Consider the following 137,101-nt stretch of genomic DNA (forward strand, 5'->3'; position numbering starts at 1 on the left):
TCTCTTGTCATTTAGGGGACAGACACGTCCGAGAAAAAGCTCGCAGAACCCAAATGCACGCCCTGTAATTGCAAATATGTCAGTATCTAACAGCATGGTGTGATATTGAGCAGTGACAGGAAGGGCCGGCTTTAATATTTATTTGCAGAAATATTCTCTATCCGCCTTGTAGGATTCAAGGCGTCTCTGGACTTGCTCCAGAACTAGGTCATGACCCAAACTTCCCAGCTATTTTGTTACATTAGCTACACCATTAAAGGGGGAATATTTAAAAAAAAATATACGTGTGGAAGAGATTTACAAGGTTTCACCGTAGAGTGAATGCATGTCTTTGAAATGATATCATACCTGCAAGCCATCAGCCTCTGTATTTCATTTGGCTCTAGCAGCCCACTATTGTTCTCGTGGTGGCTTGTTAGCCCTAATCTTTAAAACAAAATAAAATCACATTTCAGGTCATTGAATTTTATTATTAAGCCTTTTATTGGGCCACGATGGCTTAATTTGTCTCCTCCATACCTGAGTCCCGGGGGCTTGAACATGAGCTGTGTGTTGTAGCTTGAATGACACGCCTTCGCTACTTTGGTGGTTTGGTTGTTGTCATGCATAAACTTTACAAACTTAACCAATGCGCGTTACAAGCGTTTTTGGCACATAATCAGCTGCCGCCCACATGCAGCAGCACAGATAGTGATTATGCGTCTCTAATGGTATAGTATGACGGCAACTCCGTAGGCTATGGGCCCTTTTTTTTTCAAGCTAAATCTCTGCTCACTAAAGGTCAGTAGGTCTTCCCTGTCTTTCCCTCTTCTCCCTCCCCCTCCTCTCTTCCTCGCTCTTGCCTCTAACTGTGAGAGATAGGCCCCTGTAAAACACACACTCTTTAACTATGAATATGCTTAATTATTTACTTCACTTTTTCTTAATAAAGTGGCTTTGTCGAGAGAAATAACCAAACAGCGGGAAAGTAAGGGACACCGAATTGAGACAGAGAGAGAGCAAAGCTCCCATTTTCATCTGCTTCTTGACAGTGGCAAAATCAGGAGTCAAAGTTTTATTTTTAAATTTATATATATATTTAAAAACAAGTACAATGTAATTGTTAAAGTAATATAAGTTGTCACCACAGTGTAGAGCTGTAATTTTATCTGTGGTGTGGTAATTATTTGCCTGGCGCAATGTTATTATGATGATTACAAGTTATTATTAAATTATTTACTTACACTGAAAAATATGTGCACTAGTTATTTATGAAAACAAGCCTCGAGACACAAACTCTACTTTTACATATAATGAGATAAGAATTATTCCTTATCTTAATTGCTTTTTTTTTAAGGGAAAAAAAACCTTTGACAGGCTATCCATTTTCGCCAGTCTATCACCACAGTGGGGAAAAAAAGCTCCTAGTGAGAGAAACACTTTAGGTTACACTTTATTAATGTTTATTTGCTTTCCCCCCTCTCAGATGCTTGTGGCCTCTCAGATGTGGCCCATGTGGAAAGTTTGCAGGAGAAGTCCCAGTGCGCCCTGGAGGAATATGTCCGGAGCCAGTATCCCAACCAGCCAACACGGTTTGGGAAGTTGTTACTCCGCTTGCCTTCCCTCCGCACAGTCTCTTCCTCGGTCATAGAACAATTATTTTTCGTCCGATTGGTAGGTAAAACCCCAATTGAAACTCTCATCAGGGATATGTTGCTTTCGGGGAGCAGTTTTAACTGGCCTTACATGTCAATTCAGTAAACCAAGAAGGAGACGAACAAACAAAAGGTGGGGTTGTGGTGGTGGTGGTGGTGTGTGTGGGGGGGAGAGGCTGCAAGACTACAATGATTATAGCTGCTTTTGTGGAAGGAATAAAAAACCAACCGGCTGTTACACGGGGCTGGCTTTCATGAAGAAAGACATTGACGTAAATGACTGTGAATTCCCCCCTACTCAAAAAAAAAAAAGAAAAAAAAAGAAAAAAGAAAAAAATTGAGACATCCACTGAACTTTCAAAATGGCAGATACAAGCTCCCAGTGTTCATGCAGAACAACCTGTGTCGATCCATTTTTTTTAATGAAAGAAGAAAATGAGGAAAAAAAGGAAAGGGGATTTTTGTTGATCCTTATGAGGAAAATTTAAGTATTAAGTGCATTTAAAAATGATAATTTGGGTTTTAAAAAAAAGAAAAAAAACTGGAGAAAGGGAAAAATACGAAACGTGAATTTTCTTTTTCTCAAATGACTTGTCCTGTGTCCATGTATAGCTGTGTTTTGTACTTTCTTTGTTCCTCCTTTCTGGTTCCAAACCGGCCTATGTGATTTCTGTAGTACAGGTGGTGTTATTTTCTAAGACAATGATTTATTTTGAGAAAAGGTGAAATAATGTAAAGAAAAAAAGTTCTAAAAAGAATTAAAACCACAGCAATAGGAGTATAGGCTTATAATCTAGGCTTAATGCTGCAAGCGCACTTATATTCTTAGGATGACCAATACCATCTGGGAAATAAGGGAAAAAAGGGAGGTTTTTTTGGAGTTCATGTTCAACTTCATGATCCAGCGGAAACATTTTGCTCTTTATTAATATGAAGTTACAGGATCCACTTTTGTTTTTCCACTACTGTTTTTTGACTAAAGCCACATAACTTCTATAAAAGTAAGAATTTGTAAGTTAGACACTCGCAGACTTGACGAGTTTACACAATTTCAATTATTTGGTGAATTATCTTCCCCATTTCATTCAGCTCTAAATATTTGGCATCAGTTCCCCAATTGGATACAATAAAAAAAAAAAAAATCCTACAAGTTGCCTGTCATAAAGTTATTTGTGACAGGTTGCTCTAAATGCACCATTTGTGCATTTTAAAGAGTCATTTGCAGTGATTCAAACTGTATAACTGGACTTGTTTAAAAAAATTGGAGAGGTCAAGGGTCATAAAAGTTTGAAGCCTAGCCAGAGTAATGTTTAATAGCAGTATTATTGAAGCGTCCCTGAAATGTCACCCTTTATTCACTTCAAGCATTAAGTGCCTGACAAGCATGATGTGATTTCTTATCAAAACGTTGTTAAAGTAGGCCTACAACATTTTGGGGGAACACAGTTATTAGATTTGAAACTTCAGTCGTGTGTTTCACTTGGAAAACACTGATTAGAGGCAGTATTCTTGTAAATATAGGTCAATTCATTTCAAGGAGTTTTTCCTTTATACAAAGTATATGTGATTAAGAAAAATCTGTGGTTGCCATTTTTTTTCTCTCGGTAATACAACGTCTTCAAAATTGAGTGGCAGACTTAGCTAGTAGCACTGAAAGTTATGTTTTTAATGTATATACATATTACTACAAAATGTTTTCTTTTTCATGTATATTTAGACTGTGAATGCATGGCCACAGGTCGCTAACCTATTTTACCTTTGATATATAAATGTAAATGTTTTCTCTCTCTCTCTTTCTCTCTCTCTCTCTCTCTCTCTCTCTCTTTTGTTTTTTTTTTTTTTGACTGTATAGATATAATCTGTGCATTCAGTACACTAGCCCTTGTATTTAAAGAAACAACAAAAAAAAAAGAAAAGAAACGACGTTCATTATTAGGCTACAGACTTAAACAGGGTGAGCAGGTTTGGAAAAAAGGAGTTGATATTTTAACTTTAGTGTTATTGCCTCCTTTGGTCCTTGACAGGTGCCGTGGTGTGCGTGAGCATGTGCGTGTATGCGCGCGCGCGTGGGCGTGAGAATGTGTGCGTGCGTGCGTGTATTTGGAAGCTAGCAATTTTGTCCTTGTTTTGAGGCTTTTCTTCAACACACACAAAAAAACACCATGTTGTGGTTGAATTAAAAGGGATCACTGATTGAACACTGATCTTTGGCTGTTCGTAGCCACATATGGACCAGAGAATGATACATGATTGTAATTATGAACAGTTTAAACTGACCCACGTTTTTATATAAATATATAAAAATATATGACTGCAGGGTATTGATAACGTATAGATACTTTTTTTATGATTATTATTATTATTATTAATTGCAAGTGATATATGTGAGTGTGTGTGAAAGTTTATAGTTGAACACAATTCTTGTTTGTTTGTGTTAGCTTATTGTAAACAAGCATTCTGCTGTAAATTTGTTCTTGGTATTAAATTATAATTTATGAATTTGAAAACACCAGTTTTTCCATGTTTTCTTACTTCTCAAACGTACGTGTGAACTTGTCCTTGTGTGTGTGTTTGAGTGTGTGTGTGCGAGAATGTGTGTGTGCGTGTGTGTGGTGTGTATGGTCGGTTGGGGTCGGAATAGGGTGTGGTGGTGGTGTGGTCGGTTGGGGGTGGGGGTAGGGGTAGGGGGGCGACTGGAGTCAATTTGCTGTGGCAGGATGTTGCCCTTTTGCCCTATGAAAGTGATTAATGAATTACAAAATAATTAATCAATCAGCCAACAGGCCCCGCTCAACGCCTTCGCTGTTTTATTTTTCATGATTGTTTTCTACAGAAAATGCCGATCTGTAATTTTTACTGGACTGCTTGGGAAACACTGGACTGAAGGTTGCTGTCTGTTAAACTTAAGAAACGCTACACAGCAGTTGTAATAAGGCGCTCCGCCTCAACAGATAATAACATTTCATAACAGTTCAGACACCCCCTCCCCACCCTCACCCTACCCCACCCTCACACGGGACAGGGACTGTGCAGGAAATACCCAACTCAGCTTCACCACCGCTTTATTTGCGGAATACAGTTTCACCTTTGGACGCTCACATAAATATTAATGGACTGAAATCATATATCGAACATCATAAATAGAAGCATCCAAATACTCTAAGTTATACCGAAAGGGGAAAAAAGGTTTGAATTATTTTCTGAACAGCTAATTGCTTTCTATTTATATTACTGGCTGCTATGTGCGTTATTATGGTCTACTTTTTATTTCCAACTGCATCACTGAGCTTCATTAACACTGCTGGAAGTTGCTGAACGCTCTATAATGCATTTTTTACTTTTAATATATACATATAAACGTGTGAGTATTCAAGAAGTGGATGTGATGGGCTTAAATGCCAGTTATTTACGCGCGTGCTATTGGGATGCTATAAGCCTTTGGCCTATCAGTAATTAGTAATTAGTAATCAGTAATATTGGCTTAGTTGAGAGTTAGGCTTGAAATAGAATTAGCCTTGTTGTATAGAGGCTTAATCAGGATGGGTATGGAGGCCAACTTTGCCACGATTTCCCCTTCTTCTTCTTCTTCTGCTGCTGCTGCTGCTGCTGCTGATGATGATGATGTGTGTGTGTGTGTGTTAATGTGTGTGTTTGAGTGCGAGCGTGTGGTTTTGTTGCTGTTGATAATGATGAAAATGATGATTATGATGTGATGCTGATGGTCTTTTATCCTCGGCTTCTTGCTGAAAGCGCTGTTTATCCATACACTGATGCTTTCACTGCTTGTCCAACCAAACTGTCTCTGAGGTCTATCAACACACTGAGGCCAGTCTGAGCCCATATTGATAATTAAAGGTGGACATCAGCCTAGAGACCATCACCACTGAGCCAGTGTGCTTTCATTGGGCCCAGTATTTACAGTACACTCATATAAAAAGAAAAGGGGGGAGGGGAGGAGGGCTCTCAGGCCACCATCTCCTGCACGAGGGGTTGAAACCTCTAAACGACGCAGGAATCATACGTAGAGCATCAGAATGGGTTTGGATGGGTTTGGATCTCAACACTGATCGGGGCTGATTTCAGTTGACAGAGCGTGGTGTATATGTTGGACTCTATAATTTGCACTTCTACTCCTTTATTAGCATTGTACAAAAAACTAATGAGGTGTAACTCGCTGCGACGTCACTTTTATTTACGTCTGCGTGAGGTGAGAACTTTTTGACACACGAGCTGGTAGGCCTATACACCCCCACACCCCAAAAAAGAAGGAAAAATAAAAAAGAGAGAAAACAATCCCACAGGCTGCGGGAGGATGCTGCTGCTGCTGCTGCTGCGGGGCCGAGGCGTGTGTGTGTGTGTGTGTGTACAGTAGAGTCTTTGCTAATGGTTGAACGTTTGCTGGGGGTTTACACACTGAAGCTGAGAACTTATTTAGGGCTCACGGGCTATTAGTGGTGCTATTTGTTTAATAAGATAAGGATATGGTTTGCAGTCTCCCCTCTCTCCCTCTGTCTCTTGTCTCTTTCACGCACACACAGACGTTCACGCACACGCAAACACATGCACGCCCGCACAGTTAAGCGACAAATATGCACATTATTTGCACCTTGGCACTATCACTATGACAAATTAGCCCATACAGCATGCGCTTTATTGCATATATAGGCTGAGGCACCGCAGCTCATTTACAATGTATCACATAAGTCAAACGCTTAACGTGGTGGGACACCTGTTCCTTATGTTAGTACACTGACTTTATTATTATTATTATTATCATTATTATTATTATTATCACCATCATAATCATTATTATTATTATTGTCTTTTCTAACAATTGGCTGTAAAATGGTGAATAAGCCTGAATCAACGCACTGTTTTTCTTTATTAAAAAAAAATCTTAATTTTATTCTATATTTTTTTCATTTTTTTTGAACATTCTTCCACTTTTATTTCCCACCATTAAAATAAATTGCCTTTCACTTCTACTTAGTGCACAAGGCTTCCTGCATTCTGCTCATAAATGTAAGAAAATTGTGCCATCTACCCGCTGTCCCTGGAACTGTAGCTTCCCAAGACCTCTGAGACCTCGGCTCACTTTTAACACAAAGGGAAAAAAGCGGACTCAGCGCTGCACACGCAGGCGCCTCCTCGCGCATCCGCGACAGCAGCTGCCGGCTGCTATTAGGCTGTAACTTTACAAAGTAACGTGTGTTTTTAAGCACCTGTCATCCACCCTGTATCTCACCGCGTCTGCCTGTCTGTGTGTGAATGGAGATAGTGGTGTATACGGCCAGTGGCCAACCTCAGCCTGGAGCAGAGAGTGTAATGTGATTGTAGTTTTTAACGTGATCAGAAGGAGCAGAGGTTTACATGAGGGGCATGGAATCTATTTTGGAGGCGTTTATTAAAATAAAATAACATCAGGAGATAACTGTGGATTTATTATTTTCTAATTTGTTGACCCACCCCACGGCTATATTTTTTTACGTTGCCCCACCAAAAAAAAATATTATCATGTTGTTGACAACATCAGCGCTTTTCTGTCCCCAGACATTTAGTGGGTTTGGACGTTTGTAGCTGTCGAAATACTATTTTTGGTCGCACTGCTTTCGCAGTTCACGCAGTGTGTGTAAGACTTGTCTGCACCACATCGCCCAAGATATGAAACCTGGTGATCATCTTAGCTCTTTTTAAAAAAAAAAAAAATAATAAGAATATTATGTAGTGCTGGCTTTGTCCCACTTAACCTAACCTTTTCTCATCGTGGAGTTTTCATTTGTGAGAGAGGAGAAAGGAGACATTGAGAAGAAAGAAGGGGCCAATCAACACCAACATGGCAAAGTTCATTTGAAGAAAAAAAAAAGAAAAGAAAGAAAGAAAGAAAAAACACTGCCAGACTTTCCAAAGGGGCGCAGCGTTTTGTGGCGATATAAATAGGGGGAGATAAAGACAACTGCAGCTGATGTAGACCAAGAGCGTGAATATACCCCATGTTGAATTTCCCCCCACATTTTGAGGAGGCTATTTCAGTTTTTTCTTTTAACCCGAGCGCGCTCACAGTGAGCTTATCTCAATGGCAGTGGGGCAGCCCAGCATTCCCTGTGATAGTTTGAATATTGGCATAACAAATAAATCCAATCGCGAGTCATTTTTTGGCCACTGAGCGAGCATGACTATCGCTTACAGTCTAATATGTTTAAGAAAAAAAAGTATTTATGGCCGAAAGAGGACTAAACTTTGGTGGAGTAGCGGGCCAGTGGGTGGGAATCAAATAATGCTTTAAGAGACAGCACCTTATTTAGAGCATGTAGTTTGATTTGTCTTAATATACACGATCTCTCTCTCTCTCTCTCTCTCTCTCTCTCTCTCTCTCTCTCTCTCTCTCTCTCTCTCTCACACTCACACACACACACACACAGAGGGGAGGACCAAGACGAGCGGGTGAGCCAGAGGGATGATTTGAAGAGACCGCAAACACTCTCCTGGATGTTAGACTGCCCCCCCACCCCCACCCCACCAACCTCCACCCCCACACACTTCAGCCTCCCCAAACCCTAACGCATTATTTCATCAGGACTACTTCGTAGGTATTGATCGATATAGGCCTACATCTTGTATTGATTTGTTACTTGGGGTACATAGATACTTTATTAAGATCCCCATTAGGTGCACCGCAGTGCTTGTCAGTCTTCCAGGGGTCGCAGTATTAATGTTTCAGTCTCGTCACTTTCGAAGTTGTTTGGAGAAAGAAGGAGCGTGAACGTGACCGCAACTCAGCTTTTACGCGCACACGTTAAGTTAGAGATCACGTGTTTTGTTTTGTTATTTGTTTTTTGTTTTGTTTTTTTGTGCACGCGCGCGTGTGTTATATCAAGAATGGCTGATTGAGAAAACATAATTGACAGTGTCAATTGCGCAAGTCTGCTTACTGAAATCCTTCTCCTTGTTGCACGTTCATGGGTGCTTGCCACATGATGATGGTGGTGATGGTGTGGGTGGTGGTGGTTGTGGTTGCCTCTGTGATGACAGAAGACACTGGACATTAGTTTACTCGGACGTAAAATGCCGCATAAATTGCTCAAATAAGAGTTAAATGTTTAATCAATTTTGCATTAATTAAACGGGCAGGCCTGCCACGTCTCGCTTGTTTCCCTCCACACACGGCACTGCCCTCACCCGCCGGTGATGGAGATGTTTTCTATTTTCTTCCCCTGTAAATGCGCTTTCTAGACAACCGTGTGTATGTGTGTAAGAAAGAGAGAGAGAGAGTGTGTGTGTGCATGTGTACGTGTGTATGTGTTGGGGGGGTGGGGGGGGGGGGCTGGGCTGCGTGTGTTTGCCGAAACTTCAAACCCCGCGCTTGGCAAAGCTGCCTCAAACTGTGAAATTAATTTGGCGTAATTCTGGTCGATGCTGGTGGTAGACTGAAGGTGCTTTAACAATAACACTCACACCCCTGAGCGTTATTCTCTCGTCCAGTCTTCATCACCACCACCACCGCCGCCATCACCATCATCATCGTCATCATTATCACTGTTATTATCATCAACATTTCCAACCACCAACACAGCGAACAACACCCTAATACGCGTTCACGTATTCCACAGGTGAAAGACAAGTGTAATAAAAATGAGTTCTAATGCTTCCTGCAAATTAACAGAAAACTTTTACTGTAGAAATCTCATACACTATTTATTCTTATTTCTTATCATTAGAATTTTCCATCAAAAGCACAGTCGAGTGAAGTTGTAGCCTATTTATTTTACTATTGTGTAGGTCTTCATGTTGTTCTGCTCCTCTGCCCAGACACCGTTCATTTAAATGGCACAGAGGGTGCCCCCGATATTTCTGCAGAACGGGTATTAACAGCACGGAAAAACACAAAGGCCTGCGTACACTCAGACTTCTACTCTTATATGACTCTGGCTGCGTTTTTACGCATAATATTTAGCTGCGTGTATTTGACCTTACAGACCCTAAAACTCCTGTACAAGTTGGATATTTGCTTTCTTGATCAGGTCTTGCTTGATAAGAAAAAAAAACTTAATCTCCCGAGGCACAGAACATGTTTAAATAAAGGTTAAATAAATAAATAAAGGAAAACTTTATTGTTGACTCTACAGCCAACCTCCACCCACTCATAGTTTGCAGGGAATCTCCACAGCTCCAGTAATGCTCCGTATCTCCCTCCCAAACCTGCAAATTTGATCTGTCTCCATAATATCTGAAAGTACGTTTTTTTTCCTCTCTCCCTCACGTGCTAGACAACTTCACAATATATTATAAAGCCAATAATTGTGTGAACAAGTCTTCTCTTGCCACAAGGTTCGGGCTCTTTCGCCACCCATCCATGGGCTCCCGGACCTTTTCATGTCAAGAGCACGGCGCGCAGATACGAGTTACAGCCCCTGGATCATTTTTTTTTTCTTTTTTGGTCACAGGGACTCTGAACTGACATTTTATTTCCCTGTGGCTTGATGTGATTTTTGTGTAAGACATTGTCCGTACAGGCTACACTATAGGGACGGCCAGACGGGAAGCCGAGTATAGCTGAAATCCAGGCTCATCAAATGTATACATCCTGTAAATGTGCAACAGCAAACCAATCATGACCCTCAGGAGAAATTCAATTATTTCTCTGATTTCTGAGGACCCCTTTTTATCTCCCCTCAGTGACCCGCGAGCGTCCCGGGACCCCAGTTTGGGAATCAGTTTATATGTTCAGCTGACTTTCTTTTTTGATTTTTTTTTTTTTTTTTTTTTTTTTTTTGAATCACATTACAGTGAAATGACAGTCTACCTCTCAAGTTGCTCAGGACGCGCTCCCACTCCCTCAACCTCCCCCTCTGTGACCCCCGCAGGTCCTGGGACCCGCTCCGGGACACCCCCACCCTCCCCCCAAAATCATCATCACCACCACTACCACCACCACCCCTGCACTAATGAACAGCGATAACGCGTATGGCTGGTGGCCACCAAAAGACAGCAGCAGCGTGCAGGCTGTTGTCATAGCTGGCTATGCGCACAGAAATCGGTCAACCTTATGAGAGGACAAATCTTCACGGAGGGTCTCAGCAGAAGAGAGAGAGAGAGAGAGAGAGAGAGAGAGAGAGAGAGAGAGAGAGAGAGAGAGAGAGAGAGGGAGGGGGGGGGGAAATGTGGAGGAATATCTGCCTGCAACAGCGAGATGGCGCTGTTCTGCACGTTTAACCTCAGCCGTGCTCCGGTGCTCCGACTGCCTCTTATGTCCTCTATACATGTCTACCTGGGTTTGTTTCTGCTTTTTTCTGCAAAAATAATCCAATCAAAAAATATTTTAAAAAATATGAGAAACGTGCAGTGCGGGCGCGGTGCTGTTGTGAGGAAGTTTAAGTCGGGAATTTTAAATATTTTCTTGATATTTCTTTAATTGACATTGTCCAGGCATTTTTGAGGAAAATGACTTATTCCATCACTCATTTAATGGTTGATGAAATAAAAAAAGAGGTGTGTTGCCAGAGAAAAAAAAATAACAGACGAAGAAAATCGAGCTCACACTCTTTGACAAACACAGTGAAGATAAAGTTTATATGTTGTACAATAATCTCCCTGTCTCTGCTGTTGTCTCCAGAGCCGTCACTGTCGGTAATATTTCAATTTAAAAAAAAATCAGATGCTCTCGGCAAATATTTAGTGTTAACGGTCTGATCTGTCACACGAGGCTGTGTGTCGTGTATCGAATTTTTTTAAACACACTTCAAATAGGTCTGTATGTTTCAACGCTATCGAACACTTAAATGCGAAAGGAAAAATATTTTTTCTTCAGCACCATCGAAAAAACTGACCCCTCTCCTCTCACTGAGGGTTCCCATCCTCTCGCTGCTTTTCTCACTTTACACAGCTCAAAACGTGCTCTGCTGTCACCAGCACCTTACCGCCCTTTACTTTATTATTAAGTGTCATTATTTCGTTTAAAAAAAGAAAATCTGTCTTTATATTCGGTGATGATGCCAACGGCCTGTTAACGACGGATATTCGCTGCTACAAAAACAAAGTGTAAAATGTTATGATTAATTCCTAATGCTGATATTAACCCATATCCCGCTATGATAATTCTCTTTTTGGCTACTGAAAATGAAACAAGGTGATTCAGATATATTTTCTGTTGTTAATTCGCTTTTTTTAATTGCAGGTTTTACTCTTCTGTAGACTTCTTAAGTTGCAAAGCAATTAATATAATCGTTCTTTTTAATTTCAGCTCATTAATTATTTTTACTACATTAACAATTATTGTAAATTAAAGCTTTAAAATTTGTTAAATTGGTTCAATTAACTCTTGTGATAATGCATATATCTGAAGTGAAGGAAACGAACCTCTCAGATTGGGTAAGAACATTATTATTATTAATTTACAAAAACAGATATAATTACTATTTTATAATTGCTAAGGATACTTTATTATATATACACACATTTACTGCTAGAATTTAAACTCTACCGTGAGTGTTTTCCTGTGTGTAACTACTTAAAGAAACTAGTTAAAATGAACAAAAAGACTTAATAAACTTTTTAATTTCCTGTAAAATTTCCTCTCTTTCTGAATATAAATTCTGTACAGGAGAGGAATAGTGTGATAGACTTCACTGGAGCCATTTCATGATGCTCACATGTTGTGGACTCAGTGATCAAACTCCCTGAAGCCTTGGCCAGTCCTCTGAACTTTACAACTATATGTAAACAAGTTGTCAGTTCGGGAATAATCTTCTTTACTTTTTATTGGAATGAAAATTCAATCTCCCAAGCTTTAGATTAGGCAGACGAGTTTTTTTTCTCTTCTCCTCTCTTCTTCTTCTTCTTTTTTTCGTTCCTTGTCATTGGTGGGGCTGGACTTTGGTGGACAATAATGCGGCAATTGTTGATGCTTTGTGACCCATAAAATTTGAGGGTGGCTATTCTGGCTTTGGTATGTAATTATGCAAAACACTTTGCATAAAGACTTGCCATCCGATCTAATGATAGAGCCTGCAGTCTCATTTCCAGAGAGGGAGGCACCAGCAAAACCCTGCACTCCGACTGACGGTGGAAAAGCTGCCATAATAAAACCAAGACAAACTGCACATAAGAACACATGCTATTGTTCAGGTAATTTTGTTGTGGTGTGGATATTTGTAATTTCACAAAATGGGAGAGAGTGTGTTTAAATTTAACTACTACTTACAGTATGTATGTCTTTTTGCAGATCATCTGTTTTGAACCATGTTATCATACAATGATGCAAATTTAGACTTTCTTTTTCTTCACACACCACTGTCAGGTTTATTTTATTTTATTGGATCTTTGGTCATTTTACGTGTAAAATCTTCTGGTTTTGAAAGTGAAAAAAAACTTCAGATTAAAAGCCAGAGGACACAGTTTAGGTTGATCTTTGGTACTGAGGAAACATATATTATTATTCACTTTTAGTTTAGAAAAAAAATAACATGTTGAAGATTGTTGTGCAATAAATACAAGGAAAGAGGGAAAAAGCAACATAAATTACTGTAATATAATGGTTTTTTTTTTGGTAAGAATTTACAGGATGTTTATTAAAGGACTGCAGCCTGCATGCCTTTGAGGTGTGCACTATATGGGATATTCTGTGTGTATGCACATAATAAACACTTGTGCTGCCTGACAGAGGTGTGAATCTGAGAGCTTTTCTACCAAATGAAGTGCCAGCAGAGAGAGAAATAAAGAGATCTGCAGCTGTCAGGGGTCAGTCAGGCAGAGATTGCTTCTAGAGATCTTTTGAAAAAATCACACGTTTGAAGGCTTAGTGCTTTGCTGTCTTCGCATTTCAAGCTCAGATCAGTGGAATCAAAAAAAAAGAGAGGAAGAAAAAAAAAAGAAAAGGAGAACATGGGTTGGAGAATTCTGATGTTGGGATGGACACGGGGACGAGTGCTTTTTGGAAGGCAGGAGACAAGCCTTTTACCTGATCCTTTAGAAGAGGGAGGAGAGCCCAAGTTTTCTGTTCTTACATTAAAACATGTATCACACAATTAAAGCTACAGTGTCTCTAATGTCTGTGCATGTGGGGGGTGGGGGGTTGGGGTAAATTTAATGCACAAAACCTGCTCTGCACTTTCCTCTAATTTGCCGTGTGTGTGTGTATGTGTGTCGACAGTGAGAAGGAGTGAAGGAAAACAACTCTGAAGTGTTTCATGACTCACTCATGGATCCAGTTTGTTGCAGTTGGATAAAAACCGTTGTAGTCAAAATGTGGATCCCGTCTTCAATACAACTGTTTAGGCACAAGAAAACAGAAATAAGGAATTAAATTAAGAATGTTTTACACTTTGTTATTAATCATCTTCAGGATTCAACTCACCAGTTTTACTGCTACTTTTCTGTGGTTTTGAGGAAGTTTTCTGATGCTTGAGCCAAACTGAATCTCCACGTCTATAGCTGAAGTGATCAAACATTATATCTCGCTACGAGCTTCTCAGAGGATTCCATTTATTGCATTTGTTGCATTATCACATATAAGTTTCAAGTGTTGAAGTTGAGTAGTAGAGGAAAGGAGGTGAGTGAGCAAGCAATCAAGAAGTCATTAACAGAATCTGGATGTGAATATGTTACATTTGTTCATGTATGATGTCTGGATGAAATGATGGAAGCACAGCAGCGTCTGATAATCACCAAGAATTTTAGCTTTTGGTGAAGCCAAGTGAATCTAATATCCACAATGTAATTAAAGGACTAAATTGGTTAAAATTTGGGAGCTGCATGTTGCAAATTCAATTTAAAAAATATGAACTAGTTATTGATTTTAACTTAAAACAACAGAAAAGTATCTTTTCACATAACCCTGGTACATGTGCCTCCCCATCTTTCTCCCTCTCTCTCACAGACACACAGACACATACACACACACACAAACAACATGCACAATGACAGAGGGCAGAGTCCTCTGCAAAGCAAAGCCCCAGTAAGCAGCTGTAGTAAATTCTGCCAAGGTGTTGAGTCCAGCTGTTTCAGCCAATCACAGCTCAGGACAAAAAAAGCAACACAGTGAATCCTCCTTCAGGTTTTCATCTTTGCATCTTAAGACATTTCATATTGTTAAATAAAGAAGCAGCTTTGATTTTTCATATGACCCTTGTCATTACAGTCCAGGAAAAGCACTACTGACGGACTGACTGACTTAAGTATGTCTTTATAGCAGTAATAGTAATGATATTAATAATATACTTTCTACCAGCATGACTCACATTAATACACTGTCAATAAAACACATGACAAGCCAATTCTTAACCTGATCTTTAAACCCCCACCATAGCAGGAGAGACATGATTTGACGCTTTGATTCCTAAGTTAACTGACAGTGCTCCCTGAGCAAGGACTAACATTATCTGACAGCCAAGTTTTTAGTGTATTTAAGCATTTTTAATGTTGAGGGGTTCAAGATGAAATAAGAGAGAAGTGAACTAAAGAGAAACTGTTACGCTTAAAGAAAAAAAGGATCAAAGGTCAAATAAGCACATTATGACTGATTATTTGATTAATAATCTTCTTGACTTTGAGTCTTTCTGATACAAGACTAAAAAAAAAATATTTTCTTCAAGCGGCTTTTACCCTGAAATTCTCGTGTTTTCAATCAAAAGTGAGTTCTGGAGAAACATATCTGTCTTAATGTGAACCCCTAACTTCTGAGTGTGTTTTCTAATCGCTTCTTCTTCTTCTTCTTTTTCATATGCCATGTGATTTCTTTTGCCTGCTTCCTGCTAGGGGAGGCAAAATATGCAAATCCCATCAGATTTATAACACTTGGTGCCTTTCAGTTGCTCATGTGCTTCTGCTGTGGTGTATTATTATTTTCAAGGGTTCTCAGCAGGACATAAAACGATCATAAGTTATTCTTCCACCTGACAAAAATATTTCATTCTCCCACCCCCCATTTCAAAGATGGACCCAAGTAAAAGTGATAATGACGTGATTTATTATCGTCTGAATGGATGACAGCGAGCTGATTGCTTTTGACGGAGCTTCATGCAATGCTGCATATGAAACAAAATATAAATTGACAGGGAATGATTTCGATGAAGTAAAAAAATTCTTTCATGTGACAGCATCATGTGCTCATTAAATCATCTGCAAAACAGGTGATACAAACATTTTCATTCAAACGACCACAAAGGAAAACCACTGGACTTCATTCATCTGAAACTGGAAATGAGAGCAAAAAAGTTTGTTTTTCTTGTTAATTATTTTGCATCAATCATTTAGAGCTCACTGCAGCAATCTCTTATATAATCTACAATTTATGTGGCTGCTCAGATTGTAAGTTTCTAGCACTTGAAGAGTTTTAGTTTGGTAATGTTTTCTTCCCCTTGTCAGCATTTTATTTTCCTTAAAAGCTGGCCTGTATTGAGATCCAGTGGCTTCAACAGAAAGACCTCTGATAGGCCCGGTGTTAAAGAGCTCTGATCTCAGGCCGTGACAGCTTCGTCCAATCAGCCTGTTCAACATGCTGGTTTGACTGTCACTTTCAATTTTCACATGACCCCTTGGTCCTAGAATGGGGGATAAGTGGCAGAAAGTAAGACTGAAAGCTCATATTATTGGTCTGACAGCTTCACTCATCTGAAAGTAATGCAAAACGCAGTTCATATTTATACCCTGACCTTATGCTCAGACAGGGAATCTACTGTATCTACAAGTTACGGTGGACAAAGGCCAAAATGGTGGATTCCTTGCAGCAACAATTTATCAAAATATGTGTTGTTTTCGGGCAAATTATTCAGCAGATGAAAGAATGAGAGAGTTCACTCCTCTAACAGTTGCACTGCAACAAAGAGTGTGACTAAATGTTGTTTAGACAAAACAACATATGGAGCATTTTTAGGTGCAGGAGGCAAAACCACATTGTTTCACTTCATGGATCAAGTGACCAGCAGGTACATACACAACATATGGCACTTTTTTTTCCATATATAACGTTATGAAAAAAAAAAAACATGAAAAAACACTGTTTCTGTAGCTACACGTGCACAGCTGATCATATTCTCAATATCCTCCCTGAAATGTTTTATCTCAGCCGTATTTATGCACATGTAGGTCATAAAAGAAGAGTGCTATCAGTGGCGGTGGATGTGGTCATTATCAGACATGGTGCTAGACAGGAGGGAGGGGTTCATTGTTCACTGTGCGCTGCCTGCCCAATGACTGAATAAGGTGTGTTCATTGTTCATTCTCTCTGTGTGAAAGCCACTGGCTCCGGTCTTTTTTTCGCCCCTGCGTTGTTACTGCGGCGCTTAACTACAACATCTCGTATAATGTGGTGGCTGTGAAAATACTGTAATTTGTATTAAAAAAAGGGGGGAAGTAAATGAGAGAAGCTGAAATTGTTGGTTCACCTCCCACCATGAAAACATGCACAATATTTTGTCATTTACCAAATGAAGGACGGTGTTTTGGTTTAAAAACATGTTCTCTCATCAAACTGAAGGCAGAGAACGTGCTAAATATCTCCCAAAGGAGCATTCAAGTTGGACATGAATAAATAAAAACATTATTAATGCTAATGCAGGGTTTCTTTTATCCTTTTCTTTGCCAATGTTGACTGTTTCACTATCAGCCACTTGTCCTAATTCAATGATATCGCCATGTATTTGCCATAATTCCAGCAGTAAGCATGAAGCGTTGGGTGATGGAGCAGTAAAGGTTGTTGTTGTTGTTTTTTTTACTTGTATAATCCACACTTCTTGTCCCCTGCCTGCCCTCCTAATCCCTTGGCATGTGTTGGTGACATCACATGGCTACTGGCTCCAAGTTCTCGTCCTCCTGCAACTGTCATTAACTCTGTGAACAAATGAATAATGACTGGGAGACTCGCTGGCTCCCACCACTGACCTTGGGTATTATTAGAGTGACCTCTCTTTGGCTTGACCAAAAAACCTTTTTGATATCATTGCTGGAAGTACACTAGGAATGATGGCCTGTCTGCCAGCTGGGGGGGAAAGCCGAGCATTACACATGGGGAGGAGGGGAACAATGCCGTCGGAACCACCAGTGTCGTGTAAACCTATACTTTGCTCCCACTGCTGCTTCATGAATACTTAATTAGAGAACACAGTCTGAAATACTCACGACTCACAAGTTGCCTGACCTCTCTTTACCAACAATGCACAATATTTGGGTTTAGCTGGGTGACATGGTCAGATGACATGTTTCACTGTAAAGGGGAGCCTTTTGGGAATCTTGTCGCAGTTTGCTGTGATATCATCTGTGGAGAGAGAGAGAGAGAGAGAGAGAGAGAGAGAGTGAGAGAGAGAGAGAGAGAGAGAGAGGATCAGTCAGGTGTGGCTGTGGGAGGAAGCATCTCCATATGTCACAGAGATGGTTCTCACAAGAACATGCTGGAAATCACATGCTGATACTGATCACAACCTGCAGACAGATGAGCGTGAATTATTGTCAGCTGCAGTGGGGGAAAGAATCTAAGTACATTTACTCAAGTACTGTATTTAAGAGCCATTTTAAGTGACTTGTAGATTAGTTAGGGAAGGAATATCATTATATGCTATTTATACTTTTACTCTACTACACTGATTTAACCAACTACAGTTACTTGCAGATAAAGATTTTACATACAGAGCATATGAGTCGATATAATATGCTGCATTGTTATAGATTAAACTACACAAGAATATAAATAATATATGTAAATTTCCCCATTGTGGGACTAATTAAAGATTATCTTATCTTATGCAGTGGGCTCCACCTCAACAAACTACAAAATGAAAATGCTGCATTAATGTCGACGCATCAGTAACAATAATCCAATAATATGACATACAGTTTGATGTATATACTGTAGTAATGTAACTCTCTGCAAGAAGACATTCTATATAATGAGTCATTTTGATACTTTATATTCAATTTGCTGACAATGACTTACACTCACCTCTGGATTCAGGACTTTTACTTGCATTGGAGTATCTTTATGTTGTTGTGTTGTGACTTTTACTTAAGTAAAAGATGTGAATACCTCCTCCACCTCTGGAAAGCTGCTCTGGCAGTGTGTCAGTGGGATTCTGTCGTTTTACCTGTGAGAACAGTGGTGTGAACAGTAACTAGAGAAAGACAAAAAAGAAAGATGGAAAAAAGATGAGATTTTACATAAGTACAGTTTCATACATACAGTGATTAACATCATGAGGTCAAAGTACAATGTAATGTTGCTTGTAGTGTATGGAGCAGTGGTGCAGGGGCTTGTGGGTATTTCCATCTAATGCTACCATACTTTTTTTTCTTACTGAACTATATGTATTTGACATCTTAAATTACCAGTTACTTTACAGATTACGATGTTATAATGTACTGTTTTAGTATTAGATAGTTAGAAATTGCTACACCTTGACCAACCACAACAGTAGAATGACACATACACATTAATGCATCAGTAAAAATAATAATCCATAACTGAATTATGAGTTATTTCACTTTTGATACTATAAGTACATTTTACTAATAATGCTCATTTTCAACTTTTGTAGTATTTTCTATTGGGGTTTTTGCTACATCTCCTTTAAGTAATGGATCTGATGACTTCATCACTTGTGCAGAGAAACTTTGCATGAAAACATTATTTGGTTAAGTGGTAAGGAGGAGCCTCCTGCCCTCCACTCCCACTCAGAAAAAAGTCTACTTGTTGTACATCTAATTACAAATGACAAAGCCCTGAAGCAGCCAATTGGAAATTAGAAATGTATTTTAACGCGCAATGTAAACAACAGGATATATTTTCACGCGAACCTGGTCTGTTTTCTAATTAAGCACCAATAAGCAATGCAAAAAAAAAAAAAGAATAAATGGATTAAATGAAAATGTCAGATTGTTAAGCTTACCGTCAGTGAGGGAGCGCGCGTCCCTATGTGAACAATGACACAGACGTATAGAAGCTGTAGCTATTTAGAACTCGCCCAGAACGAATAAATACCTGAGATGAAAGGTGGACACAGAGACTGGCTGATGTAATCAGTGCTGCCACATCAAGGGCTCTCCATCATTACAATCTGTAGATTGCAATAAAAGTTCCCAGAATTGCACAGAGCAACCCAATCTAAACCAATAGACAATCACAGCCTCTGATCTCAGTCCCAATTGAGACATATCCCAGATGAATGTCTCAGAAATTAGACCTACTTGGTGTGTCCATGATCCGGAGATGGACAGATAGAGCAGGTGCGTTCCCTCTCTTACACACTTACAAACACACACTCACGTGCATCAATCGATAAACTTCACAAAAGGTTTGTCGTTCAGGACAATTTGTGTTAGTGCAATTTTTTTTTTTTTTTTTTTTTTTTTTTTTTTTTTTTTACACAGCTTTGCATGAGCCCGAGGGGGTAAATTAAGTCGCTATTAGAGGGTGACAATTAGTCGTTTGGGCTGTGTTGAAGTCACTAAAGCCGCACGACAGAACTGGGCGACCTCTGGCAGCGACAACGATGGAGAGTGGGAGATGAAGAGGAGAGAAAACCCTCCTCGTTCACTTTGGGATGCTGATGTTGTTGAGGCAGAGAGCGACAAAGCGCGTAAAATACACAGGGGTGCCAAAAGTTCCGCGTTTCACGCGTGACACCACCGACACTGAGAGAAACGTCTAAAAATAGATCAATTAATATATTGAGAGACTGGGTCTAAAGGGCATTCCGTCGATTTCCCGAAGCATGAAATAAATCAAGGCTCAAAGAATATTTGAGCTGAGTGAAGGTGAAAATAAATAAATGTAGACATAGCAGCATCACTTCCTCATTTGGTTCTCAGCAGTTATTTTGTTGTTAATTAAAATCCGGAGGTGTCACAGTTTAAAGATGTGATGCGCTCGTGCCCATCACGTAAATTATTTGTCCAGGTGTAACGTCGTGTAGCGCACCGTTTATTTATTTATTAAATCACAATTAGAAGTCTCATTAAAGGCTCATGACAGATCTTACCCTGACACGACCAATTTCCATTAAAATAATCAAAATTTTATTTTAAATATCGAAATAATAATAATAATAATAATAATAATAATAATACATAACAACAATAATAATAATATATTGTTATTTAGATCATTATAAATTGTTCCAATTTTCAGTATTGCAGTGACATGAGCGAGTTTAAGAGTGCATGTGTATCTGGGTGCAACAGCAGGGAGAGCTGAAATAATTCCCAGTGCGCAGAGACATTTCCTCAGGCGGACTTCCACAGAGCCAGATTCTGCCTGGAAATGACTCGTGAAAATACGGCGGACTTGGAAACAGAGAACCAGCAGGTTTAATGTCCGCGCCCAGCACCTGTCATGACTTGGATGTTGTTGACGAGCACAACGTGGAGGAGAGAAAAAGGAGATCTGCGTGACGAAAAGCGGAAAAAAGAAGGGGGTGGACGAGGACGCATGTGAAGGAGTGGGCGATGAATGTGTACGCGTCTGACCTTTCACAGGAAGTTTAAATGTTCTGGGCAAAGACCACATGTGACCAAGGTGGCCAAGATGATAGAAATCAGCATCAGAGTGGTAATTACAGTATAGTTTATGGCTGGCTGCCTTTGCCAAAAACAGTAATTGGAGCACATCTCTTCTTTTAACCAGAGAAAGCGCTCAGCTTGGAGGATGGAGGCAGTTGTGAAAGCAATGATGGATACTATTGTCCAAAATTTGACCCTCTATTAACATCTCTGGGCAGCATCTGGATCCTGTCACCATGGAAGAGGACAAAAGTCATTTTCTCAACATACCAAATCACCTCTTTTTAAATGCCTCCCCCACCAATAAATGGGTGGAGGCCAGCCCAGAAGCCCAATCTCTTCCTTTATCACTCTCCACACTACCACCTCTCCATCCTTCCCTTTTGTTTTGCAGGTGTCTCCAATTACCTGCTAATTTGCCTCTAATCTTGGCACAATTCTTAATAAACATGTTTACACCCCCCCCCCCCCCCCCCAAAAAAAAAAAAAAAAAAAAAAATCTGGGCGAGAAGGAACACATAGCGGTGACATTCTTTTCCACTGTGCCATTAAACAAATGTGCAGATTTCATAGTTTCAGTGTAAAAGTATTGCAACCCAAGAGGGAAGTGAGTGTCTCTTGGTGATAGATGCAGGTTGTCGGGTGGCATTTCATTATGAATTTTCTTGGTGAAAGACGAGTGCCAAGGACCAGTCAATTCAGATGCACGCACCAAGAGAGGAAGAGTGTTGCTAAGAGACAGAGATGCTGCACAACTTCCATCAGGAGCTTGACTCTGACCTTATGCAAATTAGCTTCTGCCAAATCTTTTGTGTGAAAGCAACCCGCAAGGTCACTAATACCTGGCCTATATATAAAAAAGCTTTAATATCTAGATTCCTCTTAGGATGCAAAAAGCACTTTGAAAAGTGTAACAGTGCAACAAACTCAGACCCCAGCACACTTATTAGGGTTTTAATTGAAATAAAGGAAAGCCTGAATGTCACAATGAAGTGTGCACATGAAGACTGAGGGTTGCTGCTATAAACATCTAATTGAATCTCATTGTCTGCTATCAAAATTTTCCTTGAAAACAATGCCCTGAAAATGATGGTGATATTTAGGAGCTGACATATTTTCCAAAATGTCCCCGTTTATTAAAATTCAACTACACCTACAGAATATTCAAATTAATTTGGAGAAAGTGCTGCATCTTAAACTGCCTTTAATACACTTGCCATTTCCTTTTATGCAAAAATCTGCTTGATAAACCAGAAGCATGACATTTTGCAGGACATGTCTTACAGCAACATGGATTAGTCACATGTGAGACATCAACATGGCGCAGTTTTCTTGACCTGTATGTCATTTAAGACAAGAATGATAATGATGGTTAGGAGGGTGGGGGTGGGGGTTGGGGGTGGGGGGGTTGAGATGGTCGCTGGAGAGGGCAGGGGAGGTTGCGACCTGTAAGAAGGGCTGTATCAGGTTTGTAGCAGGTTATCTGAAGTGGACACTGATAATGGCCTTTTAAGACTTGCCAGGTTTGATCCTTTCACCCACGGAGGAGGGAGGGTTAATCAATAGTCTGAGCAGATCAGTGATATGAGGTTACTGTATGAGCGACTAGTAAGCAGCCAAACAGCAACACGGGCATGCTTGGTTAATTGGTTGGACATTTGAAGGAGGTCAACATGAGAAAGAAAAAAGATCCAGTCATCAATAGAGAAATGTTATGAGCGCCATGTCATGGGGCGTTAAAAATCAAATCAATTGTATATTGATTGCACATTATGTTATTGGCTCTTTATGTTAAAAAAAACATCTGGGAGTTTATAAATTATGATCACAGCATGCCCTTCACAGATTAACTTGTGGCTGCAATAAGCACAACTTCAAGGCACAGGCATAAAATAGCCATTTTAATCAAAGCTAAGTGAAATATAGATCCCTTTAGTCCTGTGGTTCTTCACATTATGCAGAGAGAAAAAGTGAGAGAGAGGAAAAAAGAGAGGAAACAGAGAGAGAAAGCGAGAGACAGAGAGAGAGAGAGAGAGCGAGCGAGTGAGCGAGCGAGCGAGAGAGAGAGAGAGAGAGAGAGCAATACACTACCGTGTTCAAAGCCAACCTTGTCAATAGTACTCACAGTGGGCTAGGGGAGTGTAATAGCACTTCCCTGATTCTACATTGATATCATATAATCCAGTGTGCCCTGTTTCAGTATCATATTTATCTAACCTGCTGGGGGACAGGGTAAGGGGGACAGTGTCCCTGCTGCTAGGAGCAGACACATTACACACTGCCTCGTGTATTCTTATTGATTACTCCCACCTCACAGCCCAGGGACCATAATTTAACTCAGCAGGCACTACAGTTAATACTGGAATTCAAACATTCCATCTACACTTCAAGAGACAAAAACAATTGACACTTTAAAAATGTGCAGGGCCTCTCTAAATGGGATCTGAAGGGAATGGATCTCCATTTTCTGGTCTGTGCTTTTTTTTTCTCTCCCTCCTCTCCTCTCTCCTACTTCAATCCCCTGCCTGTGCAGTAACCGTATTGTTTCTGAGAAGAACTGTGGATAAAGTGCTTAAAAGAATTTCGATATGTTAAGGAACTTGTTCAATCCAAGAAGGACATAAAATGATTTGTACATTCTGTTTTACATTTTTTTTCCCTTTTACCTATAAGAAGAAAAAAATCTCGCAGAATTTAACAATAAAAAGTATATCAATTTTCTTACTTTAATTTATTTCATCAACTGAAATTCCCACAGCAATTTTGAAACGTCAATGATGAACACTTGCTCAGGAGTTAGGATTAAATAAAGACTTGATTGGAGCTGTGTAGGCATGAGGTGCCTTGCTCAAGAGCACAGAAGTAACAGAAGGAAAGATGTTCCTTTGCATTAAGACTATTTGAAAGTTAAGAGTAATTGTTCTACTTCTTCATTCAATTGAGACAATTAAGTATCTTTTTTTCTTTAAATATGGAGTGCGGAGTACAAGTCATCAGAAATAACCTGAAACATCCCAACACCAAATGCTCCAGAAAGTTATAACAATACAACATGTTCTCAGAGGGGTTTAAGATCATCTCATTATTACAACCATAACAGCCCTGGTTAACTGTCTGATCATGATGTTTGAGTCATGTTAAAGTGCCATCCAGTGACATTTATAAAGCCATGTGAAGAGAGCTAACAGCAGGGAACTAAGCTGGTCACTATCAGTGGAATAGAAGCTACGGGGGGGATATGGACAAAATGAATACTGTGATAATTACTACAGCATTTTGATAACAATATTTAAAACAATATTATTTGTTCAACTAATGTAAAGGCTGATGTTTTAAATGCTATAATTTTTTGAAAAATACATGTTCCCAGATGCATAAGTTCATGAATTTGACTCATTTAAACACATCTCTGTGAATTTTATTGACTATGTGATTACATTCAGAGATGATTAACTATTGATACTACTGAATTATTGTTTGACTCTAATTGTGCATTGAGTTATTGGGCATCATGTCTACAGGTAATCCCCTCACCTAAAATTCAATTAAAAATCTGAAGATTATGAAAAATGCTGTCAAAAATTTCAAATCAACAATCAAATATGATTTTTGTTTTAATTGATGACTGTGACGTTGACAGTGCCATGCTTTTTTTAAAGCTAAAATGAGCATCAGTGGGGATTAATATGCATTAATTAAATTGACTCTGTTTCCTTTAATGAGAAGGAAAGGATTTGATGTTAATGCTGTTGATCTCACGGAGGCTTCAAGCCACCTAATTAACCAGTATTTCTGCAACACACTAAAATAATCAATTAAAAAAAAAAGAAAAGAAGAAGATATATCATCACTGCTATGGATCCTCCGCTCAGATAATTAAAACACATCACATGCGAGCTCACCTCAGCGATGACAGAAATGGACTTTTTTCGGTTTGGAAACATGTTTCTTTTCTTGGTGGAAATAATTAAAAATGCCTGTTTTATCTCAGCTTTTAGTCATAGTGTGGCAGCACTCACTGTTGCATCTGTGTGTTGTGCAGAGATAGAGCGTCTGTAGAGGGCCAGGGAGCAGACTCCAGAGATCCATCCATCTCAATCTGAGGCTACAGCTGACACCTTACAAAGAGGTACAATTAATAAGGGCATTATCCAGCAGTAGGCAACAATAGAGTCCTAACGCAGACACCATCCTCGGGAGGCCCAGAGAGGAGAGAAAAGGGAGCGTGTGTGTTTATGGGTGGGGGAAGGGCGAGCCAAAGTGCTCCAAAATGGGATGCATTACAACCAGTGTCTTCAGAACATGAATTACAATCTATTATAACTGAGCCTTATGATAGATGGTACCAGCTGCTTTGTGTGCTAAATGGGTCACTTCATACTGCACTCTCTAGGTGATTTTTTTTAAAGCTCAGTACCTAAAATCTTGCATTTCCAAAATAAAGTGTAAATGATTAAAATAATTCTAGATTTTACTACATTTCTTCACCTCGGTGCTACCAAACTTAAGATTTGAAGAAAGTTTTAAAAAGTGAAAAAAGCAGACACTAATTGCTGTTTGTTTGATGACAGTTGTTCAGGTCATAGAGGCATCATCAGGAGGAAATCAGAGATATCAAATACAGCATAACTGATAATGGAGCTCTCATGAAAGTGTCCTATTAGTGCAGGTTGAGCGCAGACCTATGGTTCACAGGGGGAGAGGGCGGAGACACCACTGCACTGACATTTACAGCAATCCAGGAGTTGTTTGTGGTCACTGGGCTGGAGACAAACGCTGAACCCGAGGGTCAGAGGTCAGGGCTAAATTTCATCCACAGTGGAGGTCCCTCTGTTGGAAAAGACAAACAGAGAAAAGCAGCAGAGATGTGAAGTGCTCCTGCTGTCCGGGAAATCAATCAATCGTCATGTATAAACACAACCCAGACCAAAAGAATACAGAGAAGAATAAATGTTGGTATAAAATTGTAAAAAAAAATAAAAAATAAAAAATAAACACAAACATGTACAGATCAATACAGAATGAACCAACGAGTGAAACAATAGTCTGGGAACGTATTCTTAAATAATGAACCCTAATCACTTTTAAGTCTGCTCCAGTTTTTATACGGAGTCAAGAGTCCTCCACAGTGATCGTTTTATATTTTCCTGCTCATTCCATGGGGAAAGGATGAGCTTGGTTATGGATTAACGCTGTGATCAATAACAAGATAGGAGTCCAGCTCTCTAAGCTGAGGAAAATTAATTCGAAATGCAGTCAAACTCTTATCGACCCGCAGCCAGGGGTTGCTTTCATTGCAGGTACTTGATAATCCACCAATATTGTGATGAGCAGCTAATCTCTCATTTTAAATTTGACCTCCGTGGCTCGTAATAAAAGTTAAGACTGGTCACCCATTTGTTGGCCATATAGCAGGGTCTCTTGGTGATTCTTTGTCAGTAGCGAGATTTTGTGATCTATTTCTCCACATAAAGTGGTAATCTTCAGAGTTTGAGTCAATCAAACAACCTGAATATATTGATCATCAGTTGCTTTGGACATTGTCAAACCTTCGCTGAACTTTCATGTGATATATGTGTCAGAGCACAGATCAGAAAACTCGTATTTTTAAATATATGTTTGCTCTGTTTTACATATTTTAACACATGGAAGGTTCATCCATTACAAGGTTTCTAATGAAAAGGTTTACTAAACATTCAATATCAGCAGTCTGAAATATTTCTAGCACTAACTGTAACATTTAAGCTTTCTGACTGAAATTTAATCAGAAACAAATTTGATCATCTGTCATATATGTAATGTCTGTTTATTTACATATTTTCCCACACAATTCACAAGTGCATTATTTACTGTCACAACATTCTTTGCTTTTATTTTTAGTTGACTGGAGGAAGAATGAAGAAGAAAATCAGCTAAACATGAAGGGAAAAAGCAAAGAACTTTAATTTCCCTTCTCCTATTTACAAACAGTCTAAAGAATAACAAGATCAACTGCAGATTAAAGTCATGAGGATGCAAGCCTAAAGATGTTCTTTACAAAATTATATTCATTTAACTATTATATACTGAGGTAAATTAATTCCATTGGGTCAACTGTGCCATCCTATCAACCAATCAAAAGTCATCCCTCCATGACACAAAGCAGCACTTGTAATGCGTCTTGGTCACCTCCAGCCAAACATCGCACGCAAACCTTAATCACTGAAGAGCAGAGGAAAAGTGGTGTTATGCAAGTTTCAAATCAGAAGCCAAACAAAGCAGGTTAATTGATGATCAACACAGTCTGACTTTAATGAGGCCCCGCTGCCCACGGCCAGGCCCAGTTCAGTATATACGGGAGTTTCTCCTGACTGCTCCACTTTCTTTGATCTTGTTTGCTTTTTCCACTGCTGGGACCGTCATTGTTGGTTTTAATTACTTCACCACCAAATGGTACAGATGAAAGATAGGTGTGTGTAATTAATAAAATTTCCATAAATTTGAATCACTAACCAGTCTCATTAGCTAGTGCCTTTTGTCTTGACTGAAGTTCCCATGTCATCTTTTTCCAACTCTAACTATACAGAATAATATTACTTAGGGCAGGAAATCACTTGATATGCACCATATTTTCTGATAATCAAATTTCACTGTAGGTAATTAAATGCAGCGCATACTGTAGTCATACTCCAATGATTGAGGTCAACCTGAAGAAAATGCCAATTGTTGTATTAAACCATTATAAAACTCTAAAGTCTTTTCAATTAGCCATTTCAGAGGAGCACTCTGCAGCAGCGGGTCTGTCGATTTTATTCAAGCTCAAAAACGTAATCAAATTGTTGAAGAACTCATCTTTGATCATGTGTAATCAGGATCAGGGCTGTGTGGTACATCTCTGGGCCACAAACTAAATGAGTTGCAATGCTGCTGGCACTTACTGCTGCTGGATGGTAGTCAGCTTGGCAGTAAGAGAGCTGTGGTGTATTCACATAGCAAAAAAAAAAAGGAGAAAAAAAAAGGACAGTTACACAGAGGGGCATTTCGAGGAGAAAACACCTGTTGTTTTGATGACTTCAAATATGTTTCCATTGGAAAGCATGGACTCTGGCTTTAATTCTGATCAGAAAAATGTTTTTTATGTGTTGAAATATATATTTTTAAAAACAATCTCCTTGAAAAACATTTCAACTTTATATGAGTTTAACAAGTTTCCAGCAAGGCTCTTGAAGGAAAAATTGTGAATATATACATGTTTTTTTCATGCTCACACCAATAAAATATCAATTTTTATTCAACTGTATTAATAATTCATCACATTACACTACAAAAATTCCATCTATTTTAAATATAATAAAGACATCCTTCCATCAACATTGTAATTTCTTTTTTTCTGTTTACCTACGAGTAAAAATGAAACTATTCTCAATTATAGTAGACCAGGTCAGACACAGGGAAGCAAGTCTTTGTTGCTTTGTGACAGAGCTCTATAATCTTGTGGAGAACAGCCTATCATTACCAGGCAGTGTGGTAATAGACTGACATGGATGCTATGGGGAGCAATTGATTCCACACATCAATCAGTAGGGAAACTCATCTTAACGATTGCGGAGAAGTGGCTTGTTTGTCCTCAACATCACAATAAATGCTAACACGGAAGCGGCACACAATACCTGCAGCTGAATGAAGGGGTAGTTACCCATCATAAGGGATTCATTAGTCTGCTCCTACTTTGCCCGTGTCTTCCCTCTGATATTTTCAAACATGTTTAATACCTGCAGATGTATACTGATGTTCTCCAGCACAGATGAAATGGCAAAACAGTCTCAACTGTGGCGTGAACTTGGCTTAAAATTCAGACCATTAATCTTGCATATCAACAATATTATTTTCAAACACTACAATGTTGGATTTAGTTATCCTCCTTAATGAGTGATGTCACAGTTGTTCATTAATGGGAAAATTAAAGTATCAAAGAGAAGTGTGCCTTTTTTCCCCCTTGAATTTATTCCTTGATATTGAATTTTTCTCATCAACATTTTAAATGCTCAATAATCCACAGTTTTATTTATGGGCCCTCTGATGATTTTTTTTTTTCCCGTCAATAAAAAAAGCACACAGCAGCATCCCTTTCTTCCATCAGAATTTCTCTGCTACATCTTTATCCGCGGACATCTGTGCCAGTTAGTATAAAAGACGCAGCTGGATGCAGAGAATATACTATCTTCCACTCTAAAAGGGAAGGGTCCCACCTGATTAAGAAGGGCAGGGGAAAGACTTTGGCAGGCCAATGGGAGAGGTCAAGGATAGACCAGCCAGTTTCACTCCCCCACCACATCATTTTTGTATGACAGCACCACCCTAAGGTTGAAGTTCACCGAGACTTTTCATGAACAGAGCGCTTAACGTCAAACACAAGATTAAAGCGGGGGTGTCGCATCTTGGCAGGACCAAATGAAAATATCAACTGCTAAGCCCCCCTCTGAAAAGCCAGGGGACAGGTATCTAATATTAGAGAGTAAGCCTAGTTAGCAAAGGCGGCCTGCTGCTTTCCACGTTCTCAGTGGTGGTCAAAAGGCCAGGCTGGCTTTGGAATTGCTTTATTGGTGAAATATATTACAGTAGAGGCCTGCAGAACTACCTTATTAAGACGGCAGAGAAGAGATGCCCTCGTGACATATAGCAGGAACTGAAGACATTTCCATATTACGGAATAAAATACAATCGGAGATTCTATTTTATTTGCCATGCGCCAAAAGTCAAGCCAATCAAATTTTTGCAAGAGCAAACATTTACTCTGCAGTTCATTATTGTGAAATAATAAAAGAAAATTCAAAATAATAGTTAAATTAAGAAAATAGATTAATGAATTAAAATTAAATCAAGCACATTGAATGAGTTTAATTAGTATCAACAAATACTAAAAACATTTTTAACTTATGAAACTGCAGTGAAAGTAAATGTTACTTTTTAAAAATGTATTTAAAGAGGCAAACTATGACTAGGGTTTAAGGAGACACATTTTAGAGAGAAGCCATTTTGTTGTACACAAATGACTTGTTTTCTTCACTAGCAACAGAAGCTGGTGCTTCAGCTCTTTAAGTGGCTTGGGAGCATAAAAGAGGCTTATCTGCCCCTCTCATTTCTTCAGCCACATAATCAGATGACCTGAGGAGAGCTAAAGAGAAACAAAGACAGTCAACACCTACTGCACTTTGAATCTATCAATCCGTTTAGTTTCTCTTGTTGATTCCAGAGTTTAACTCTGAATTTATATTTCACTTTTAAGAGACAAGTCATTGTTAAGAAATATAACTGGAAGTAAGAGAATTCCCTCCACACATTTAAAATAATAAGAGGCAAAGTTCATGACCTGAGTTCACCCAACTTGGAGCACAGACATAAATTAATACACAGGAGTCTGACCGCAGGGTAACTTTGTGAGCATAATGAAAGTAATAATTGGAACTTATTTCTACTTGATGCTTTTTCACATTTTTACAGTTTCACACTGCAGCTTTCCTATTTAAAAAGAAAGTTTCTTTACTGAGAAACTGTTATTTTGGTGCTTAATAAATGTACTTAAATAAATGAAAATATATTGTAAACAATCAAAACTACAAGATTTCTGAATTTAAAAGGATAAAATAATTTTTTTAAGGATTTGTTTTTTCAAGTATCCAAATGTCCCCCATACTATGCATTCCTTTTAGGTTGACATTGTAGGTAAATAAATGGCTTAAAGATATTTTTTCCCATATGATCCTTGGCAATGCCTAGTTTTTTTCTGTAACATAGCACTATTTATAATCAGAAACTCTAGTAAGACATGAAGCTGATCTCGAAGGCTTTTCTATAATCCCTCCCCTGGAAGTGGTCTTTACTGGAAGGCTAGTTTGTGATGGGCTCACCCAGTAGCACAATGTTGCATTGGGATACAGCATTCAGCTTAAGCCAACTTATCAACTACATTCAAAGCACATCCATTGAGCTATGTGGGGAGACTTTTTGCAGATCTATTAAAAATACTCTTATCTGTATTTAGCATATGCTGTGTATGTCAGTGCTGGCAGCTTTAGACGGATTTACACTCAAAACACCTCAAGCTATTCTTGAGCTGAAACTACTGATAACATTCTGAAACTTCTGCAGACAAGCAGGTTTTACAAATAGATAAATTCATTCAACACACTGTTATATCATTTTATTTACTTATTGTCATTATTTGGTGCACAGTGACTATTTTTGCCCCTTTTTCTGCAGTGTTTGTTTTTTTGCTTTTAGAAATAATTTTGCTTTCCACCTGCATATAAATAAAAGCTGATTTAAATATTTAGCAAAAGGAGTTTGTCTATTGCCTGACTGTAGAGAATTAAAAGTCACACAAAAGATCTGCCCTCCTCACACATACATAAAACAGCATTTCACAATATTGCCACAACATGGGAGATAATTTTTGTAAGGTAATTTTTTTTTTTTTTTTTTTTTTACTGTTTGAGAGATAACATGATCATTTTATTTCCTTTAATTTTCTTGTTGTTTTGTAAAGTGAGATTGAAAAAGATATATGGTTCCCTGGCTATAAAACAAACAGTGAAACAAGAGATTCAGTATAAAAGAATTGTTGTTGCTAGTTAACAAGAACTTTTGGAATCCAGCAGCAAATAATGTGGAAATAATCCACGCGTGAGGCTCTCAGTGCGTTTCAGTGGGAAGTCCTTCAGAGGAAACGCTGGGGCTGCAGAAAGCCTCACACTCTCTCTTTCTTTCAGTTTTCATTCTTTGCACCAGACAATCCCTATTTATACTGCAGAGTAATTACTATAAGACTGAGGCATGCTCATATTTACTTTAACTAAAATGTAATTAAAAAAAAAACATTGTTTAAATTTGAAAACCATACAAATTAATTGAGTTTCCTTGTGATAAGAGGCATTTTAAAGAAGATTTAATTGTCATGCTGCATAAACATTGGAGAGAATTGGCAATTTATTTATCCATAACATCATGGCAAATTCTAAAATATGTCTGGATTATTTTCAAGGATAGTGGTGGTTGTTCTGAAATTTGTTATATTTAAAATATTTATCCATCTATGTGTATTTTTTCAGTTGCAAGCAAACCTTTATTTAACTCTGCTCTCTGGGCTGTAGAGGTTTGGCCTTTGAAGCGATTGAGAAAGCACCGTTATTCATGCTGCATTCAATGCTGAGAACTGAGACTCCAAAAACAGCAGTATCCTCTCATACCTGTTGAGAACACTTTCATCCTTAATGGGCTCATTAGCCACATTGTTAATTGAGTGCTATTCAGGCCAACATCAAACCTAATAATAATTGTTTACTTACTTACTTACTTCACCAAAATAGACCCAACTGTGGCATAATGCTGCTCTCTTAGAGGATATATGTTTATGAGGGGGACACATATTTCTGAATGAACTCCAGCACAAACTAAAAACACTCTCATCATTAAGTCTCACTTCACACTTTGCACACACTGTGAGTTGTGCTTTATGTGGGGATTTCTGGAACTGCACTGCTGCAGTTTGGTTTAATTAAAAAAAAAAAAAGTATTTGTTAATAAATAAATGAAAACAATCACAGCTCCTTTCTGTGTTCGGAACGTGTACACATTTAAAACTATTTTTAACCCCCTGGATTTAATTTTTTTTGACCGTATGATGCAAAAACATCATAAAAATATTGAGATACACTTTAAATCTAAATAATGCACACAATAATAATAATAATAATAATAATAATAATAATAATAATAATTACAGCAATAATAATAACAATAATGTAAAATATATGTATATATTTATATGTAAAGACATATTTTATTTTCTGAGTTCTTGTATGTTTTCTCCTCCCACACGCTGCTGCCATATTAGTGGATAATGGGATCCGAAAATGGAAGCTAACTCATTGGAATTAAATTTATCAGCATGTGCTCAGAGGTAATAAGCTGTCAGTTATAAAATGAAGATTTGTATTTAGATATATGATAGGAAGAAAAATGAATAGGCAAAATAAATGAAGCTGCTTTACAACTAAATTACTTATTTGGAGCCAACAGACCACGAAGAGAATCATGATGATGACAATGATTATTGCAGATAATATTTTCCCTACGGAGGTGAGGGTAGAAAAATATGAAATAATTACGTAACACAGGGCCCACAAAGAGTTAACAGGAGGGAATATTTGCAGGAATGTTTTGATAGAAGGGACCAAACCTTGAGGCACTATCAAACATTGTAATAGAGGAAACCTAATTAGTACTGAGGGGGGATGTTAGTCTAAGATGCACTGATCAAAATCAGACTTTGTAAACTGCTAAGACTGACACATGAAGCATTAATGTTTATGTATAGAAATATTAAAAACCACAAACAGCTGCACTAATTTTAACCACCATAGTGATAATTACGTAAATTAGTGTAAATGTATAAAACTTATAAGTTTTGTTTACAATCATCAGCCTGAACCGCTCTCACTTTAAATACAGTTGCAGCACAGTGGGGAGGCTGAATATCCATTTCAAACTGAAAATTTCATCATAGCAGGATTTCTATTTTTAAAAGGCTGAGCTGATGAAAGCTGGTCTAAGTTACACCTAAGCTTGGGGCTAAGGCAGCTGAATTTCAGTTGATTAGGTACCCATGCATGATGAAAGTTTTTATAAATGACACCATAGTCAAAACATTTCAAAGGAAACAATCCCTGCTGTATGCCAGGATACTGCTAATGTGCCAGAAACCACATGAGAGAATTAGATGAGAAGAAAGTGAGTACAACTGGGTAAAACAGAAGCAAATTCAAACACATTAAATCTAACAATATATGACAGTAACTGTCTTATTATTGCTTATTTTCTTCTGGTTCCCCGATAAGTAATTTGTAATTTGTGTAATATGTCATTTTGTTATTTACAAGTGACTTGACGGCTGCGAATTGTTGTTATTTGCCTGTTTTGTGTATTAATGACACAGTTTCTGCCAGAACAAAGACTTCTGGACACTCTGGATGAGATTTAATGTATGTTGACAGAGTGAAACAGGCATGATGGCAAAGATTTTAAAAATTTCCCCTATAGAAATAAACATCCTTGAAGCTATAGAATTAAAAACCTCCTTGTGTGTGGCAACGGTGCACAGTTGATACAATCAGAAGGCTGCTGTAGGGTTTAATATATATCACTTATTGAGAGAGAAAGAGATGGTAGATATGTCTTTTCATCTGAGCAGCTTGGTGTAAACAAGCAAAGAAAGGTGTATTAAAAATGCTGTGTCTATAGGGCTCATGTCTGATGTCTGTCAAATCATTAAAAAGGAGAGGTACTGTTATCAAATGCTTGGGATCAGCAATAGTGGTGGCACATCACTGAGATGAGGTATGTCTTCCATGGGGGCAACTTGAGGGCCTTTTGTGAATTTATAGAGTACGATAAAATCAGCTTCATATTTCTCCACGAAATCGGCTGATGAAAGCAGCCTGCGAGAGAATTACATGGCAAGAGTTTTGTCACTAGACCCATAGGCTTTATGGGCTAGGAATTGAAAAGGTAATGAGAAAAGCCATGCTGCAGGTTGGCTGTGTTTAATAAGTCATCATGCCTCTATCTATTGTTAGTCGCACAGACCTCCACCAAGATTGTGTTTTTCACCATGCTTAATACTCTGCAGCTAGCAGGCATTTCAATGGATATAATATATCCAGCACAGTGGAGCAGGCTAGCAGCTTACAGCACAGACACCATTACACAGAGTTGTGTGATAACAGTGAACAAAGAACAAAGTCTAAAAAATGAGACTGTTCTCCAGTTGCCTCTCTTCTTGAAGAATATGTGATTGCAATTAAGATAGACGGCTTTACAAAAAAATGGGAGGGGGGGAGCTAATTCTGGGACCTGGTAATTATGTGCACAAAGTAAAATTCTTCCTTCCCTGCACAATGCATGTGTGCAAACACATAACATTCAGGCAGCAGTCAACAGTAAGATAAAGAGTGACGTAAACGCTGCGGTCTTCAGGATACTCAGGATGATACTTGGCAGATGTATTTTTCTCCTTTTCTTAAAATTGGTTCATCCCATAACTCATCAAACAAATTCCCGCCATCCAAGTGATCTCTTTATTCTTCTCACAGATTTTCTGTCTCTAAGTAAACTCGGCACATAAGAAAAAAAAAGCTGCCTGAAGGAAAATGAATTTAAATGTGAGCTGATGATGAATGGTTGAACTGATTTTCTGGCAAGAATTAAAGCTTTGCAACGACACTTGACACACATTTGATGAAAGGGAGAGTAAAACTATAAAAAAGGACTACTTTTTACAGTTTGTGTAATTACTGTATGACACATATAATGGGACATATTTTCCATTTTGACAGCACAATCCTGAGCCATCTTTTGTCTTTATGTCATTGCCTCTGGGTATGCATGAAAACAACACTATTACTACACTCAAACCTGGCCAGACCGTTTGTTGTACTGATGTACACTTCCATCTACTTACATGAGCAGACCTGTTCTAAAAGACAGGCTTGTCACATACTCTGATCAACGAGAGTCAGTCAGAGGGATTTCTGAAGCGTGTGGAGTTTTTAACATGGAAATTGGCTTTGAACCCCATCTGCACAGGTCGGCACATCTCTGGGCAAAGCTCTGCTACTGCTGACAGGGAAAATGAACCATCAATTCTTTATAATGTGGCCTGATTATTATCCTACTTACCCCCTGCAAACTCAAACTTAGTGAATTTCTGCACCCTATGAAATCTGTAAACTCAGAGACAAGGAAAACCTAATGACTTTCTTTTTTTTCAAATGGCAGTCAAATAGAAGCACCATCAACAGAGCAATTCCAAAGTAAAATAAACCTATCAACACACCACTTTTAGAATAGTGAATTGTGGTTTTACCAACACACTTCAACACATCACACAATGTCCAGTATATGAAAAACCATCATATTAATCTACTCATAATGCTCTAAATCTGAGAACAAATCTTTGATAAAATGAAAGTGACTAACAAAGAGAACTTTGACTATAAGTTGGTTTTTTAGGGTTCCTTATTATTACAATAAATATCTGAGTATGACTTTAAAGTTTGACATAAAATTCCACTATGAAATGATTAAAAAATATATCCTACCTGTGTAGAAATGTTGATTTCAGACCCACACACCAAAACAAAATAAAGCAAAATATGAAAAAATCTAAATACAGATTCATATATTAGACTCTTAACAAGTGAAATGGGACTCTGACTGTGACACATGATACAAACCAGAGCAAAGTTTGAATGTGTGAAGTGTGTTCAGCAACTTCGGGAAGGGATCTGTCAACGTCCAATCTAGGATGTCTTTATTTGACACGATTGGTTTTGTTAGGTTTCTTGAGCCAGTCCAGCCCGCTGGTGTCCCTTTCACCCCTAAAAGCAGCTGGGCCCTGACCCTTGCAACACCGGCCCTCAAAGCTGAGCTCTTTTCAGCTCGGGGCGTACGGGTGGGGGGACCTCCCTGTTCCCTCCCACCAGCAACATCCCATTCAGCCGCAGAGATAACTTTATTCATCTTGTGCATCATTGTATCCAGTTGAATGCAGAAACTATGCAGACACTTGAGTGAATTGAACTAGCGTGCGTGCATGTGTTAAGGACAGGAAAGAAGGGGAGGTGTTACGTCTTAATTTCTTCATTTTGACAGAAAATGCACGCATGGCTTCACTTTGAAAACCCACCTTTGTCCTTTTCATTTCAGTACGAGCGCTCTGAGTTTACCTGAAGAAGTAAATTTGAGAAGGTCGGTGTTATGATTACATGTTAGGGTTTAAAATATGTAATCATACCACAGATTTTTCAATACATTCTGACAAATACACCAGTGTGTGCAGATGACTGCTGTGTGTCACTGGAGTTAATTTACATGAAAGTGCTTAATAGCTATTTTTTTCCCCGTCTTTTTTTAATTTGGTAAACTCTGCTCTTCTATTTCTGATTTAGCGATGGGCAGCTGGCAGGGACAGTTGAGCTTATTTTCACCTGCCTAACACCAAAACAGCACTAAGACCACCCTGCTCTTCTCTCATCATTCATATTCAAGCCAGGGCCTCTTGACAAGTCTGCTGATCTCACTCAATGTTTTGTGATTTGGACAATACGTTTTCCACTGTGTGGGCAAAAATGCTGAGGCCATCACACTTCTTGAGGCCAGTCTTGTGAGACTCAACTGAGGCAGAAGCTCTGAATTATTCCTCCTCTGTCAGTGGATCTGCCTGATCCCAGACAAGTCTAATGCTGTAGTCAAATAGAATACGGGATACTGTGTTTGGATATGGCCAAAAAACACTTTAAAAAACATTAAGCTCAAACTGAGGCAGTAAAAGTAGCGTGAATGTGCATAAAAGTTTTTTGTCAAAGAACCCACACTTCAATTTATACATTAGGTCGCTCTTCACAGTGCTTTGTTTTTTAGTATCGACAACTTAGAAGTTTAGTCTTACTCTAAAGCTGTTTATTTGTATGTTGTTTTGAAGAGAAGGCGAGTATTGTGGTCAACAAATACAAAATTCACTACAAGATTTATGTGCTAGTGTTCCTTAGATTGATTTTTTCTCTGAAACGTGGCAAAAATAGGATGTTAATGCTGGAGATTCCCTATAAAGTAATGCTGAAATATTGTAAAATCAGTCATATTTAATTTTATGTTTGACTTAGTGGATACAAGACACAGTCCTTTAACTGTTTCATCACATATGTAATTTAAGTACATTTTTAAATCAGCAAACAAATATAGGAAGTTTACATCATAGTTAACATTGAGGTTAAAAAACTTATGTCCCAAACTTCAACTTGTCCTCACTACTTTAAAATGCCACGTAGTTTTCTGCTACATGAAGCGCAATGATATCCAAAATATGATTCTTCATAAAGAGCGCGAATATTTGTGATGTAGCCATTGGTAAAAAATCCTTTTGGGGATTTCGATATCTAAAAGAGAGAGGTTTATACATTAGCGCTGTAGTTGCAAAACACTGTTGATATTCAAATGATTATTGTGCAAAATCTGGGATAAGCTTCTGTGTGAGAGCTCTTCTAAGTGCCTACAACTATTGCTAATTCCCCTCACCATTGTGGGCTGAACAAAGGCCTTAATCCCATTTCACTTTTGCAGAAGGCTGGGGCTATTTTCCCTCTCATAAACCAACAACACTCCCCCTAGCCAGAGCTGAGAGGTTCTGAGAAAGGGGCCAGTGTGTGTATACTTCAAGGCTTTTTTGTCCAACTTGGCTAGTGCTCTGCATAAACTTTTAAGTGGTCCCAGTAGGCCTCAGACACCTTTTGGCACAAAAAATAAGCTACCACAAACTGTAAAAAGGAAGCCAAACACTCTCTTAACCTGGACAATACAAAAGAAAATATATGAAGTCTTTTATAACTCTGATTGGGTCTGGGCTGCAAAGAGTTAACATGTTTTTTTTCATGCACCAGTAAAGGAACTTTCATTCTCCTGAAAGCAGCTCTCTTTCTGCACATTGTAAATCCTTTAATACATTATTTATAACATGGTGGTCCACTATCAAAGCAAGTGAAGTAGGACAGGATTCAGTTCTTGTACTTTGTAGTTTAGCTTTAGCTTGCAGCAGAAAAATAAAACCACTTATGTGACTTTGACATAATATTTTCCTTTGTTATCCAACCCACTTCATTTCTACATTTCAAATTTATGGTTTAATTAAAGCAAGTAACCGTTTCTAGGATTTTTCTCATTCAATTATAATTACATCACAGAGTCCTAACTGTGAATGTGAATATTGTCAAGAAGCAGAATCACTTTTACTTTTTAATAATCAAGAAACAAAATGCCACTTAGTATTGTTGTACCACCTGAAGATTATTAAATTACTGAATCTTCATCTTATGGATGAATATTAAATATTCCATACATAAAGAGATTTTTTCCTTTTTTAATTCAGTTTTATGAATAATAGTATGAGCAGAATATGGGCTCTTGAGTGTATAAGGAATGGGTAAAGCTCTCTGGAACAGACAGCAGCCCCACAAGCCCAGTTGTTTAGTAAGTAAGTGATGGCTTTATTCAGCTGTTGTGTCATGTGGTGCATGTGAACCAGCATGCAGACCAGCATGTGGCATGTGTTGGCTCATGTTAGGTGTGTAGTTAGAGAGTCTACTTGCACTTAAAAAAAATGTGGGGCACAGCAAACACAAATCAGCCAGGAATTTTCTTCGACAGCCAGACAAACCGTTCTCCTTTAATCTTAATCAATTAGACACCCATGAAGTGCAAACAAATCACAAACCTGTCAGCGTACACAATACAGTGTAAAGAATCTGCAAATTACATGCGGTGTAGACAAGCTGCACCCCCTTCAAAGCTGCTGGGTTGAGTCCTCTAAAAAAAAAAAATCCTCACATTACCCAGATCATATTTGTGCCATTGACTTACAGTGTAATAAAGAGGATCTCTTTGCTAAGATGCCCACTGGAATCCAGAACTGTTAGCTTAATATCCACTGGGATCCACCGAGGTGAGTGTAGCCTTTCACATACAATACTCAGTCCTGGAAAGTGATACGTCTTTGCTTGATGTTAATGGTTTGTAACATCCCAAGATAGCAAAAATTTATCTCTTGCAAACCTGGCCTAATGATATTTCCTTTGCTAAAGTTGACAGAGAGAAAAGTCATGGTTAAAGTATTATTGAATTTTCACATGTGCATACAGGGAGTCGTGTATCAAATTCTACCAACTCTTATCTGCACAGAGCACTACCTGAGGCTTTTTTAGGGGGATGGGGTTGGAGGTGGGGATTACTTGTTTTACCTGCTTCCCAGTGACTGGCCTGGAAATGAACATTAATGTAACAACAGAGCTGTTAAATCTAAAAAATAAAACTTAATTTTGTCATTGTTTAGACAAGACAAATCTTTAATTAAAAATATAACCTTGTAGGATGGACAGTGTGGATAATGGATGGATGGATGGATATTATTTGAAGGTCTATAGAGTATGTAAATATAGATATACTGATTATTTCACTAATGATGAAATCCATGTTTAAAGCCAAACTCTGCGAAACTTTATGTGTATGCAGTAAGATTTTTTTTCCGCCAGACCAACCACTGCTATAAAGATTAAATTAAGAACATCAAGTATTCAAAGAAAAAGAGACAGGATGGATACTGGCAATAAAAACATAATACAAATCTGGCACATCTTGTTCCTGTCTACTGCAACAGCATGCTATTTGCTGTACAAGAAACAATGGGAACCATGACAATTTTGCATTAAAATCATATGGTCTTTATGGTCTCCCCATGGGTTTAAATGATGATCATGACTGCACATTTCTGTTGCCAAACCTTAGCCATATTTCTCATATTTCTCATAAATTGAACCAAACCAAACCTGAACCATACTGTACTTGTCATGAGCAGATATTGTAGGAATAATCAATTGAAAACTTTGGCAGTGACTGCTCAAAAATGTTGTCACTGAACGTAATCTGTTTTTTTGAGAAACTGTCCAATATCAGCGGTCTGTCTGGTGAGTGGGCTGTGCAAAACTGATCTTTGCAACCAACATGTTGTGAGTTTCCCCACAGAAAACGTCCTGGCAGTAGAGTCTGGCAGTAGAATCATCTACAGGGTGTCCTGATTCAGTTTACTAATATCCATTCAACTGAATAATGTCTGTCATCACACAATCAAACCTAACTCTGCAAACTCATTTATCTGGCTTTGAATGTGGCGATCACAGAACCCACTAACATACTGAAAAACACAAGTGGGTAAGCTTTTGGTAAAAAAATCGAGTGGACACTTGTTTTGGTGGTTTGTGCTCTGCTTACTTCTTCTGGCTGCAGAATTCAGAAATCAATGATGGACTTTTATGAGTTTCAAAGTGCCTTTCTGGCACCTATCCTAAAAGTTAGAAATGAGAAAATATAGTCTTTAAAGTGAGTTTCTTGAAGAAACTTCTTTATTTTAAATTCCATATCACAGCTTTTTAGAAGGACTTATTAGCTGGAGATAAAAGTAACTGTATTTACAGAAAGAAATATTACTTTAGAGAGTCAAAAGATCGCAGATTCAAATTCTGTTTAAAACAGCTTTATCTTATAGCACTACGGTTTGCTCAGAACAACAACCTGTTATAATCTTAATGAATCTGTGGTCATTGTTGTACTGCACTATGAACTTGTAAACAGCTGTTATGGGTTGTGCAAATATGACCACATGGACACAAACAACGATTTCAGATAGGGAGCAGTACAATACCAATACAATATACAATACCAACACCAACAACCAATACAACACCAGAGTTACTTATGTTATCATGTTAGCAGCGTTTTATCACACACCACACATAGCTAAAAAGACAGTGACTCAGTTTATTTGCTATCTTTACTCACATAAACTTCTTATAACAGTTGGATGGAAACATAACTAGACTTTAAACTATTAACGACTAGCTTTTATAACATGTTTATCTCTAGCCGAGAAAGGCAGCTCATGTGAAATTATTCCTCTAGGGCAATAAAGCTGACGATTCCCATCCCTCTGTGCTGTTGTTCTTCGTCACTGCTAACTTTCCTGTTGTCCTGAGAAAACCCAAGGATTCATCAGCTGCTTCTTTTCATCTGCCAACAAGGAGTTTCAACGATAGGCAAAAACACAGGGGTTATCGCCCCCAGATCTAACCCCCCATCTGTGAGGTCACTGTCACCAACCAGTAGGAGTCGCTGATGCAAAGACATTATCCCTCACCAGCTTCACACCTTTGTATGAGTAAGAGTGTTTACTGGAACTCCCTCAACTACGCTGAAGGTACAGCTGTCAGGAATTTAACCTTAGTTATCAGCTTGTACGTATTTTATATTTCTGTACATTGGCATTATTGTTATCAACTGTATTCTGAGACATCTGTAACACGATGTGACCAGATCAGATGTGAGTCTTTGAATCACCTAGGATACCTGACTCCGAGTTAAGGTGACTACAGGTGTGAATGCTGTGTGATAAATGGTGAATGCTATGTAACATTAACTATGAGGCTCTAGTTAATCCACTTTAACCATACTTCAATTTATTCTATCATATTCTATTAAAGTTGAGAGAAGATGTTTTGTTAAAATTACACATTTCATTAAATAACTCTTTGATAAAGTTTTGGGCTTGTTTTTTTAATCCATTCAGCTTCTTTCTTTCTTTCTTTTTTTTTTTTTTTTTTAAAGATTTTGGTGTAAGTCATAATTATTTTGTCATTTTATTAATTAAAGAGTAATTTATTACCAGGCTGTAAAACTGTTTCAGTGTTTTCTCTGGTTGAAAGTTTCAAGTCTGTTGCAGTTTTGACCATATCCAAAAGTGACGGTGCACGGACACACCCTGGAGTGCATTTCTACATCAGTGCAGTATGGCGAGAAGCTAAACCAATGGGGTCAGTAAAAACAAGATTCTAACTTTTGCTACTTTAACACTAAACACATGGTACAAGTGAAGCTGATGGGAGTGTCACTAGTTTTGCAGGTAATTCCTGATAAAGCAAAGTACTGGACACATTATAATTTTGACCTGATGATGGCACTACATGAAAAGTCCGGGGGTCACCAAAGTCCTATGTGGACCATGAATATCTATAGGAAATGTCATGGCAATCCATCAAACAGTTGTTGAGATATTTCATTCTGGACCAAAGTGATGGACCGACCAACCAACAGACCGGCATCTCCATCCCTAGAGCCATGCCGCTAGCAGGCTAAAAAACTGTGTCCACATGGCCACATTTGGGCTATTTGCCGTTTTGGCACATTTGATGGCAAAAAGCTGGCGGATAAGTAAATAACACAGACAGACAGAACATGCTTATTTCTATACCTTTCTATATCTTCAAATAGTCAAAGAATATCTAGACCAACTGTACAAACAAAACCTCACTAATAACACTAGCTTCTGCAGTCCTTTGTGCTTTGTATCTGCTGTATTGTGTTGGACTGGTGCTTTTTGAGATAGATGGCTGGGTTGATGGGTGAGTGAAATAAGTATTTGTACATTATATTTACATTTCTGTGTAGTGTTGATCAGATTTATTTATGGGCAAATTGGTAAGATGTTTGTATAACGAGATGATTTACATATATTTTTATGATGATCACAATTTGTATTTGTTGTTTTTGTTGACATTTGAAATTACAGAACAAAAATACATTCTTAAAGGCCATTTGATGAAGTATGGCTGGCTGGACTTTTATCAATTTGTTAACACAAACTTACAAGTGGATGCGTTTTGTGAAGTATTAAATAAACAACATTGGTATGATACAGCAACATAACCCACTGTAGATAGCTCACACAGTACCAGGTAACATAGTCACTTCTGAGTGATGGAAATTTCTCATACTCTTGTTATAAACTCATTAAAATGCTTTTAACTTTTGAGAGAAACACCACAAGTTAGAGGTCAAATTAATGAAATATGATTTAGACTAGACAAACATTCTGGGCAACATTCTAAGCACCAAAATCATGGTGGTCTGTATTTGCAAATTCAGATAATTTAGCATTTGCACACAATGTTCTGTACTAGCAATTGGCATATACATAGCATAACATCTAATATATGAAGAGAAAAAGCTTGTGCCACTTTCTGAACTTTTGGCAATTGTTAGCACTGTGTCACTGAATGTAAGGGAGAGAAATGAAGTAGAGACAGATGAGTCTTAAGCTCTCACTAACTCCTTTGTAGGAGCTGTGGGTCGATGCGATAAACCCACTGTACAAAGATATTAACTATCTGGTGAAATTAGTCAAACATCTTTAAAGGCCCAGATTTTTTTTCTCAGGAGTTGGTGGAGACCAAAACTGAGTTAAGAGGAAATATGATTCCAATGGGATGACAAGAAGGTGGAAGACATCTACAAGGTGGTTAGAACTGTGTGTCTGTCAGCTTAATTTGGAATTCCTCTGCTCCCTGATGGCTAAAAGTCACAACTAAAGAATGAGTTGCATTTGGTTGCCCCCTAAATTATGGGGCAGTTCAAGTAACCAGCACGTCACCAGCTGGTCAGCAACACACATCAGTCTTCAGTGATTCTGTTCAGCCATTTTTCTGCCATATTCAGGAAGCTCTGACCAAGAACTCAGCTTAAAAGAAAAATTATTTTTAAAGACACTTGAGATCACAGTTACATGCGTGAAAGAAGCAAAAGTCTCATCTTCTGCAGGCAGCAGTGTTAGTTAGTTAACATGAAAGAGTTTGTATTAGATGACTAGAACCTGCAGTGCAGTTGTTGCTAAGCCTTTACTCTAACATGAAATAAGACTAAAACCTGAAGAAGATACAAATGAGAAGCAGGCCGTATTTGTCCTTAATGTACCTGTTTGCAATGCACTCTGCAGAAATGCTGCTTGCAGCTGTATCTGTTAACTGTTAACCAAGCTTAATTTTCATTATCTTCAGGGTCTGACAGATGCAAGCTACAATATACAACAGCTGCATCTGCAAAATATGTAAATGCACAACCACATAAGGTGACCAAACAGTTAACATCTTCAGCTATGTTAAACCCCCCTTCTGAACTTTACAGCAGCTGGACTATTTATGCAAATACAAATAAATCTATAGATATAAAAATATGTGCAGAAATTAACCGCCAAGATCTATGAGAAATACTAATAATTTAACAGAATTTCACAAAATAAAATTTGGAGTTTCTTTGGCAGGGCTCGTAATCATTTGCATTATGTTTTGTTAGAGATGGAGGCAGGAGCAAAAAAAAAAAAAAAAAAGTCTTTGCCTTTGTGGTACTGTATGCATATGTCTCAGAAATTGTACAATACAAAAGAACCACTTAGCCCCAGTAGCTTATTGGTTTTATTGAGGTCTTAACTGGTGTGATAAGTTGTAACATCCAGGTGGTCATTAAATAAAATCTCTTATCAGGTGTTCACTTGTGGAGGAATTAAGCAGTAGTTTGGTAAAGAACATTTTCACCTCAGAGTTTAATTAATATTAAAGGAGTGGAAAAACAATAGCCCCACTGCATTTGAAATCTTAACCCCAGGTGCCCTCATTTGGAGTGCCTAGCATATCTCCATGCTGCACAAGTCTAATCTATGGCATGTCAGCGTGACCAGGTGAAAAGTGGCGTTAATTCTATATTGGAGCTGGGCATGTGTTGAGAGCAGCAGAGACAGGTAGAGCATGCCATGGGAGTCAGCGTGTGACCTGACAGGGATTGGCAGGCAGGGTGTTAATTGGATAGGTGCGCCAGCCCATTTGTGTTGGCCATCCCATTGCAGAAGACATTGTACCTAGTTCTTGACTCCCAAGACAAGCTGCTGTGCTCTTCTTAGACATGCTCTGAATATAGCCAATGAAATTATTTGTTTCCCAACCGCCACGTGACTTTCCCCAGACACAAAGACGGGGGATGGGAAAGACAATGCATCACAAGGTAGAGCCTCTCTGGGCTACAATGGAGGTTATTTGGACTGGTAAGAATTCAGTCTGTGTGTGTGTGCAATTCATTCAAGAATATATTATATATAAAGTGAGTTGTGGCAGCAAGACAAAAGTTTGTTTTTACGTTAAGACATTATGTCAAATATGTTTGCAAAGTGTTAATTTGTGATTATTTAGTTGATAAATGTAACTGTGTGGTCAGTGATTAGAACATATTGGCTCTAAAGTTAATCAACAATAACAGGGGGAGACACATTGTCATGGTTTCATGCCCTTTAGTTGTCTCGGTGGAATGATTCACTTAAGTCTGAGACACAAAAATTGGCTAATTTACTGATTGGCAGTGCAGTTGCATACAGTTGTTGACTGTATGATATTGGATATTAAAAATGACACAAAAACAATTTTTTTATGCGTCACCACTGGTATGAGCAATTTTGTTAATTTGCATTTGTGTTGTCTTTTTAAACAAAATATTACACTGTAATTAACTCGTAAATTTAAACTCATGATGACATTGTGAAGTTTGTTCTTTCTGAATATGAACCAGTGTTTCACATACTAGACCAATAGTATGAGCTATAATTAGATTAAGCTGTGTTACCAATTAGTCATTTGTTATTCACACTAATATAAGTTCTAAATATTTCCAGCACGATTTTTAACTTATTTAAAGAAGTTTACTATGTATGTTTGCCTCTGACATGTCTGTAGCTACAGTGCTGTTAAACTTCATGGAAGAAGTTGTAATAAAATGACTTTGCACCACCATCTTGTGTTAAATATGTCTTTGCTAAGTAGCTTTGTAATGAACAGGAGCCTGTTCAATGAGCTGGTCATTACTATAGAGTGAACAGCTTTAGGTCAATTTCTTATTCACTCTGTTGGATCTTATTTTGTAATAATGAGTCTATTAATCTTCATGTGACGTAAATAAATTGGGACTTGACAATTTGTCACTATTTATGAAGGAATATAGGTGAACACAGCGACAAAGCTTTTGTGCTAAGCTACAAAAGTCAATGTCACAAAATGTTTTCTGGGTACTAGTGAAAAATGATCTCATTTTGCAAAGCATTCTGTCAGCCATGTTTGGACTTTAGAGTCTTTATTTTTCTGTCTTACTGAGAAAATTAATGAAAATTTTATGTTTGATCCTCAATTTTGCTTTGCATGCTGGTTACAAACAATATCTTCCCGCTGCTGTCTTATGAGCAAACATGGTTGAAACTGTAAACGCCTCTGCGCAATCAGTCAATAGTCATGGATTGCATTTGTTAACCATGATTAATATTGACTGATATTTTCAACGTTGCTATGACAATATATGCGTAAAATAAAATAAAATAAATGTTGGTTAAATTGAATTGACAAGCTTAAATTTGTATATTTTAGCATGGATCTGTAAAGCTAGCATGTCTTCTTTTGAGTATACTGTACATTAAATATTATATGAAGTAATAGCTGTCAAGTCTCATCCAAATGTTAAAGATATTCCTGGCTGGCTCTCAAAAAAGTGCTTCAACAGCAGTTTCAGAAATTTTGTCGAGAACTGATACGCTGATGATAAACCAGCAGGTTCAAATAGAGGCTCTGCTTTCTGACTGATTTTCAGCCTCCTCAATGAACAGGAAACAAAGCTCACTTCATACATCAGCCTCTAAATCTACTGAACATTGTAAAGAATGTTTGGTTGAACTCAGTGGAACCTGTCTTCAACCTTGACCCATTATTTTACAAATGCTGTGAACCCATTCACAAAATGTATGTCCCCAAGGCTAACATGGCATAGACTGTGTGAAGTGACTGACTTTAAGACCGTCAGATCTAGGATTCCTCAGCCTGTTCTCCTCTGGCCAGTGTGACAGGGCTTTACTGTGTGGTGTGGTTATGTTCTCAGTTAGAAGTCAGATATTGAGAAAATGTGTGAAGAATTATGATTCACACAATATTTTCCACTGTATAGATAGTGTTTTTCTGTATGCTAGATACTGAAGTAGTGCGACTTAGAAAGGCATTAAGTACTTAAGAATAAACTGCTGCTCATGCTTAAAATGTCTCAGCAACTGCAAAATGAAAAACGGGCAAAGGATGTTTTTAATATAAGAAAACTGTAACTCTACATTGCATTTTGTGCGTATCAATGCACAATTGCACATTGCTATGCCATATGAACTAGTGATGTCTGCTTTTATTTGAATATGAATGCTCTTTTAATACAGCAAAGGGTATACACAACCTTTCAATTTAACCTTAGCCATTGTGTTCGATGCAGACTAGCCTTTCTATTGTTAAAGATGCTGCATCTTATTTTTTTAATAAGCAAAAGGATTAAATTAAACCCCATGCAATCCAAATGAAATGGGGATTTTTGGGCGCATTCATACAAAATGTGTCTGGAAAAGATAATTCCACTTAATGGAAGCATTTAAAGAAGTTGGCTGATGACTCCACTGCAACTTGGATTATATCATGTGTGTTTTTTTGTTTTTTTTTCTGCTGTCATAATTTATCTTAAAAAGCAGGGAAACTCACCATTAACGTGAATGTTTGCCACTATTTCAGTATTTCCTACTTAATAATTTTGGGAGATGCAGTAAATAGCAGGTTTTTTCTTCAGTCTGAAAGATATCAAATGAAGTGTATTAACATCAAAGTTTATTATATTATTATTATTGTATTATTATTTTCTTTGTTATTCAATCTTATTTATCCCCTTGTCATTTCCATTTCCTGCCATTATATAGACTTCTCTCAGCCTGAGTTAGGGGCTGGAGCGAGCTGTCAGATTTGCGGGTGATATCTCAATTAAGCAAAATAGGAAAATCTATTGTTTATGTGGGTGTGAGGGGGTATTTCCAAGCCACAGGCTTTAAAACGGGAACAAGAATGTGTTCGGTCAGCTTGAACAGCGCAGTAGGTTTTTGGGGAGGACTCCTCCTTTGTGACACATGCAGCATAGACATAATGAATTATATTATAATTACAAAGCACAGTCTGTAGAAGTGGACAATATAGATATTTGGCCAGGGGGTGGGGTGTGCTGCTCCATAGAGACTGGGCCACTCCAGACTGCATTTCTATTCAGATCACTTTAACTTAGACAAATCTCAATATGAATGAATGGGGCTTTGTTCAGAAAATAAAAACATTTGAACAAGGACGCCTCATCTTCTCATACGCTGGGGGCAGAGAAGCAATTTTACACACGTCTGAAAAAGATGTTGAGCTGCCAAGATTTCGCTTTTTTTATGTCAAAAAGTACTCACTACATATTCATCTATAAATAATCTAAAATAACATTCAGAAAAAAGCACATGTAATACTATTTTAATAAAATAAATGTGCAAAGGTAGAAAGATGTTACACCAGAGAACACTGGTTTGTGTGCAGGAGCGTGCTGTGTGTGGTGACGGTGGAGGTACTGTATATTGTGGAGAGACTGGGCAAAGCAGAGCGAGCAGAGAAGCAGAGGGGAGGGAAGCTGGCAGTGACTGAGAAGATGAGGATTTGACGGCAAGGTGACAAAGAGTTCAAACAAAATGAGGCTTGTAGATTAGCTGCACTCCCCTCAGTGACAGGTGTCATCTCTTGGGGCAGTCTGTCACTCTGCCTGCTGCCACTCTTTATATAATATGAGGAGAGAGAGGAGGAGAGGCAGCACCACTTGCACCTCACAAGGCACGGCCTAGCCTGCTCTACCTGCCAGCAACCAAGATTAAAGCCTAAGTGGCAGAGGGAGAGCGGAAGGACCAAAAGTCGTGCAAATGTTTATTCACCTTGCTAGTGATTTTACTTTAATGATTTTATCATAGTCTGAAACTTGTCAGTTAAAGTCAATGTAAAATCACTTAGTCGGGGACATTATCTTATAATAGGGAAACCCTAATGTCCATAATTACTCTTTGACAGGTTGAGGGTATACTATTCAAGCAATCTATGTTGCTTTACATCTTTAATTGTTTCCATATTAATCAATCACTTTTCCCATCCCTACTCCTGGATGTATTAAGCCATTACAGGGAATGTTGCAAATCAGTGAATAGGGCTTTTGTGGCAACATTAGAGTTTTTAAAAATATAAATTCTGCATCAATGTGATGAAACGCCAGACACTTAATTAGTTGAATTGGCAGGCCAAAAATAGATATTCCCATCTGGCTATTTTATCCATCAAATGTTTCTCAATGAAATTTATACAGTACCTGCTATATTCGGATTTATATCAATACCACGATTTACAGATAGTGTGGTATATGATTTTATCCATATTACCCACCCCCTAATTCTATAGATACAGGTGTGTCTAAATAGCACTACCCAAAAATTATATAGAAGGCAATAGATACCAGTAAACATTTACTACCAACTCAAGACAAGCAACACACACACACACACACACAGAGAGAGAGAGAGAGAGCACAATAAAGACAGACAGAGGGAGAGAGAGAGAGTATTGTTCTTTTGTAAAGAGTCGGTGAGTTTTGCCCAGACCCTTAACAAGTCTGTGATACAGGAAGGTATTAACTAAAGCTCGGAGGGAGCCAGCTCACATCATCCTGGTGACATACAGGCTGAGACCTGCTGCTCTCTGCCCAGGACTCCAGCCATCTGCTCCACAGATTGCACTGAAACCCACACAGCAAGCGCTGCTGCCACCCCTCTGGGTGAGAGAGTCACCAGAGGGTCAGCTACTTCTCCAGGACTTTCTCCCTTATGCGTTTTGACTGCTCGTACTAGTTTGCGTTGATTCGGGTCGCCAAGCAACCAAACTAATAATCTCATAATCTGCACTGAGTGACAAACTGAGAATCTACAGTACGTCTGACAGGCAATGAGAGAGAGAGAGAGAGAGAGACTTCACAAAGGGAGGGAACGAGTAATGGAGAAAAAAGCATGAGAAGTATTTTGATGTTTGTTTTTGACAGATGAGGGATGCCCCCTATTGACTTTGTCAGGGAAGCTCGAAACAGGGGTAGAGAGAGTAAAACCAGAGAGCAATGGTGATTGCAAATTGTGAAGAGAAATAACCCGAGTGGCAGCAATCTCAGTTACAACCACAATAGTGGGAAACGAGGTCCCTAAGACTATATGGACAAAGGAAAGACTTAGGTTGAAAATTCAGGTGGCCAGTATACATTAAGGTTTTAAAATATTCATTGCACAGGTTGGAAGGGATAGAAGGTTATGTGAGTATTTGGTGCCCTCCCGAATGGAAAATTCTCTCTGAATAACAATCAGGTTGTATAGAACCAGACGTATTATTAAAACGAAGATGAGTGGTAGCTGGTTATAACTACACAGGGCAATTTCTATAGCCTGGAAAAGAGTCAGCTATAAATATATTAGCCCAATAATTCTAAGTTAGCCACAAAATACAGCTTTAAAAACTGTTAACTTCTATATATATATATATATATATATATATATATATATATATATATACATACATACATACATACATACATACATACATACACACACACACACGCACATATATATATATATATATATATATATATATATATATTTTTTTTTTTTTTTTTTTACATGGTTTATTCTCCTTAATTCAAAAATGTTTTGCTTAAATGAATTTCCCGATAAAGCGATTTCACACACTTGCAGCATGACGGCATCTGTGCCCTGCGCATTGAAAAACAAGTCATATGCCTCACAGTGTGTCTCTGGTCTGTGAACCAGTGTCCGTTGGGGAAATCGACCACCCTGGGCACAGTTGTGCTGGAGTGAGTAATGAGGCAGGCTTTCCATGATGGCTGATAGAGGCTCCCATTAACAGCCATGCTTCAGGGTATTCTCTGTCTCTGTGTTGTGGAATGGAAATGAGATCTGATAGAACCATGTATAATTTGTTGTCACATCAAAGTGACACTTATTAGCTTTATTTCCTTATCACTGTTACATCTACAGTACCTCTGGGTAAATATTTCAGTACAACAGACTGCTGCTAGCATGCTTTTGTTATGTGCCTCTAAGTATAGCAGTAGTCAGTACAACTTTCATTGATTGCAGTTCTCTAACAACTGGTTATAGAAATGTGTGTCTTCTGTTGACGTGCTTTCAAATTGGATACAATGAACGTACTTTACACCACAAATAGATTTCCTGAAAGCTTATATCCAACACTTCTGTTGGCTTAGAACTAGTTTGGGCATTTTAATTCTTATGGGAGAGCAAACATTGTTGTCATTTTCCTGTGTTTCCCTTTCATCACCAAGATTGATAATCTTATTAGTAATACCATTTTACAGTAGGTAAAAGTCTTTTGTGCCACAGTGCTTTTTGATATATTTTATTCATCAGATGTCATTCCCACATAGACACGCACACGTTTTTTTGCTCATGCGCACAGACACACAAGCAAACACACACATTTTTCTCCATTAATCTCGCAGCTATCCTGAAGTGGATTATTTTGAATTTATCCAACAGCCCTCTTCATATCTTTGTGACTTTGAATTGGGATATTGCCGGATGGACCACTATCGGAGCAGAATTATTTTCCCAACTCCAGCAGAGAACTGGGCATTGAAGGGCTATATTTTACCATTGCATCTATAGATGTGCAGCATTATAACTCATGAGTGGCACCTCATTTCACACAGCCTAATGGCTTGACACTGAGAGCACACTGGGGATCCAGGCAGGGGAGCTTCCCTTCATTTTTTTGGTCTAAGTTTTATGAGCTACAAGGATTAGGGTTGATTGAAAGTCAGAGTGATCTGCTGCACAGCACTGCACTACATATAAGGTTTTACATTAAACTTTCCACATTGATAACTTAATTCTATTAATGATACACAGACAGCCCATGTTTTATCACTTTGATTTATGTTTTTACAAATACTGCAAGCTTGGTTTGCTGTACTCTGTAAAAATCTGGCAAGTCAAAGATAAGTTCAGATGTGGGTCTTTCTACTTCCCCTTCCAAAAAAAAAAAAAAAAAAAAAAAAAAAAAATCACCCCAGACTGCAGCAGCCTTGTGATATTTAACTGATTTAGATAGAGAGAAGCAGACACTGAGGCACAGTCTACTCTTCAGTGAACTTATCTTACTTGCCTGGATGTGACAGACAGTGTAGCCCTCCAGCTTAGTTGTCATACACCGGCGACCAGTCAGAGCTCGTCAGGTTGCATGATTGTATAATTGTGTTGTGACACCTTGAACCCACCGGTGGTATATAACCATGTTAATTTTCTGATAGCACACCGTGGGCCGTTGGAATCAGAGTTATGATGGGTGTAATTTGTGCCTCCAACGGCAGAGTGAAAGGAGCGGGTCATCAGCAGGATAAATACAAATTAAAATTGATGCAGGTCTCATTTCTGCTTGACCAGTTTGTGTTGGGAGGCTGCACAGAGCTAGGAATGGTACACTTGCCATTTGTGCCATTTGGTCCTCCATTTCAATTCAGGGCCTGAAGGCAAAAAAGAAAAAAAAAAAAAAAAACTCCAAATAAAATGTACCTGCCCCAAGATGTGCTGCAGTATCGCAGGATTGGTAATAAAGCGTGGAATGCTGGAAATGCGGGTGCTTTTATAGTTCACAAATTCAAGTTATGCCTCTATGAGGATGTTTCTCTCATAAAGTTTCTAACCTCTAATTTCATGTCAAAGCTGTGCCCAAAAATAAATAATGTTTCGAGGAAAGCAGAAAATAAAAAAGCAGAAGTACAGGGGAGATTTTTCATATTTTTCCTATATCAGTTGGAAGATTGGACATTGGACACTTTAAATGAAAAACTAGTGATTTGTGAAACAATGTACGAGTGACAGCTTCATTTTGATTTCTGTATTAGCCGTTTGTTGCTGTCTCTGGGTGCATGTGCACCTGAGTGTGTATGCATGTGCGTGCCAACGTGTGTGTGTGTGTGTGTCATACGTCCAGCAGAGCCAAAGAGGCATCCTCCTGAACTCCTGTCACAGCTTCTCTGACTGGGAGTTCAAGAGCTCTTCATTACAGCCTGTGCGCATCTGAGGGAAAGAGAAACAATGCTTAGAGCCCGGTGCACATAACCTTTCCATTCAATCAGCAGTTCAAACTGTCTCCCACTACTGCAAATCATTCTGTTTCTAGCTAGTCAAGTGCAGCACTGAGTCAAAAAGCCTCCTATCAAAAATGGATAAAAATATCTTTCCCTGTGTTGACCAACACACAGAAACCTAAATGATCATTTCTGAGAATAAAACTCACACTTTTATGTTGATCATAAAGCGATATAGGAACTCTGATTGATGGCACTAATCACAACATCTTAACCACTATCTATGCATTACTCATTACTGTCTGTGAAATATGTACATTTCTGAAAATAAGCGGTAGAACTAGCCTGACAGTACAATGCCAACGTCAAACAAAGGCTCGTCAGTAATGTTTTATACAAATCCACTGATATAATAATTATACTATCCCCAGTCTTTAGTGGAGGTTGATTGTTCTTGCTGTGAGCTAACACACTTAATTGTAGTATGCAAATGAGAGCAATTACAAAGCTTTTAGGTGAAGAGATGACAGCTGAGGTTGGTTTCATTGGAGGCCTCACCCAAACTGTTGTCATGGAAACCACATAGAATAACGCAACTGTCAAACGGATATAATCTCATGATATGTCCAGAAATCGCCTCCTCCACTTTGTGTTGCATGAACCGATCCATATGAATGGGAGATTTTTTTTTTTTTTTTTTTGATTACTGAACAAATTGTCAATTTGCGCTGTGCAAAGGAAAAGAGGATTCGTTTGGGGGAAAGAGAATGTTGGAATGGATTCAATTTCCAAAAACCAAAGCTTCATAAGAATGTAAAATATGCTCTCGCACACAGTCCGAAATGCTTTGAGCTTTGTGTGGTGTCAACAATTAGTAACACGTATCAAAAAGGAATGTCTGACAATTATTGTTATAGTAGTCATTCAGCACTCATATCTGTTGATACTGTGAAGACTATGATTTGAACAAAAAGGCCCCCACTTAAAATCTGTTCTATTGGTAAGTAATTGGTTATTGGCTATTGATATGTGACAATTTTATTAACTGTACATCAAACTGATTTATACACAGTCTTCTCATAATCTAAACTGAACAGACTTTATTTAGGTGAGTGCTTCTTGTCGGTGGAACCACCCAGAGTCACCTTTTCAAACAGCTGATCACATGACAGTCCTAATAATGGCGCTGATGACTGTCATTGTCTACAACATGACACTGGACACTATCTTTCCAATTAAAATCATCATTTCCATTTTTCACAATGCATCATTTTGTTAAAAAATACCTACATCTTGCTGTTTGATGAAGTTGCACAATTTTAAAATTATATACTTTTTAGAATTATTTTCTTTAATCAGTTCTAAATTAGACATTCACTGTTCTATCGCTGTTTATCCCAAATTACAGAAAATGACACAATCACTGCCGCTGGCATGCAAAGCAAAAAAGTTGCGCTCTAAATTTGGTCAAATTTTCTCTAACAATCTATATTACAATTACTCTTGTGCAGACTTTCATGAATTAAATATGAGTTGTGTCTGAGAATGAGATGTTATAGAGGTAAATGACAAGAGGCAGCCTGTAATTGAGGTGGTGGCAACATGGGCCTACTGAACTAATCCCTGACTCGGTCATGTGACGGGCTGTTCGCCAATGGTGGGAGTTCTTTTCACCACAAAGCCAGGGCAGCTGGGAAAATTGATTTCTCATCTGAGCTGTATTTGATAGCTTTTGAAATCAAAAATTGAAATTAACTAACCTACGCCCCGTCATTACAAAAGAGCAAATTAAACTGTGCGACAGCGGTTCCTCCGAGCTCTGAAAGCCTGTGAAGGAAACAAATTTGAAGATGCGAGCTCTTCTCGGCTCGTGACTATCATGCTTTCTGCTCAATATAATATTAAAAACAACGGAGAAAATGTCTTCTCTCTGGATTACTTTTGTAAATGTAAATGTAAACCAGTGAACAACTGCTGTTTTTAAAACATAAATTACAACACATTTTATAGCACATTGGCTTCATTTGAGTGAAAAGAATTATTATTTAATTTGAATAAAATATTATACTATATGGTTTTCTTTGTGCATGCTATAGTGTATAAATTTCATTTTCTGCAAATATTATAATTTCAATTATTTCAATTTATAATGCAGAATAAAAGAATATTTAATCAAGAATCTTGTATAAATAGTCAATAGATGGCTTCCAAATATACAGTCTTACTCTTGGTAATTTGTGATTAAATACAGATTTTAAAAAAAAAAATGTATAGTTGGATTTAGTTGCAGGGAAATTAATCTTTAAAGATAAAGATGAACAACTGCTACACCTGCAAAAACTGTAACTAATTTACAAGTCATTATTGGAACAATCCAAACAGCAACTTAACAAGCAGTCAGGAGTAAACTCTCTTTGTGAGAGTGAGTGAAAGTGGACAAGACGTGAAGCGAAACAAGGTAGCTGGTTGCGTTGACAAATGACATGCCGAAACAGATGTTCCTGCAGGTGGACATGAAGATCAATAGGCGGTGGAGAGCAGCTAGATAGTTACCTGAGCTGCTGGAACTTGTAGCAGATGTTAAACAGACTGATGCCCTGGAAAGCTGATCAATGGACAGGAGGCAGATGGAGGAGAACATGGAGGAGTGCTGGGAGGCGCTGTTAGCAGAGAGAAACATAAAATAATGGGAGTCACATTTGATATGCAGATGGGCGCCTGTCCACAACGTTAACCCATCAACACAAAAATAATAGGCTTCAACTTTTTTGGGGAAACTTCCAACTTCAGCCGAAACTCAGCTCCCTTCATCGACTTGTGCATCATGCTAATTGCTGGTGAATTTACCACGTGAAAGTCAGGATCCTGTAAAGCTTATTATTTGTCCCATATCATGATTCTAAACAGGTAGGTTAGGGCACTGTGATGACCATTATCGAGTGTGCCAAACAAGAGATTCAGCAGTTTTTCTGGGCTAAAAACTTGCCTAATTAGCAGTGGTAAGAGGTAGTGTCAGGCTGTGATCTAACAGACTATCACCTTTACCTCCCATTAGTGAATTAAATACACACTGAAAATCCCCAAGCATCTCTTGGCCATCACTACTGGGTATAACTAGTGTGTTATCAATCTTATTTTACAAGCAAGCCTGTGCCATAAAAAGGCTTATTTGCAGTGTTGTAGTGGAAAATATTTTTCAGGTATTTTGCAAATACAATAACCAAGAAATATAATTAAAAATATTCATCTGGCAGCTTGAACACATCAGATAAATTACATTTAGAGTGTGACACAACGTTCTTAATGTAGTGGAAAAAAAAAAATAAAAATCTCTGAACTTTAATCAGGCAATTTCAAAGTCAGACTAGGCTTTCAGTCTGTTCTTTCCCCAAATACTGTAACACCTGCCTAAGCACACACACAGCCCAACAGAAACACATGCTTACTGTATAAAGACACACATACGCTTGCAACACACATACACACACATACACACACACACACATACACACACACACACACACACACACACAGATCCTCTGACATCCAGCGTCCCAGTGGCCTTGCTGTCCGAGAAGCAACTTGAACTAGGCGATAACCTGATAGACTTTATCTTGTCTTCCCTGGGTCTCAGTGAAGCCTGAAGAAGACACTTCAACTGCACAGCATCCCCCCAGAGTCCTAACCTTCCCCTCATCTCTCCTCGCCGGGATCGGTGCCTGAGAGCTGTCAGCGGCCTGTTGCTTATTGATGTTTCTGCATGTTTTATGTCTTTCTGAGATATGACGGCCCTGACACAGTGCTGATTTCAATCAGCTTTCCACATACCGCAGAGAGTGACAGCTTGGGAAAGTAAGAAGGACAAAAAAAAAAAAAAAAGAAAAAGAATTGGTGGGGATGTCATTGGCTCAGATGAGCTCCGGCCTTGTCTCTGACCGGGGATTCTCCTCCCTTCTAATGAAAATGTTTCATTCACATCTCACATCTCTTGCCTCCCCTCGCTGATGAATTCAATAGAAGAAAAAAGAGAAACGAATAGTGAGGGAAAGAAATTCAGCTTTTGTCAGATTGGGGAGGCAAGAAGAGAGGGTGACCCCTGAGCCAAAGGTTTTGACACTGCATCAATCCCTTTAGGGGTGAGGCCTGCTGGACCAGCTCTGGCAGAAGATTACTGCAGCACATCTGAGGGATGGTTGCTCTATCTATTTCACACATTCTATGCAGAGGAGAGCCTTGTATGCTTTGGATCCTGAGCTGCCCAGTAAATTAGGTCTGAGATCATTCCATGGAATGAGGGGAGCTATCCAAGGCAATTCAACTCCAAACCATTGACAGAGAGCTTACCGAATCCCTGAAAAAAAAAGGGAAAGACACATCTACTCCCGCTTTCTCTTTATGATACCAACTACAATGTACCGTGGGTAATCCCAATAAGGCTCTTTACTTGCAAATTCAAGTATAGGCACAAATGTACCGATAAGACGCTCCCACGCAGCTTTCTCACATACGTATTATTGACAAGTATATCACATCTGTTCGGCTCGCCATGCTTTTGTCCCAATCTAAAGTAATATCTTTGACTTATTAGGTGGTGCAATGGGAAAATATGGTGCGGTGATAATTGTAAATTCTCATCAAGATTTCAGGCTGCTGGGGGTAATACGTGTTGGTGTTAAAATCTGTGTTTAAAAATCTCTGGGTTATTTTTTTACTGTTATATTGCTGTGATATCCAGAACAGTGTAGATTTAAAAGAGTAAGATGACAAAATATATATTCTCCATTATCAGGATTCTTAAATTATTCTATAAATTCAGTGACAGCACTTCTGGGTATGCATGTTTAATATTTGTGCTTTACTTTTATCATTGTTTTTCTGCATTTTCTATAGTGTTATCTTTGACTTTAACCTAATCTAAACTGGACTGTGAAGTAAAAAAAAAAAAAAAAAATCTCCAAGATCTCATAGTCCTCTCAAACTTGTTTTTGTCTGAATCTGATAAAGCACAATTTATTCACTTCTGTTTTCACTGAGAGATACCAAATTAATAGCTCTAGTCCGGATACTTTACTTTGAATGTGCAGTCATATTTCACTTTCAGGTTTTTTTTTTTTAGAACACAATTACTGCAGCCATAATGAGATTGAAAATAAAGACTAAATTAGCTGTCATTAAATTATTTCAATTTCCTTCGCCTAATAGAAGACTGTGACAGGTGTCATAGTTGCCGTTATGTTTGTCTTCGCAACATGTTATAATGGATAATTGATCCATCAAAAAACATCAAGCCAAGGCAATAACTGGCTTGAGACTAGCGTACTGAACATGCAGAAAATCGAATTTAACCTCATGTTGACTGAGACACTCCCTTGCTCTGTCGATCAAGCATGTCTCTCCTTGACAGCTCTGTTCGCATGTTGTTAAATAATCTAAAGGGAGAAAAGAAACATGAAAGAAAAAGCAGTCTCAGAGGAACTGTCACAGAGAAAGGAAAATGCCATGGGGGGTGAGGAATGCCTTCAGTTGCGCAGCTTTTCACATTTTAATTTCAGTCTGCGGGACTGACTCATGGTAGCGCCTGAGTGAGTGGGTCCTGGGAGTCAGGGCTCATGCTGACCCCTGAGCATAGACAAGCCCAGAGAGATGTCAGCTGAGAGCTCCTGAGGATCACCAGGCTGCCAAGCGCTTTGAAAGCTGCTGCCAATTCAGCCTAAGTTTCAGCTGAATGGTCGCCACAGAGAAGGGGAGCGACAGCAATAAAAACAGGTTGCAAAAGGAAGAGAATTTGCTTTCAAAATGTATTTGGCCTTTGACCTTGCATCCAACCCTGTGGCCTCTGTCTTTGAAGCTGAGCATATTTTTTTTGAGAGACACTGAAAGAGGGGAGGGTTTTAGGGGTGGACCTGGGGCCTGTCAGTATAAATATATTAATAATCTGACAGCTTCATCTGCTTTTGAGGGCTAGACTTGACAGCTTCACAATGGCCTGCGCTGTAGTCCTTCTCGTACATGTCTAGCTTTCCTGTCTGAACAACACAGAGAGTTTATTAAGACATCACACTCCTGTGAAGTATTGATTTTACACCAGTCTCTGTCACTTACTGTATTAGCCCAAGCAGGAGCTCCAAAATAAACTATGACAGCTGCATGTAACCTGCTGAATATGTTTGAGAGAACTGCTCAGTTCAGGTAAATTTGCTTTTTATTTTGTTGTACATCTTTAATCTGATACCGCCTGGCCAAGTCCCGTGATCAAACATAAATACACAACAGAAAAAGGCTTTGATTTTTCTTTCTTTTTTTAAGAGAAAATTGAAAATTTTTGACAGTGACAAATAAAGGAGAAATGCATTAGAGAAGAGATTGTTGCAATTAAGTTTCTGCAGCCCAGGAAAAATAGCGAATGCTATCTTGAACAAAGGAGGGGGATGTGCATCTGCCTGTGGAAATGCGCCCCGCCTCTCAGACAGCGGGTCTGTTCGCAGAGAGACAGAGGGAGAGAGGGGTCAGAGGGAGCACAGGTAATTGAGGTGTCCCCTCCCCTCCCTTTTTTCCAGGGCTTCTCACCCCATCCTTTCACCCCCCCACCCTATCCACACAGCGGGCACAATTACGCTCCCCATCACCCCACCAGCTGGCCCCCGTGATCCCACACTTCTTACTAAACGCGACTCCATCGGCCCTTTCCCTCTTAACCTCTCAGCACCCGCTCCGGGGGAATGGTAAGGCTGCACACAAAACTGGGAAAAGAACTCAGACAGTTCTACTACTTTTAACACTGCAAGAGGGGGAATAGAGAAGTTGAGATAAATGCAGGTTGTGCATTAAGAATTAAACTTGGTTTATGGCAGATGTATAGAGCTGACATCCCACTATATGAGGCTACAGACTGCAGCTCGGAAAGATGATTAAACTGCACAAGTAACTGCATTGAATATAAGTGCCAATAGGAAGCTGAGGATTAGTTATAGCAAAATACTGTCAAACTGAGACACTGCCAATGTTGTGATAATTAATTTTATACTTTGAATTAGAAGAAATATGACACATTTAGATAGATCTGAAGAAAACTGAAATCTTACTTTCAACAAGGAATAGCCTGTCCTACATCTAGTATGCTAACAATTTAAATCAAACTGTAATAGCTATCAACATGTATGTTAATTGAGTGGCTTGAAATAGATTTCAACACCCGAGCATCAGTCTGATCATATTTCTCGAACACGCTCCGAGTGTCTCTTGATAGACAGTGTTTTCACTCCATCCCTTCACATTAATGAGTGGGAAGGCTCTCTTGTGCGTTATTACCTGAAATAATACCATATGGTAAAATGTAAACAACATCTGCATATTCATGTCATAACTTCATCTGTTTAATTAGTTCCAGCAAAGCAGTTTACCCTCTGAGGCCCTCCCTGTCAGAGCAGTGATGGTAGAGCCGTGCCCTGCTGTCGGTCCTGACAGTCCTCTATTGTTCAGTTGACGCTCCTGCCCTGTCTGTTTAATGCCAGGTGCATCTTTACAGGCCACGGATCAGGTGAAGTGAGTTAGGGAGCTTCTTTCACACTGATGCCAAACCTGACACATCCCTCTTTAGCAAGGAGACCTACCAATTATTTGAGGATATTCCATTATATGTAAACATGGCTTGGTTAAAAGCCAAACTTTTGCTAAATGACACCCTCCCTGACATGCATCAAGCCACTGTAAGCATACAGCTATCATATCAACATATATGTATTATGTGGTGATGTGCCTCTGTTTTCACTCTAAACTACCGCATTGTCATAAAGAATGTGACACACACAGCTCAGGTCAATTATATGTATTAAATAATTGCAGATAGTGTTTATTTTTTCTATTAAAAATCTGGCAAAGATTCAACAGACTCTTGTTATGAAATATAACGCAGACAGACATACGCTTCACGAGTAGGTGATCTTTGATAAGCAACACTGTTTCATAATATTTTTATGTTTCATTTGGCAATCAATATTTCTGTATATCATGAAAACAATTCTAGCAGTGCCAGCAAATTCACAATATTTTATATGCTGTTTCTCTTTTCTTTTCTTTCTTTTTTTTTTTGGACACGTCCTACAAACAAAGGAAAAAATAAAGAAAAAAACAGGGCAATGTGGTATGAGAAGCTTGAGTGGACATTCTCTAATTAAATTCTCCTTCATCAGGCACTCGTTTGTGCACAAGCATTAATACTTTTGACCCTCTATAGCCTGAACACTAACATGCCTGAGGAAGGAAAAAGAGGAGGGAAATGAAAGAGAAAAACATGAAGGAATATCTTATTAGGGGAGTCAGGCATGTTTTGGCCCTCGTTTTTTGATGGCTGCTCTTGGTGTCGCGACCTACTGGCGTCTAGCTAATACGACAGTGTACGCCGTGCCATTGTTCTCAATCAATAACTAATTATCAAAGTACTGGCTCCGACTCGTATTGTCCTCTTTGCTTGAAGCCCCTTGTTGTGGACTGAAAGACAGAAAGGGGGAAGAAAGGGGAAAGGAGGGTGGCTTTTGGCTGCACAGTGATGCTGCCGCCACAACATCCTCACAAGCCTTTCAAGATACACTGTGCCGTCAGTTTGAATTACCATCCCCTACTAATTGATATGAATTAGAACAGAAGAATTATTGTTGCTGCTGAATGTCATAACGATATCCTCAAAGTAATCATGGGAGACAAAAAGAGAACAGCACAAAACACACAAGCAGACCAAATAAGAAAAGACAAATTAAGCCGACTCCTGCTAGGGACTTTGCAAACGAGGCTTTAGACAATGGGGAAAGAAAATTAGACTGCTACCAATCTGTATGTTTCATTATTTCAATCTTGTTTACAAGTATGAACCATGATTTTAACTAAACAGAAAGGATTCCTTTTCCAGAAAGACAGCATGAAGTTGCACTTTATTTGTGAGCCATATCTTAACCATCAACAGGTTCAAACGGAGCACTCTAATCACTGATACAATGTCCTTTTATCACCTTGTCATTGTTGGTTGGTTTTTACAAATGAGCTGACAGAAATAGAGGAACCCAGTAATTCGTAGTTGGCAACACAGGGTGGATTGTGCGCTGGTGCCTGCCTGTCTCTGTGCTTCCTAATGGAGTGGCGAGTCCTGTCATCCCACGTGGCAACACAGTTCACTTCTCCGCAGTCCTGTTGGTGCCACTGGCACCAGGACTGGGGGCCAAAGCTCCCCAAGAGCCCAGGGGGTGGCTGGTGCCCCAGTGACAGGCAGGGGTCAGCCTAGTAAAAGTGCTGCCCTCAGGACAGTGAGTCTAATCCCACAGCAAGAGCATGGCAGCTGGAGCGGCCCATCCGTTCAGCCTGTGTAATGATATCACTTGCACTGGATCTGATGTCTGACCTCATTACCAGAGTTTAATTGCGTCGCTAACAGAGTTTCACTTCTTTTCTCTGTCCTTTTTTCTGTTTTTGACAGCTCTCCAAAAGAATTTCTGTGACGCTTACAAAACTAAATTAATTTCCTATGCATTTGGTTCTGTTTACCATGTGGTTATCATAATTAAAAGGAATAATACTAAGTTTTAACTAAACAGGTAACATATGATTTTCGGTCAATTTTAATCTGCTGAGCGGAAATTCAGTAAAATTAAATCTATTTTTTTGTCCATTAAATTATTAATTCATTCATAAATTTTGCGAGAGTTCCATAATAGTTGGAAAAGTTCAAAACTATAATGCACACTAAGATATTGCATATGTTTCCTCATAATTAAACTTCTCATTGAGAAACCTGTCACAGAACTGCCATTTCCAACTCAAACAACAATAAAAACATTTAACCGTGCACTGTTGTTGTTAAAAAAAAGAAAAAAAGAAAGACAGGTGGTTATTGATAGGGGAATAATTTGAAATAGAAAGGAGTGTATTAAATCAGCAGTTCATTAACACCTTTTAAATATACCTGGTCCTTATCACATTGTGTTTATTACAGATGAGTGTGAAAAAGCTTCACTACATATGTAAATGATGATGGTGTTGTTCACACTTTTAATTAGGTAATGATTTTTTAATTTCATTGCACTATTACTAGCAATGATTTAAAAGTGACAATTTACCTTTAGATTTTTACATTGGTGTTTTAAATTTGCAGATTTATGTAAAGTTACGTGTTCTGGACGACTATAGAACACTGGGCATAATGTCTCATGGGAAATATTTCTTTTCTATTTGTGCAGGCTGTTTTGATGCTTTGAATCCAGAAAAGCTGCCCCCCGCCCCAACTTGTTGTGAGCTGTATGCCCTGAGAGCCAGCCGTAACCTGCCCTCCACCATGAAAAAAATAACTCTCTTTCATGCCATGATACCACATGAAATATGAATAATGAAAACAAACAGAGCTGTGGCGTAAATAGGAAGCATGACTGGGGGCTTAGAGCTGCAGATAGCAGCTCTGTTGCCTTGCTATCACCAGCCTTCTCCCTCCCACACAGCTCAAGAGGTAGTGTCATCTTGGTTTCCCACTCGGCTCCCAAGCTACAGCCCTCCGTAACCCACACGCCCTTAGGAAGCTACCACTGGGTCGTGGGGAACAGGCCACCACTGTTAATGGGGTTGCTCTTTGAAAACATCACAACACAAGTAAACAGGGCACTCCGTTGTGTATTAAGTGCAGTGAAACTTTGAGTAAAAGTATCATGGTGGGTAAAGGTTACAGGCAGAAGGTATCCGAGTGTGTGTGTGCAAACAGCATTCTGTGTACAGGTGCTGTGAAAGAGACAGTGTGCTGTATTGAAAATGCCTCATTACTACCCTTCCCGTTTTCTTGGGCTCATATAGTGTAGCAATGTGCCCTTGAAAACAGACCCCAATTAATTCTTTGCATTGTGCATGTGGATAGATTTTCCAATATTCTCATCATGAAAGAGCAATTATAATTCCATGATTCATATGCACACTCCATTTGAAGCAGCTATCCTCGCCCATTGTCAGTTGTCAGAGTAGAGGATAAACCATGAAAAGGCCTAATCCTGCTATGGGCAGCAGGCTTTAATGAGCAGCCTGTCTCAGGCAGAGCCATGTGATACCCTGGCTGGGGCCAGACCAGTGCAACGTGGAGGTCAGCTCCTAATGGAGGGCTCCATGGCTTCCCCTCTGGAGAAGGGCGGAGCCCACTTACGTTGACCTGTTAAGTCAAGTTGCTCTCCTCTGACCCTCCAAAAGATTGTCAGGAAAGCTACAGCACAAACAGCCATGCTGCCTGCAGGCAATGAGCCTTGCTAGAAATGAAAGGAGGAAAAAAAAAGAAAACGCCAGCTCAGAACAAGAGACCGAAGCCTGTGAAAGATGTAAATTCAAAGCAAAAGCAGCAGAACTTTAACCTATGGGCTATTATGCAGCAAGTGAAACAGAGCTGCCGCTTGGAATTAGGGGACAATAGGGAGTTCAGGCCAGGGGCATTTAACCAATGGACATCTAGTGTATCAGATCCCATTCTTAATGACATCAGTGACCGAAGCTTTGCAGAAACTCTGATCTCTGGTGGCATAAAGAAAGGGTCGTGGCCAGAGGGGATTAGTAAAATATATGGAAAAAACTGAAAAAATAGAGAAATATGAAAAAAAAAAGGATAATGAAAGGAGGTTATGAGAAACCAAGGAGAATATTATTGCAGGACTTCACCAAGATGCAGAGGGTAGGAAAAAGCTGTGCAAATAGTCATGGGATTGCAAAGTCAATAATACGTGCAATCTTCACAGACAGAAAGCTATAATCAAAAAAAATCCATATTGAGGGTGAATGCCAGAGTTTTTCAAAATGTCAGTGGAGTGTGTTTGCAGAAGGGCAGGAATGACAGATGAAGAGCAGGGAGGTGAGTGGCAGAGACACGAGGACAGGCGGACTCTGTGCTGATGAGGTCCTGGACACAGAGACCAGGCAAAGTGCAGCGCCAGGCCAGTAGAGCACTCTGCCTCAGCCTGCTCCCTACAGAAAAAGCCAAGAGGAGTCAGCAGTGCTACTGCTATCTAATGGGAACCATCCACTTAAAATTCATAGGTTAACAAGACAGTAGGCAGTCTGGATTGCAAAATGGTAGCAAGAGTGATTTGTGAAGACACTTTAAATCGCCAATTTTAGCAATGATAAAATTACTTTTTCCTTCCTAGTACAGTCATACAAAATACAATGCTTTGTGTGACCAGGCAAACGCAGCAACTGCAAACTGGGTGATAGTGGAGGAAGTGCAGTGTTTGTGAGTATAAGCAGTTGAGTCATTTTTGAGATATAGATATTTTCCATTTTCAACTCTGACAAAAATGCAGCGAAATAGAGGGGCCATTTTTTTCTTTTCGATTTCTGTCTCGTAAATCCTTTTCAAACGCAATTCCTATTCTTCTTTTGAGGTCTTTTAAGTCGTTATAAATGTTTTCTCTCTCCCTCTCTCCCTGTCTGTCTCCCTCTCTGCCTCTCCCTAGCTTTGGTCTTCTTGAATAAAATAAGTGCAGATTTGCTGGAAATCAGTGGCTTTTGTGTGTGGCTGCAGGAGCATGGTGAAATGTTTGGACACTAATACCCATTCATTTCGGTAGCGCCATAAATAAAAGCTGCCAGCTATGCGGCTGCCGTGAAGTGGTATTCTTTGGTGCCCAGCAGGATGTCCTGTTCACATTAGCGCAGCAGGGAAAACTGGCCGGAACAGCCAGACAACTAAATCAAGACATTGTCAACTTCTGACAAAATTGCTAAAGGGGGGAGAACCGGTTTTAAGAGGGGTTGTGCATGTCTGGTTGTGTGCATGTTGCAGTGCGTGTGTGTGTGTGCGCGCGTGCGTTTGTAAGACACAGAGAGAAACAAGAGAGGGAGAGCAAGAGAATGAGAGAACAAGAGAGGCATGGGGGAGATATATCTTTTCAAAATGCAGTATATTCTGAAAAATAATTCCTAACAGAGAAACACCATGGGGCTGACATGAATGAGGAAGTGTTGCCTGAATAGAGATGACAGTGCTTAGCTCAAGAAATAAAACCTAAACCCCCAAAAACACTCATTTCCTGCTGTGTTTTTTTCCTCGATCCATGCCAAAATGCCTCTCAGGGATCAATTTTCCAATATGTACCAATGTTGTGCAAGCTTTCGAATTTTGATATAATAGAAAATCACCTGTAATGTGTTTTTAGTTTGCCATTGAGCTTGGATCCACGCATTGGATTTTGACTTGTTTTTGGGTGACAGGGCTCTGGCATCTAGTCATTTTGAGCCACCTAATTAACAAACTGAACATAAGTCTCCTGTCTGCACATATAAACTTTACTAATCCCCTTCAGCCAAAAGGGGAAAAAAAAGATCAGAGGTAAATCTTTGAGCATCTGTGCTAAACTTACACCAGGTCAGGGCAAACAGTACACATGTGACTGTCATAAAGCATACTCCTTTAAACAAAGTCCCAGCCCTGGGCTAGATTTGCAGGTGGTCGATTGCCTGGTCTTCACAGAGGTTAACTCTTAGGGAGTGCTAAAAGCTGCAGGTCTGAAAGAGAGTCCTATCATCAGAGGCGGCCTTAGTGCCAACAAGACCCAGATAATGACAACTCTGACCTCAGTTAAGTACATAACACAGCGAGAGCTCTTGGATGTGCTGCCCAGAACAATGTACGGGGAGAAGGGAAATGGCACGCCAGGGCCACAGCTGGGACATACCATGCCAGTGGGCCTGCCATTTTGATTAGGGGTAAGTAAGCCTTTTAACTTAGTTAGACTGAAAAGAAAAAAAAAAACAGGGTGGAGTTTCTATTCATATCTTTTTGGCCTTATAAAGCCTACTTGACAACACAGTGGTTCAACACTTCCTTACAATGGGGAAGTGAACCATTACGGTGCATGTCAGAGGCCTAATGTGTACTGCAGATTATACGTGGAGGAAAAGAATGAAATGAGGTTTGGCAGTGCCACCGTGAGGTTGCGGCTGGATTTTGTGTATCTTGGAGGCATCCTGGAGCCTGTCCAGACTGCCCCTCTTTTGGAGTTCTGTGAACTGGAGATGTGAGGAGTGCTCCCTCTTTCTGCGGGCTCTAAGTTGGAGTCTTTGCTGTAGGGTTCAGTGGACCTTGAGAAAACACCAGTGAATCCGTCACCATCATCCCTCCTGGGACAAAGCTGGCTGGCCACTTCTGAAGCTCCAGTGACCCAAGGCTTGAACCCTGCTGCTCTCCATTCCCTGCCCTACGCAGCCACTGGGAATCTATGACCTCAAGTTCATCGGGAATCAGACACTTGCGTGGCAGCTTCAAAAGCAATGGCTGACTCTGTCATGTTTTTAAACTGTGTTCTGCCCTCCACCGGCTCTGCGCAAATTAACAAAACAAAATATTGATAGGCACCCTATCTCTGTTTAAGAATGATTTATTTTCAAGAAAGCAAAGACATATCATGCAAACAAAGCTCTGTTTTTTTTAAACATTTGAGTCTTCACATCAAGAACATATCATGAAAATATGAAAACAGTTATGATTTTGTAATAGCTTTCTTGCTGCATCCAAGCCCAGATGGTTCTTAATTGGTTGGCAAAGGGAGCAAGAGGTCTTTTTTTGAGGCGTGAGTGTGTGATTGTTGCTGCTGAATTGCTGCTGTGAAAGGCTGGCTGCGTGGTGTGGTGATGGAACAGTGTGAGAACAGGTCACACAAAGGAGCCACCAGCCTTGCACGCAGGGGGATATTGGGGGTGCATGGTGTGTGTTTGTTGGGTGGGCATACGAAAGACAGCTTAAGACAAAAAAAGTGAAGACATATAAGGGGACCATTTTATCCAGTGACAACAGTTCTCTCATGTACTGTAATGCTGCCCAGGCACATTATCAACATTCAACACTTGATCTAGGAAAAGGCACATGAGCCAAAACCACCACAACTACTAACTTAACTTATAATTTGTAGTTCACTTAAACTGACACCCTATCAGGGAAACATATATATATATATATATATATATTATATATATATATATATATATATATATACACACTGTATATATATACATATATTATTACCAGTTTCCACCAAGGCCTTTTAAGAATTAATTTGCTATTACACATGAAGGATTCCCCAACAAACAATTACTTCTAGGGTGAACTGGTACATGTAATCATCACAAACCATTTGGTACAGGAACTTCTTTAAGTAAACAACTTTTTTCCGGTTAAGTACACCCAATGAACCAAATAATTAAAGCAGTATTAGTGTAAAACAGTCTAATTAAAGTCTACATCTTGGAACATGCAGAACATCAATTTAAAAGTTTCACCCAGACAGGTTTGGGAGTGTGCCAGCTGTTGACTTTTACAGTAACAACACCAATGCTATAAGGTCAGCTTACAGTATTAGCTTACAAAGTATGCTAGCAAGTGAGAAGGCAGAGCTGAAAAAGTCTCCCATGTAATTAAAATCCCCTGTTGAAGAGCAATTCCCAGTTAATTCTAACAATCCCAGATAAAACAAAACTATAAATAATATATTTTTCTTTTTCTTCCACCATGCCAAAAGCCTACCAAATCTTGACTGCAAAAACTGTCCAGAGTGAGTTGTTATATATAGTAAACTCGAAAGAACTTCACCTTATTATCAACACACTGCTGACTCCCACACCTGCATTATTACACATATTCCTTGTGGGTAAAATAAATTCAACTGAGCTGTCTTTGCTTAATAAAACAGGCTCTGAGAGGGGAGATATAACTAGGAAAGATGAAGACCTAACACTTGTGCAACACCCTCTAACAGAATGTCTTTATGAGCAAGGGGCAAAATTAAGCTGTGTCAAAATGGCAGGCCATGGGAGAGGTTGCGGTAGACATCAAATCAACAGCAGTCCAATACAGGATCCCATTATCAGTGACACTATATGGGTGCCCCTGGCCAAAAGTCCCCTGCACTGCAGAAGTTAAGGTGTTGCTTGATTCATTAGTGCCTGTGTCTGTGCCGAGGTGATGGCTCTCTCATTGTCCTGAGAGGGGTGAAAACTGGAATGTCTTTTCTTCCTGTCAACACTATGTCACTTTAATTTCTTTTTCTGACGCCCAGTCTTGACACCTGGAAAGGTTTGACCGAGCATGGTAGCAAGAGATCATAGGAGAGTCCTATTTAAAGGGAGTGGTTGACACTGTTGACATTTCATTCTCCTCCTTCCTTGCAGCCTCACCTTTTCTTGTGAGAATAGAAAAATGCACTGCATTAAAAGGTAGATAAGTTGCTCATTGTTTGAAAGACCAGATAATGATCAGTCATAACTCAGATGTTCTTTAAAAATTTGGCCAGACACTGACACTATCATCTGTGTGTTTGAAACTGATCACAGATGGCCAAGGGAGGGTTTCTAGATATTAAAGTATCTTGCAGCAAATTAAATTAAAGATGCAATCTCACTCACATTATTATTAACACGACTGAGAGGCAGACTTATTCAGGCAATTTCATTGATTAAAATACACCGCAGTCACAACTAAACAAATTGTTAAAAGAATGATTTTAATGCACATCATTGTCTAGTATTTGTGTTGAAGTATTTACAGTATGACGTCACCCATAATACACTCTTAGAATATAATAGCTGTCAATGGATGCATAGTGCTAATAATGTAATGTGCCCCTCCCTAAGGGAGCTGATCTCCTCATCTGGGTCATGGTGAGTATTAAAAGGGTTAAGGGTGCACAGTAAATTTATTGTGGGTCTTCCAGCACCAATGGGCCAGAGCACTAATGGATGACCTTGGGGTTTGGCTGTTCCAGACTTGAGGAGATCATGTCTCACCACCTCCCTACCACCAGGATGACCCTGGCCCTCTCTGCCCCTGGCCTCAACCTTTAACTCACTGATCTTTGACCAAATTATTAAGCAGACACCTGCTTTCCGGTGTATGGTCAGAGTGGGGGGAGGACTCTCTCTGGGTACTCTAATTTGATGTAGATGTGTGGTGTGACAGTATCCATCTCGCTAAAGATAAACCCATCTGTTAGACTTCCCAGCAGTATGACTTTCAGTGACACCTGCACACAGTGTAATCATTTTACTGTTTACACTGCTGTAATATCACTTGAAAATTTAATTAGCCTTAATAATCTATTTTAAATCTAGCCTTATTATTTGAATTTGTACTGTTGATATTGATTTATGACCACATTATCACCATACAATGCTGTATATAATTTATGAGGACAGGTCCCTGAGTGAGGGGACATGTATTCTTGAGAAATAAACCTGGGCCCTACGGCAGTTGGTTCCAGTGAAATTATGTCCTGTTTCATGTGATATATGTACAATAACTTTCAGGTACAATTCTCCAGGGCAGACATATAAAGTGCAGTAACCTACACCTGCTACTAGTTGTTGATAACAAATGAACAGCTTAATCCATTGAATTTTCTATTTATGTATATCACCCTCAAAGCTCATTAATCATAAGGTAAACTCTAGTTGCCATTCGGTGTATCACATTATGAAAAGGAAAGTGATGAACACATAAAAACGCATTGATTGTAATTAATTTACATTATCATTATTCATTTTCATATAAGGCTATTTTTTTCTAAGACCAAGCAAATTCAGACAATCACATGATCATGCTACACAAATACACCCACACTAACCCTGAAAGTGGAGGTGGGCCCGAAAATTTTGTGAATTTATCAAATATGAAATATGGTCCTCAGTCAAGGGCACTGAGGTACAGGGACCAGCCCCAAAGACTGCTATGGACCTCAGGGACTAAGTATGTGTCAAATTTGAGGAAAAAAAGGAGAGAAAAAATGCTGCCATTAAGGTATAGCTTGGAAATGACACTGACCTAGGTCTGCCATCTTGCATTGTCCCACCATCTGCACAAATGTGAACTTTGCCTTTAAATCCTGGCTTCTCAATTAACATGTCCAGCTGGGTGGAGAATTCCGTCAGCTCCCTAATATCATTACTGCCACACCAGACTGTGATATAAATATTAAAAAAGTGCCCAGAGCTCTTTGCTTGCTATGTGAGAGCTTCTACCTCTTGGGTTATAATGAAATGCACCTACATAGCAGGGTAACTGCAGGACACGTGGTCTTATTAGGGCTCCTGCAGACCATAAGACAGAAAGTATAAATGTCTTAGGCCATCTTTCTTTGTGAGTTCTTAATCTCCTCTACTCATGGTGGATCTTAGACACAAGGCAGCACCTACATGGCAAAACAACATATCCTCCAATGCTTTACGACAGCAGAGACTCAAGCCTCTTTGAGATATTCTAGTGGTCGCAGACAAAGAGGGTTTAGAAAGCATCAAGTCTTCTTCCAAAATGCAAGCTGTGTGGTCTTTGTGATAGCCCCATTACAGCATGAAGGACTCTTACTTTAGGCTGTATGTCTCTGTCTGTGTTTGCTTGTATGGATAACTGTACTTTCCAGGAAAAGAGATCTTAAGAGGAAGTCTTTGAATGTAGGACATTGGCGCTGTAGCGGTTAATCTCCCCCCACGGCTTTACAGACGGCTGTGGATTTAGGAGTTGGCATCATAACTGACCAGTGCTGTTTGATTAGATAACAGGGGATCTACTGCAGGCATCAGTGGTCCACCGTGCTGAAATGAAACAGTTTGCTCTCCGCCCGTTCTGCTTAGAACACGATGGGGGTGATTCTTCAACACTCTGATGCCACAAGCTGCCAAGCAGCGTCCACCGCAGCGATACCACGATCATGGCGTTATGATGGGAAGCACCATCTTGTACCAGATGTTGGGAATTAGCTGTCCCTTTGGCTGTCATGGGTTGTGCCCTGCAGCTCTCCTTGAGACTCAATGTGTGGGATTGCAGGTGCTGATGAGTTGCCAAAAGGGGCATGGAAAAATACTTTGGTTCAAAAGAAATGGTAACTACACTGGTACAGCTAACACACTGCATTCTGTACTAACCATGTTTTTGGATTTTAAGCCAGTCAAAGTGTAGATAAGATGCAGACCAACTCATTATGCTCTGTGAACACGCTGACCAGAAGAATACCCATTTGTCTACATTTGATACTGAGAGAAGTCAAGCTCTGAGGGGACAGACTGGGGAGCAGGAGGCTTCACATTTGCTGCACGTGCTGCAAACCCAGCAGTCTAGAATGTAAACTCTATAATGACTGAAACCCATTATTTTCCTTTTCTATCACAAAGCAATGTTGTAAATAAACCCCAACCTTTCTGTTGTAAACTGTATACTTTTTGGTCTAGTCTGATTGCTATTGTGAATTAAATTTGTTGTTGTAGATTATAACAAAGCCGCTTTCTTTGGCACAGGATTTCTCTTCAATTTCAGTAGTTAAAGAAAACGGCATCCTGTTATTTTGACATGGACTATAATTTAGAAATTGAAATTATTTCCAAATGTAGGAAAACTTTAGATGGACAGTCAGCTTCGATCTTATTTAGAAAGAAGACCTCTATTTAATGCACAATGGGAAAGAGCAACAACCTATCAATATGATGAAGTGTAATTATTGTGTCATCATTTAAATTACACTAACTGCATTTTATTAAGAATTTATACCACAAAAGAATCACACTGAATGTTTTTGCTGTGTTAACCAATATTTAATTCAAGTTCTCTGAAGGCTTGTATGGCAGTAGCAGGATTGACTGGTTAAGCTCGGCCCTGGCTGTACTGTGGCAGAGGCCCTTTGTTCCCTAAAACGAAATATACTCTGAGTGCATAAGGGTGGATGTCACTTCAGATACAGATGCATTTGGGGTCTGCATGGGGGGAAATAATGTGCAGCAATGATATCTTTGATCATTGCTAGAACTCCCCAACACAGGAACTGTGTCGAGTGTGGTTATCATCAACCCATTTCTATTCCCCCAGCACAAATCATTTCATGGCTCCTTCATCCCATGTGCCAGAACTGGGTTTCAAAAGCAATTTCAGCTGAAAAATAAGGTGCTTTTCTTCAATTTCAAGCCATTTGTATCAGGGTTAGTGTTGTTTACCTAGCTAGTACACTGGTATTTACATACCTCTTTAAAGAAAAAAATGGCCTGGTATGATTTATGGACTGCAGCAAGAGCGCAATTTTCTATGTCGTACACCTAATCTGAGAGGGTATGAAGAAAGGTCACATTGACCATACAAATACCATGGCCCTTCCACAGAGAGTGGGTGGATATTCATTCTCTTTAAAAAAAATGTCAGTTAGGTCTGATTTATGATATGCAGAGCATACCGGGCTCGACAACACCTTTGCTTTCAGCCTTACGTCTGGGCCAGTGTTATAGAGAGAATAAGAAGAGAATGTAATTTGTCCTTAACTACTGTCTTTGTGTCTTTGATAATACCACAGATATACAATACATCTAGGTAACAACAATGTAACGGCATTTTGTCTCAGTTTCTTAGTTTTAGTTCTTTTTTTAGTTTAGTTATATTATGCTGGAAAGAACAACAACAAAAGCAGCACATGAAGTGTTGTAATTACAAAGCACAAAGAGAGACAAAAAGAAATGGAGAGAGATGCTGTCAGGTGTTAGGATCAATGCCATGTTTCAGAGTTGTAACCTTTAGCCTCCCCCTTGACTCCAGTGTGATATGATACCACGAGACTGATAGAGATGGAAAATACATTGGTGCGTACTCAGCGAACACGATACTGCTCTGAGGCCTTCTTTCTTCTCCTTAATTTCCCAAACACATCTTTCCTTTACGGTGTCTGGCATGAATTTGATATGTACGACAGGAAAGAATAAACCATTTTCAATCCCCCTTATGATTTATTAAATTATCATCGCTTACAAAGACGGCATCCTGCCTCGGCCGATGTTTATTGCCCACACACAGTTAACAATCAATGAGAATCCTTTTATTTATTATCCATTAAAACCTGACATTGTCAGGTGTATGTTCATTAATATTAATAACAACTCTGTCTTCCATGGTATAGCAGTGTGGCAAGGACGCTTGTTTCTGCTGGAGAGAATAAAGGGAAGACTCCCAAAAAGGTCAACCAATTCACAGAACTACCGAAACAACTAAGCAAAATAATAAAGGGCATCACAATCAAGATATCATCCTGGGACAAACCAATGAGTTGAAATGACAGCACCCAAAACAATTGTGAGGCTGACACAATGTATGCTTAATTTCAGGTGAGTTACATTTCAAGCTGCTTCAATTACTTGATGAGAAAAGTGACAACACAAATAACTGTTGTGCATGTGTATCTTTTTTGTCAGGTTTAACTATTAATCGCTACAAAAACAAAAACGGTTGTAGGCTTCTTTTGATTCACAAACCACTGCTACACCAAGAAACACAATCTGGCTCAAACACTTCATTTCTGCTCTACATGTGTTTGTGGTTTTTGTTTTGTTCTAGTACTATGACACATTTGACTGGGAAAAAATGGATTTATATAATATAAAAAAGGAAAAGTATACAGTGTCAGTTTTGGGATTCCATTTCATGTTCAGCATTATACGCTCATCATTTACAGTCTGCTCACTCCTTGCATGGATGGACCAATTTATGGGGAAGTAGAGGATCAAGTTCAGTCCTAATGACAACCCCTCACTGACCTCTCCAGAGAAAACAAATGGAGCCCCAAGGTGATGTTTCAATATCACTAACTACTTGGGTGTCCCAGGGAAAGGAACAGATGTAGCCCTGAGGATGAGGAAGGGGTGAGGTGCAGGTCAAGGTCACCATACGCCAAGGTTAGGGTCAGATAAGCACGGCTGGCTCGGGGTCTTCACATGCCCACAGGCCATAAAAGGAAGGCGTGGACAGAGACTCAAGAGCTATGGATCAAGTGTTATTCCACTGAGGGCCTGAGGGGGGGTGAGGGCAGGGGCACAGAGGTTCAACACTGTCATATGCTTGGGTTATACAGTTGCTCTAAGTCTCATTGCCTGCTTTAGGCTGTTACTGGAAGAAGTGAATTATGTGTTTATTAGTAAACAAAGTAACAAATCCTCTCGGAGTAATGCAAATGCGTGGTATGTAACTACATAATAACTATTCAGCTTGTTACAAAATAAGTTGCTACTTCTGCCTGATTTTGATGCAGTTGCAAAGGGCAAAATCACTTTATATGTAAGGTAAGATCTCATTTAATACTTAATCAGAATCAGACTTTATTGCCAAGTAAGTTTGCACATACAAGGAATTTGTCTTGGTGTATCGGTGCTAAAGAAAAAGAGATAGTAAACAAAGACAGATAGAAAAGTAGAAGTAAGAGTAAGGAGTAAAGCGCAAACAGCAAATACTACATGTACAAGGAACATAAATATACTTATAATTCAAAATGTAATTTAAATGTAAAGACAATGCTATTTCAAAAGAAAAACACAATACAACTCAGTTACCAGTTGTGTGCATCTTACAATGCAAATGTATATATGTGTGTGTACATGTGAGGAAATAAATAAATATTCATGTACTATGTTACAGGCACTAGAAATGATCTCTAATTGGAAAAATCTAAATGAATTACTTCAGGTTATTTGTTAAGACTATGAAATGTCAGACTATGCCATTAGTTGCAGTGGGAGATCCCATGGTATTTGGAGGGAATAAATTAGCTCTAGCACATTTATTTTGACTTAATTAATAAGATAACCTAAGTGATTTATTTGATTCCCCAGACTGTACGGCACAATAATATCCTACAGTACGAGGCAAATTTGCTAAATGTGTTCAACTAGAGAAGGACAACAGGAACAGAGTGAGACTGCAATTACTGTCATATTCATGGGGAGGAGGATGCTAATAGGGAGATTTTCTGCTCCAGATCAAATCAAATGTAAATGTATCCTGGTGGGTTGTGCTTCCTTTAATTAGAAGGTGCAAGTAGTTTGATAAACTCTTAAAGATTGTGGTTCCTCTGGTTGTCAGCTCATTACATGCCTGCTCATTCTGCTGCAGCACTATGCAGTGCATAAAGCTTTTCCATATATCACACTGGACTGTAGTAACAATACTCCACAGTGTGGAGTTATAATATGTGAAATACACTCTCACTTAGAGAATATAAAGACATTCAATGTCTCTTCTCATCAGTAATGACTCAAATAAGAATTCATAAGAAATGAAGAGTGTTGATCCTCTATTCATTTATTATTCATTTTTCAGGTGAAAAACAAAGTGACCTTTCATATAATGAGGAGATTAAAGGAGGCTCTAAACAGAGAGAAACTAAACAAAATCAACTGCATTCTTCAAAAGCTTCCGGAAAAAAAATAAATTTGGGATATTTAGATTTTAAATGCAAATATATGAAACTCATCTCTTCCTTTTTGTCATCTCTAGAATTACACTAATGCCTCAACCCCCCCCCCCAAAAAAAAAAAAAAAAGTTTCACAGTCTCTTGTTATCAGGGAAAAGTTCTATATGTCATCAAAATAAGAAGGGTTATTGGCTTTAACAAGTAGGTTTTCCTGCTATAGACTGTTTACCATTACAATAACAGGTTTTCAGAAATTACACCGATGGATGAAGGTTAGACAGATGACAGGACACGTTGTTCAATGAGTAACAATGCAGCATCCTGAATATCACAACTAAAAAGCTCTAATAATGAAGGAATTCTCTCTTAAAAGAGATGCAGAGGTGACATGATGTACATTACACAGTTTCTATGTAAAAATGACATTTTTTCATTATTTAACTACTGTTCACTGATTAGGTCCTAAAAGGAATTTACACATTATCAGTTCTTTCAAATGCTCTCACTCATTAGTTTGTGTATTGTTGTGGTGTGAGGCAACGCTGCTTGTAATTTAGTTTTTTGGTGTAACAATAAAACTATACTATTATAACAACATAAAAAGATGTCTGCGATACCTACTGGTGACATTGTGTTGTTTTTTAATAGTTTTTATAACAATGGCTGCTCTGTGCCACATGACCACACAATATGTAGTTTGATATTCTAAAATAATAGGTATGTCAGTTACCTAGAAAATATATCTGTAATCTAAAGTACTGTGCATCACGCAAAAACACTGGTAAATTCAGCACAAAACAAGTTGTCCAAATGACATTCAAACCAATGTGGACAAATCGATCATTTTTATGGATCGCTGTCATTTATTAATGACTAGATGACAACAATGCCATGGTGCAAAGATCCATTATATTTATAAAATACCCCCCATAGCCTATATATTGAATACAACTAAAGCTTCTGGTACTAGTACGTTACTGGTACTGGTACGTTATGCTGTATCATAGTTGTGGACACCTTTATTATAGCTGTTGCTTTAATGAGATCTTAAGAAAAGCTGTTGACAGTGAGTATATTAACATTAATAACCACATAAAAGTCAACTGACTGTTGTCATAAAATGTGATAAGCTAAGTTACTCAACATGTAGCTAGTATAACAGTGAGAGGACCCAAATAAGACATAAGGAATAGATAAGACTATGTACAGAGAGAAAGAGAGAGAGTGAACTGGGGATGGAGGAGAGAGAGATGACTCCACAAAGGGCACTCCTTTTTTGTAGTCAATAATTGACATTTAAACACACGTTTCAAACGTCACTGATAAAATTACGTGAGATAATGGAGAGCGAGCTGCTTACACTGGCATGCAATTATAACCATAATGAGATGCAAAAATGCAAATGTCTTTGTGCATGCTCCAGCCTTCTTTTGTGGGGTGCCGCGGCGTCTGTGGTGGATGATAGATGCCACGCTGGTGGTGGTAGACAGAATGGTGACATGTGGGACTGGGAGCAAGCAGAGAACAGAACTGGGGCAAATATGCCACACACCCTCACAAAAGAAAATCCCATAACTGCCCCAGCTAATGCTCCCCTGAATGCTCTCCAAATCTATACAGTTAATTAATTGATACAGATATTTTTTCAATTAATGGGTCAATACATGGTTTACAGGCTGTTCAGCGCCATTTTGAAACAGAATGATAGAAAACAGAAAATTACTTTTTTTCTGACAGGAAAGGAAAGGACTTATTCTTGAACATTTAACCTTTAAACAAAGTTTCTGTCCTGATACAGTGAATAATATGAGTTTAAACCTTGTTAGGCTGAGAGAATATCATGCAGTCTTGTCACAATACTGTTTCTTGTCTAGAAGAAAAGATACAGCCACCCACAGACCTGCTTTATTTTAAGCACACTGTATGGACATTACATTTAGCAGTACAGATTCATGTAGGTCTAATCACTCATACTGCTCCCCTAACCTCAAATGTAATGCTCCATCTCCATATAGTAACTGAAAACATTATACTCTCTCCATGGCGTATATTTATACAAATAGGCTGCATAAAGATTTGCTGACATCCTTAAATAAAATCAAAATAATCTAAGTGTAAATTCCTGAAGCCTACTTCCCTCGTTTGTAGGTTCACGCTTTCCAGACCTGTCGCCCACCCCTCTACCTCTGGAGACTGATAAGAATGGGACACAAAACATGCTAGCAGTCATGCTGTTTGTTAGAAGCAATTAATTTCTCAGAGGCCTTCATTCCATTCAGGGTAAGCTTTTGTGCTCTAAATCCCACTATTCTGAGCTTCTCTTGTGCCATGTAGGAGGGTATGAGAGAGTGGAGGATCGGAAAAGAGAGGGAGAGCCCGAGACAGAAGCTTTGGATGACAGATTATCTTGGGCCAGTTAAGCATGTAATTGCTCAAATGAGTTAAAATCCCTTCAAATATCTGTCTCTGCACCTCATCACACCACTTCATACACTCAAATATTTGACAATTGACAAAGATAAACCTAAAAGGGGCCTTCAATAGCCAATTGCCAAGACTTTATTTTCTGCTAAAGGAATATTATTCCCCAGATTTCTATATGTGTTGAGAAAAGTAAAGAAGAAAAATGCTGTTGTTCAGGCCTTCAAATCTTATCTGACTTCCCTAAAACTTTAGTTCCAAGAGCTACTCTAGGCTGTCAACCAGTGCACAGCAATGGGAATGCCTTTGAAGACCTTCCATCATTTTATACTGTGATATTCTGGGATGTCAAGATCAACATGGGACCTTACTGTCAATAGTACTGCAACGTATATAAACAATACTGCTAAAGATCAAGTAGCAGGGTGGATACGGGTATGAGTAACAGACACAGCAGTCCACAGATTCAGATCTGGAGAATGCATGCCTTCCTCTTGCCAAGCCTTTTTCACATAGCCACTGTTGCTCCAGACTAAGGCTGATGGATCCATGCCTTAGAGGGAGAAGCTGCTGCATGCCAGACTTCTGAGGGTCACTGAATGGACTGTTCTCTTGTGCTTTCATTTTTCAATTTAATCATTAGTCTAATCGCAGTTGTACAGAGATTTTCCCCACTGTATCACATCAAAGACTTGATATGAATTGCACTGTCTAAGGCATTTAGATGAAATGTGACAGTAGGTATAATTATTGCTTACTATAGTATAAAATCAGCTACTAAGAAACATGTTTTGGATAAAACAAAGACTGTTTTTGTGTGAATGATGGAAAACTAAATGTGATGAATATGATGGGCAGGAGAAAGATAGAGACTTTTTGCCAGGTGGATTTGGCCCTTGCCAAATGCCACCCTCAGAGCAGAGAGGGTGTCCTGCATTGCTTCTCTGAATGAATGCTAATGAGGGCGTGTGTGTATGTCTGAATGTTATTCACACCACATCAAACTGGGCCTGCAAAGAGGTGCAAAACTGGGGCTGGCAGCCTCCCAAACCAAACCAACCTGGAAGAATGTCAGACATTACATGTGCCTAGGACACAGTACATGCATGGATTATTGTAGAGAAAAAAATAGAGTCTATATTAACAGTGGCTCAGCTGTCAAAAAAGGTGGGGCTGTCTCCTGGGAAACTGTTAATGTTTATGTTCATAGAAAATGCTTAGCTTGTTAATTTTTACAGCCAAATACCACAAGAAAAATCATTAATGGAAATAAGCAAGAATGTGGTAATAATGTTCCAATATTCAGTTTGGCGGCTTTAATTCACATCTTAGACATGTTGCTATTTTTTTTGGATTCCCATCAAAGAAAACATCGGATTGCTTGGATTTTTTTAGTTGAAAGTTCTTATTTACATAATTTGACATGAATTTAGAGAAATTACACTATGAGAGGACAACCTGCTGTGATGGTTTTCCAAGATTCAAAGCGCATCTTTGAATTTCTGTTAAATTTAATGGCACAGTCCTGGGTAACATTTCCACAAGCTCATAAAAGCAAACTAGTCAAAAGTGTGATGGAAACTAGATTAAGAGAGAGGGGTGTAACTGAGATTGCAATGTTAAATGCATGCCTCTGATACACATTCAACACAAAGAGTTTTAGCAAAACTTAAACTATCTTTTCCCAGGCACAAAGCAAGGCAACACAAGATAGATTCACAAACCAATTACAATCATTTAGGACGGTCTACTTTGCTAAGGTGAGACATTCTCTGGATTGGCTTCACATTCGCTGACAGCTGATGGGCAGACAAGGTCAGTGGATGTACAAGCTCTCATTTAAAACATAGACATGAGAGCAGAACTGGGGTTAGTTGGGTCTATCAGAGCTGTCAATCAATTAATGACAATTATTGAGCAAGGACGCCCGTGGGAGGTGAGAGAGGGAATGAGAATGACCATGGGGGAACAACATGGGGAACGGGACGAATTATGGAGATTGGAAAATAATGACCAAAACTGAATGATATTACCAGCCCACACATGCAGATCGCTTACTTCCCAGCATGTGTAAAGTGTGTCAATTGAGCACCATGACAGGGATTTGGATCTTGTTTTACTAATCAAGCTATCAAAGAAGAAGATATTCAATAACTTATTAGAATTCATATAAAATACAGATGAGTTTCATGAGCTTAACTAAATTATGTGAGGTGTCAAATGAGCCATAAATTATTTAACAGGGAAAGATGTGGATGGTGAACATGAGTGTTTTCACCACACATGCAGAAAGTTACGCATATTGAAAGAACAACTAAGAAGTGACACCACACACTGCCCCACACCGAGAAGGTGTTGGTGCTACTGCTGTGCTCTTACAAACGAATAAAGGGCAGAGTCATGCTCAGTCTAAACTAGGGGAGAAGAGGGAGAGAGAAAAAGGAGGGAGGGAAAGCGTTTTGAAATTCTCCAGCTGGCAGGCTTTAATTTTCCACCATTCTAATTAAAATGCAAATTAAATTTATAATTAGCAACCACAGTATCCGAGAAACCACCTTGTGTGCAGCCCAAACATATGGGGCAACCAGCGGTGGGCAGCACTGTCTCTAGGAGACAACAGAGGTGGGTGGCAGGACTGGGGAGTGTTTGTCGAGAACAGGGCTACTGATCACAGGCTGGGACTGGTGACACGGGAGCAGCACTGTGCTTTAACCTGCTCCCCTCAGCTGGGAGCCCTCTAAGCTCTCCAGGCGCGGTGAGGCAGGGGAGCGCGGCCCAGTTTACTCTGCTGTCACTGCCCATGTCACAGGTCATTGCACGTGTCACCTCAGCCAGGCACAAGTGTGGCAACCAGCACTGCTGAGGTCAGCTGCTCCAGATCGAAAGGTTTCTGACAAAAATTAACCTTTGCTGACTCTCAGATAATTAATTTTTCATTGATGGCAATTCTTTGTAAACACAACACCCCAACATAGCTCTACCCAGAAAGGTTCCAGCCACCTCAACTTCACACTGTGCAGCCATTTTCTAGCATTACAAATTTACTATGATCGCTTGTGAGCTTGAAAGCAACAAGCAGGATTTTAAAACAATAAAACAATTCAAGAAAACCATATGCAAATATGTAAAACTGCCAGTTCTTTTTACCGTTTCCTTTAATGTTGCTGATGGGAAAAGCAAACTAAACACACTTCCTGGACAACTAACGAAAGCAGGAATGATGATGGACGCAAACTGTAGTTGACTATCTTTTGTTGTTCGACATAAGTTAGAGCCAGGTCACTGTGGGTCAGAGAAACGCTTTCTCCAAGGTGCTTGGTTTTTCCACTGACACTGCTGAAACGGCACCATCAATCATCCATCAGTTGTCACAGCCTGGAGCTAGGGTCAGAAGAAATCCATGTCAAAAGAAAAGGCCACATCTTACCATGAGTTTTCGCTCAGCTGGACAGTCTGCTGGTGACACTGTGTCAAGAGACTGCTATCCCACTCTATAGTCCTCTCCTCTGTGACTGACTTAGTTGATGAGAAGGTCTCATGTGACCTCTTCAACAACCCCCACCACCCCCTCCCCTTGTCACCTGAGTTGGACCACAAACTTCCATTACGCAGTTAAGTGTCTTGACTACAAGACAGACTTATCTAGGAAACTGTCAGGTAAGTTAACTAGCAAAGCTTTGGGTAGACAATTGGACGTGGCCCTGTGTCACGACTGACACTGTTTCCTTGTACATGCTGCACTCTAAATGACACTTTTTTGCTCTGCAACAGTCGAGCATTAACACACGGTCATCAGTAGTAAAAGCATTAAGAGCCATTAATAGATACAACAGAAAAAGACATTAATTTTCCTTGTATTAAAGCAATCCCAAGCAACTACTACTACTATTTCCTTTTGTTGGATTTTTAGGTGTTGACTCTTAAAATCTTCAAAGGCTAAGGCAAAAACTGGGGCCAAATATGTGGTGAGCTGATAATCAGAACACTGGATAAGCTTTTTACTCAACCACATTGTTAGCGTATGACATCCTCTGGTGTGTCTAACTGGGCTGACGAGTTAGACACAAAGGGAACCTTTCTGTTAAGATATCCTAACTGCAGTGGTGGACAAAAAAGTCAAAATGATATATGGCTTAACCAAATTGACAGTCACTGTTGCACAAAACATGGTTTCTAAATATAATCCTCTATTGTTTCCCTTCTCTAAGAAATGTTCTTGCTAGCTGTTTGGTTGTGCCACCTGTTGCCTTGTTAATCACGCTGAGAAGATACTCATAAATCATAACATTCTTCAATTAATCAAGCTGTCAGCTTCTAGGTGAGGGGTCGTGCATGGAAGAGACAGAGGTCATCGGTGTGGTGTGAAAGGGTCATGGTTGTGTGGCATCTCTTATTCTTGGGAAGTGTCAGTAGAGGAGCCAATGGAACAAAGGAGAAATCAAAGTCCAAGGGACACGAGAAAGGGGGGTGGTGAAGGCAGCGGGGGCAGCCACACCAGAGCCAGAGAAAAGAACCAGGGTGCAAAGCATAAAGCCAGTCAAATTGACCTGTCATTACATCAAGAGAGCCGTGCCAAGCTGCTACATTATCACACTCGCCATACCCTTTTAGATGACAGAGTTCCCGCAACTTACCAGGTTCCTGCAGCACTCCATTTGCATAATTAACAAGTCATTCATCTGTCATTCATTTGACTTCTATTCATTTGTAGGAGACTTCAGATTAAATAGCATGCACTGTATCTGGTAATTTCAACTGCAGTGTCACATGCTCATTACTCCAAAAATACAAATTAAAGTCTATTACTAATGTATCTCACCATTTCAAGATAAATGATAGAGAAACACATGCAATCGTAAGCACAAAACATTGCATTGTGTTTATGTGTATTTGTATGACTGCCTTACGTTTAGAAATGCTTCAGGTTGACAATGATATGGGAATACAAGCTCAACAGTGGTGGCTTTACTCAAGCAGTGAGTGGACTCCCAAAATGCCCACTGGCAGAACTGACACTTTCCTTGTTTCAGTGCTGGCTCTGTACAGTACTGTACTGTACAGAGAGAGATTATTTGGTACACTGCTGCTCAGCAGTGGAAGGAGTATTCAGAACAAAAGCAGGACCACACTGTAAAAATACAGGGTCCTACCGTCAAAACGTTACTTAAAACTACACTGAGCACAACATAATTTAATTATCAAAAATAAAAGCACTCATTATGGAGGCAGAATGCCTCCTACATTATTTTATTTTGAAATATTAAATGACTGGTGCATTTACATGTAAGGATTAATTTGCTGCTGTAGCTGGTTCAAGTTTTTATTTTATCTTATATACAGCTGAATATAAAGCATCCTATTATATTTATATGCTCATTTTATATGTATGTATAAAATCAGTAAGATAACTACAGCTAACTACAGCTATGAGGTAAATGTAGTGGAATGAACGGTACAATGCAATAACAAGTGACAGATGTGTTGGGTTAAAATTCTGTGAGCATGATTTCCACCAGCTATCTAGCCTCTGGGCTGTCTCCACTAAATACACTTGTCATATACTCCTGTAGTCAACTCTGATATGTTACCTCTTTCACACTGTTGTAGGCCATTATTGAAAAAGCTACATGTACATGTACATCAGAGGTCTACAAATAAGCAAAGTGTTCTACAGTAAAGTCTATTTGTGTTTTCTCATTTTCAAAGTACAATGCTTCCTTTGTTACATTACATTCATGTGAATTTATGTAGTAAACATGAGCTGATTATTTCCAACCATGAAAATAAGTCACAGAATAATCGCACCCTCCTTCCAACTCTGCAGCTCATGAGGGTGAATGAACATAAATCTTTCTAGCTGTGGAAAATATTCTTAACATTACTTTCTCCCAATTTGCCCCATTCATTTCAATAAAAGCATGCCATTTGCAGATACATGCCAATCTTTTCTTGTGCTACACATCTTAAAAGCAAAGTACAAGTACTTTAGCCCAGAACCCTTTTCGCACATGAGGTCACTCATTGCTGATAATTACAACATCTGTAATTTCCTATCTTAATGTGCTATACATCAAGGCTGAACTTTACCAAGCTCGACATGTCAATCTTCTCTATGTATTTCCCTTTGCATTAGTGACTTTGAATGACATTTAAGTCTCACAAACGTCATTACCAGCCTGTCAGTGCCCACTCATCCACCACCTTAGAATTTGCAAGATATTTTAGTCATTGATTACTAAGTGTATGCAAGTCTAATGTAAGTGTATCCAGGCATATTTAAAACATCTGTAATGAGTCCATGTTACCACTTAAGTAAATCACTGCTCTTTTGTTTGAATGGGAAAAAAATGGTGCGAAGATTTGAGAGAGCCACAATGTCTACATATCAGGGCATACTTATGATTAATTATGTAAAAATGTGAGAGCACTGCTTTTTATCTAAAAATCACACATTTTAAATGCTTCAGATCAGCAAAGCTTTGTAATTTGAGAAAGAAAAAACAATGGTTATGTGCTGTTTTATACATTTAAAAACAATGCAGGACATTTATGCACCATTGCCAATAGCACTTTTTTTTAAACAGTTTGATTAAATGCTTTAATCAATCACAATCCCAGCCTGTTTATTAATCACTTTATCAAGCAGTTGATGCATTGCTGCTTTTAATGGACTCCATTTATTTTGATTTCTCCTCTCTTCATCTTATCGAAAGGGCTCTCCCAATCTGGACAGATAAAAAGGGGGATGCGAGAATGGCTGGCTGTAGTGGCGAGAGCTCAGACAAGCCAGTCCCTTAACTTCATTACAATCACTCTGCTCAGACTTAACCAATTTATTAGTGGCAATATGTGCCCAGAGCAATGGCTAGGTAAACCACATAGCTTAGCTCAGATAAACAGGCACCCATTCATTTGTCTCTTCACCTGACATCCTGGTGATGTATGATCCTAATAAGATTAATATACCCTGGATTTATTCCCTCTTAGTTCCCGCAGGCATCTTTTAATGTTAGTCCTCAATGATCTAACACTGTTTCTCAACTTCTGTGTTGTAAGAAATAGAGGTAGAAATACAGCAGTTTGGGTAAATACTTCAATCCAGCCTGGATATAACACTTGAGATGTAAATGTTGACACTAACAACCATTTATTGCACAAAGACAAGGCAGCTTATTCTTACACTTGAACCATGAATGAACATTCCTCCCGCCCATGAAGGGGCCTGAAAACTAATTTCTAAAACAGAAGCTTCTCTCACAATTGCATTTCAAGTTTCTGTTGTATTCAATAACGCATTAAAGTAGTCATTGAACCTGTCATGTTCTGGTCAGAAATGACCACAATTAGCAAACAATCCATCTCCTTTTAAGCCCCCTCGCAGCCAACCCCCGCCATAGCCCAACCACTGCAGCCTCTGGTTTGGATTCGCGTACAGACTTTCTGTCTCATCCATATTTCCCCCTGTCTGCCCTTCAGCTTCTCCTCTTCTCTCCATTGTGCGCTAAAAAGCTATTGTCTGCATCATCTGAAACTCTGTTCGCTGTTACGAGGCAGCAGTGAAAAACATGAGAGTGCACAGGTTTGGAACGCTGAATAGAAAATTGTACTTAAGTGGTCTTCTCTTGCCCATCACCTCTAGCCTCTACCCTCCTCCACATGAGAAGGGCTGCTGGGGTGGGCTGGAAGGGGAAGCCAGCAGGGCAATAGCAAACTTGAAAGCAGCCAACATTTGCAGCACTCTTGAAAAACAAGCATTTCACACCTGAAGCCTTTCATGCAGGGCCTCGAGGCATCCCCTTCAAGGCATTTAATTGGCTATTGCTTCAGAGCTCGTTCAACGCGCCCATTATGGTGAGGCGACAAGCAGCCAAGTATGTCGAATGAAAAGGGTCCTTCTCCCAGATGGGCCTACTGGTATTAAAAACTGCCCGATCACTTCTTGCTGTTGACTGGCAGAGGTAATTCAGATGTAGGCATATCTACAAATACTTAGAATGAAAATAGTGAACTGCAAAAGACAGAGACAAAAGACTGGCCTTCACAGTTTCTTTCAAATACAGAACTCAGTCACAAAGATTATAATATGTAGAGATCATGTTGTGATACTGATGTCCATGTGATATAAAGCAAAGCACCTATAGCTCAGCACAGACTTATTCTACAACGGATAGCTGTTGCAATAAATGACACTCAACTTCAGCAGTGCCGTTTATCAATGATGACATTTGAACAAGCTGTGAAACATTTCCTTGGTTATTGTCAACTGGTGAAAACATAAAAAATACCCTGCAGCATGTCTCCACACATCAGACACTTTGATCACTGACAGTTTTTGAAATGAAGACATTTGTGGCTCCTCTCAACATATATTTCATGCTTTAATCTCAGCCCTGGGACGTAAGGCTCTAGGATATGATGTTCCACTTTTGTTTGGCAGCTCTACCTTTAAGATATGGTCTTTTTCCTTCTCTATGCCATCTGCCATCTGAAGTTTCACCCATATCAGCCTAAGGCATTGGAGCCCTCATTGGCAATGTTTTTGAGGGCACCCTGACTCCCCATGGATGGACAGCCTTGGGGGAACCAGATAAAGTAGGTGTTTAGTCTCTGGGCTGCTGATGAGGAAGGGATTGGCTTTGAGCTGGGTTGGGACTCATGGGAAATCTGGCGTGCAAACTAATTACGTTGTGCTGCCAAACTGCCTGTGATTACAAAATGGAGAGGCGGCGAAGGTGGAGCTTAGACTTTATCAATTGCCCTACTATTTCTTTTTAAAAGAAAACAACTAAAACTAATGAGATTATTTAACGATGTTCTTTTTGTAGAATGACTTGCTTACTTATTTTTACATATACCAATTGTAAGAGGGATGGATGGATAATAAATAAACAAAAAAACAAAAAATAAATACATAAACAATCCCATACAGGAAAATAAAATAAACCAACATCAGAATCCTCTGATTTAAAAGTTGTGTTACCTGAAAAAAATCTGAATTCTCAGGATGGTTCAGTAACAGCAAATACCTAATTACTTCTTCCATGTTTCCCCACCTGCCTGTCACACTTTTTGAGAAAGCCGCTTAAAAACAGGTTAGTTCACAAATTATCTGCTATATTTGTATTAACGCCTCAGCTGGTGGCACAGACAGCCCCTGAAGATACGCACCAGGCAAATCATTAAAGGTACAATGGGCTACTGGTCCACTTCCTTCACCATGGACCAAATCAAATTTCAGGCTCTATATCTGAATATTTGTACACTAAGACCACATCATTAACACTTTTTAGCATGTTTTAATTAATTAAAGTTTAGTTTAGATAATAAAAAATATTTGTCTACTTCTTACAGCATTAATTATCTCTTTCTAAATTAATTAACCCGTTACAGATTTGATACTAAATTTAAAAGCTGAAAATTCAACATTTGTAGTCTTAATAGAAATAATTTTATTTTGTTCATGTAGTCTTAGCAAAACATTTATATAAGTAGATCTTTTTTTTCATCTAAACCATTATGAGGATAGTCATACTAAAAAAATAATAAAATATTTTTAAAGGTAACACGTGCAAAACCTTTGATAGTATTAATAAGAATTCTGCAGCTCTCCTTTTTCAGAAATCATCACGTTGTCAGTGCGCAGGTGGAAGGTTGCAATAAAGCAGAGCAAGGATGCTTATAACAGGAGATAAATCCTTGGTGTTGCTTCCATTATTTCTATTACATTATGTTCCATTACATATGAATATGAATGTGCTTATCAGTTGTCTAGAAGCATTGTGACTTACATAACTTACATTCTGGCTCATAACCCACTTCTACAGTGGAGCATGTCACCAACTCAGATGAGGGACATTTGTCAAGGATGGAATGACAGCACACAAGGAAGCAATATCATCCTTTAAAATAACTTCACTTATTCTTTGTCCCCCACTCATTCACTCCTCTTGATAGAGGACTTTGGCATCTTGTGGGTTAAAAGAAAGGAAGTGATTTTATAAGGGGAACTGTAGGCGCAGTCATGGATCTAATCATCGAGGGGGGATGCAGGTAACATCAGTCAGTGACATAGAGCAACATGATATCAGACACAGAATAGATCACTGTCTGTGTGGTATACATAGCACCACTCTTCCCGAGACCTCATCCTTCAAAGGGGCAAACTGGTTGTGGTTAGGGAACTGAACTTGGGACAAGAGGGCTGCAGGTTCAATATCTCCAGTCAGACACTGAGCAAGATACTTAACCTGAGCTGCTTCAATGAACATCCCAACTAATAAATAGATGGCATATAAAATGTCAGCGCATGCCAGCAGATAGTAGCACTGCAATAATAATATACAGTGTATGCTCAGACTCTGCATATCACAACATACACAATCTAGATTTATATACAGCAGGACATATTTCCTTTAATATGTCCATTACATATAATACATAAGAACTCATACCGGAATTAATACTGATAGATAAATAAAGATGTGAAAACTCTTTTGAGGTTATTTATTCTTATGTCACTTATGTTTATTTATGTTGTCTAATTTGTGTTTATTTGTGTTTCATCATTAATACATTTCTTCTTTTCTTACTGAGACTGAGATTTTTTTTTAAATTGGTTCAGGTTTTTTATTTCATTATTTTGTCATATTTTGAAATAGCTGTCTTGTTTTATTGTGTGAAGAACTTTGAGCTGCATTTATGTATGAAAAGTGCTCTAGAAACAAACTGTATTATTATCTGCTGATGTTACTATTATCATGTAAACTACCTGCCTGATGGTTAAACCCTTGAGTAAGATATAGTCTCTTTTCTGTACCTTGGCTCTCAAGTTTCTGTCCAGTGTTCACAGAGCAAGGGAGAAAAATCAATAAACCAACAGGACAGCTAGTCTCAGAGGATTTCACTTTGGATTAAGAAAAAAAAAGGAAAAAAAGGAGAGAATGCAATACTGGGATTGCATTATGACATTATTATCAAAATCCTCATTGATTACTGATGTGTAAAAATAAAAGGTAATCCTACAAGTAGTAATTGAAACGAAATCGAGCAGCTCACGGTTCGACTGGGAATGATAGCCAATGACATGACATTAAGCAACGTGAGACAAGGGGCAGTGGTTTAAGTGATCTGGCAGGCGGTACGGTGCCCTCCTGTCAGGATCGATCAGTCCTGCTGAAATTTAGAGCAACACTCTAAATTGGTCTTAATGGTGTGTTTCATCCTCCAGTCTCCTCCACACATTGACTGGGAGCCAGTGTCCTTCATCACGCCGGGTTCCTGCCCTCGCTTTCAATCTGGGCATACCACTGATCTCTGCTCTCTGAGGAGAGGGAGCAAATCAGGCCAGGGGCACCCACAGCATTGAGTGGCTTACATCCCACCTCCAATAGTCAGGGAGGTTCCCCCTCTCAAGGCGCTAAAATAGGCTGCAAAACAAGCCCCAAGCCCCTACTGTGTGCCAAGCAATTTTCTGATCTGATCATAATCCACTTCTTGGGTATGAGAATTATCAAATGGCATGGAAAAGCATACATAGAGTCAATGATATGAACTAACTGTGTAGCAGTGGCTTCTGTCTCGATCTTTAATGGGGCAAACCCTTAAGGGGCGCGCGCATACACACACACACACACACACACACAGACACACAAAAAAAAAAAAAAAAAAAAAAACCCTGTATGCCCCTCTCCCACTCTGCTGGAAAGTAATCTGCTTACATCATTAGGCTAAGCTTGCTGAAACAAATTACCAGATGTTGTGTTCCTTTCTCTCTCGTCTTTTTGTCAGCATTTTAAAATAGTCTCCGCCATTTTTCCTCACTAGCGCCCCCTCCTCTCCAACACCCCTACACAATAAGGCCATTTGCAAATAACAACAATTGGAAAAAGAAAAGTCCCTCCTGCTATTCACAACCCCTATCTGGTTCTGGTCGCGTCCTTCCATTTTCGGGCGATCCAGTCATGTAACGGCTAATAACCTGAACAGAGAAGAAGAAAATACCAGGGAAAAAAGAAGAATGAACTGAAGCAATTGAGGTCCCCCACCCGCGGTTGCACTTGGTAGGGATTTTTGAGGGTCTAGTTTAGCTTATCACATTATAACCCATTTAGAGATAAAGACATGTCCCAGCGCTTATTATAACTCTGTAGCATGCTGAGCATGCAAACACATATTTCAATCCGCCTCCCTTTTAGATATTTCTAAGAGCAGATGTAACATTAACTCCAAAGTCAATAGAGAAGAATTAGGCAATGTGTGCAATGTCCTTGAAGCACTTTTAAACTATAATTTTGATGTTTACACATGAAATTCTGTATTATTTCTGAAAATGATCACAAAATAATGAATATTGTTTTTGTAAATTATTAATAAAATTAGGACTGAACATTCAAAGTATTAAAAAAAAAGTTAATAGTTAGTTTTTTAGTAAATAAATGGAATACCAAAGTGGCACTAATTATGAAGCTACCGCCTGTCTTGATTCTGTTAAATTAATCTCCTGTTATCATTTTTTTGTAACAGTGAAATAACATTATTATTATTATTATTATTATTATTATTATTAATATTATTATTATCATCATTATTATTATTATCATTTAGACTTTAAATAATGTCTCTTTTATGGATCATTAGTTATGATGCTTTGAATTTTTATTTTATATTACTTTGTACTGCCTCAAGTCTTTCTTGTGGGTATGAAAGAATTACACTGGAATACACTGTGTACATTTACAATTCATAAATTAAATGCAAGTTTGTCATTTAGTCTGTACGGTGGCAGTGGTGGTAAACTGGAGGATTCAGTCTTGACAATACAACCTGGACTTTTAAAGAAGACGGTGTGCAACAAAGCAGAAACACTGTCCGCCTGGCCCTGACCTTATTTTCTTGACACAGAAAAGAATACATAAACAGATATATACTTTAAAATCAAATTGCTTGTGTATTTACCTCTTATCAACAGCCTGGCAGCAATTGTGATTCATAGCAGTCATTTAAGTGATAATGCACTCATTCACTACACTAACAAACACATACCTCCTGGTTATCTGTGCAAGAGCGTCGTTGCAATGCTAGTCGCCAAACAGGAGGCAGAAAACTCAAGATGGTGTTGATTGATAAATTGACAGGTTAATTTTCGGATGGATAATGAGAGTAAGACCCTGAAAGATGGTTGAGAGAAGTCTCTGGCCCTTTGCTCTACCTTGGATGCAGTGCCATCTATCTATTACTGGTAGAACCGCAACTGGGAGCAGGTACACTCAGGCCCTGCCAAATGTTTGTACCATCTAGGTTAAATGAGGTCTCAAGCTTTATATATGTTTTTCCACATTATATTTCCTCAGAGCACACTAAGTATAGCTTCATGGGAAATTAGACCATGTTCAGTTTGCACCATGGCTTGAACATGTAACCACTGGAAAACTAAACTATAATGTGTAAGACTTAAGAAAATATTTTAACACCTGATTCTGCATAAAAATATCTAATCATCTACAAATAATTTGTATTTTATCTACAGTTAATTTAGTTATTTATCCTAATTTTAATGACAAAATCTATTGTGAGATTTACATTCACACCCTGTGCAATTTTTCCATATACTTATAATTGATCATTTCGGAGACTTCTTTCTAACATATGTTACACAATATCATAGATTATGATTGTGGAGAATAATGTCATTCTCTATGGTTGCAATTAGCACAATTGCATGTGAATAGTGAAAAAACTAGACAATCCAACTCTGGAGCTTAATTAGAGGGCAAACTGTTAGAATAGAAGAAAGGGTTTAACTAGAGGTTAGAAGGGTTTCTATATCTTACACACTTTTCTACTGCTTGTCACTGCAATGTGCCAAGTCTGCAAGCACTCTAATTAAGCCTCCACCACCGTTACTATATAGCTACTGCCCATGAATCAGCATACAACGTAATGCTAATCAAATGCCACTATTTTACTTTCGGACCTAATGCCCATTATTTCTATCTTGTCTACTGTACCTATTAGTGAATTTGTGTGCATCTTTATTTAATAAGGCAGACTTGTGTGGAGGAAAATCACTCAGTGCCAAGTCAGGATGACAATGACAAGACAACCAGAATAACTGAATATCACAATGTCTCAATAAATTTCAATAAAAACTGTACGAAAACTGCAAATTCTTAATAAGATTACAAAACCAGTTTTGTGAACCTCAGATAAATTGTTACCGCGGCGACTGAATGTAATTAATTTTCTATATTGTAGTACAACAGGACAGAGAGATGACCCAATTTATTATTTTTTTTCCCATTGGCTCTTGTTTGTACTGAGGCTTCAAGAGACCCTGGTCTCTTTTGGATACGCCTCGACTGAATTTTCTGGCAACTTGCTCTCTTTGCGGTCTCCCAGTAGTGAAGCAGTTGGATGGGAAAACATTGTAAAATGTGTTATTTATTGAACAATTAATCTGAAAACATAATAACTCTTTTATACTGAATTTGACAAATTCAGAATTTGACAAATTCAGTATAAAATTCACGTATTTATTAGCCAGTTTCAGGGTAGTGCACATTATGTTACACTTTTCAAGCTGTTTTTCTTTCTGTCAAAATGTGATGTTCCTCTTTTTATCTTACCTAAATAAGTTTAATATTATGTCCAGCCTTGATGCAAAGAGGCAAGGAGGAACACCTTACATGTAGCACAATAACAAAGTCTCGCTCTCGGTGTAAGTGCTTCAGTGAAGCAGGAGTGGCTCTGTTTGGTACAATGTTTGACAATATGACCACGACTATGAAAGAGGACAACACTAGGTGTTGCCATGGATGCAAAATGGGAAAAAACTACAACTGTGTTTTCTGTAAACTATAAGGTATTTGGTAGATACAACAACACATTTTAAAATTATTATTATTAATAAAAATAATAGCAAAACCTTAATTTAGGGTACAAAATCAATTACAGTTTTTCATGCATTCAAACAGGAAAATACGTTGTTGCTATTGGTTGTTGCTATACTCCATAAAAACACAGGTACTGTTTTACAAAAGTTGACAGCGTTAAATCTCTTGGTAACACCTCATACTCTGCATTAATCTAATTTAAAATGCAAGGGCTCAATGCAAATCAAATAAAAACTGATGAAATATCAACAAAAGTCTGAAAAAACAAACTGCACTTTAAAATTGTGGTATGCACATCTGCAATACCGTTCCACAACCATTTTTAACAGCATAATAGTATTGCCGTAAATGCTGTTGATTACCAATATCCGCTTGGTCACAACTAGGGGTGCCTCACTCCTCCCATTCATTTGAACAGTGTTCTGAGCTCTGACAGACACCACGAGAACGAAAGGAAGGGTGCAGAGGACAAATCTTGGGGGATTCACCCCATCTGAGGCTCCAAAGCACCCAACAGCTTGATCCTGTGTCACTCCGAGGGCATGGCTTGGCTCTCCCTTGATTTGCCTTTGAAATCTAAACGTTTAATTGTGGTCAATGAAAAGGGTTCAAGCAAATGAATGGTTGAAGAATATGAGCGGAGGGAGGGGCTATTTCAGAGTGTCAGGCTGTAAAATGAGTATACATAAAAAGCAGGAGGGTAAAAAAAAAAAAAATCAAGAGGGAATAATGAAATTAGGGATGGGGCGAGAGAGAAAGAGAAAGCAAGGGCTGGAGAACTTGAAGCACTGACCCCTATCGTCCATGGTGAAAAGCAAGAGATTAGAAAGTGTTTCATGCTAATTTCCATGGAGATTTCTGTAATTTCTCAAAAATTACTTCTTCCCGCTTTGATTTGTCCATACTGCCTGGCCCCCTGCTAGTGTTGTCGGGGTGGTCTGCTCTATCATGTCTCTGCTCTCGTGGGCCCCTCCACGGCCCCTTGCTGCGGCCAGCCGTCGTGAGATTACTGAAGCGGCGCTGACGTCTCTATCAGCTCGCACCACCGTCATGCCCTCTCCCAACCCCCCACCATCACCCGATCCCTTTTTCTCTCGGCCCTAGCTTCCTTTCTGCCCACCCACCACCAACCCGCCCTCAGTGCAAACTCTCACAGATCTGTCAGATGATGGCTTCATTGGTTTGCACTGCTCCCCGCAAACTCATACCGGTCTTTTTTACACTCCCTCATCCCGTCCTCTCATCCCTCATAGAAACCTGCACCACAAGAAAAATCTCTACACCCCACCCCCCACCCTCCCTCCCCATTGTAGAATGTTTCACCTTTTGCTATCCCTCAGCCTTCTCTCTCTCTGCCTCATCCTGGTTTGTGCTTCTGCCTGCCACATCAAAGGAGAACCAGGGGTCATGGAGCCACAGGCATGGAATATAAATGCAGCCAACTGCGTGGCAGTATGGGAAATCAATCCTCTAAAGATAGCTCCATACACTTCATGAACCCATCATCAGTCTCTGATACATATGGTAGCATATAGGAATTTTTGCGGCCCTTCATGGACTTTATACTGCACAGTATGTTCAGTCTTAAGACAAATACACTTTGCCATGATTTATTTTTGACAAAAATTTCCTTTGCAACTTTTAACCGCATTTACAATATATAGCAATGTAAGAGACTATATTTATGCATATGGTGTATATGTATAAATTCCCAGAAAATATGAATACTCTTTAAAGATGTCTTCCTAAGGTGTTAAAAGTGTTGATGCTATGTTAAAAAGTTGATACTGATTCTATAAATATTTCCCCCACACAAGCTTGAATCTCCCTCTGTAAGAGTCTGTGTGTGTGTGTGTGTGTGTGTGTGTGTGTGTGTGTGGTGTGTGTGTGTGTGTGTGTGTAAGGGGGGTAGTGAAGAGTATCTGCAAGAAAAAATTTCTGAGAATAACACAGCAGCAGAAAAATGTAAACAACTTTTGTTGGAGGCCCTGAGCTCAAGATTCATGCCAGCATACACAGGTGACGTTTCCTGCAATATGTCATCAATTTACTCAACTTTGTCTAAACCACCTGTGAAGCTGCTGGATGGCAGTAAGAAATATCTGGCCAAATGATTAAAAAAAAAAAAAAAAAAAAAGCCAGACATGACACCGAGCAGCAGAAAAGCCATTGTTATGAATTCTATTCTAAGTCTTGAGAGATGAATGGGAAAACTGGTGCGATTGCCAGACGCTGATGTCTGCGGCGGAGTTCGACGGCTGCGTGTGGGGGGCAACTGGCTCTGGTTGCTTAGCATTAGTATTAGATAAACACTCTGTCGGAAGATGTCAACGTCTCCATTAATGCCAGAGCTGCCACACAGGCTGTGCTTGAGTGACACAGTGTTTTGTGGAGTGTGACAGGGGTTGTAAGTGCTAACTCTCTCTGGCGGCATCTCTGAGCCTGGTGGAGCCAAACCCCGGCGACACCTGGGAGCGAAGAGGCGCTACACTCTGACATGCTGTAGAGATGATACATGACGTCCTCTCACCCTAGCACTGACTGCACTAAACAAATTTTATTTGGAATCGTTAAAATTAATGGTCAATAAAATGCCCATGGAAAATTCTGTATTTAATTGCAACCATTTACTCATTTATTCAGCATTGTCTTCATTTTCTAATTTAATCAACTCTGAATTAGACATACTATAAGACATATGTAGAAGAAAAAAAAAGCTTAAATATCTTTGCTCACTTATCACTCTGTACCAACCACAAGCAGATTATTGTCATCTAGAAGTGTGGCTACCCCAAAAGGCTTTTCCATAGTCTTTACAAACCACATTATGGAAGCTGTGTGTTCAGCACACATCTAATGCACTTACAGCCTGCCACAAGTACACATATCCAGCCACACAATGAGCAGGATATGGGTTTTTCCATGCTTTCACAAAGTGGATGGAGGAGTTTTCCAGTCAGTAATTATGCAGACAAGACTATTCCAGTCAAAAATATGAAAAGATTTTAGTTCGAAAAGCTGGGAAATTCAAGAGGAGTGCCTTTGTTGTTTTAGAAAAGTCAAATTCTTATAACCAGATTAGTAATCAGATAAGTAATCTGAAAATATCGACAACTACATATATACATTTGACACAAATGACCATGCTAGAGTTACAAAGTGAAAGCGCTCAGCCAGTGACCATTTTAAATCTACAAGTTCTCTAAACCAGTAAGGATTTTCTCAAGATAACCACTACAAAATGACTTGCTGTGTTGTGAAGAAAAAAAACTGGTAGCAGAACAATATGAACCAAACTCTGGCAGTACAGTACATAAAGTTCATAGTATATTTCATCTTTTTCTCCAATACATTTTGCAGCCGGAAAGGTTGGAATTTTTCAGTCTGAGAAAACAGCATGGAGAATTAAACTGCCTTAAGCTCAATAATACTGGCCATCTAGGAGCTGCTGAGTTGTTCTGTAGGCTGGAGGGCTGGACAGTGTACTCTTCCCCCTAATGCCCTGTCCATTGATCTTTCCCGTAACTACAGCTCCCCACAGAAACCCACACAATCTGTGCAGAGGAGTGCTCCTAGGCACCCCCCACTTCAAAGGTGCATATTTACTCTTAGAAATTTAGAGAAAGTGCAGCTGTGGATGCATCTTCCAACCTCAATCAATGATAGGGCTGGTCCTCCTGACCCCCCCCTGCTGGCTAATAAAGTGCTTCTTAGGCTTGGTGGTTTCCCTGGAAGCCTTATGGGGTTGGTTCAAACTAGCACTTAGGTTTGTTTCCATTGTCTCTTCTCGAAAATTGATTTTTAGAGAAATACTTATCTTGCTGCTCAACAAAGTTCCAGAGTGAATTACTGTAGACAGTTTTATTCTGTCCCTGATTTTTTCCAATTTGTGGCATTTAATAACTGAAATAAACAGATAAGAAGTAAAGCACCAACCTCTGCAGAGCCCAGCTGCACAATGAGGCTGAACTGCGTGACACTCTGGACACAGTTTTACCTTTTTAAAGTAATTTACATTTTTATATCAGAACAGAAATCTCTTACCTCCACTATAACTTCAAGCAAGGAAAATTAGTACTTGACTGTGAGAACCCACACACTGGCAAGGCGATTGAGAAACAGAAATGATATAGATGACACTTTCAAAAACTCCTTTATGTTTTTTTTTATCATCAATTTTGAATCCTTTCACACTACCCTCCAACAAAGCTGTAGTGCCCTGAAAATAATGTCTGAATAAAATAGCTTCATTTTCAAATTACAAAAAAAGAAACAAAACAAAAAAATAAAAAAATAGTTACAACATCTTTAATTAGCATTTTTCAAAGAATCTACATATGCATTATGTCTACTTAACATGTCCTGTTTTCCTGTCTTTGACAACAATATTTCATGCTGGGATGCACATTACCATAATTGTCATTCCCAATCTTCAAAAACAAATGTGCATTAAGACAGTAGCTAAAATAGGCCTTCTGCTGAAAATCAGACAATCAAAATCTTTTGTAATTAAGCACAGCGATATTCTAATTACCGGTGATTCAAGCTACTCCATGCTGCTTCCTGTACCCCCTCTGCAACAATTAGGAAAATATATGTCAGCTGTGATTTTTCCTTTATTTCACTTAAATGTGAGTCTCAAAAGTGGCGCAGTGGGGGATTTATTCAAAAACAATGACATTTATAACTCTCTGGAAGAGCTGCATTCATTCTCCTCTCAGCAAGAAAACCTAAGTTTTAAGTGACTGGAGTAAAGGTCTAAAGGAATTTGCATATCTGCACAACACCGTAAAAACTTTAAAGTAGAAACTCTTGTCAATGTAGCAGTCACTGTGGACAAATTATACTTGTTACAGTAAAAAAAAAAAAAAAAAACTTCTACCTGAGAAATCATTTCTCTTACAGTCGCATTTATGACTGCACATGGATATACATAATTTTGCACAATGAGCTACAGGAGCCTGAAATCTAGTGACCTTTACTACATTGTCTGACATTGATCATTTGGTCATCACTCTGTAGGTGAGTGTCTGCTTCTTCCTTCTAGTGTTGATTGCATTCTTCAAGTCTGCCACAATAGTGTTAGCTCTGAAAACAGTGGGGAAAAAAACCTGTTTCAATGTCATTAATCCTAACTTGTTTGGACTCCTCACATTGACTCTCCCACACATCTCTTTTTCTCCCTTTTTTCTCACTCAGCACATACTATTGCTCTCACTCTCCCTGCCTCGCTAACATGTTGACAGCAGTTTGTTAGTAGGTATCAGTTTTCAGTGAGCAGCCTGAGAGGGAGAGAGGGATGTGGTAATCATCTCTATCTCCGGCTGCTTGGCAGCGTTCCCCTCGGCATGCTGGCAGACACTTGCCATTGAGCGGCTGTCAGGCAGAAAGGGTGTGGGATGTGGGCTCAAGCTACACAGGTCACGGTCATTTCTTTCCAAAAGCCATTGAAGCTAAAACCTTAAGTGGCATTTGAGCTACCTGCACTGTCAGTTCTGACACTCACAACACTAACAAGGAGACCACCGGTGGAGAGTCAAACTCGATTATGCCTCCCTGGTGGATTTCCTTAATATAGCTTAGCTACTGCCAGGCTTGTTTTTCTAACAGAAAGCACATGCTTTCAATATTATGAGAGTTGTTCTGCAGATGTGTCGAATAAAAGTTACTGCTATATCTAAAGAATGTACAAGAAACATATTTGACCCATTAATTAATATAAGAGATACAACAAGTAAATACAATCTGTATATACATTACTGCGCAATGAGAGAAAAAAAAACTGCCAGTTAATCAATTTTAATACATTTCATAAATTGTCAGATAGTTTATATCATGAAAGAGGCGTTAATTATGCTGATAATTCTGAGCTGTTTACTGTCTGACTTTCTGCACAACAGGTAAGAGGTCCTGAAAGGTTGCTTAATTAAGAGACAGCTAGGTATTTAGTTTCAGTCAAGAGAAAAGGTAAGAGTTGTTAAGCAGTGAGTGCACGGTTATTAAATTTCTAACTATTAATTTTGGGTAATAGTGATTCTGGTTCATTTGGTGTTTCTTGTGAGGCACAGCGGTGTAAATAACGCGCATCTCATCTTACACAGTCCTGCAAAGCTTTAATTGGTTTTTGCTGTTGCTGTTTCTGCACTGTCATAAATAAAGTAGTATGTATATATATTAAATATATGTGTATATATTTCACGGTAAAAGGTGGTGTGCTGATTCACTGCCAGGTGAACACAAAGAGTAAGATAAAAAAAAAAAACCTTTTCAATTACACTTGACAAACCAATGTTGTTTCTCAAAGATGCAGTTAGTGTACTACTGTTTTTCTTACACGCCAGAATAACAGTCATACTCTTCATCATAACGATTATTCTGCATTAATTCAAGGCTGTCCTTAGTTCACAAACCAGAGCCCTGTAGTTTATGCTGAATTATTTGGAAACATAACTAATCAGCAAAAACACATCAAGTTGCACAGAAAGGTTAAAACTTTAAACAAAACTGCATGAAAAAGTAGTCCAACTTCCATGGCTGCAAACTGAATTGTGCTTGATAAGTTGCAGGCTCTCACAACCTGGACCTGTGATCTTTAGAGTGATACCCTCAAGTTCATAGCAACAAATACACTCAATCACTCAGGGAGATCCTAAGTCTCTCAGTTGGCCAATTACTGGTTTTTAAAAGCCTGGGGCACCCAGGAAACTTTGACTCCTGGAAATAAAGACCAATCTGAGAGAGAAACATTGCAGCTATTAAAATCTTTATAATTCTGTAAATCACAAGTGATTTGTTTTGCCCCATGGCTTGTTCCGATACATCCTTGCTGCTATTGCAAAGGGCACGGGGTGACTGCAATTGAGGAGAGCAAGCTTATTTTTACAACTAAGCTCGGAAAAAAGGGATGCCTTTTTTCTTCTTCTTTTTGAGTGCAGAAGGCAAAGATCTCCTCTGTGTCATAATTGCCTGAAGTTAGAGAGTAAAGGCTCTGGACTCCTGATGTTAGTGTGGGCCTTTCATCAGGGGGGCTGGAGTCAGGGCTGCTTTAAAAGATCAGGCACTCTGGAGGATCAGACTCTGTTTTTATTTATGTAATAAAGGCGTTTTAAAAGAGAGAAAAACGATCATCACTTATCTATTGTTGCATTAGATATTTCCCCGTCTGGTGCTGTCATTGTTGGGTTTGCTGTTTTTGTTGATGATTAAGGCTCCCATTATTCAAAGCAGATTTACATTTTCTCAATTATTTTATTTTTGAACTTCAGTATTAAGTATGCTATACTGATTAATTTTGAGGATGGATTCCTAAATTAGCCTGCTTATTCAAACAAAGTGGAAGCCAAAAGTGGTAGAGAGGATCATGCAATTATGAGTAAAATCACTCCAATTAAACACTGCCATGTTAACTTTTAGAGAGCACACACTCCACATAATATAATTACAAATTGGGATGAAAAATGGAAAAGAAAACACCAACATTATGGAACGAAGCATTTACAGTTGATGGATTCTCAAAAAGCTCTTCTATCCTCTGGTGCTCAGGGTTAAGAATGGCACTCTTCTGCTGCTGCAACGCGCTCCCTCCCAACTGCCACACTCCCCATTCAGCAGCGCAAGGCCCTCTGGTACTAGACAAGGGCCCTGACTGAGGACGCTTTGATACTTCAGCCTCTAATCACCAGAGTATCCTTATAGCGCAGAGCTGATGGACGAATGGGTCATAGGAAGGATGTCCCAACCATAAATCAGACTACAGGGGTGACAGCACACAAAATAGGTGAATTGTCCTTGGGTTTGCGATGCTGGCGGCATCCCTTGTGTCCCTGGCTAACACCACCCTTTTTATTATTTGGGAGCAAGTCAAACGGATGCCCTACCAGCCATTGTGCCCTCCCCCTTGTGTTTTTCCTCTAGTCTTCGAGCCTGGACCCTGCTATGAACTGTTTCCAGAGTCAGTTACTGGTGTAATTGAAAGTGCTTTGTCATCGCTTTCAGCCAAACACTGATGGATGTGAAGCTGAATGAGGTTTGGGTTTTAGTTATACGAGTGAGCCTGTGTGAGATTTATCACCAGAGGCTTAAGAGGCTACAAGGGACCATTAAAGCACCACCGCCGTCTACATCACAGTGAACTGTTCATTATTATTCATTAAAACAGAATGCCTTTAATATGTCTACTTTCCCATGTGAAAAAAAAAATTGTACATACGTGTTTTTGATGACTATTGGAAAAACTATTCAGTTGCCCAGTTTTTACAGTAAACTCAGTCTGGTGCCATGGATTTTAAAAGGTACAGGTAAGACATAAAAAAGTAAGCCAGCCTAGAAACTAATAAGCATTGACGTGAGAGAATAAAGGGTTTTCAATGTTTTTTTAAAGTTTCAGCAAAATCAAAAACTCCAGAAAGCCCCTTTTTATCCCTTCATGTGTTGTAATATTTGCCTGTTTTAGCTTTGCACTCTCAAACAACAACAACAGCGAGGTGAATAATACATGTTCTCTTAATTTATGGTCTGTTATGTTAAACATATAACCTTATGTGTCTAAGCCCACCAGTGGCTTTCAAATCTTTTCATAATTAGTGTGGTCTATAGAAAACCTATGAAATAATTTAATTTCAATTCTGAGTCGACATCCACATGCAAAGCGTGGGAGGTGTGCTAGTTCTCATTGTCTCCCACTTATTATAGGCTGCCCCCAGCTGCCTGGGCTGTGAGGGCCTGGATCCTGGATCCTGGCTCCCGTCCAGCTCGGCTCTGATCTGGGCCTCTTTGTGATTTGAGGAGTATAGAGCTTTGCTGGGCTGCTGTCCTAGAGCCATGTTGGAATGCAAGAGCAGTGGTGGAGGTGCAGAGGGAAGTGACCTCACTGTGTGATGCGAGCAAGAGTACGGGGCAAGAGTTACACACTGAGGTTGGTTGGATTATAAATAAAGTAGCGTGTGGTTTTCTGTGCTGCAGCCGGGAAATAGGAAAAGGTGAATACCAGTTCTCAGAGCACAGTTGTAAACGGTGCCCTATCCTAACACTGGCTCAAGGCTGCCAAGACAGCATGGCCAAATAAAGTAGATTTAATAGAAAAATATTGCCTAGTTTCTGCATTACATCTCTACTAGATTTTGCTTTTCCATTGTGTATGTATGAGTTTTCTAACAATTCTATTGTTAGATTAATCATTATTATTAATAATTTCACCATGTTAACAAATACTGTTACTTATTTCTGAGAGTGGGTGGGTCACAGGCATAGGGCATTGGATGATTGTTTGATTTGATAGATTTCCTTTATTTCTATGTTAGGGTTTTTTTTCATGTTGTTCTTGTGTTTGTGCTGCCTCTTTTGTTGTTTGATTTTTTTTTCACATATTTTCCTTTATGTAAAAAGCAGTATTTATTGCAAATGCAAATAAAACCAATATTTCTTCAGCTTTTTTGATGATTACATTTACGAATGCAACTCTGTACAAGAGACAGTCATGTGGACTGCTGACTGCGTGTTGTGACTGACCTGTCTGAAGCCTGTGTGCGCAGATCGTCGTGTGGAGCTGAGCAGGAACACGAGGAAACAAAAGACCAGGACCCTGCCACAGGCACAAATACCTGGGAGGAGAGACAAAGGCAACTTCACTTTAACAGGAAGCACATTGTCCAGGATAAACAGTGCTAACCTAGATGTATCATCAGTGTGTGAAACTCAATATCACTTTCAGAACGTCCCCACTGAAAGAATAAAACATGCATGGGATCTCTTGTAGTTCTGGGCTTGCTCTGGTACTATTTTTATAGGTTTACCAGGACCAGCTGAATTCATTTTACAGCTGAATTCAGTTATGCCGAGGGCTTAACATTTTGTTCATCACAGACTAAATCAAACTCCCCCATATTTAAAATGTAGCCTCCTAAATAGGTATCATTTTCTATATTAAGAATTTTCATAATGCTAAGTATGTATAAATCTCCTCCAGAAGAAATCAATAGATATGCTGTTGCCTATGGGAAAATTAGCATGGTAAATGAACATTAACTCACAGATGGTTGGGTATGGGGCATCGCTGTGGCTCCTAACAAACAATTGATTAACTTGTAAATTCCCATTGCCCAGCTGTTATTCAGGCTGTTTACCATAAATAAAAGAGGGGGAGTAGAGAAAGGATCCAGATGCTTTGAGTGCAGCAGAAAGGCAATCTGTCATTGTTCTCAACTAACTCTGATGGATGCTGCTTTGAATGGGGATTGGTTTTAGTTAAACATGACAAAGTGAGGGATGACACGCCATTGGTCACAAAGGTCTGGAGGTCCAGCAACGCCTCAGCAGTTGCTTTTTTCAGCCAAGACAACCTCTTGTTCATGTATCAGCTGCCAATAAAGGGAGGAAGTTGTTGGGCCAGGCTTTCAGGGTTGTTTGTTTTGTTGGGTGTTCATGCTGAAGTTGAAAAATGGAAAAATGAACAAAACTTACAAGCAGCCTACACCAATATGGCAGTTAACACAATGAGAGCATGATCTTCTTACTCTCCACCCTCCACCAAGACTCATATCTGGACATTTATAATATTTGGAAAAGAGTTCTGATTCCACAAAGGCCATCATGGCTCACATGTGAGGCATGAGAAATGTTCTTTACATCTGACTTGATGCTTTAGTCAAAGTAGAGGTGTACAATCAAAGCTCATAAGAAAGATATTGTTGATCTCAGAAGCCATAATTAATACAAATATTCCAATATGTTCTAGTCTGTGAATGTCTAACAAAGTTTGCATTGGAAAAGAAGTGATCATTGTGTAATGAACCATATACATTGGCAGTAAACCAAGCCAGAAGTTTCAACATCAGGTAGAACCATTAAATGCAGATATCCAAGTCAAATCATGCAGCATGATTTTAAAGACATGATGCGTTTTGAGGACATTGCTGTCAGTGGACAGGAGAATGGGAAGAAAAATCCAGTCCCAACCAGACTTCAGTGTGATGTCAGATTGTGAATGGTCCAGTAAACCCTGCTTTCCACTGAACCAAAAATAACTTGGGGTGATGTAAAATACATATGGGCTGCTCTTCATGCAGCAGAAGATCACATACATGTTCTCAGTAAAGGGTGACATCAGAGATCTGGAAGGAACAAGACAAGCCTCTCTTTGGACCGAAGACTTCAGGCTGCTGGCCAGAGAAGTGATCTAGTTTCCCAGATGCACAGGGGGGACTCTACAGAGCACCACTGAGGGACAGTTTAAGTAAAGACTTCTGCAAAACTCATCATTCATTGTCAAATATGGTTGAGGTAAAAATCCACCCTAAAATACACACTCCTTTCATCTTCAATCACTGACCATTTGCTTTCTGCACATAAAACAGCTATACCATAAGCTTGCAAAGTTTTAAGATTTCAGGGTTCTCATGTTCAAAACCTGTCAGCAGGAGACAACTCCCCAGACACACACATAACTACCACACACATACAGTCACATTCAATATACAGGTGGGTCTCTGGAAGGAGGTCTCATATCTATTAAGGTATTACAAAATGTTTGAAAATGTAAAGAGCTAAAATAAGACAAAAGAACTCCTAAGGCAGTGTCACAAAGAATAGAGCAAACATAGCCTCCTTTTGTACAATATGGTGTAAAACATAAACATATAGGTACATACCCTTAAGGTTTATATAGATTTATGTGTATATTGATATCTATTATTTGCTGCTTAGAGGACATACAGATACAAAAGCCACTAGTAAACCTTACAGTATGCTCATCTTATCTGAACTGTTGCTGAAAATATATTTTTATTTTTAAAAACATTTGAGGGACCTAAACCCATCCACTGTTATATAATGCTTCAGATTTTTTCAAACTATTTGACAAACAAGCAAACAAGACAAGCGCTTACAATTAACTTACAAGCAAATATTTTCACACTGTAAAATGGCCTTCACTGGCAAAGTTCATTTATTTGTGTTTATTTAAGCCACACCTAATTAAGAAGTGTCAAGATTTCAAGAACTCATTATTTCCTCTGATGAAATTTGTGTTTAATAAACTTTGTAATAAGTTGAGTTCACAAAACTCCATGAAAGCACTAAAATCAAAAGTTCCTATAATAACCCATCCAAACCAAAAGAACCAGTTTGAACTTGTTTTTGCTGGCAGTGCAGCTTCTTTGTCTGGGTCAGTTGTGTATGGAGTCTCCCAGGACTAACTCTACTTGAGACACGTAAGCATTCTGTTGCAGTGTTTCAGTCACTGTTTTAGCAAAGTTGTAGAGGTAATACTGCAGGGTGAAGCTGCAGACAAGTCATACACAAAGCAGACTAAACCATGTGAATACTACTGGTGTTGGTAGAGAATAAGGTTAAATATGTCCGTAACTTTGGTTAATGGAAAGTAACACAACCTGTAATAAATAAATACATTTTTAATACTGTATCAATTTGATGCAGTTTGTAAAAGTTGTAATGTTAATTGTGAGTAGCGCCTAGGCTATGACACAGCTGGATGGCTGTGGTCAGCAGAGCGTAGAGTGTGTTAATGGAACATATTCAGGTGAGGTGCAAGTGTGAAAAATTTCTAACACAGCCATATTAATAAATTACTGTGTAGTTTTCTGTTGCAAACAAGTACACTTAATTTTTGTTTACAAAGTGATTTAAAATAAAACTTGCTCTTCTTTGAGGCAGCCTGTAGCTGGTCTTTTTTTAAAAATAAGATATGTTTTACTCCAGTAGGATGAATCATTATCTGAATTCAATCAAATCTCCTGAATTTATATTTGTCTTTTCATATGGCCTCCAAAAACTATAACTAACCAATCAATTTCTTCAACAGTTTTAGCAAAAAATACAACACTCACTGTAGTAAGGTGTACCTAATAAAGTGACACCTGCATGTATGGTTGCTCTACAGTAATTCTTGTAAACAGCATTATGCGTTGTTGGGGAAAAAAAGCACAGACACCCCTCTAAGTTTTTTCTCCATTTGGGAAATGCTTGAGGCAAACAGCTCAATAAGTCAGAATTAGCAGGGGATGCATTAGGAATAACTCACTGTATGTGTAGAAGAGCACAAACAGTCCTGCCTATAGAGTCCCACGTTCAAGTTAGTTTGATCATTGAAATTCAACAATTAAGCACACTATTTAAGTAACTAAATTTGCATTTTTAATAAACCACATTGATATAGTTTAATGGTCATCAACAGGTATTTTATTGTCAGTAGTATCAATTCCTCTAAATAGAAGGTCATTTTAGAGAGATTAAACATCCTGTGGCTAAAATCCCCATTGGATCACTATATAAGAGGACCTAACTGTATAAACAGAACATGCAGCTGAAAAACAGTTTAAACTGTTTTATTAGCTGTTTTAATTGACTCTGCAGGACTCGGGCATTTTAATTGGTAAGGTACTTAGAGGGTTTTTTACTATCTTGACTGTGTGGGACACACAAAGAAAGGAAGGCACCGCTGACAAACTTCTTACAGGAAAACCTTGTATTTCTGTACAATGATATGTTAGGACCTATAGTGATTGTGGTTCTGTAATATTGTAACCTGACATTATTATATTTTTGCAATGCCTTTTATTTTTTTGTACTGGATTATGCGGAAATGTTGATGAATGAATATCACAGATGACATTCAAAATCAGTTAGTCCTTTACCTCTGACTAACTGGAATGACCTACAAGCAAACCCACCTGCCAGTACCAAATGTATTCATTTGAACTCATGACCAAGCTGGAGGTGACATTACTAAGAATCACACTCTGAGTCACTGCAGTGGTGGACACCTGTTTGTATTTCTTGACAAAACATCAGCCTGGTATAGTATTTCTAAATGACTGACTAGGTAGCATCAGATACCCAGAGAAAGTACTATATACAGACCAAAGCTCTATCAACACCCTGCTAAGCCAAGATGATATATGGGCTTTAATGCGTGCTACATACTGTAGTGGAAACACAGCGTATTCAAACAGATACATACTGCCAATAGCACACGGCTGCAGAGTTGGGCTGCAAAAGCTTTTGTTTTTAGTTATTATGAAATAAGACCGTAACCTAACACCCCTTTAACAGCCCCTGGAGGCTGTATTACTCATTACAACCTAGAACAAAAAGAGAGTCACCTAATATATTTACAATCATCATCTGGGGACTATGAACATTACTGTCAAATTTCATGCAATCTGAACAGTAATTGGTGAGATTTAGTATGAGCCTACTGAATACTATCACACTACCTCTTTTAATGAGTATGTTAAGGCCCATATTTTTGTTGTATGATGTAATTTGTGCAAAGTTCATGCAATAGGACAATGCACTTAACAAAATCATTTTTATTGCATTTGTGTGCTGTCTTAAGGGGTGACTAACAATTTAGTGATTTGAATATCATCATAGTTTCAATAAATACAGATATTCACCTTGATGTAGCTTGTACTTTAAAGTTAAAATATCACATTTGATTAAAAAATTGGGTAAAATATATCACAGAACATTTGGGAGAACATTTCCTGTCACAGACTGGGTTTTAATTGTGGAGAACCAATGTGATTCCAGTCATCACTGAGACAGAATGTCAGATCAGCATGTTTTTTGTGATGTTGCTTTTAGTTCTCTAATGTGAGTCCATGCGGCCAGACTGCTCACAGACTTGGCCGCTGGCTGAAGCCAATTGTCTGAGTTAGGCAGCAGAACACAAGACTCCCCACTTGGAAAAAGGAGGAAAAAACAGTGGAGGAGTTTTAGCAGTCAGCCCTCAGACAGGAAGACTCTAGAGGAAACACCAGAAAGCCATTAACTAACCGCAGTATTATGGTGATCTATTTGCTGGAATGGGCTACAGACAGCTAATGAACAAGTCCATCACACACACACACACATCGTGTATACACACACCGAGAAGCAACACACACTGAGAAGCAATGCTGAAAGAGCTCTTGCTTGTACAAAACAGTGTGACAGATCAATGCCTGATTCCTAAATCAAGGGAAAAGGTTATTCTCTGTCTCACTGGGATTCCACTTACTATCCTCCTATATCTAAGACACTCCCATACCCTTTTAAACCAAACAAGTCCATCCCCCCCAAACAACACACACACACACACACACACACACACACACATCTCCTAATTAAGAGTGAGGCAGTGGGGCTTTTTTGTGTCTGTGGTTATGCTTGCAATGTTAGTGTCTGGAGTGTGAAAACAGATCTGATGGACTGGTGCCCTCAGCTCTCCCTGATCAGGCTCCAGCAGGTATCCCCCATGATTGACAGCTCACAGGTCAGCCGCCCATCTCTCAGTCTGTTAGAGGGTGGGCGGTAAAGAGATTTGGAATGCCTGGGACCCTGATTGCTTTATTGCTCGCCTGTCAGAACCATTGTACAGCTCTGTATTATTAGGGCTCGCCATCTCTCACCGTCTGGAAGGTGTCGCGTCTCAGCTCTGCATAAAGAATCGCTACTCCATTCAAAATCCTCTTTCTTTTTGGCTGAAAGGAAGAAAGCACAGATTTTTCCACAGAATCTCCTGTATTGGTTTGTCAGATAATGCAACACAAGTGTCTCCAGGGAATGGTTTGGATGGCGCTGCTTTACACTCGAATGCAGAGGATTTGAGATCATTTGGCAATAATTTATCACTGTGATACCAACAATAGTCTATAACATTATACAGGAATTACTCTGGTCTTCCTCATTATGTATCTAATCATGTTGATTTTTTTACTACTGTGGTGTCCACACCCCTGAAACAGAAGATGACAGCAAGCTTCTTTATCTTGCATTCTGTTTTTTCTGCTTTTACTTTGTAAGCAGAAAAAAAAGCTTTTCTTAGAAACATGCAATATTTTGGTATAGCTGAGAGGCCTACAATACATAAAACTGCACATATTTATATGACTGTGACTAAAATGTTTTTTTTGACATACAACATTACTATTTAAAGTAGCCTATGTTTGATGGGGTTAGCATTGCGAGCTGATGGTGTCCACTAATCAAGCAGTCCATCAACACAAAATTAATCAACAACATTTTTGATAATAGATTAATAATTTCAATACTTTTTCAAGTAAAAATGACAAACAAAACCAAATTTCACTTTTCCAACTGTGAGTATGTTGCTTTTGTCTATTTTGTATATTTAATTTGAATATCACAGCTGGTCAAACAAATCAAGAAATCAAGAATGTCAACTTGGCACTTTGGAAAATGGTGATGAGCATTTCTGAATTATTGTAACATTTTACCGGCTAAAGATCAATTGATCAAGAAAATAATTGGCAGATTAATATTTAGTTGCACCTACTGTCCAGTGAAACACTAATTAATGTTGCACATTATGGGATGTTATGGTCTTATCCTAGTATTTCTCTGGATTTCATTAGGGGGAGCTATATTGTCAATAATCACAAAAGATCCAACAGTTTTAATTTCAATGCATTTCTTCTTCTTCCAAACTGTGATTTCAATGTATTGTCACTTGCTTGGAAAAGTATGAGTCTGCCGCACAAGAATTAGTATTACAATAGTGTAATTATGTAAATTCACTTTTACTCTTTACTGCCTAAGCTGATGTCTCAATTTGACAAACCAATCAGAAAAAGTACTGTATAGTCTAAAATTATTTTGACATGAAGTGGTGGTTAAGGCAAAGGAGATTTAGAATATCAAGTAAAATGCTGTGGAAAATTCTGTCCTTCACTATAGTTCTCTCTCAGTGGAACAAAGAGCCTCCTCCAAAGATACAATGACCCAGTAAACAATGTGTCTATACTAATCCCTAGCTGATTTTTTCATGTTATTCCCCAAGCCGAGATGACAGACATGGCAGGTTGTCGAAGGTCATCAGAGCAGTGCCTCCTGGTCCCCTCGAGCCCAGGTGATGGCCAAGCCACATCCCCAAGTGCTCTTGCTGCTCCAGGCCACAGCAGAGACAAGCCCACTGGGGTGCCACGTCGCTGTCTCCATGGAGATGAGGCGACAGGCTGGCCGTGGCTCAGACTCACACCTTTATGGTCAGCGACTCGGCGTCTCTGAGGAGACTTCCCTGCCTAACAGCAGTTGCACACAAGTTGTGACGGCCCCCGCTCCCACCCAAAAACCATTCACCCTCTCTTTTTTGTTGTCTTCTTTAAAGTCAGTGCAAGCACAACTCATGACACCCCCCTCTCCGACAGTCCAACCCTCCTTGCCCTGGCAGTGCTACCCTTGTGAGGCTTGCTGGAAGCAGTGGTGAGATGTTAGATTAGACCTGCAAGTCTGGGCAGGGCCTGAGAGGGGATCCAACGCAGAGGGACTGCCCACTCTGTCTATGGCTCATGCTCCATTATGGTTTTATCTGGGGGTGTGAAAGTACCCAGTCCCAAATGCTGTCTCCTTTAAGATCCTCTCACAATTGGCTGCTGACAAAAACTGGCTTGACTAGCATAGTTCAGTATCCCTGTTGATCTATGTTGTCATGTCTTATTACATGGATTATATTTGACAGACAGTTGAACAGCAGATGCATACTTTCAAATGTATGCATCACTGACAAGAAGCTTTCAAGTTAGTGATCACACTGACATTACTGTTCCTCATTGTGTATGTGTGTCCAAATCTGAGAAATGAATGATAACCTCTTCATCATTCTACCCCCTGAGTGTTCTTACTGGAAGCCATATTGATTTTGTTAGTCTGAGAGTCCTTCCATTGCCTGGCCTTTACCTCAGGGACAAATCTAATTGTTTATCTCTGGACAGACTTCTGCCTTTACTCCCTTCTGTCTCATTATGTGCCAAGATTTGTCAAGTCAAGTCTCTCCACACTCTCAAATCTCGCTTTACAACATGTCGTTCGGCAGAACACTACAGATGGCTTACTTATCAACAGACCCTCCCACATGGAATGCTACAAACATGACAGCACAACACACTTGCAAAAATATACACAAACTGACATACAATGTAATCACACTCTGGAGACATGATTACACATACTGACACACAAAACATGAGTCACTTTTTTTTAAGAAACACTGATTTTTGATATCTTTGTGTAAGCTTTCTTGAGGAAAATTATAAGGAACTATTGATTTTTTGAGATCCACAATACACTGAACAACAGCAGTATTAAACAATTACTATTCTTTACTAATTCACTAGACAATGCTGTCATGTTTTCTTTTTTCTATTCACTGTTATCACAGATGGCTTATAGGAGAATAAAACAGTGATCCCAATGAAAGTCCTCACCAAATCGAATGCAAGTGCAAATCTAACCAGCTGGGTGAAGTTAATGGACAAATTTATCTTACAGTATTCTATTAGTTTGATATTGCAAACACTGTAGTTAACACTCTGAGTAGGTACACTGCATTGCATCAGACTAACCCAAACTGCAATTACAAATGAATGAATGACCAAGACTATTTTTTACATCACTACAATCATTTTTTTCTCAATATAGTCATAATTTCTCAATAAAATCTTTTTCTGATGAGTCCTCTCACAACTGTAAAGTAAAATGCTTTGTGTAACTAAGTAACACAGAGCTGTAAATCTTAATTTTAACTATTGAGAAGTAGAGCTCATACTCACATCTTGTTATTAAAACATCAGCTCATCTACCAACACAAAATAGAATGAGCAAGTGAGTGAACAACCTAAAAAAAGAAAACCTTAAAACAAGTCTTTCTATAGAGATAGATTTCTTTATGTCTTTAGATTGAAGTCTCACAATTTTTCAGTATGTTAGGGCCTAACCAGTTTGGTTGGTCAGCAGGCTATCAGCTGCGTAAGAACTATGAAGCTGTTGAATAATGTAATTAAAATCAGGCAAGGGTTAATATTTCAAGTTGAGCAACTCACTTCTTATTTTATTTTCTTAGTACAATGCCTACAGTAAAAAAAAAAAAAAAAACTCATTACATGGCCAGACAATGAGATATTATGTCAAGAGTCTGCACTTTTATAAAACCCCAAAATTGATAAACTTAATATTCAATTATGATAAAACTTTGGTGACAAGTTTTTTTTTTTTTTTTTTTAATATTGTTGGTTTTTGTTTTGTTTGTTTTTTTTTAATCATCTTGCCTTCTCACCAGCCTTCCAAACTCTTTGAGGCCATTGGAAGCCCTTGGTCAGGTTTTATCAGTGAGTTAACTCCAACGAAGTAGGCCAGATCGATAAGCACATTCTCAGAAAGGAGCCAGAGCAGAGAGTTAGAGGCGCGGGGGAGAGAGGCTCGAGAGGCAGGGAGCAATCAGAGAGCTATGGATGTGTGTGCCTTCAGGAGTGGATCGATGCACTGACAGGAGCCCTGCTTTGTTCTTGCACAGTGCTCAGATGTTAGGCGTGCTTAACATGATTGCTTAAAGGTTTTTGTTTGCCTACTTGTGTTTTTGTTTGTCATTTTGCTCTACTTATAGTATATCCTGCTGTCCCTTTTGTTAGTAAGTTAGACAGGTGGTTAGGTTGGCTATAGTAAGTCTGTTTTTTTACAAAATGATTTTTTTTTAAATCAGCAGGGGTTTAGCTAGCGTTTCACTCTTTCAAATTTGCCAAATTTCTGGGCATGGATAATGGCCAAGTCTATAACTAAGGGCAACAAAACTTTAAAAAATAAAAAAACTGTTCTGAATAATAATTTTCTGAAAAATGATGATTAACTATAATCTAAAGCATGCTTTTGAACCTACAAAAAAATCAATTGTGGTAGTAGGTATTACGAGAGACTTCTGTGCCCTTAGTTCTTTAAATATGAAGAAAGTTTGCTTTTGACAAATTGGTCTTCAACATTCCTTGTCATTTCTGTAGTTCAGAGGAATTTTTCATCATTATAAATCTGCATTCTTTATCATTACACCACATGGCCACCCAAGCCAAGTTAAACACTTTGCCTCACTAAATACTCTGCCAAGAATTACTTCTATCAAGAACTTGGGCGTGCCTGCTTCCTCACAGAAAGGTGTTGACCGCAAAGGACAAGTAGGTGTCAATAGATCTGCTCTCAGCGCCTATGGGACGTTGAGACACATGAGCTCTTTTCCAAGGCTTAATAAGATGGCACAGATGCGCCCTTGTCTGAGAACAGCCATGTGTCTCATTGTACTTTGGCCTCCCAACCCTGCCACTGCAAGACCTCTATTGCAATGGCTGCATGAGAGGGTCTCATTAGGACAGGCAAACGAAAACCGGGGTCAAGGTATATAAAGGTAGTCACAGCTAAGGAGCATGGCTCTAAGATGAGCTGGGAGCTCCACCACGTCCTTGGGCCACCCCTGCAGACCTCTGGCCCTCCCCATCATGACCTCCAATATCCACCATTATTTGATGAGGCAGAGCTTGATAATTATTTTGCGTGGCTGAAGAAGGGGGCACAGTGTGAATGGAGTGTCTCACTCTGAGGGAAAGGATAGTAGGGGATGACAGAAAAAAAAAAAAACTAACAAAAAAAAAGATCAAAAGCAGGCCTTTCGCTTTTCATGCCTCAGAGGCTCCAAAGAGGATAAGGAACAATTGGGCCCTGGGTATCCTGTCCTCTCTGGCAATTAGACTCAGCTGATGAAGTGAAAGGGATGAATGGCAGGGTTCAAGGCCTTCAGTAGGATTCACACAACAGGGTGTGTTTTTACCTTCTTCTCCTTTATCTTCATCTCCCTTTAGAGTGGCAAAAATGCAGCTGAAATATTTCCAGATGAAGACAATGTGTTTCAAGGTGCCAAATCTTAATCATGGGGGCTGATGAGACTGAAGAGGTGTGAGAGGAGCTAAGGGGCACAAACAGACTTTCAGGCAATCATGTGTGCTCTCACATGCATTTTAAAGACAATGGACCAATACTTATCACATTCATTTTGATTAAATCTAGTCTAGAATGCTGTAACATTAAACTGTGTATTCATTAGTACCATCAACTATTAAATGCTTCATTGCAGGTAGTGTATAGTGTTCAATAGGATGAAACAGATGCATCTAACATACGGACATTTGGACACATATTTGTGGTTTTCACATTTTATACCACCTCCAGGGTTGGGTGTGTTTAAATAAATGTACTACCAATTACTAGTACTGAGACAAAAACAACCATCTACTGTATCCACTGAGACAAACAGTAAATTGGTGGTAGTTCTGCAAAAATGGAAAAAAAAGAATCATCCAGCTTGACTGATTGACATGGTTTAAAACGGTGGTAAGCATTCATTATGCAACACGTACCATCAAGCAGGTTCTACAGAAATCTGATACCCTTATTTCCACTTTGTATAATCTTTGCATAACACTCATCACCCTTTCAAAAGATATGCAGTCCATGCCAATTTCTTGACAGTAATACATAAATTATTTATCAAACCGCAGCATTAACTGTTGACATTAAAAGTTAAGTTCTCTGATGTGTAGGAGGAAGTTTTAACCTCACGCACAAAGTAAGCAAAACCTTAAGTTATCAATTAACATCATCCAGTATATTTCAGTTTCAGTGGTTTGAAAATATCCAGTTTGGAGACTGAGAATGAAACAGGGAAAATGGTCACAAAAAATGAAATCCAACAATGTATCTTGGCAGAGGGCAACAACCTTCAGAGTTAAATAAGTGAGATCAAAGTAAATAAATACTGAGAATCATGTATAAAGAGGTAAATGGAGAATCCTACAAGAATTCAAACCACACCCCAGAGATATTAGCAAAATCATACTTATTTCAAGTGCCATGTTTTCCACAAACCTGCACCAACCCTGGTATAACTCCAAAACCAGGTTTTGAATTTAACCAATATAATAAAATATACCATTCTAACAGTCATTTACTGCAACGGTGTTGATTTAAGATGTTTTAATCTGAAATGCATAAACTTACAAACCACTTACTGCTAGTAAGTTATCGTATATTTCACAGAAAATTTCTTACAGTACCCATACCAGTAAATGGGCCCCAAGGCTTTAAAGATACTGCCACACTGCACTAAAACCTTAAGATGATTAGTGATATTCTTAAAACGTAGCCCACTGATAATGTGTTTAAAGAAGCGATAAGGCTTTACCAAGCTTTGAGTTCAAAGTCTGAGAAGCATGGGGTCAGAATGCCAATGGGCTAAACAAAGAGTAACCAAAATGGGCTTTGGGGGATTTGAAACTTAGGCCCCTGAACTGCTTTGATCAAAACAGGGCTACGGCCATAGAAATACTAAGTATCAAGTGCCTGGGACTATGCTGCTGCCAGTGAATGAGTTTCACATGTAGGATGAGACAGTATATGTTCAATAACAGATAAAAAGAACAGTATAGCAGGAAGTATGAAAACTATTTTTATTATAATGATTCTCAAGGTTCCATTTTTTTCAAGACTGGTTGTCTTGATGGTGCCAGATGGCCCTCAACATTGATAGGCACCAACACTAGCCCTGACTTTCCTGAATCAAAAGACTTTATTTTGACATTTCTATATCAAGTTGCATAAGTGTAAGTTGTAAGCCTCTTTGTTTCAAAAAGGAATGGGTGCTGAGTGCAGCCACATTTTAATTTTAGCTAAAGGTTTGGATTATCCCTTTTACTAACTAATGACATATAAAGAATAAATCAAGTCATAAAAGCATTTTTCACCATCTGTTTTAAGGATGTTGTGTGTTAACTTTGGGAATATTCAACTGGCTAATTAGTTCTACTTTGACTCTCAGCAAGTGTCCTGTTAAGTCAACGTGCTTGATGAAACAAACAAGAAAGAAAATGATTCAAAATCAAAACTTGAACAGATTTTTGCATCTTGAGCAGCCTTGAGCTATTAAGTGGGCATGTTTTCAGCTTATTCTAATGATAAATCCATTAAGTCCAACAAAGTCCAACTGTGTTGAAAGTTAAAATTACCAAATTGATAATAAGGCTAACAATACAACCTGGCCAAATGTACAGTGCAATTAACAAGCCTATTTCCTTAAATGTCAAGATATGTTAAGTTGTTAAATGAAAATGAGCAAATAATCTAAAATCATACTCAATCACAAACTCAATTATGTGTGTTTATTATCATCCTGTCAGTTATAGTGTAACAGCCCTAGTGTTACATTATAATAATAGCTACATCAACAACTGATTAGTCCTGGAGACAACCGTAATGACAAAGAGAACGTTTGATGGAGAAGATGATTAAAGATGAGAGAATTTCAATTAGCCTATGCAAGGTTTTCAAATATTTCTTCATGGCACTGGTGGTTAGCTCATATTTGAAAAGCTGTCATCATGTTTCCGGTCCACATTAGAAGTACTGAAAAGGTGCATGGTGAGTCACACAGTGTGACTGTTGTATCATAACAACACACACTGTACTTAGACTGTCTGCACAACATGTACTCTATGTTTGAGAGTGCAGAGGAACAGGCATAGCTGTGATACATACACAGTGAATCAATGCCTTCTTCCACTTCTACTCAGTTAAGTGGGGTATCAGACAAATCATCAGTACACTGTTTGGCATGTAACTGCATAAAGCACCACTGTTCTGGTAAGCCTATCAGCTGTGGTTTACAACTCTCACCTTTAATGCCATCTGGAGCTATTCGTGTTTCCTCTGACTGCCTCTTGAGAAGCTTCATGGGACCAAAATGCAATATAACATCATAAATCTGATGCCGATCGAAGGAGAGATAAATAGGGCCACAACTAAAGTTTTTCATCATCCATTAATCTGCCAGTCATTCACTTGAGAAATGTAACAACTTTGAGAACCCAAGGTGATGTCATATCATGTCTAGTTGGGTCAAACCAAGAATTCAAAACCCAAAGAGATTCAGTTTTTTGTAATTTAAGGCAGGGAAAGCAACAAATGATCACATTTGGGAAGCTGAAACCATCAAATGTTTTTTGCTGGAAAATTAACTTAAACGATTCATCAATTATCAAAATACTTGCTATGACTGGCTAATCGATTAATCGACCAATAGCTGCAGCTCAAGAGGCAAAATTGACTGAGTAAATATCAATAAGCTGAAATATCATGAAATATCAGAATCATGAAAGGGAAATAGTTTGAAGATTGTGATAAAATACTATGTGAACCTGGGTTCAAGTCAAGCAGCCTTGAATGTCCGTTATCATCTTCCCTGTATCAATCTTCATTGTCAGCCAACTCACAATAAAACTGACATATACTTTATGGTTATACTTGACATTTTTCCTCTCCTGACCAAGTCATCCCTCCCACTGCCTGTAAGTACTTAAACTGATCATTTTTGGTATGGAGGACATCCTTCTAAATAAACACAATGAACAAAAACTCATTTCATTATTTAGCCTATTACCACTGACAGATGCCTCCCGATGACACAAAGGCATGGGATGCACAAAATATAAAAGGCATCTTGTTTTAATTGTTCAGATTTTCTTCTTTTTTTTTTTTTTTGAGGTGACAGGGCCATTACTCCAAAGTCACCACTTATCAGCACTATCACTGAGGATTAATGGTTTCACTTGTGCTAGTAAGAAATGTTTAAGTTGTCCCGATTATCAGTGCAAGAAAAAGAATAATGGTTATTTGTCATTGTGTTAAGCAGTTGGAGAGAGACTAATCTAACAAAACACTCAGTTAAGAATGTGATTAACCCTTTCTGGTGAGACTGTGTGGGATGCGTGTTGGACTGTGCACAGCAGTCAAGTCTCTGTCAAAAATAAAAGCTTGCCTACAGGAGAGCTGTGCCAAACTGATTCATAGCTGAATAATGTATCAGCAGCTAAAACACTGTGTAGAAGAGGTATTGTGTTTAAGACAAAAATATGCTAAAAGGGGGTGGGGGGGTGGGTAAAGGCTTAAAAAGACAGTGGATCTGCACAGACAATAAATTCCAACTTCAATGTGATATTCTGTATATTATTCCCACTGGTTTGCAGAATTCAGACTGACGTGATGAGATGAAAGTGACCTACAGGTTAAAAGATGAAAAAGGTTTCCTCCTTAAAGACAACATAGCAACAAATGATCTCAGACTTTAAAAACCAGGAGTAGAGAATCAAGGACCTTATAGTGAATCAATAAGCATACAGTCAAAGAAGAACCAACCAAAAAGAGAGGAAAGGGCCTCCAAAATGTTATAGCAAATGTTACACCACAGAAATGCCAAATTCAGTAATCTCATGGCTAAACATAGCAAAACTAAATGTGGTGATAAGTAAAAGAAAAATAGTTAAAATCATGATAACAATTTAAACATTTAGAATTAAAATTTAAATTGAGACTTATAGTTTGTTTGCGACAACAGCAATTACCACTACCAGTAGCTGCCATACAACCCATTTAACACATTTGTCTCGTGAAGGATTTTTTTTCCCAGCGCTACAGTCCCTGAAGCTTTTGTACTGGTTGTGCAGGCTTGTTCCTGCTCCAGTAATCTCCTACATTATTTTCCTTGTCTGTCACCTTTATAGTATCTATTAGCCACTCTCTACTATCTGTTTGTGGGGCATTTTCTCTTCCTTTTCCCCATGAATGTTTTATATATTGGAGGGAGAATGATTGTTCTTTGCAATGAGGCCAGCGCATGGCCTCAGTAAGACAAATTGCTCCAGAACGTCTAAATGGCAGTCAATGATAACTCATTGTAAGGAGAGTAAGTGACTTCCAATGGAGTGGATAGGGGACAGAGAATAATGGCAGAGCACAGGTGAAAAATAGATGTTTGGCTCAGTGTAATTACTCCATTAGGGGGCTCTCTGTTAATCTACCAAACCACAGCAAGTGTTTTTACAGCGATGAGGAGGTGACGGGCAAAAATGACTGCAACTGGACAGAGAGGAGCCCCGCTACCTCCCCAATCACAACACACACTATGAAGTGTTTACTAATGGACAAATGTACTCTCAGTCTGCTCTCTCTGCAGCATCCCACATGTGCTACTCCAGTTACAAGTAAGTGTGGTGATAGACGTATTGACGAAGTTCATCATTGAGCTGACATATTAATTACCTGCAATATGGTCCCGTGCGTTCAGAGTGCTTTAACCTCCTCTATCTCAATTGTGTACTGGGGGATGGATCAGCTGTGAGCCTGTTAAACATGAAAATCTGGGTTAGAACAAAAAAAGGGACAAAGGAAAAAACCCACCCGCTGGAAATCAACACCCCCATTCTGCTGATTTCCAGACAAACATAATGATAACAATTTTTTGACCATTTGGTGTCTGCTGCTTCCGCCTGTGGCAATCTAGACAAAAGAAGCCTGGAAAAAAAAGGACCAATATGGTCTTAAGAGTTTATTCTGACCACACAATCTGTTTTCTTAAGTCAACTTTTAAAACACTGCTATGAGCAGTGCCCACAGCTTTATCACTGAAGCTCAGATTGACCTTGTATTCACCTTTATACTATCTCCCATCTGTTTAGGTTCCACCCTAGAATCCATCCCAGTTGGCTGTAGGCCCACTTTGCATTGGGCTTTCTCAGTGGAACCCTGAGCAAAACCCTGTAGGAGCAAAAAGACTTTGTGTTCGGCCTATTTCAGAGAAATTTCAGCTTGCATCTCAGCGTTTCTTTCGACGCCCGACAAGCTTACTTGGTCTTTTCAGGCTGTTTCCCCATGTGCAGCATAAAGAAGACCCAGCTAAGAGATTTACCCTTCTTTTTTTTACTGCAGCTCCTCACTTGACTTGAATCAGTGCAGTCCTCTAGCATATGGCACTGTTAACAAGAATGATGTGGTCAATTCTGCAGTTTAGTTTTTAAAAAGGTAAACGGTGACCACTATACAGTGAGGCTAATAAGGAAAACACCCACCACTATAAACAAAAAAGCAATTACATTTGGAGAGAATTCTTGTTTCTTTACATGGTCTTACAATTACATTTAACTTAAATTACATTTACAAGTGAATCAAGGCAACACACATTTATCTACATCCATGATTACAACCCTGCTGATACAAACCCTCCCAGCAGCTCATTAGAGAGGTAAACTGACCTCCACTAGATTTAAAAAAAGAAAAAAAAAGAAAAAATGTTGAAAGCTATCAGCAGGCAGGTGTACATAGCTCAAAACACATACAAAGGCACCAATAGGGGGAAATACAAGGCGTCCAGCTGGACAATTTTCACTGCCCCAAAAGCTACAGGTTGCGGTAAGGGGACTTCAAATGCTAAGGACAGTGAGAGGTGCCATTATCACTCAGTGCTGAAAACGAGCACGGTGACCCGATTAAAGCGAGAATTTCTGGGTCACGGTCTTGTTTTTCAATGCTTAATTTGTCTATCGATAGTGACACGGTCCGTGGCTTGCACCTACCTGTAATATTATCTTTCTAAAAGTCGTGGTTCAGATAGGGCCCCTTGTCACTGTAACCCAACACGGAGCAAGCAAGCAAGCGAGCGGATTGGCCCTGCAGCGTGCAAGCACAGGCAGGAAGCGCCGGCCATGTCTGGCTGTGTGTAAGTTGCGGGCTGCGGCGCCGCTCAGTGGACACTCCGGGATCAGGAGCTCTTCTTTCTCACAACACACCTCTCAGTTACGGCAGCCTTCCGGGCATCCAAGAAATATACAAAGCCTTTTCAAGTTTTCGAATCTTCAACTTTAAAAAAAAAAAAAAAAAAAAAAAAAAAAAAATGTAGTCAGTTAGTAGTGTTTTTTATGTTCTTTTAAAGGCTGACTTTGAATATAAGAAAACATCAAAACATTTCTGAAGATTAGAGCATCTCTATAGAAAAACATACTATTTAAATAATCCTAGTAATAATCCTCATTGTGCACAGTGTTAGCTGAGTGTTAGATAGATAGATAGATAGATAGATAGATAGATAGATAGATAGATAGATAGATAGATAGATAGATAGATAGATAACAGTATGGATGCTCAGATGTTTATGATATATCAGTTATCCACCTCACTTGTGGAAGAAAGGGTGGGAGCAGTTTGTCATAACTTCACTGTAGCTTTTCCGAAACTTTTCACAATTAAGTGCGTTCTATATTTCATTTTGTGATTAAAAGTTATAACAACTGGGCCTGGAGACCAATCTAAATTTGACCTCAGTCTGTGAGATATGAACCAGACATACAGTGAATTCAAGTTTAGCTTTGTCCTAAGTTGCACTAAGAGTGCCAGTGAATATACAAGAATACAGTGGGCTTACACATTATATTTCACCTGGGCTAAAACTGGTTAGCGTGTGTCGGTGGCCTTTGGTGTTCAGCAACAAACAAGTTCATAGAGTCTGTGGTCTAGCCTTCTCAGGGCTTCCTTTGCATCAGACACACTGCCCTTCATCTCATGCTAATGTAGTACAAAAAAGATATCTAGCTTTAAAGACATGGCAGTCAGTTAAAAAAAAGGCTGTGCTTAGTGTTTGAAGCCATAAATGTGACAGAAGACTTCAAGAGGAAGACCCAAGACTGGCAGTCTAAAGATGAGTGAGAGGCAGACAGGCAACATGTTTTTTTCCCATCCAGAGGGATATTCTGTGGCCAAGCTTGATTATTAGAGATGAAGGACAGGCTGAGAGGATGTGGGATTGTTAAATCCTTGAATCCTTTCACCAAAGCCCCCTCCTATAACATTCTTCTGCACTCCATCTCTGTGCATTTATGGTGCGCCCTTGATTTTCCTCTCTTTTCTTTTTAAGGCTGAATGAAATTCAGATTCTGTGATGATATGCAAACAGCAAGAGAGAAATATGGAAATATAATTTGGCACTCCACAGTATCCAAACTCAAGTATTTAGAAATAAAATGGTATAAATGTGTATACGTTTGTATTCTAAAACCCAAAAAATCCCCATACAGTTTGATTAGATTTCAAGCATTGGCAAGAATTCATAGGCTCATCCCACTAATAACTAATCACTACACCATACATGTAGACAGCACTTCAACTGTCTATGGTGTTATGTGAAACCCTGGCTGTGGATTCAAAACCTCTGCTCCCCTTGCTATGAGAGGCTGTGCTTCATTTGATGCCCTGTCCATTATTGCCAGCATATTTGAAAAGTGCTAAGCCTTGAAACGAGTCCCATATTATTTCAGGCCGGACTGAATATTTCACGGCAGGAGGCAGAAAATGAGACCTTCCCTCAAGAGACTGCCTGCAGTGCATTCTACTTGGTGCAGCAATCGGAAGGTCTCATACTGTGCAAAACACACTTGAACAAACAATTATATATTTATCTGCCACACTTGTGAGATTTTTCTTTATTTTTCATACAGGAGAATGGGAGAGAAATGCAAAATCGAGGGATACTGTACAGAGGGTCCTCCAGTTTTTGCATTTGCTAAGATTGGTATCAGCACACACATCAGGGTACAGTGAGTAATCACTGACCCATAAAATCAGGTGTTTTATCACCACCTTAGGAGCAGGGACACATTCCAGGGAAACTGAAGATCCCTTTGAGTTACACCCAGAGTATAACAGCAGCAGGCTAAATACAGGAAGCTAACCAGATTGATTCTTGAATCACCGGTGCCTGGTTGTAATCGGATCCCAGTCTTGTGAGATTAGCCAATGACATTGTCTACGTTCTGGTGCATGATTCCATAACTGTGTAACAGAGTAGACGGCCGATTCATTTGTCTGGTAACAATGCTGTCTTTTGACTGATTCAGGAGCGTGTTGTTAAAGTAGCTTCAGTGGCAGTGGAGCTGTCTGAAATGCTTGCAGGCACAGTATTCATGGGTTCAAGAGTGGCAGGACAAGGAAAGTTCCTGAGAAAACTATCACCCTTACTAGAAAAAAAAAGAACTTAAAGAACATATGTAGGTGTGTTATAGTCACCCACTCAAACTGCCCTCTGCATATTTATACATCATTACTGTTTGAATCATTGCTGCAGTATTTTTATTCTTTGTCATGAGCAACAATAAAACAATGTATTCAGATATGCACTATAGTCAAAAAGGCCATCTCTGTGAAGATGATGGGTTCTTTTATCTACCAGAATATATTTTTTCCTCATTGACATTTGATTTTGATTATCCATCTCTGAATTATAAAATTGTCATCAAACTAAAATGCCCACCCATTACAATTTAAAGTTGACATATAAAATATGATTCAATTTTATTTCGTAATATTGAACAAACTCAATTTGCACCTAAAAGTAGATTTTGCTTCAGGAAAAAAGTCAAACAACAAAGCTTTGCTTAATCATTGAAACTTCAGCTGGCAGTGACCTTTGGGAAGGATCCATATCTCTGTTCCTGGAAGAAATGATGTGGATGGCAAGCAGTTGTGTCCTTTGTGTTTTGTGAAGATATTGAGTGTTTGAAGTGTTAACACTGACACTAAGCCTTTGGGGCGAGTAGGCGAAGGAAACATGTCACACAATAGGATGGGACTTGGATCTTTGCTTCCCCTTTTCTGACCTCTGACCGTTACTGGTTTTCAGGGTTGCTGCAGCCACGGCTCCTTAGGGGCAGTGTCTGCGTTGATCATATCACCCCAATGCGCAGAAATAATAGTAATAATAACTATAATCTTTATTTGTAGAGCACCTTTCAAATTAAGAAAACTCAAGTTACAATGTGCTTCACACAGGGCACCAAATTAAAAACAAGATCAAATTACAGTGTGTTACCACAGGGCAGCAAAATAAACCAAAATCAGAGGATAAAAGATAAAAATAGAACCAATTCAGTAATGTAAGACTAAATAAATTATAAAACAGGGATTTAAACTGAATACAAAAGTAGAAACTCAAATAAAGTCAGAATAGTCTCTGCGATAAAAGTGTGTTTTAAGAGGGATTTCAAAGATGTCACTGACTTCACCAGCCTGATTTCCTCAGGCAGGTCTTTCCATAGCCTTGGGGGCCCTTACTTCAGATAGGAGTTTTACTTAGCTAATACTTAGCTAGTAAGTGCTAGCTAATAATTTGACCCTTAGATAAACTAGTCTGACTCTGCTCGTATAGAAAGTGCCATTTATTCCAAGTGTTTCTTTTGTTTAGAGGGTGTATGTGTATCATGTATCCTATATTTGTAGTAATGTGAGGATCTGGGTAAGCATTTTCATTTTAAAATTGTTTTTAGTGTAAATTGTTTAAATCTTATGTGAATGAGTTGTTGTTAACAAAATCCCAGATGAATGCAGTATAATTTACTGTACAAACCTTTTATAAGGCTTCAAAATTTCTCGCTTCATTTCAAGGCTTCTTTATTCAGTCTGCTTTTATCCTCATGGTGACTTCAAGAGTCTTGGCCATCTATTAGGCATTTGCTGTCATGGAAATGACCTTTGTTAATGAATCTTTGAATTTTGGTTGACAATGTTTTTGTGTGATCTCTCCATATTATATGCCTCCAGTAGCTTGGCTGACATAATCCATTGAGGCCACACATAAAACAGTGTGCCATCTGCACCTGGAGCATGGCTATAAGCTCTGTTCCCCCCCCACACACACTGCCTTTGCTTGAGCTTTCTCTTGCCTGTGTGTAGCCTGACCCTGCTCTTCCCGTTCCAGGCTACAGAAGCCAAACCAAAGGCAGCTTTCAAGGGGGACTGTCTGCTCAAATCAAGTCAGAGGCCTTTTTAGAATCGGTTCAGAGATCATAGCAAGTAGAAGTCAGGGAAGAGGATGACCCTCTCCTCGAGGCTTGATCGGATCTTGGCCCAGTCAAACCCAGCAGGGCTCAGTCTCTGGACAGCTTCGTCTCTGCAGGCTTTGACTCTGTGATAGTGCGAATGAAAGAGGGCACCAAGAGAGCAGCAGTTCTGATGTGTCAGGCTCAATGTCCTGGCAGTCTCGCAGAGCAAAGTGGGCAAAGCAAAGGACACAGCCAGCAGGCATGGGGCCAGGACAAGACCCCTATATTGTGTGACATGTCATCTAATGGCTGTCCTTTTGTTTTAAATTTATGCATTTGAGATAAGTTGGGGCCAGTCACATAGGTCACAGTGTGTAAGACATATAAGCAAATGTAAGCAGGCTCTTTAACAGCACAAAGGAACATAATGTTTAAAAATCTAAAATTACAAGTTAAATACCATATTGCCAGCAGATAGAAACATAATTACCCTCCCTTATTAATAACCATTAGCATCTGTTGATTTATCATAAACCACTCTTATCTCCATCAGTAATTATAATTAGGTTGTATTTGTTCACTCTCTACATAAGACCAGGTATTCAACAACACTTTCTTACATGAAAAAAATACATTGTAAGATTCTTTCTGGACTCCCTATTTTGCAATAGAACAATGTCAGATGTCGGAAAACTTTTGAATTCTGCTCACTGTAAACATGGCTACATATTGGGATAGAGAGAGCTAGTTGTGTCTTGTTGACACACAGGATTATTCACCCTGTGTTTCCGACCCTTCTCTACTTGACTTGGACTCCCCTCACTCCCACCTCCACAGATCTCAGCATTCATTAAGATTACGTATTTACTTTAAGCCCGCCGCCTCTTTGCATAATGGCAAGCAGGTTCCCCGGCTGGCACAGTGTGTTTCAAGTGCTCGGTGAGGATAGGACTGAATTTTAAACACGATGTGTCTTGCCTCGAAGTTGACCTTGCACAAAAAGCCCAGTGATCTCATTCTTCGCTTCAGTAGAAAGCTGCTGATTCTCTCTGTTGCAGTGTTGCTCCTGTAAGAAAGGAGCCCTGTATGGCCTGCATATCACTGCAGGCTACTTCTACAGACTCCCTCCACTCTCTCCTTTCACCAGAACGGGAGGGCAGGGAAAATGGCTCAATTCATAATGCTTTGATATGGAAATCTAGGTTAATTTCTCTCTCCAAAGGGAGTAATTTACAAACAGAGAATATAATCCAGCTAAATGCAGGAAAGGAGAGCAGCCATTTTATACTTCAGCACAGTGATACTTATCTCCAGTTATTATTTTACAAAGATAGCAAACATGATGAAGCTATCATTTACATTCGGAGCCTGCTGATCATGTATCTTTGTTAATATTGTATAGTGTTAGAAGTCACAGTTCCTTGTGTCAACCACAGTAATTTCCCACAGGGAGATGGCAGTAAGTGGATATCACCCAGCACCCACTGGATGTAACTTTATCTCAGACTTACTTAAGGCCAGTGAACTTTTAGGTCAGTAGAGGTCACAGAGGTTCCCTCTATACATTGAGGCCACATTGTTCTGTCTACTCATATGGATCATAACAATTAGACTAAATAGCCTTGGGCTTTATCATGGCCCTTGGCAGCTTTACTTGGCTCAACTATCTATTGGAGCACAAAGGGCATGCAGTGTATGAGACAAATGTTGGTAATTCTTTTAATATATTCTTACAAAATACAGTACTTAAATTTTATGTTTGTAGAGTCCACATGCAGTTGCCAAAGCCTAAGTGTAAAGCAACTAGGATAAGACTTTCATGAAGAGCTCTTCAAGTGCCCATCATCATGCTGGTACCATTTCATCCCTGGCTTTATGTGACTGAAAGCATTTATTACAGTGACACCCAACAGTTACTTTGATACCGTGCCTGTCAGTCTTAGGCAGTGCCAAGCTGTCCTATGCGACTTAGGGTTATGAAGGTTAATATTGCCAAGTGCTCAAAATTCAAATGATGACAGGATGGGTTCATTGATGAATGACTGATAGTTGACCCCATATTTCACTTGTCATTGTGTCCACTAAAGCTTCCTCAGACAAGGTTTGTCAGAAGAGGTTTGCAGCTTAACCCTCAGATGTCTCTCACCATCTACAGTCCAGCTGATGACTCAGTTCACTTATCACAACTCATCGTCAAATCTGATTAATGCTGGATTTGCTCTTCAGCCAGTACTGGCAAATTCACTGTCTTAATTTAGGAGAAATGTATGTCTATGTTTGTGCGCTTACATCAATATTTATAGATATGTCTGTTTATATACATACAACATGTCGTGTACATGTGTGTACATGTTTGGTGACTCAGAAATCAGACAAATACTATAGTCACTCAAACAAATACGCTTAAACCACAGAGGTTCATAGTAAAAAACCTACACTAAATTCACCAACTCTGCTTTTTCCCTCAACTTTCACTGTGCTCTGTAGCATCTTTCAGGGAATTGTTGTGGTTTAACAGACTTTATTGTTTTGATTCACTCTAACTGCTCTCATGACATCATTTTCAGCATCAGCGGACAGCTGTTTTCGATAAGTTAACTCTAAATACCAACCAATTTGCTAGATACATACTTTCTGCAGAATAGTGGAGAACAAACAGAGCTAAAAGGCCAAAAACACAATTCCAAATGAATGCTAAAGTTGCTCTGTATCTGCCAGATGTGTACTTTAAATGGTTTTGCTAACAAGTTTGCCATATCAGCAAATAAGGTGCTAATACACTGATGTTATGTCACAGCTTTTTTCCTCAGTTGTTACAGGTTGCAGGTTTTTAATTGCTCAGTTGTCAGCATAATAATATTTCAAAAGAAGGTGCTGTACTGCAGTTTTGAATTAAATTCTGTTACCATTCCATCTGAGTTTCTTGTATTTTCCTTTTCCTTTAAAAATTATAAAGTACATGAAAAAATAAACATATGCATCAGTTTGTCAGTGGCAATGATACTTGCAAGGGCTGGTGGTGTAATGTCATGTCTGTCCATGATGACCTTTACTGCAAGACACTTTTAGGCTACAATACATGCATTACCATCTGTACTGTCACATGCTATATTTCCAGATGGCTTTCAGATGGTAACCTCATCTGGTCATGGTTGGCCCATGATATGCCATTGCTCTGTTGAGGTCTTGATACCCACATCTTGCCCCTGGGCTTTGCTCTTTATGGATTTCAGCTGGAGGATATGTCGGTGAAACCTTGCAGTATGAGGGCAATAAGTCTTTCAGAAGCACTTCAAGTCATAGCATTGCTTGACACAAGTAATGAGTTGCATCAACTGTAGTTCAGCAGCCAACAAGTCAAAGGATAAAGGGTAAAATACATGCTCTAATCTGAAAAGGGCAAGTCAATCAAACTTAATCTGACATACAGTAAGTATACACAGAAGTTTGGGGTCAGTGTTAGTTATCCATAATAATTTAGATTCTTAAAGATTCTGACAAATATGTGACTATAAATTGTGCGTATGCAGAATCTTTTTTTTTTTTTTTTTTTTTACATAAACTCCAATTAACTGATAAAAAAAAGATAACTTAAATTGCTCCATCATCTCTGCAGACATCAATCGTGGACAATTTTGCTTGCTGTTAGTGCAGTTTAATTGCTTGGCTTGGTGTATCTTTTAAATGAGTCATATGAACTCAGAAAATGTCTAATTATGATACTGAACCTTAATGATAATGTTGTGATCTTTAGTAACTTGGACACTGGAAGGCTCATTTAGCCAACCATGAATTTTATTCTGTAGCAGCGCCTCAGGAAGGTGCATTTTACACTTGTGTCTACAATAAATAATTCACATTCTTCCATTATACAGCTTGGTTCCACCATGACTTGGAAAAAAATACAGTGCTATTTGTTGTTTCTCACTTCTGGACCCAACACATATCCCCCTTATTACTGATGTTCTAAATTTACCCATCTCACATAGATTCTCCTGACTACAGCACACTGACATTTCTAATTTCAAGCAAAATATCATTACTATCCCAACCTTCCCCTTCTCCTTCATTGAATGGGGCCTACTGGAGCAGGCAGGATGCCCCTGTTAGGTCTCCCTCCTGCCTAGCATCGGCACCACTGCACCATACAGCCATTAACCACCATTACCGGGCAGGGCCATTTCATGGTCAAAGAGCATTTTAGTGTTAGCTCTCCCTGGGGCGACAAAATCAGCCAAGTGAGTTTCAAGCCTGCTCAACTACATACGCTATGTTTTACAATTTCCCTTTTTTCAGCTTATTTTTTCCCTTAACATCTCCCTGTTGTGCACTTTGACTCGGCAAGTGTGATTCAGCGTAACTCAACTATACATGATCGATTGCATGTATGTCTGCAGTGAACTATGAACTTTACAAACAATAAAAGATGTGCAACACATACATAATGCATTTTACAGTAATACCATGACATAATGTTGAGAGCAATCAGAAAATGATCTTTACAACCCCATCTCCCAAGAAAGAATTGAGGACCTCACAGTCTTTATGTGAGGCCAAATGTACAGTATTCTAATGCTGTGAAACATAAGTTATGATTATTGGCTGAAACCACTAATGGGGCTTTATAGACACATTCCTCCTTATATCACATCACATTAAAATTTTCATGCTCTGGCTATCAGGATGGACCTTTTCAACCCTGTTCAACTCTTTATCTACTAAGTATTCAGCAATGGGTGGAATGGCAGGGAAACTAAAGTAGGGGACTGTGATCACAGAGTTAGGCATTTAGTAGGTTACTTTCAAAAGGTGTTCTACTGTCAGGATGTGAGGGTTCCCCATTGCTAGTTTAAAATAGCAACCCTCAAGAATGACACATAGAAACATTTTCTATTCCGCACAACCTAATTTGTTTGTGCCTTAACCTGAAGCAGGTCTGGCATCCTTATTCTGATCATGTTGAAGAGAAATGGATTTAGAATTTTTCACTGTATACAGGTTGATGAGTCCCTCCACAACACAATGGCATGGTATAGACACTAGGGCAGTGGCAGTCTGCATCATGTAGGAAATCCTCTCTAATAAAAAAAAAAAAGGCAGGCCAGATAGCTCTCACACTGCATCAAATGTCTATCCTCATCCTCAAAACAAAGGGTGAACAGCAGTGGTGTGTCTAGTGCAGGAGGAGAGGATCAGAGGACTTAGGATGGTCAGTGCTGCAAACCACCTCACTTTTGTCACTGCAGACAACTCCCATGGCAACCCTGTCTCCTAGGAATTATGTGTGAATACAACAAATTACATGTAACAATTTTCTGGCAACATAAAGAGAAAATATGTTGTAAAATGTTCACAGACAACATATTTGTTTTTTGACAAAATATTCAATATGGTTATGTTTAGGCACAACCAAACTGCTTTCGTTGCCTGAACATAATCAGAGATGGGACCGAGGATGCAAACTCTGCTCTCTGGTGTGATGGTTGTACGCTTTGTACACCTAACATCCAACCAGAGATTTCATTGCTACTGCAATGTAACTGGGAAATTTATTTAGAAATATATTAACATAATTTCTAAGACACAGGATTTCCCCTTGTTGCTATTGTCTTACAAATGGAAAGGCCCAGGATTCACAGATCACATAGGCTCCTGCATTTGTCTGCTACATTAACAGCAGCATACTGTACACCAAGGGACATGAACCATATATCCTATCAACACAGGTGGCCAAGTCATTTTAAATACAAAATTTTGTTTTGTAAGAGGATGTACACCATATCGTAAAAAATACTTCCAGACTCTGAGATCAATCAATCAATTGATCAAGTGAACGATTATCAGTTACCCTCACAATTAACTCTTTTTTAAAATTAAGAATTGCACTACACTTTTTTGAAAATTATAATTATATAATAGCAATTAATTGATAAAATAACCATCAACCAAAAACAACCATCAACAATCATCGTTCTAAAGTTATCCTATGTGTATATTAACACTACCTTGTGACAGCACATAGCTCCAAATGCTGTCAGTTCAGGTACCAGTAACTCCCTTGAGTGAAGACTCAAACATCTGGAATTCTTCAGAAATGAAGTAATCAAAGTTGACGTCAAGCTGGTCCGTAAAGTTTGTTCCCAAGAGCAAGCAATCTGGCTCGATATTGGTATAAAGTGTAAAGAAACATTTTTATTAACGAATAGCAGTGACTTGTAGTATACATGTATAGTCATATAAGGCAGCAGAATGTGGCTGGCAGCTGTTGCCAGCAGACCTGACTTATAAGTGCTGTGCGTGGACTGTCGCTGCCATCTGGCTATGGCCAGTGAAGGTGAGGTGATCTGAAATGCGTGAGAATTACATTACAATTTAATAAAACAATTCATTTAAGGGTTTTATACCATTGAGGCTCAGTGTTATTGTTTGAACAAGTTAAGGATCAAATAGATTCTAACTACCTATAGAATTATATCTGACATCTAAAGGCATATTCTAATTTTCCAGGAAGCAGAAACCTTGAATAGGGGCCAACCACCAGTTGTGTTTTAGATTAATGTTTTCTAGACAATCAAAGAGATAAAATGTATAGGTATAATATAACAATGTATAGTTTACAATTATGTACAATATAATGTAATATGTAACAGACATATAGCAGATAAAACTTGATTCCCTTGTGCTTCAAAAGCAACCTGCTGATTGATGCTGGCAGAAGATGGCAACGCCACTGGGTGATTCTTGGGATGAGAGCGAGAGACACCACCCACTGTCAAGTTGTACACCAGCTAAATAGTCCACCGAGCACTGACAGTCACCACAGCTGTACATTTTACGCTACCTGAAGCCCAATAATTAGCATTTCTTTTTGAGCAATGGGAAAAAAAAGCAAACAGAACATGCACCCGCAGACTTGCGTAAGTAACTGCGCAGACACGCATATATTCACACACACACACGGACACACTGTGCTCAGCATATTCATAGAATTTCCTGTTAATTTATTTGTTTGGGGTTTTTTGTAAGCTGGAGCTCTGGATGAAATTAATTGTGCAGGTTTTGTATTAATTTGTGTCAAAGTTACACTTGTCAGCTTGAAGTTGACAAGAGGAGCCATATTCTTGTTGTACAGTAGGAATCCAAACATGCTGGTTCTGCCTCATGCTGCTGGCGGATGACACTCAGGGAGAGATCACTCTTGCTCAGTAGGAAGTTTCCTCTCAGTTGAACTAGCCAGCTGTTTGTTTCTCAAAACTTGACTGTTTGACATATGTTGTATCCATGTTGTAGAAAATCACTCCAATAACAAATTACTTTTCCCCAATCTGTATCTGCCCTTGGAATGTGCTGTGTTTTGTTTGTACATTGATATTTTTAAGCAGTAAAAATCTTATTATCATTATTATTATTATACTAATTTTCTGTTTCCTTTTATAATTACCCTTGAAAACATTAGTAAATGTACATTCATCATATAATTTGGAGAACAATACAATGAAGGGGTATTACTGGATAAAAGGCTGCCCGTGTTGTGTGTTTTGTCCTAGAGGCAGACATAGCAGGACGAATCAGCAGGCCTCAGGACAAACCTCGCTGTCACCAGAGATGGAGAGCCTGGCCAACTGTGTTGACTGATTGTTAGCATTAGTGGCTGTGAGTGTGATTAATATGCCTGCCCCTCACATAGCACTCTGGAAAAAGAGAGGTGTAGCTTAAAACTGAACAGGGGTGGCCACATTTCACGCTTTTAAAGAAGATAATGCATAACCTCAGCGTGGCCGGCTGTATATGGCAGGATGGATGGCTCTCAGAAAACCAGGTGCTGTTGCATTAATTCCTCCACCCTAAATCAGAGCGAGGATGTGCCGGCCTAATGAGCTTGTTGTGTGGGATGCTGTGAGTGCTGCTGAGACGCTGTGAGAACACACTGCGCTCCAGCTTAGTGAATTTGAGACTGCCATAATTGCTGCATTGTGATGGTGATTTTCTTCTTCCGCATCTAAAGCAGCCCCTTAGCATCTGCTTGTTTGCCTGGGCCTCCTGTCTGCGGCGGTCATAGCACTCCCTCTGCTTCCTCACACTGGGCCTGTAGCATTCACCAAACATTTGGGCTCTAATTTGAGAAGATTAGGTCCCCATGCTGATAAGTCAAACATTGCATCAGAGCCTTTCTGCTGTGATATGAAAAGGGTGTCACTATGCTTTGGCACTGCTGACAAAAGGATGTGCGGCACTAGCGCCAGCAAGCAGTCCTGCTTATTTTAAGATTGTTGCCTCAGCAGAAAGGTCCATGGTTTAATGACATACATATATACACACACACACATATATACACACACACATACACACACACACACACACACACACACACACATATATATATATATATATATATATATATATATATATATATATATATACACATATATATATAGCTTGCTAACTGAGGCTAAAATTACCAGTGCCAACGTTTTGGACCGATGCCTTACAACAAGCTTTAACAGGCGCCCACGTTCACATCTTTCTATTATTAAGTTTCCTGTTTTGCACTAATGTGACATTTCTTAGAATACCAAACCAGTCTGTTTCACGTTCAGTGGCAGTCATGACATGATAAAATGCCACCTTCAGTTTTCCATTTTTGCACGTGTGAAGGCCATAAGATGGCTAAGCGATTAACCGCGCTGCTCACTCAACATCTGTAAGAGGTTCATCTGTGCAGCAGAGATCCATGGCTCGGGCACTCCCTCTGTGCCCCTATGGAAAAAGAGGCCTGCCAGAATGAGGAATGATGGCCAAGGCCCTGATTATTAGGATTAATTGTCTTTTAGTCATGCAGTGGAGCAGGAGTGCCAGGGTAAAGCAAGGTGGAAATAATGAGGGCCAGCCAGCAGTCGTCATGTTTTCTTTATAAGCACCCTTCACAAAACAGTTGCTATATAGTCATTCACTCTATCAACACTCTTTAGATTGGATTGGTGATAAGCATGAAGTCATAATAAAACGTGAAATGCTTTTGAACAGAAGACAAACTGTCAACCTGTTCGCTTGTTTAAAAAAAAAAAAAAAACACACACACTGCATTAGTAATGATACTGGTGCCGTGCAGCTTGTGAAAACACACCTGCCAGGTTGGAGGTGTCTTACATAATTAGCCTTTTTTCCTTTTGTCCTCTTAAATCTCTAGTATTAATTTTTATGATTTACTGAAAAGATGTTTTAGTTGTTTTATATTTTTGCACATAAAGTTGTAGATTTATGTCAAGTTTAAGAAGAAGTGATAAAGAAGTGAAACTGACCAAAAATTATGGCAAAGTGCTTACATGAGGACATTTTTACAGTAAGATTTTGTAAAGATGTTTTGAACAAATACCAATACAGTTTTAACACCTAATTAATATTTCTTTCTATTTCTTCTGCTTGGATCTATATTCCAAGACTCTTTGTGTACCTTAGGGTGCTCTTTAGTCTTGAGTTAGGGAGCTATAGTGTTTCCTGTGTTTTCACTGAGGCAGCCAGAACACTAAAGTTGCTTCATGTCCTCAAACAAGAATCGATTTCCCGGAAAGTTGCGAATAAATGCCTCTCCACCGACTAAACGTCTAAACAGCTGTCACTTCCCGGCATATTCATTCATCATTATTAGATAATAAGTGGGGAATAGCCCCTGAAAACCTCTATTACCTTTATGTACTCTGCAGAAGTGTGCCACAGATAACAGATGAGGCTGGACTTGATGTAAAATTAAATTACTTTTTTTATATTGGGCACAATTAATGGGTTTTAGAAACGGCGAGGCTCAGTGCATTTAGGGATGTGTCCTATCAACTCGTCCTGGGGATTAACCTATCTACTTTGCATTGGCCTCTGACTGCATGCAAGCAATGCTAATCTGCGCACAACCAGGCAAGCCCACTTCAATAACTTTCAAAAACTTCTGCATTGATGATGGAATATCTGTCAGCTGGATGTCATTAATTTTGTACATGATTAAGCATGCGTTTACGACACTTGTCAAGAGGAAGTTTTGAGCTGTCGCCGGTTTGAGCACAAGCAGCATTTTTTATACAACCTTGTGGAGCTTTGTTTTGTTTACTACCTCATGTAGCAAAATTAAGGCTCTTTGTGGTCAGTGAAATTATTAAGTCAATAAAAATAAATCCGTGACTGACTTTTCAGTGATTCTCTATGGATAATCCTCTTGTTCAGGGTTATTTTTTATTATTTAACTTTACTGTAACTGCTACCTACATCAGCTTATTCTCTGCACAGCTTTTATTTGACCTCCTGGAAATGCTTGGAATCCGTATTTCCCACTGAGAAGGTACATTTTTTTTGCTTTTGTATAGTCAGATTTGTTCTGTTTTGTGTTTGAAAACACCGCTGGGTCAACACTAGCTTCCCCGTGGCCTTGACTGTGACAATACGGCAGCTGAATAAAAGTCATAGGAGAAATGCCTTTGATTGTGGAATACCCTTCCAAATCTTACATAGCCTTGGGTAAAAACACGGAACAACAACGCAGGGGTACAGTACAGCACAATGGAGGCGCTGAACATGAACTAATCAGTGTTTTGGGAATATATAAGTCTCTTTGACTTTCAAGGCAGTCAAGGGAGAGAGAGAGTTTCCAAGTTGTTTGTCATCTAAACAAATCTTCCCTGCAGCATTTCTTCATACTTCCAATAATAGTGACTGGTTCAAATGCCAAATTATGCTTTGCTCTGACATATTGCCCACACCATGTGGTGTACGTGTGTGTTTGTATATGCACTTGTGTATATGTCTTTGCATGTGTGCATCAGTATGCTTGTCCCAATGATTGTGTGTGTGCATGTGTGTGAGAGAGAGACTTTGTGTGTGTGTGCGTGTGCCCGCTGTTTGTATGCATTACTGTACGTGTTAGTGGAGGTGGCTGGTGGCGGTGTACCAGCTAGTCACGGACCTGGAGGATTAGATTTACCATTTCAAAGATGCCTGTGTTTCTAAAGTTTACACACATACATGTGCACGCACACACTCATACAATCACCCACCCACACACTGCTTCCCCAGCTTGTCAACGTGCAACGTGGGCTGTGGAGGCTTGTGCGAACAGATGGGAGGAACCAGCATAAAATAAAGTTAAACTAGAACAGAATGACTATGCAAGTGGCGTGGCCGCCCTTTGTTTGCTAGGAAGGTGATCCTCAGCAGCTGGGGATGATGGAACGCATGATTAAAATTACCAGAGGGAATGATTAATATCTCCTTAAAGCACACACTTCCAGCATATCAATCATCTCATTACACTGGAAAAGTTAATTGTGTGAGGGGAGGGTTGGGGCCCCTGAACCATGAAAAAGTAGCCCACCCCTCGACATGTTTACTTACACAACAGAACAGACCCAATAACTCCATGTGTTCTATACTGTGTTTTGAGAGTTTCAACTGTTTCCACTGAAACAGGCTCAACAGGGGACACTGTACTTAACAGTAAGTGGAATTTTTACTAACTGACAAAATTTTGTCTGTTCTGTCACAGTTG

At 39.1% G+C, this 137,101-nt stretch overlaps 1 protein-coding gene and 1 long non-coding RNA gene across 4 annotated transcripts in view; one reads left to right on the forward strand and one right to left on the reverse strand.

Annotated features, from left to right (window-relative positions):
• nr2f2 (nuclear receptor subfamily 2, group F, member 2) overlaps positions 1-4,141 on the forward strand; it is a 10,423-nt gene extending 6,282 nt beyond the window's left edge. For all 3 annotated transcript variants that reach the window (XM_018664246.2, XM_018664244.2, XM_018664245.2), the window contains exon 3: positions 1,466-4,141. In XM_018664246.2, the coding sequence (XP_018519762.1) occupies positions 1,466-1,740 (275 nt within the window). In that variant the 3' untranslated portion in view covers positions 1,741-4,141. The remainder of the gene's footprint in view (positions 1-1,465) is intronic.
• Positions 4,142-53,128: 48,987 nt separating this feature from the next.
• On the reverse strand, positions 53,129-121,487 carry LOC108875102 (uncharacterized). The gene is made up of 5 exons (XR_001959815.2): positions 121,342-121,487; positions 120,032-120,112; positions 103,616-103,707; positions 56,145-56,251; positions 53,129-53,580 (listed from the first exon to the last, which is right to left on the reverse strand). It is a non-coding gene; the product is annotated as an uncharacterized LOC108875102 (long non-coding RNA).
• Positions 121,488-137,101: the final 15,614 nt, after the last annotated feature.

Source organism: Lates calcarifer, linkage group LG10 (assembly GCF_001640805.2).
Source record: "Lates calcarifer isolate ASB-BC8 linkage group LG10, TLL_Latcal_v3, whole genome shotgun sequence".
Classification (NCBI taxonomy): Eukaryota; Metazoa; Chordata; class Actinopteri; family Centropomidae; genus Lates; species Lates calcarifer.